Source organism: Carassius gibelio, chromosome A12, assembly GCF_023724105.1.
Source record: "Carassius gibelio isolate Cgi1373 ecotype wild population from Czech Republic chromosome A12, carGib1.2-hapl.c, whole genome shotgun sequence".
Classification (NCBI taxonomy): Eukaryota; Metazoa; Chordata; class Actinopteri; order Cypriniformes; family Cyprinidae; genus Carassius; species Carassius gibelio.
The window spans coordinates 20,012,358-20,151,376 of record NC_068382.1 but is presented as its reverse complement, the minus strand read 5'-3'; the positions used below and the strand labels follow the sequence as shown (position 1 = coordinate 20,151,376).

The 139,019-nt window shown below is 38.5% G+C and overlaps 1 protein-coding gene across 4 annotated transcripts; it reads left to right on the top strand.

The window, feature by feature from the left end:
- Nucleotides 1–32,304: 32,304 nt before the first annotated feature.
- On the top strand, nucleotides 32,305–116,787 carry LOC128025429 (BAH and coiled-coil domain-containing protein 1). Of its 4 annotated transcripts, none has more exons than XM_052611787.1 (29): nucleotides 32,305–32,523; nucleotides 34,608–34,946; nucleotides 72,446–72,622; nucleotides 79,959–80,081; nucleotides 80,165–82,162; nucleotides 82,736–82,850; nucleotides 82,999–83,189; nucleotides 83,375–83,533; nucleotides 86,832–87,028; nucleotides 87,583–87,922; nucleotides 89,795–90,565; nucleotides 95,641–95,795; nucleotides 96,192–96,328; nucleotides 96,684–96,791; nucleotides 102,733–102,847; nucleotides 103,249–103,486; nucleotides 103,616–103,810; nucleotides 105,372–105,536; nucleotides 105,647–105,882; nucleotides 105,983–106,060; nucleotides 107,230–107,374; nucleotides 107,494–107,611; nucleotides 107,787–107,862; nucleotides 109,666–109,774; nucleotides 109,905–110,021; nucleotides 110,150–110,299; nucleotides 112,136–113,337; nucleotides 113,426–113,662; nucleotides 113,753–116,787. In XM_052611787.1, exons 2-29 carry the CDS (start codon nucleotides 34,775–34,777, stop codon nucleotides 113,960–113,962), a joined length of 8,034 nt encoding a protein of 2,677 aa, XP_052467747.1. In that variant the 5' UTR covers nucleotides 32,305–32,523; nucleotides 34,608–34,774; the 3' UTR covers nucleotides 113,963–116,787. The 4 variants fall into 4 exon arrangements, with proteins under 4 accessions (XP_052467747.1, XP_052467746.1, XP_052467743.1 ...); XM_052611786.1 differs by having other exon boundaries at nucleotides 32,306–32,523; nucleotides 103,619–103,810; nucleotides 107,227–107,374; XM_052611783.1 differs by having other exon boundaries at nucleotides 32,306–32,523; nucleotides 107,227–107,374.
- Nucleotides 116,788–139,019: the final 22,232 nt, after the last annotated feature.

Sequence of the window (139,019 nt, the reverse complement as noted above, 5' to 3'; positions counted from 1 at the left end):
GAAAAGGACACACACAGACTGCGGCAGTAATCACATTTAATTACACATCAACCAGCCTTTGTGAATGAGGTTTTTAATGCAGACTCTCCCTACACACACAAAAAGACTGACATGTGCAGCTAAACATTGCCTACCTTTGTCCTCCTAAAATCTATTAAAGCCCTCTGTATTAACAGTCAGCATCACTTAAGGCTGCAGATAATGGCCATTATGTTGATAACTGTGAATTAAAGGAACAAAAGATGTTTTTTTGTTCAATGCCTCAATCTACCATTCATCCAAAGGTTGGACCTATTTATAACGGGAGCCTGGTTGAAATTGTAAGGGCTGAATTCAGTAAAAGAAACAAATACCTGATCCTGTGCCAATAATCTGTCTACACTCAGTCGCTAATCGATTACTTAAGTATTCTAAACAGTCCTTTCGGCGTTTGTTCAATCCAGTGTTGCCTGTTTTAATGTGATTTACTAAATCAAATAATTTGCTTATTGGATAATCATTTTCATTTTTAAAATGAATTTTCTTATAGGCATACATCAATTAATTATAACTGACCAAAAAAAAAAAAAAAATGTTGTAACAAAAGTTTAAGAATACTATATAATAATAATTTTAATTGTACACTATTTAAAATATCAGGGAAAACATCCCAGTGTATACATGGAGGTTACAGCCCTGCTTTAGGAAGAACATTTGGGAAATGACACAGAATATTAACAGGTGCTTGAAAACAGTGTTCATAGTTTCATGGATATTTCTTGTTAAATAAGCAGAACACAGCTTCAGACACATCTGCACGTCACTGCGTGGGGGTCAGCAACAGTATCGGAAATTTTTCCCGCAGTAACACATGCGCAGGCATAGCGCAGCTCCTTGGCATGTGCATGTGGACAGTAAAAGTGTCAGAATGACATTTACACCATTAGAATGACTAAATCTCTCTATGTTACAGATACTGCTATTATGGCTTTGGATGAATCTCTCTCTCTTTCTCTCTCACACACACACAATCAAACACACAAGATGCCACTTGTGAAAGGAAAAGCTGTGCAGAGAGTATTTACTCGGCCTGACAGCTATAATTTCAGTTTTCACACAGCTTAAAGATAGATAGGGGGTAATTAAAGTGAGAATGTTTTCCTTTCAGATTAGTTGTCCTGTCCATTTATCAGATGTCTGACCACATGTGTACAGACGCTGGATGTCTGTGAAGCACTCACTGAAAGTCAGTCTTTCAGAAAGAGCGCCAAATTGTCTTTCCCCATTAAAAGCTGCTCTCCACCCAAACATGGCAAGCATCTCGGCTTGACAGGCTGCTATTTTATAGGCCACAAACATTCCTTTGCCTCTTTCCTTGCCTCTTTCCTTTGCTGTACCCAACCCCCATGGCTGCCAACTACTGTAGCGTCTGTTAGTACATCTCAATCAGGACTTCAAGTTGAATTGGGCTTAACTAACCCCACTTAAACAGCCATGAAATAGCAGAGAGAAAAACTCACCATAAATCTTTACACACGGAAAAAAAAACCTCAGACTTGTAAAAAAGGAGGGTGACAAGAGTTGCGCTGATGGGCTGATCTATGTAGCCTCTCCTCTCAAAGTTACACACAGCCATCTTCATACAAGCCCGCCATATATTAGCCACGGGGGCTGGAGGGTCCGGTCAATGGCAGGGTCTGTTACATGCGGCCGGCACAGAAAAGGCTCCTGTGTCAGCTCCCACAGAGTACCTCCAATTAAAATCCTTTTTTTGCAACATGGTTATGTGTGAATGCCGACACTTGACTGATTTTTTGATATACAGTCTTGGTAGAGTGTCTGCATGGAGAAAGAAGGCACCTCATTCCCGTGTCGTGGTGGGGAGTGACTAAGTGGTTTTGGTTTCCTGAAAAACTAAAGGATCATTTAGGGCTTGCTTGATGAAAGTGCATTCTAAATATAATATATAATGCCATAAATGCTTTGATTGAACCTCAGTTTAAAAAATCAACGACCACCGCATGCTTCTGGAAATCTTTCCGTACCACTTTTGGGCCTCTCAATAATTCTCTGATGAATTTTGCGTTGGCTGTTTCTCACTTATTACATCCCTCGTGGTAAAAAGAGAGGAGACAGTGGCAGCTCAGTGCCTTAAAAGAGAAAAGCACAGATCACAGGTCATTTTAAGTGGCTCCTCCCACTTCGACCCCACCCACTGAAACATGGCCAATCACAAGCAGATTGCTCAGACCAGATACTGGCTCACAGCTGCTGAGGAATTAGTGGGGTACAGCCAGTGCTCCCCTAACTTTACTAAGGATGAATCTCTTTTAGATGGCTTTCATGGCTTCACATGTAGCAAGTGAGCTACCCAGCCCTTGCCCTCTGATTGACCTCGTCCCTGGCCACGTATCTTCTTAACAGTGACTGAGGGGAACAGATGGGGTACAGGAATACCCCCTTTCCTTGCCTGCTTTACAATCTTTCTACCCCTCAATCAAATAACCATATAACTGCCTACCCTCCATTTTTTATGGACTATGACCCCTATCTCTCTCTTCTCCATCAACAGTGCAACTTTATTAGCCTACTCTGTTATAGAGAAGTGAATGTGTGCTGCATATTATAAAGAACCTTTTTGCAAATCGAAAGACACCTTAACAAAATTAAAATGTTCTGTCAGATACTGAAGAGCTTTGTTTCATGTTGTCATTCACTGTGTTGCTACTTTTCAGTCATGCTATCTTATTCACTTTATTGTACAGCATGTTTAGATTATACAATGCATTTTTAAAAAATAGGTTACAATAAATTGTAAAACTGATCTGGTGAAATGAATTGAGGCATTTATTATGTAACTTCATGTATTTTTAATTTGTATTTTTAACATATAGAATATCTGTATAGTACTATTCTAATGTAGGCATAATATTAATATAATTAATACAAAACATACATCATAATGCTAGGTTACATCGATAATGTGTCTTTATGAGTTTTTGAAACATTCATTTAGAGGATTCGTTAAAAACACTGACACATGACATAGATTCCGAACTGCATAAAAGTACACAACTATTATAATTTACCATATCTTTCTATAGCAGAAATAGTAAAAGTAGTGTTGTAGAATGCGGTTCAAATCTCACCAATGGTCCTTATAATTGATTCACTGAATCATTCAATTGATTCATTTGCAAAGAGTGAATCATTCAGGAACGAAACAACACTGCGCTGATCGTAAGACAACGTAATTAATAATATTGTATCTGAATTGTAAGCTACTTAATATTAACTCTTTGTTTATTTAAGTGTTGTATAAAAGAATACATTTAAACTCGCCAACATGACAGTGTTCTGAGTAGGGATATGCTGGTATCAAATTTTCCTGTTGCAATTAATTTCTCATACTTTTATCACGGTATTATCACGGTATTGAAATTTATATGGTCATAATACAGTATAACAGGTTAAATAACTTTTTTTTTATAACACAAATAACTGAACATTTAAATAAAATAAAGCAATAGAGAAAAATATATATTAAACGTTTTACACAGATTCAAGTGCAAATTTGAGGATAACTTTATATATATATATAAAATATTAGTGTAATAAAATAAGATTAATAAAACAAACCCTTTAGCCCCATGGAAAAAGTCTGAGTGCTTCTTATGGCCAGTCCGTTCCTTCTTACATCACATCCATGTCATCTTTTTCTTTTTATCCGGAAGCTTCTGTATGTATGCTAGAATTCAGTGTCTCTCTGCTTTCTATCATAGTTTTTATTTTTGATCGTTTTGTCAGATCTAATAGGCACGCCATGTACACGCTCTAACACACAGACAATTCAGAAGGAGCACAGCAGCTGAAGTGAGCAGGAATCAAAGAGACATTGGGGATTTTTAATGGCTCCAAATGGCCATACAGTGGTGACAGTGTAGAATCAACATCCATCCATTATCTCTGCATCCGCTTCTAACTCAGCCTTCACAAACACATGCTTGGGAATGCACGCACACCCACACACACACACACACACAAGCAAATACAAACAGGTACATGCTCATCCAGAGAAAGTGTGTCACACTTGCTCCAGGCTTTCTGGAATCTCAGGCCCCCTCCTCACTCTCTTGCTCTCTCACTTTTTATTGCCCCATTTCCTCCTCCTCCTCCCTCGATCCGTGGTGCAGAAATGTGTGAGGATCACCACAGAGCAGCTGCTGGCAAGAGCTGCAGGTTCAGGCCAAAGAGAAACACATTATCCTGTTCTAAACAGGAAATATCTTCTTAAATAGCCATAAGTAAAGGCTTCACTTCACAGTTGGGCCTGGAAACACACTATTTTTTTTATTTCATGTCGAAAGTCAGCATATGTAAACATAATCACACATAACTCTAAACAGTTATTAGTTCACAGTCTGCCTTTTATATATCCTCAGAGAACATTTGTGACCTGGAAATGGTGTGAAGCTCATCTATATTGGTGAATTGTGTGCATGTACAGTGGTCCCAAAAAGTATTTGGACACTTTTAACTTCTGAAATGTCATTAGATAGCTGATGCTAGTAAAACAAAGTAATGCTAGATCCTAGACCTTTTTATATTTATAGAATAATATATTTTATATGTTATATATTATGTTATATTATATTAATAATTAATAAAGAATATAAAAATAGTAATAGTACCTTATAGAGAGAGAGAATTGTGTGATATATTTATAGTTTTAGAATAATTAATAAGTATATATTTATATAAATGAATAGAAATATTTTTTTAAGTTTGTATTATATTATAATGCAATATTTTACCAGACAGATCCTCACAAATGTTTTTTTTTTTTTAAATGTATGTTCATATTTTTCAGCTAGTAGCAGCAATGATCTTTAGGCAGTGTGTTGTACATTTGAGGGTAATATATAAATAAAAAACAAAAAAAACAAAAAAAAAATATAGGCTGGAAAGTTCCAATAGGAAGATTGAAAGATCCAGTTGTGACATTTTATTTATACATTACGAGTTCAAAAAAACTTTCACAATAAGATCTATAACATTTTCAATCTAGATAAAGTGAATTTTAATTTCATGCTGACTTCAAATAAACTCCACTTGGTTTGATATTTTATCATATAATGCAATTAAATTTTTCATGCATTTTTTATAGCTTAAGTGTCCAAATGTGCTTGTATATTTTCCACATGCCGCTTGTGAGTTGTAAATGACCCTGGTTTTGCGTTCGCCTGCCCATGAGTGAGCAGACTGCACACAGACAGTGGCTATCCACATGAAAGCCTTCACTGTCCCCACAATCTCGCCTTTGTTCTTACACTGGTCTGATCAGGGGCACTCTTTGTGAGCTCCCTGTGCCCTGTCTGCGTGCACTTTCAAGGGGATATTTCTCTTCCATGTCTACTCCTTTGCTTTCTTCTCTCTCTGAAATTTAGCTCTGTAATTCTTGCTATTTTCCAGGTAAATGAAAAAAGAGGCCCACGCGATTGATGTGTTTGACAGTTGTAGGGGACGCGGTGGTGTGGACAGAAAAATGTTTGAGGAATAAAGCTGTGTCTTCCCTTTGTCATTACATCATCCTCCCCATTTGTTTTCTTTTTCAGGTGTCTTGAAACAACAGTGTGGCTCTTTATGTTCTGTAATAGTGCTGCTTATTTATTAATAAAATGGAAGAATAGTAATTTTTGATCTCATATGACATAATGTAAAGGCCTGCAATAACGTGGTTTTCCCAGTGTGGCGCTTCTTCAGTAAGGTGTAATAAAAATAAGTTTTGTATATGCAAGCGATTTATAGTTAGCAAACTTCCCAACACTGTTAAGAGTGAGAATTTAGATGAATGTGTAAATATACGTTTCGTGCTTTAGTCTCAATAACAGAGTAAACACAGAAAGAATTACAGTGGTGAGAAAACAGCAGTTAAGAAAGCATCAGATCATAGGGCTGAGGAGATGTTTGCACCAGCTCTGTAAATGGCGCTCCAGTAAAGTCATGTCATATTTATTTATATAATACTTTATGCCGTAGATTGCTTGAAAGCAAGCAGCATTGCAAAAGGTGTCACTTTCAGTTATAATTAAAACTTGATTTTATGCTATAAAGCAGCTCTTAATGTATATGAAAGTGTAGAATATGTAGAATTCAATATTTTATTGCAAAAGTTTAATAATCAGACAAAGCCTACTGATTAATCAGTGGAATAATCAAATATTAGTTGATTAATCATTCCAATAATTGTTATATTATTCAATTATAAGAATAATGGTCTGTTGTTGTAGACCTTGTCAGAGAAAAAAAGTGTGCATGGATCTTTATAATTATGTGTTTGAACATTGGTTTTTGTGTTGAAGAGTTATTAGCCAATGAAGTGAAATCACTTATTGTAGCGTTGACAGAAGTTATCATAAGCATTGTAGTAATATTCGAAGCGGATGTCATAACAAATTTCGGTAGACCTGGAAGATTTAAAAAGGAGCTGTTCATTAATAAATTCAAAAGATCTTACCTTCATGCTGTGAAAATTACAAACGTGAAGACAGAAGACAACGAGCACAGTGTTGAAAAGGGCCGGGGCTACATAAAGTCTGTGTGATTGCTAGAATGTTCTGGGTGGTTGAAATCAGATTTCTGTGTGGTTGCTAATGGGCTCTGGGTACTAGAGCATTTCTATGCAGTTTCTGAAGGGTTCCTGGTGGTTGCAAGAGCATTTCTGTTTGGTTGCTAAGATGTTCTAGATCAGGGATCTCCAACCCTGATCCTGAAGAGCTACTTTCCTGGAGATTTTAGAAGTATGCAGGATGGTAGCTCACCAGGAACAGGGTCGGAGAAACTAGATGGTTGCTAGGGTATTTCCAGAGGATATGGGAATGTTCTGTCCATTTTATCATTTTTTTTTTTTTTAAGTAATAACACTCTCCTCAACAAGCCACACAGTTTGAATTACTCATGTCTGTAACACAAACTGTGTGGGACGTTTTTTTAAATATCTGTTTTGAGAAGCTTTTTTTTATTTGAAACAAACAGCAAGTAATTAGTTATGCCAAAGTTTAATATTTGAGGTTAGAGGTTTAGTATAAGCGATTGTAGTAGTGGTTCTATGGCTAGCAAATAGATTAAAAGGTTTTCATGGAAGCCAGCAAGCATGTAGTGAACATTTGTGCCCTAAACATCCCAAAACTGATTCCACCACACCCTAAAGCAAAGTTGTACATAACCACTTCCATCGCCTATATCTGGACTAAAAGTAAATCAGACCTCAGATTGTCCACGGGGACTGTTTAGTGCAGTTGGAGCCAATTCTGTCAGTAACTATGATTATCAACTTGCTGAGGTCATGCTACAAAATGAAGATTGGCCTTTGGGGTGTCAGAGGTGGGGTGCATATGCCCACAAGGTAAATGGACCTGCACTTCTGCAACATGTGGGTGTACTTATATGCGACCTTACCAGAGTCGCCCCGGCCCTTCCTACCAGGGTTCTAATCATAGTCTCCACGTCCTCAAGCTACACGATGTGGTCAGCAGACATTCTGGCTGCAGCCGAGAAACTTCAGCTGCCCGCATAATTTTCTCCTTTTCTAACTAAATCTCGCCAGTGACCCCGGCCTGGCCTCGCGCTCACCCTGGCCTCCGCACACATCTAGCACCCGATCAAAATAACGTTAAGTTCTCACTTGCTCAGAGACTCCAGTTCAACACAGACTTCCAGAGTTCAGCCAATCATTTTGTATCAAGGCAATAAATCTGAACTGTTATTGTTCAGCCCACTATTTGCAAGGACACGTCTGTGTGTCAGAGCGGCGCTGCATGCGCAAGCCACAGGTTGCACATTTGGTTTTAATTGTGGCCGTTTCAGTCCAGGCCAAATGAAAAGCACATGGAAGCCCCTCCACCTGCCTTGAGTCAGCTACTGACAGAAACACAGCAAATCACACTGACAAGAAGAAGGGAGGCACTGAAAGAGAGAGAGAGAAAAAAAACAATAGTGAATTGATTGAGGGAGTGTAGTGAATAATTAATGATGGATCTGAAAGGAAAATAATCTTTAAAAGGCAACAGAGAACAATTAAGGCTTCAAGACTAATAAAGTGCAAGAGGACAGGTTTGTGCAGGTAGGGGGCGCTGTAGGGTCTGGGTTTTTCATGGGCCCCAAAGCATCCTTATGTGCAGTTTGGAAATATGCCTACGCCTGGCTGCCTTGATAAGAAACACATGCAATTCGGACAAAGAGACTCCTCTTGTATGATTCCCTCTGCTGAGGTGAGAACATAAGCAAGCCAATTCAAATTAAAGAAACCAGTGTCAAAATATTTAAAAACCCACCCAACCTGGGCTGAACCGATTTCAACAGAATAAGACCCTTGCCTTCTGAGATACCAGCCTAGATGCTTGACAAAAAAAGACTCTTTGATCTGGCAACAGAAGTAAGTGATGAAAACTGTTTTATGGAGAGATAAAACAGTAAAGTGATTACAAAGAGTGAGAAAAAAATTCAGATTTCCATCAGCTTCTTTATCAGAAATTCATTTAAATGACCTTGATGTGCAGTTCAAATCATGCATTGCATTTTACAGAGGGCAGACAGTTATCATGTTAGGCAAGTGTTTTTACTAATAAAAATAGTGTGTCTGAAAAATTTCAAGTTTCAATCATGCTGGGTTTGATCTGTATGGACAAACAACCTTTTATAACCCTTGAATTTGAAAAGTTCTTGGAAACCTTTTGGAAATTGGAATGCACATACTTTTTCCAAGCCTGTCACATAAAGTGTATTCTGCACACTGACATACAACATGCTTTAGGGCTACAAATACCTCAATTTTTCTTTTTTCTTTCCAAGACAGGCTTGTAAACACAGTTTTCCACGTGAGCCCATTTCCGCATCAGAAAATTATATTTATGTATTTTATTACCTTGACAGAGTACAGTAATTGTAACTTTATTGCTCACAATTGCATTTTTATGTCTTATAAATTATATTTTATATCTCACAGTTATGACTTTGTATTTCATAATTTCAACTCTATTTCTCATGACCGTAACTGCTTTAAATCTGACTATTTTTTTTAAATATGAGTTTACATCTCACAATTGCAACTTTATATCTCATAACTGCAAATTAAAATGTTACTTTATTCCACAGTTGTGAAATTGTGATTTTTAACTGCAGATTAATTGTAATTGTGTTTTAAAATGTGAACTTACATTTAAAAGTTGAGACTTTATTGTACTTTAACTCATAGAACAAAATTTTATCTTAAAATTATAACTGTAAAAACTGTAAATTAGTTTTTTGTAATTGTGACTTTATATCTCAAAAAAAATTACTTACATTCCACAACTGTGAAATTGATTTCTCATAACTTCAGCGTAATTTTAATTGCAACTATTTTTGAAAGTGACTTTACACTCAGCTTTATTTCTCATAGCTGCAACAATATCAAAATTGTGATTTTGACTTTGCATCTCACAATAACTAACTAAAAAAATATATATATTTAAAAATGTTAAATGTAGACTTTAACAATGTAAATTCATTTATTGTAACTGTGACTTAATATCTCAAAATGTGACTATTTCACAACTGTTACATTTTTATTTCTAATATATAACTGCAGATTTATATTTATTTCTTATTGTGTGGAAGCAGGGAAACCCAGTTGTGAACAATCTTATCTAATCTATGCAATCACTTTGTGCAATCACAGAGTGTCTTATTTAACTATATTAAAATTGGAGTAGTTTCTGCATATTTTTCTGGCTACAATTTGTGTAATCTTGAACTGAGCTTAATTGGGGGGCACAAGGAGAGCTTGCATTGCATCCGGGTCCGGCTGTGTATATGACTGATCCCTTGTGATCCTCTCATCAGTGTGAGGTGGAGCATCCCGAACCAATCAGCAGCCATCTAGCGCTCATCTCCCATCTCATTTAGAGTCATTTAACTCCATGCCTAAAAGTTCTCTGTACTGTACACAAACCAGTACAGCTCTTCAGAGGTCACAGCCAGCCTACCAAACGAGTTTCAAATGTTCATGTTATTTATGATTAGGTATCAATTCACTCTACAAATCCCTTGCAGATGTTTTTGTCACTGCAATCCTCTTCCACATGCATAGGCTTGTATATACGGCCGCGTGTGTGTTAGAGAGAGTCTTGTATGAATTATACATACAGCAGGTGTTACTGTTTACCACTAAGCCTTGAGCCTGGGTTATACATCACAGGCGTGGCAATATCATCTCAGTTCAGGCACGGACGAAAATACATTTACAGTCTGATCCCACCTTAACCCCCTCCAAAAAAGAAAAACAACATGAACTGCTAAAGTTTACTGAGCAAATAAACAAAAAGAATGGTTGAAGGAGAATTCTAACTAATAAATCAATATTGTATTTCACTTTATTTTATTTAAATGTTATGTTATATTATTTCTCCTTCTTCCTATTTTTTTCCCTATATTCCTTATTATGCAGGCAAATAGGACACAAATCAGTCCATATTACTTTGCATCTGTGGTTTTAACCTGCACTATACTTTTACACCAGTAGGTGGGCTCGCCACTGTGTCTTTAAAAAAAAAATGTTTAAATATATATTTTTTAAATATATTTTACAGAATAGTTTTAGATCTTAGACATTTTTTTCCCCAAGTGAACATGGAATCAAACTACTTTTTTTGATTGACATCCCTCTTGTTTTTCACCTCCTGCCTTCATTCTAAAAACATGCACATTCACATATCCAATGATGGATCTTGATGGATAAAATCAATTCCTGCTCTACATTTTTCTCTTTGAACATCCTATTTATTTCAGAAATATTTGAAAAAGAATTTTAAACATGAACACCTTGTTTTATGAGACATTTGCTTATTATCTTGCATTACATGAACACACTTCATTGCTGTTGTGTAATTAAGAGTATTTTAAGCTGAATATGCAATTATTATTTCTTTCTGCTTAATAGAAGTATATAGGTTTAATATGTGAAAGCGAATTTTCAGAAGAGCGACTGAATGTTGCAGGCCTCACCGTTCGGCTCGTTATACAGTTTCCCTGTGGCCTCCTCTAGAACATCTCTCTTACTGAAACTTACCCTTTCAGATCTCATCAGTCATAGGTTACCCCTGCTGAAAGGTCTGCCTTGAGATTGACGCACACATCTTTAAACACACATACACTGCCTTATTCCTTCTCTCCTGTAAGGCATTCACAGTCAAGCAAACGTGGACGCACCACACACATACAAACGGTGTCCTTTGGGGTCCACCACACGCCAGGCCTTTGCAGTTCTGAGAGGCTGAGACGGGACTTAATGCTCAAAGGACATTAGGAAGACAGCACACATGACCTTCCGCAACCCCTTTTTCCCTCTACCTCAACATCTGGTTTGGTTATCCCTATCCCTGTCGGTGATCCCACTCATACACACACACTATCTCAACAAAACACACATGCACACACATGTGCGCCACCTCTTGCCCTCCGTCCATTAATCCTATCAGCCATATCATGCCCTCTGCTTTAGCTGTGATTGGTAAAGTAAACCCAAGATGTGAAAATGATGTATGAGCTGCTCTACTACGGAAACGACAGTCGAGCAGAACCTCAACCTCAGCCGGACCCTGCTGTGCCGACCCCACTCTTCTCCCAGAAACCCTTTTCTTCCAATAGTCAAGACACACCTGTCCTCCTTATATGTCACAAAGGTTTACAGGCAGGAGTTTTTCAGCCTTTTATTAGAAGCATCTGAGCTGCAGCCTTTTTAGAGATATGACCTGCGGAAGGCCATTGTTGCTTCCTAAAACAGCATCTAATGTAGTAAAAAAAAAAAAATTAATTTAAGGCCCATTATGATAAATGCTGCACCGTTTTGGTTGCACAGTAGAAAAAAATCTCAAGATGATGTATTTTGTCATTCAATTTTTTTCAGTAATGCATTGGTTTGTAATGATTCGGTGGAATGAGAGCATTCTGCTGTTACTGTGAATAATAAAAACATCAACTAACTGTTGTCTCAAAGACAATGTGGGGTTCATTTTCTGCCATCTTGTCCTCAACAATAACACTGCTATTTCTCAGCCTAAGCTGCAGCTTTTACCATAGAACAATGATCATCTCACTAAACCTTATTTCTACCTTGAATTTCACAGAGAGGCTGTAATAATTAAGAACAGTTTGCAATCACTGTGTGTGTGTGTGTGTGTGTGTGTGTGTGTGTGTGATATATATATATATATATATATATATATATATATAAAAAAAAAATTACACTACTTTTATTTTTTTCTTGCTTTTGGTTTATAGTGTTGGACAAAATTTTTGTTTCACTCAAAAAAAAAAAAGGCCTACATCCTGGCCCTTACCAATTTCTTCATCTTATATATTTACGTTTAATGTTGATTGTGTCTGTTTCATTTAACAGTAATTATAAAAAATGACGACTGGCTATCCAAAAAATGCTTTATCACAGCTGACCTCAGATGAAAGAAAGAAGCGCGCGTTCGTCAGTCATATTTAAACCGTCAGCAGTTTTAAACCCTAGTGGAGAGTTTCGCGCTCAGACCACAAAACCGGAAATGAGCTCTGCTAGAAGAAACACGGATCACACAGACGTATAGGCCTGTCTCACACTTCCATATTCGTAAGTTATTGAAACCATACTAGAAAATGCCCGTGTGTCAAGTTGAAGTTGAAATGATTCGGTGTGAATTCGATTTCGGAATGCCTGTGTGAAACTGTGTGAATGTGAATTCAGTTATAAAATGCTGTCACTCTCGCAAATAACCAAACAGTGTATGGAGATAGCCACATTAATTATTAATTGTTCTAAAACAAGACTGACAACTGTTTTCTGCTCTTGAATGAACATGGTCATAAATAGGCTACTTGTCACTCATTAGGCCTCCCTACAAAGAACAAGCCTTATTGATGTATAAATGTGGTCGGGATTTCTATTAATAAAATTGTCATTCTGATAACAAAGAGACAAGAACTTACAAATGATTATTATTCTTTTTTCATTATTATTCTTTTTTCGGCCTTGTTAGTTACCGGTTCTTAAAGTTACAATAGCCTATGTTTGTTTGTCATACCATTACTATATGAAAAGATTAAGTAAATCTGTGATTTTTCATGATATGAACCCTGTAATGTAAACAATGGGAGATAACATTTGTTAAATTATCTAATACTATGAATATATATAATTGTAGATTAACTTTCAGTGTAAAAAAAAAAGAAATTAATAAACAAGACGCCCAGTTTTTTTTTATTATAATTATTTTATAATGAGACAGAATAACATTGTATCTCACATTTTGGGTAACAAACACAGATCAATCCATATTGTAGGAGTTAGAAAGACATGGATTTCATGTTAGCATTCTTTGACACACAGAGGATGTCTGTCTTCCCACGTCCATTGAGAATCATCGAGTTAGACTTCATGGGGATTCTTTGGATAAAAATTGTATTGTCATCTACCATAAAAGTCATATCAGTTTAAATGGAGAGGTTCAAACTCTGGTTTGCTTTTTAGTCTCTGTTGTGCTGCTCTGTGTTCTGTGCATGTTGAGTCAATGTATCCTAATACATCCCCAGGAATCATAATTACATTAGTTTGAAAAGATGTCAGGGGTGTGCATGTGTGTGTTGGGGGGTAGGGGTGGAGAGGGAGGCTCATCCCATTTTGTGGAAATGCTAAAACTCCAGGAGGTCTGACAGCCAATTAAATAAGCACCAATCCAGCTCCACCCTACCCCCTCCCACCCTTTGCTCCAAGACCCCCTGCACCTCCTATTCAGCAATCATACCTCACTCATACAGAGAAAAAGCGAGAGACTAGGGAGTGAGAGAGAAAGAGAGATCTCTATTGTCATCACTGTCTGTCAGTCATAGCCATGGGCCTTGGAGGTAGAGCAGATAGACCAAAGAGCAGAGAAAGGCCATTGAGTCTTTGGATGTGTACGGTACCTTATAAGCCTGTGGGGTGTTTTCTGTGGGGTTTCAGCACAGGGAAGAATTCGTCTAAAAAAAAAAGAAACCGCCACTGGCCAGTAGTACACCTGTAAGGCTGGAGAAACTGATAGACCCCTCACATTTTTAATGAATATTGATAGCTTTAATGAAATTTAATGTATTTTCTTGGATATCCTCAAGATTTTTGATTTTAGATAAAACAAAATTTCTCCATGATCACTCACAGAAGGAAGAGAAAGTGACTTGCATATCTGTTTGTGCCAATCTTTTACTAATTTCTTCATTGCTGTCAAAACATTTCTATAGGGCTTAAATGTGTGTGTGTTTTTTTTTTTAAGACAAACAATGGAATGAGAAACATAAAATATTTAATTTAACATTGCATGAAATATTCAGAAGATCAGTCTTTGATCATCAGTCAAAATATTAATACAGTGAAAGAATGTAAAAGTCTTAAAGGCTAATAAATGGACATTTATCATGGCCACTGCACCATTAGAATCTGCAGTTAGTCTTTTCATGTCATTTCATGCAGAGCTTAGACAACCACAGGAAACTGAACGCTATGAAGACAGAAAACACACAAGATAAAACATGTTCAGGAACATTATCACAGTTGCATTCTGTGTTTGGCAGTTTTATAAAACTGTTTCGTACTGATACAGAGTAACTTTGAAAATATTAAACAGGACGTTGCAGTGAAGAGCCAGGGTCATTCAAAACCACATATGAAAAAGTTGTGAGAAAAACATTGGGTAAAAACAGACATGCTTCTGGTTTGACTTATTTCATTACCTAAACAATATGTTTGGGTTAATTCTGTAATGTTTTTAACATGTGTTTGCCATTTTATTTATTAACAGTTTAATCTGAAATCACACCCTATTTGTCCTAAAGAAAAAATAAAGAAAAAGAAAATGAAATAAGAAAGAATGCAAGCACCGTTGCATTATGTAAAATATTAAGATACATTGCTTCACATCAATAATAATAATAATAATAATAATAATAATAAGAAGAAGAAGAAGAAGAAGAAGAAGAAGAAGAAGAAGAAGAAGAAGAAAGAAAAAAAAGAAGCGCGTTTCCAAAAAGGATCAGAAAGGTATTTGGATTTACTTTAAATAGCCGGTCAAATGAGCACGGCGGCTTTAGACTTGTCTTTAACGGGCTATCCTGTGTTTTACAGCGAAGGATTCCGTCGACTGATAGCCGCTGTGTTTCCTAAACGTTCTGTAATGTTCAGGTAATATACATTCAAAACAACGAGTTTGTGAGCTTTAAGAACAAATTTATCATATAAAAAAAAATACTAATTTTATATTATAAAAAAGTTGGCCTCATACAAAGATCTGGTAGTATACTATATGCGATGACGGTTAACGATTAACATAAATATATAATAAAAAAATAAAATAAAAATAAAAATTATATAAATATGTTATGATTTTATTATTATATAAATTACTTTTATTGTTGTTGTTATCAATAATATATTTATGATCGGCATTGGTGACATTCCTTGAAAACGTACTGAATATATTTACAAATAATTGTAATATTTTTTTAACAACTTCGAATGTCCACAACACCGACTGTTTTTGAACTTTCAAATAAGCATTCGCTTAATTAAGTTTTGAGTTTGAAGATTTTAAGTCATGTCTCCACTTTAAATAGCTTCAAGCTCTTTGTCTTCCGTTGGCCTCGAATATTTCATATAAATCCATAATGAATTTTAGAAGGCATTTTAAAGTGATAATTTAGTTCTCAGCTGGGCACCTCTGACACAAAGGGAAAGGTATGAGACTGCCTCAGGGGGGCGAGAGAGTCTCCTGTCTGATCAGAGTTTTCCATAGAGCACGATTAAAGACAGTCTGCGTTCCGAGTAGTTTTGAGATATTGAGCTTCAAAGTTTTTGTGTTCCATTCGACTGTGTGTGTAGATAGAACCTTATTGTTTTTTAAATAAAAATTCCCATAATATGATAATGTACACAACATAAAAAAATCTATCACATAATGTAGCCTAAATACGTTGACACAGAATAAGATTATGTGAATAACTCAATTTTCACAAAAAAATGTCAGATAGAACCTTATAATTCCAAGGGGACGATTTGTCTTTAACTAGCTAATTGAATGTACACCAACAAAGCCTATATGAGCTTTTTAGAATATATACAATAATATATATTAACTAATGCTATTAAAAAGTAATATAATTAAAAAGTTCATATAAAGCGTTACCAGTCCTGTTTTTAAGCTAAGAACAACCGAACTGCCTTGAACACTTTAGCTGATCATAATGTTAGAGACTTCATAGGCCTCATAAGTCTGCATATCCAGTTCATGTATGTCAATTTAATACGTTTTTTGTTGTCTACTTAATCAGAAATTTGAAAAAAAAAAATTAAGTGTATGTATGTGTGTGTGTGTGTATGTGTAAAAAAAATACATAAATGCCTGAATATTAATTATTTAGTATGTATTTTTTTTTTCTCGTTTTGCTTTGAATAGTTGGTAAACTACGCTTACATAATAACACATAAAGCAATCATATGAGCATATAAAATGACACACTAACTCGTCTGCCTCTTCTACGCGAGTTAACGGTCCAGAAGCATACAAACAACTAAACAAATACATTAAAGTGAACTTATTGATAGACCTAATTTTAAAATGATCTGTATGCTTAGCCCATCTTTCACGTTTACGTATAAAATAACCTCACTTGAATTTATTTTTACTTTTACTCGATTAGAATATAAGGATTATTAAACAAAAGCTTTATGGAGGGTTTTTACACTATAAATATCCAGTTGGCAGCCCGATACATTGTCAATAAAGTGAAAAGACTGATAACACGAACTAGGCATATATATGAGAGGCCCTACTGGCCAGCAGCCTGCATAAATTAATGATTGTTTTATACATCAAGTATCCACGGCAATCTGTAAAATCTACAAAACACAGGCGTGTCTTTGGTCTTTTGGGAAAAAAAAGAAAAAGAAAAAAAAACACATCGAGGTAATACTCCTCATTTGGGCCGTCGTTGGAGTAAGGCTTTGGCTGTTTGTCTGGCATGAAGAATTTTTTGTTTTTAGAAAGATTGAATAATTGTTATACACAGTGTTCAGTTAAACATAACACCACAAAAATGTGCAAATTGACTGTCTTGGTTTATTATAAATTTAGTGTTTTCCTCTAAGAATATACCGCTAATACCAGAAAAACCCTTAAGTCTATTGTTAAACAGAAAGAAGAAAACGAGGCAAATTAAATATTCTTTATTTGTTCTTGTGGACTATTCTTTATTAATTTATTTATTTTGTGTGTGTGTGTGTGTATGTGAAATAATATTGTGCATGTTGATAAAAACACAAATCTGTTAAATTATGGCACGCACACATACACAAAGCTTTTTTTTAGAGTCAGGCAGCTGTCACCCACAAAATGTACATTTCGCCATCATACATACAACTATTACTTTATGAATTCCTAGTCTTCGAAAATTTCACCAACAAACTCTTATTCAATCCTTTAATTTTTTTCTATCCATGCGTCAGATCTTAAAAAACAAAATCTTAAGAAACATCAAAAACTTTGTGAGTAGCATATATATATATATATATATATATATATATATATATATATATATATATATATGTATGTATGTATGTATGTGTATGTGTGTGTGATAGACAGGCAACAATTTGACCCATAACTGCTAGTTGAATAGCCTACGTCGAAATAATGTAACAAAACAAAAAAAAGTTGAACAGGGAAATGGCTTTTATTTTTCACACGAAGAAACAATAAATAGGATACCATTTATCTTATTACATTACTTCTGTAAAATAAAACATGCTTTCCACATGTTAAATAAGTAAAAAAATATATAAATATAGTACAATGTAAAAAAGCGTGATGTAAAAAACAATATAGGCTAATCAATAACGTTCAGATAGGTCTCAGTTCCTTCATCCCAATCGCAATTGTATAAGAGTGTATTTAAAATAAAATTGCACGAGGTAGAGTGAATTGGTTATTTCGGCTCAGATAATTCGAATACAATTTTATGTTTACATAAGCTAATTTATCTATAGACTTTGTAGGACGAGTATGAAAACAACAGCAGTAATCGCTTGGCTTGCTGTAGATCACGTTGTTTTAATTAATAAAACCTAATTTACGGCTTCTGTTGGCTATGTTCCCAATGATTCAAACAATTGTTCTCTAAGAAATCAGTGTATAACTAATGAATTAACCAAACATATCCTTTTGAAAATGGTCTGTAATATTATTTAAAATCAGCTAAGTAAATAAATCACTGTATCCCACCTTAATGGCAACGTGATCTCCGAGACATCTCCTGCATTTAGAACATCCTCGATGTGAAAACGACAAATTTGATTAACCACACAAAATTTCATTTTTTCAAATCTGGTTGATTGGCGCGATTACTTTCATCATTACACTACAGTGTGGTTAATATCCGAACTCAGGCAGAAGAAAACAAAGCGAGCTCGACATTCGAAACTCGCGCCAAATTCTTGTTGGTCATGATGAAGCACCAATGCTGCAGCGCGCGCTGGTCTAGTAATGCTATTTGGAAACATTTACAAAGTCGCCATCCGTGACGATGTTGCATTGCCCCTTGAGAGTGCTACGCGGAGAAGAAGATACATACGCGCTTTTCCAAGTGCCTTTTTTACTACTCTTCGACAAGACTCTTGGTGCAATAAGCTATCTAGCCCTCCCTCTGCTCCAGTCGATACAGTCCGCTCTGCAATCTTCCTCACTGCTGTATTCCACGGCAAACATCTAGACGTAACAAAAAACGCGTTGCACATCCTCCTCTGAAGGTCCATCGTCGTTCATATCCACAACAGGGTTTGAAGCACTGGAGGCGCGCCATTCTTCTTAACACAAATTCACAGGCGTCTTTAGGTAGCAGGGTTGGAGAGGAGTTGTGCAAGGGGATCTCCCCTCCCCAACCCAGCTGCTGAGGTGGAGAGGGGGAGGGGAAACCCGCTGGATCTGCAGGAGGGAGCCCTTGGCCAGCCGCGCAAAAAGGAATTCCCACCAAACGTAGCCCAGATTTAAGGGGGATCCGCACATTCGATAGACAAACACAACTCTCATGTTATGAGAAGGTCGTGCCGCGGTTTTATTTAGACTGCATAAAAGTATTTGGAGAGGTTGTTCTAAAATACAGGAAAAACTGTGTGAGACGTTTATAGATAGACGTAATGTAATTTGGAAATGAATGAGATCTGCCCACAAATAGAACAGGGCGATCATGCTTTGCCTATTATTCCCAGTGAAAAAATACTGAAATGTAGCAGAATTTAAATTCGACTCGAGTCTATTTTTGTTTTAAAGAAAACTGACTATGATGGAGCTTAACATCATGTCCACCTTAAAACATGTGCGCACACACTTTCAAATGGAGAGGTCATGATGTTGGTAATGCCCTGGTCGGATGTTCTGGTTGGCCACTTTTTGGAAAGCTAAGACCCTTTTTCTAGCTAATCCATTTGTAAAAATGATAGGCTATAAGCAATATAATATTAGAAATTACTTTATAATACACTAGGTGATGAAGTCATTAACAGATTACTCACAATCTATAGGTGATCTTTTAAATATTTTGAAAATATGAATAAAATAAGATTTCTAACCATTTTTATGTGCAATGATCTGTTAACCATGGTTTGTTGTAAAAAAAAAAAAACCTTGTCATTGTATAGATGAAGATTTTTTTACAGCTTTACCAAAATATATATATATATATATATATATATATATATAAGTGACATGGCTATTTGGAAAGTATTGTGAGTTAAGGTTTCGCATTTCAAATGAATTACTCTCGGCTTTCCAACAGTCGCAGTTCACACCTATGTAAACGCACCCCGGAGGGCAACAGATTTATTTGCAAGAGAACTATTTTACCCCTCCTTCTGACCCTAGACTCGGTGATGGATAGACGATCTCTTTTGTCTAAATGCAAATAGACTTTAACCCTGAATTAATGGATAACTCCGTAGAGGGATGATTACTCGACTTTCGGGTTGATCTGCCTTTCTCGCAGTCCGTCTGTCACCAGATACATGACAATTGATCATTTGACGCACATTTGGTAAACCCCTTGAATGGAAGAATTACCACCCCTCTAGGAGGTTGAGTTGAATTGACATTGTCCCTCTTGCACTGGTTTATTAATCAACTGGACCACTTTGAATATCTATCTATCTGTCTATCTGTCTATCTGTCTGTCTGTCTGTCTGTCTATCTATCTCATCTTTTATTATAAACTGAGCATGTCCACTGGATGGATAAATAAATAGGCCTATATTTTTTGCTTAAAGTCACTAAAAAGAGACTATGTTACAATTCTTCCTTTACATGCTACGTTTTTATTTATATTTATTTGGCTTGTGTTTTTACAAGAGTTCTGCATGTCAGCATTAAGTAGCTGGTGCAATAAGTAGCCAATAATATTTGGAATTTTGGATGCATTCTCCAACTTTAACTCTGATAAACATGACATGGCTGTCATTTACCCCTGAGCTAGCAGCAGACCCCCTGTGGTGGTCTGTAAGGAGCCCCATTTAAAAGCTATAAAGAACACAGCAGCGCGTGCAGAGAGGGGAATGGGGAGGCATTTTGGATTTGATTTGAAGTTTTAGGATCAGACAGTAGTCTGTTTTTTAATGTATTGGGTTTTAGAGACTTTTAAACCTTCTCTAAAAATGCAGAAACCTTATTTGTCAGTCATCATTTGACTTTTATTTGCACAATTTACTAAATGGAATCATTCATTTTGCTAATTTTCGTTGTGTTTTGTAATTTGTGTAATGTATTTGATTGCACACATGTTGAAACTTGATGCACCCGGGGTGAGCATTTATTGATAATAAAGCAACAAATAGAAAGCAAGGTCTGAGAAAGTGTGCTCAATACACATCTGTAAGTATGTGTGTTCAGTTGTTCCCTGGTCTTCAGCATGACTAGCACATTATTACCAGGAGTACTAAAATTTTATTTCCAGCTAACATTGTCAGGATACAGAGTGTGCGTGCTTGAGTGTGTGAGAGAATATGTGTATAACTGCACTATTGCCTTTTGGCAAGGGGGGCGTTTGCTCATGTAGCTTGTAAAACTCAATGTCTTGGCACCCTTTAAGCCTTCCCTATGAAATATCACTTGTTTTCTTGCTGTCCAGTGATAAAAGAGCCAGCAGAATTTGCAACTGATCTACAGAAGATCCCACCTGTTGCAGAGGACAAGAGAGACAGCACAAATCATTACAATATAATATTATATGTCACGTAAGTCCTCATTTTGTTAATAAGCCATACTATTTAATGCATGTGAAAACCATTTTGGTGCTAAAGGGTTACTTTTAAGCAAATATGCAAACTTGTAGGGGTAGTTAATAAATGAATAAATAAATAAATTCTGTTATTTATTTCTCATGTTGTTCCAAACCTGTAAGATTGTTGTTTGTTTGTTAGTTTTTTTTGTCATTGGTGAACTCCTTTAAGTGACGTTCATAAGAATATCATAAAATTATTTGATTTGTCTTCTAGTTTTCTATTTGGGAGGTGTTGTTTTCAAGATAATTCTATAGGTAATGAATAATTAAAAGTGTGAATGTAATGTGAAAGTCAACATGAATTGAATTGAATTGAACATGGAGACCAGGAGGTCTGCAGGTTTACAAACTCTTTTCATCCTTCCTTTCGCCCCCTCCCTTGTTTTTTCCTCTCTTTTTCTGCTTATATCAGTCTCTTCCTTAACTCTGTTCCAGTCCATTTTGCGGCTGATGGAGTCATTTGTTCATTCTTCTCATAAAATCAAATAAGCAGTGGTCTTGGGACCTTGGTGTGTATCAAAGGGTGAACACAGGGTCGTCTCGTTCTCTTTGCTCATCTTTAAAAAGAAAGCTATGCCCAAGGCCTGGAGGTAGAGACTGATAAAAGGCAGCAGAATGTAAGAAAGAAAGGAACGAAGGATAGTGGAGAGAGGGAGGAAAAGAGATGGTTCATTGTTGGGTGGGCAGTCCCATCACTTGATGTCTGTGGCACTCCTCAACCCTGCAGCTGGGTTCTGTTGCCCTCACAAACTGTCTTTCTTCTTCCCAACAACAACCATGGCTTCAGGGGTCACAGAAGATGCCTGCCCTGCCACGTGATGGCGCTACAGATGGGGTGAGGGAACTTCTTTAACAGCCAGAGCAAAAAGCAAATGCGTCAGAAACAAAGCGAGGGACACAATACCATCCTTGTATCACTCTCACAGCTGCAGAATTTAACAGCTGCAATAAAGAGCTTATTTGAAAAATCTGAAAAAAGGGGAAATTAAATGCCTCAGACTTTTTGAGGGATGGCTCTGTTTGTCTTCTCTCAGTACTACAACATCTAATGCTTCATGCATATGTAAACAAGAGTTTAAATCAAACCTCTAGCGCTGATCTGAAGATAAAAGAATGAGCACTGCTCAAGCTTGCTCACATTTATCAACCTTTGCCCTAGTCATGCTGCTGTGGATTTGGAACTGTGGTTTTGTGTGGATTTGACACTGAATATTTATCTTTATTTATTTTTAAATGTGATAAATCAGAGAATTAACATGTTAATGTTTTCTAAATTTCCCCCAAAAGTATGTTAACATGGAGCTATTCCTTCAGTGCAATGGTTTCTACTGCAGTTTGTTGAAAAAAAAAAAATCAATTTGTGACATGACAGTGTGGAACGAGAGCATTTTTCTATCACTCCGGCCACAATAAGAACTACAGCTGAATATAGCTGCAATTTGATTGTTACAATGTGCAATTTGAGTGATTACTTCTTAAATATGCATAGTGTATTGAATCGATTCACACATCCCAGAACCCCCCTGGTCATGTTGAAGCTGACAACGGTGACGTCACTCTAGTTTGGACGATGAAAACACGTGACCTCTGGCAACAGTTTTGCGTCAGTCATCAATGTTTTGGACGCAACTTGTGTATTTCGAACTCAGACAGAATGATTCACATATGTTTAAACATGACTGCCATCTTAAAACAGTCTATACATTACCTATGAGTTGCTTTAAGTTGTTAATTTCATGGAAGTTCCTGTTCTTTGTCTGCTGAAGCATAGAATGGAATCGAAATGTTTAAAAAAATCGTGGCTCCTTTAAAAAGTTTTCCATTTATTGGATTTTCCTCAGCTTTAGATTTAAAACAGGGAGGAATTAAGAGTCTTATTTTCTAACGTATTACAACTGTGATCACACTAGACTAAGCACAGACAGGTTTACTGTGATTTCTCCAGTGAAGAAATACACCCTTAACGTGATAAGTCTGACCAAAGGCAAAATTTTGGGCCTAAGGAAGGTAAGTATATTTGTATATGTATATGTATATTCTGTATTTTTTTTTACTTAGATATTTACCTCTTGAAACCAGGACAATTTTTGCTGTTTTCCCCACATTTCTTTAGCTCCTGTTTTGTTGTCGTTGTTGTTTGTTTATTAAGGCTAGTGAACCCTTACCTAAAATTGAATTTGCTTAACTCCATATCTTGTCTTTCATAAATCCAAAACAATACTTTTTCATCCCATGTTATTTGCCTGTTTTCTTTAATCCACCATTCTGATTAATCTTTTAATCTCATCATATCAAATCTGGTCTGGGATGGCTGAATGACGATTGAAAGGCCAATGAGGGTTTGTTCTTCTATGAAAATTACTATATTAAATGACACTTTTAAGTAGATTTATACTTTTTTTTCCGAAATATGTAATATATGAGGGGAGGGCAAGAAAAATCTTTGTACAGGGGGACTGATTAGATTACATTCCAACTGAAATAAATGGAACCTGCATTAAAGCATTCCAGTATCCGTCACATATATGCATCTTCTGACACTTATATTGGTAGCACTATGGAACATGGATCTTAAGTTTTGTCACACTGCAATTTTTATTAACACATACATACAAGACAGAGAAAGGTTAGGAGTTCATCATTCATGCTTTCATGAGAGGTTGTGTTTCATCACTTTAATCTTCCGTTAGCTCCCCCGAGCACAGACAATAGTGTTAATTATTCCATGCTTCACTCCTGCAAACACTTACCATTAACAAATGTTTATGCAACAAACAAAAATGTGCTCAAAACACACAGTTATTAAGAATATTCAAAGCACAAACAAATGATGGTTATAATTTCTGCCACTTCAGTCATGCCAGTGACACTGTTTTTAATGGCACAGTCAGGGTCATTTGGGAATAATGAGCTTGTGTCCAAGAAAAAGCACTAGGCAACTGACTTTTCTTGTCCTCTCTTGATTGATCCCTTTTGAAATGGTATTCATAAATGTATATGAGGATCTATTGTATGTGCAGTATAGATACTCTGTGTTGTCTGTTCTGTCAGCTTGTGGTGGGCCCAGATGCATAACTGTTTAAATACACTTTGACTAACTATGGGTGTGCACAATTAGGCATGCTAGCAGATAGTCCATGTCTGATAAATTTGATTTGACAACCGTAATAAGCAAAAATATTATGTTCAGCACCTTTCTGCTATTCCACAAACTTAAGTTAATGAGCAAGTTTGCCTGGGAGTCTACAATTTCTAAAACATATGGGCTAAAAGGTATTTATAAACTGGTATTTTAGGGATTTCTTTTTTCAGGGCGTCTAATATTTAAATCAAACCAACAAAAGATTGCATCGTGTTTTATTCATTCATTTATTTATTTATTTATTTAATATTTGCAGACAGTTGCTCTCCTATATGACACACACACACACACACACACACACACACACAAAAGGTTTTGATGTTAGTCTGACGGATTACAATCTCCCCAATCACATATTTCATTTAATCTCCCTTTTGCCTTTTCTGGATCCATTTTGGACCGAAGCAACTCATATTATTAGTATATCCACTTTGATTGGTCTTCATTCAGTCAGCCTAGTTTAATATTATTGCAAGATGAAAACTCTTACAGATTACATGTGGAAAATAAAATATTTTGTACATGCTTATGCACATTGATAAAGGTAACTTTATCACATTTGCTGTTAAGTTGATTCGACTTCCTATTCGTCCCGTATTATTCACCACTTAATAATTTTCTCAAGTGCTGTTTTGCTATTTCTTTGTGTAAAACTTTAGTTTTGAATGCACCTTTAAACCATATTGTAATACAGGTTTAAAAGTTTGTATATACACTCGAGCACTGCTCTAGGGACGTAAAGGGTTAATATTCTGACGCCATCATTCCCGGGGCGGTGACCTTAAAGGAAGGGTTGGGGGAAAAATTTGCTCCAAGGATGAGTGGGAAATACGCCTCGCTTTCAAGGAAAATAGCCTGTTTGGAATGTAAAAACATAATTTGTTTTTTTTTTAAGAATCGGGCATTGCTTTTCTTTCTGGACAGAATATGTATTTTGTAATGGATTGCCTGTGTTTCCTCAAGGTAAATCTGTAGTTCTTCAAGTAAACAACATAACGAATCGAATGTGTGTTTGTGGTGTTTCTGTCTGATCTCACCACCTCTACAAATCTTCTGTTCGCAGACACGGTGGATTTATCGACTGTGTTGTATCGACACACAATGGCTTCATTTACAAAACACAAATGTAGTTTGAGAAACAGTAATTACAATCCGTTTTCAAAATCCGAATAATATATTTTTTTAGGAGTTGTATGCGCGATGTCTTAGATTTCCACACGGTCGCGATTGGCTCGTGGTTTCTCAGCGATGTCTTTAAATTTCCTCGAGTTATCGCATGCAGTCTTCACTTTAGCTCGATTAACGTAGGTTCTTTTTGCAGACCATGTGAGAAGTCCAATATGGTGGAGAAGATCTGATTAAGTGTGTCCAGGGAGTATATGAAGCGGACGAAACGGGTATCTTTTCTCCCAGTCTTTTCCAAGGTCCCGTTCAGTTCAAACATGCAAAATATATTAAATAAAGTAGAATAGTTCAAGGTGTGTTAAGGAGTTATGCTCAAGAGACACGTGCCCTCTCCCATAATTAAATGAAGCAAAATGCAATGGTCTGGATATGACAGCATATTAAATTTCGTTCGCCTCTCCATCAATTTTCTGTTTAATGTCACTGAGCTCCATTGTGGGAGAAGAGGACGCGTCATCCAGCCATAAATTTGTGATTATAGAGGCTCGAGGAGGCAGTTGGCTCTATTCGGACAGATTTGCTCCGTACCTTCAGATAGATCTTCAGCAACCAGAAACCATTCAAGTCTTTTAAATACCGTTTAGGCTTTGAAGACTTTTACCGGACTAGACTATGATTAAGTAGTCATGATGAATTAAATAGCCTCTATTTGTTTTTCCAAAGGCTGTTAAGATTTGTTAGGTGGCTCTGCGCGAGGAAGGAACACTTCAGACGGCTTTTTATCAAAGATCTGAATCCAGATCACTGGTGCATTTACCCAATTTTTGCATAAAGCAGTCAACCCTTATTAGAAAAAAAATAAATATATATTCTATCTGGATGGACTTCCATTTTTATAGGTAGGTGTTTTCTACTCATCTGATTGTGATTTATGCAGCCATCAGGACTTTTGCAGAAGTATTTAGAAGATCGTGTAATACACGTTTCTTTGTGTCCATTATAAAGAGGGCATATGGGTTGTCAAAATTAATAACGGATTTATACAAGGTTGTTCCTGACATTACAAATAGGCTACACTCTCCATGTCAGATGCACCGTTCGAGCAAGAACTATTTAGCGGTCAGTCAAAAATGCTAAAAAAGTGTCTAAAACCGACTATTTCTAAAACCGGGTTTACACTGGGATTGAATTCAAAGATAAAAGCTTGGACAATGCACTTGTATGTACACTTGATATGGGAATTTTATAAAGATACTAATGATTTATATCTCGGAAGATTTTAGCACTGTTTCTTGGGGTACAAAAAACACGCCATTCTGTGTTGAAGGCCTTTTGACCAGATATTTGATTGTCCAGACTTTTTCATTGTTCGTGCTGAACTCTCAAATCCTTTACTTAACACAAATATATATAGGCCTATATATATATATATATATATATATATATATATATATATATATATATATATATATATATATATATATATATATATATATATATTCTAACAGGTAGAAATTCTATTAAATTATATTTTGTTGGAGCTTTTTTTTCCCATGTCGTTTTCGCATGCCAAATATATAGTTTAAAAGCAACGTATTCTTCTTTACCGTGGTCGTTCAGTCATTCATTAAGTCATTCATTCATTCGAATTTAGTCATTTGTATTATTGCTTTGCTCACCAACGCTTCTGGGTCACAAGGTCAAAACATTGTTGCTGCTGAACGAAACACGCAGTGATTGCTGGGTGGTTTTATATTATTTCAATCTGTTTGGATTGAGCCATTCGTGAAATGTAATACTATACATTTGTTTATACAACCAAATTAAACTCGGAATGACTTTTTTTCTTCTTATAATAAATCGGCATAAATCAAGCGCCTGGGTTCTCAAGGAGGAACACTGAGACGTCGATGTAGGCTACTTGTATCGCTGATGGATAACAGCCTGTAACACATTGAATACATACCTGTGAGAAGAACTGTGAAGACCTGACACCCACCAGACAGTGATACAAGCATAGACTCTACATACATGGTTACACTTGGATCAAGACAGGACCGTGTCCCATGTCAAACCCGAGTGGGCCACTGACAATCCCTTAAAAACATGTGACTGAGCCATAACCTTAGTTTTATTTGAATCTTTAAATAAAAACGAATTTTCTAAGGATAATACAAGCGATGTAGATAAATAATACTGCAACACGTGACTACTTTCACAACATTTCATATAATTTATCTAATTATAGTTGTACTACTTTGTTTTAGATTTATGGCAGCAGAGAGAAATATATAAGCTCACAGTAATTTCCCTGTATGTGGTTACCTATTACAGTTGTATCTTGAACAACGGGGCAATACGAAGACTACTTTAAATAGGTAGCCTATTCATTTTATACACTGATTTTCTACTAATTAGACCACTCATCCGATAATTTTCAATTTCTTTAGTCACGTTAAATTTGAGAGATAAGCTTGAAGGAGACATTTTAAGAATTATCATAGGAATTAAACGGGAGTGTTTATAAAAGACAATCTTATTAATGAAGAACGGTGGGGGGGGGGGGCAGCCGTCAGTTTCTTGATCATTATAATTGGGTCAGTCAAGAATTGGTGAGTAACAATGGCGTAGATATTTTTGAGATTGTGATACTTTTTGTGCTTCTGTGCTTCGTTTTTGTTTTAAAGCAAAGTTGTTTAGGTGTTTTTATTTTTGTATTTTGTTACCGCTCTATAGTTTGACTTCTAGCTTTTACAATAAAACAGGTCGTAATGAGATAGGTTTGTGCCATTTATGGGGGCGAACCAGTACTTCTCTTAATTGGACACAGATGGGCTTTTTCTATCGATAACACCATTCCCTGGAATTTATAAAGGGCAGCTAGTCCGTATCCGCCCTTATTGTGAGTTGTTTTCTGTCGTTCACAATCTACCCCTAGGCCTGTACCACGGTTTCTAGGGTTAAGGTTGGGGTTTTCAACCTCTGACTACATTTAACACACATCTCCATTGTTTCAGGTAGAATTTACTTTGGTGTCAACTGTGTCTTTCATGACCCCTCACGATTCCTAATCTGTTCAAAAAGTTTCTGAGGCGCCATGTTTTCATAAGAACTCGCTGCTGCTTGTAAAGTTGCCCAAGTTCTGGTCGTCGACACAAACAACGCCTCAGTTTGCGACGATGGATCCAAATACACCTAAATTCAATCTAGATATTCTTATGCGTATAATGCTTTATTTATAATGTCAATGTTTTCTCTAGCCTACTGCAGACATCGGACTCTCTAAACCGACCAAGCCTGGCACTTACCAGAGGCCAAATCATTTCACTAGAATTTTGCAATTCTAATGATTGCAAAATATTCAGAAATGGGTACAAAAATATTTCAAAATGCAGTAGCTATTTATAGGTCACAAAATACCAATCAACATCATTTAGAACATGTAGTAGGTTTATAACGCTATATAGGCCTATAGACTCGAATTAAAAATCTTTTTAAGCTATTTGTTTTCAAGTCCTATTGAGGAATAAAAAAAATTTATGTTATTGTACAATATTATTAACAGCCACAATAATTAATTGTGGTTTTCAATAAAATACAGTTTATTATATTTTAAAATTGTGCGATCTTTCGAGCAGACATCTCCGTTTTCCTGGGCCCTGAGCAAAATGAACGCCTTGACTGAACATGCTTCATCCTCATCACCAGCTATGGATTGCATTGTCACAATGATTCATCCAACGGACGCGTAGACAAAATCCCCTAACCTACATGGACGTGTAGGCGCATGTAAGCACCGTTTATACATTTGCATCAGAGTGGGCTCTGAATTCAGGCGTCCTGTCTGGATTATTCTGTTGCCAATGGCAGACCAGGGCGATCTCGCACGATCTAAAACTGGTGTGCAACTTAGGCCTGACAGTCACTGGGTCTCTGCGCACCCTTGGCCTATACCCTGGTGACAAACGCCCCGTTCCGGTAGTTTGAATGTGGCTGGAAGATGGAGGGAAAGTGTCAATCAGAGACGCTTCATTGATCACGGACAATGGCATTCGCGGGACTGGTCTGTTTCGAGAGCAATCAGTCACTCCGCATTAATTATCCCCGCGTCCCACAGTAGGGCAGCTCGCGCTGGCACATGGACAGTGTGTGTCTGTTTGTGTGTGCGAGTGAAAAAAAAGAGTAAAGAATGAATGTAAGTGCGCGCGTGGGGAGAGAAGGAGATTGTGTGTGTGTGTGTGAAAGAGAGAGAGAGAGATAAAAAAGCACTGCGTTTGTGTTCAGGTAGGATATGTGCATATTAAGAGGAGCATGTACGAGAAGAAGAGTGCCTTTGCTTGTTTATTAATGTGTGTTTACACGGGTTTCTTGTGTTTGCGTGTGTTATTCGTAAACCATTGAAATGCACCCCACCCCCACCTTTCAAGTTGCAAAAGGGAGCCAATAAAAATCCAACAGTAAAAGGGTATTTATTGTTACTAAATAAATAAAGTGCATAATATCTTCTTAAAGCGCTGCACCTCTTTGTATATTGCAGAACAGAATTCATTATTGCCTCAGTGTTTTTGCTTTATTCCAGCATTTTATTTATTTATTTATTGGACAGGAGGGTCGGCGGTAGGCCATAGCACATTCTCTGTAACAAATACTGTAAAGTTGGTTAACACGTAGGCGTTAACGTATTAAGATTTTCCTCTTACGAGTCGTTTCCATAGGCCTTCTTGATTAAACCTCTGAGACGAAATTTTTGTTTGAATTTGATTTACAGTGGCAATTTTCTCTGAGGACTGGCCTTATTTCTCTGTTTATTTGTCTTTATATTTCCTATGCAACAAGCCCCAAGCCTATAAGATCATAAACAATTGAAACATTAATGGAATGATAAATAAATCAATACATTTATTGAACTGTGGATTATTAATTGGTTCCACCTTTTGAAATGTCTTAGCACTTCATCTGAGCTTAAACTTAAGTTTATAAAGTCCCTATATAGCTTTGATTTTTTTTTCAACCCAGTTTTTATCTAAAAGGTATAAGCTTATTTAGATTGAACTATGTCCTTAATGTAAAATATGCATTTAGGCTATCTAATAAAGCAGTATTCTCTGTATTATATAGATATTCATTAGGCTATGTGTTTCCTTATTAATAAGCAAATATTAAAAACGTATTATTATCAAAATCCACTATAAAGTTTTTTTTTCTCCCTTACAATGGGACGGTGCTGATAACAAAAACTCATATAGCCCACTATATATTCATGAAATTACTGTTCTTCCAGTGGCCTAGCTGAAGTTGCCGTTAGGTTTGTGTGATGGTGGCGTTCACTCACCAAGGTTTTGCTGAATTGCATTTGTAGCCGAAAGAAAAGAACGGCGTAGGCTATAACAGTTTCATTATTAGCGTGTAATTGTTAGTTTATATTTTACGGCCATCTAGCTACTTATTGTTATTTAATATCCCGTCAAAAATAGAAGTCTCAGTCAGTGAGTTTTCACATTTCATCGTAAAAAAATCCTCAATAGGGCCTACGCCTACTCGTTTTGCTCGCTTTTGCCTTCATTTCCAGACTTCTACTGTTTTAGTCTATTAGATTCCATGTATTAAAATTATCATGTTACTGTTGAATTAAGCGATATAAATCCAAGAATCTATAGGCCTACTTTAAATTTAATACAACATGTAATTTCCACCTTTTTAACGCATTCCCTTTGATTAAGTCACTCTTGACTCTCCTTTAGCTTTGGGGCCAACGAGGTTCGCCTAGGGGAGGCCTTGAAACCGCCCCTCCTTATCTCCTTTCATCATCCAACACTGGGCCGCCTTGAAACCGCAAGGCCAGTAATTGCTTTTTTCAGGCAGCCCAGTGCGGACTGGACAGCAGCCAATCAGAGCGTTGTTTACATTCTATGATTGACAGCGCTCTGGAAATACGCCAACCAATCAAACAATTTTCAGGACGAGGCCCAGGTTTTTAACCCTTCCTTTGCCATTGCAACACAGTTTTCGCTTTAACTGATTATTTACATCATTTTATGTTCTGGGTTATTATTGTAAATTTGACTGGAGCTTTGTTTGTCATTTCCTTAAACCTAATGTGCAGTGAAGTGCTTAAAATTCAGTAATACTGTATAATTCACAAAATGGTTTAAAAAAAAGAAAGAAAATAAATTGAGAGATTTCATTGCTCTTATGTCTTCATTTGTGTTTGGTTGGTGATATTTTCAATTGAATATTTAGTTTTCCTCAATTGGGGTTTTATACACTAGATGACGTTGTCCCACAGTAGCTACATCAATACATGCTGGCAATTTATAATTTGTCATATCTGCATAAAAGCTTGTTTTTCCTCATCTTAAAGCAGGGAGGAAACTCAAATGTTGTGAATTGTGTTTCTTCCTTTGTTTGAAGTAATTTAAATAATGGTACTCTAGGCTGCATAAGTAACCACGTGGTCGTGCCTCACACTGAACTCGTAGCGAGACACGAAAGCTCAAATAAAGCGCCCGCCGTTTTGTTTAGTTGATCCAGCTGACATGCCATTGGCTCAGAGCGCCATCCAATCGGAGCCACTGTTTATCCTGGGGCGCGCTGCACGAGCTTATTGACATGTAGGTATTAGACCAATGGGCGCGACTGCTCCCCCAGTCACCTCCCCTTCTTCTTTCTGAGTGGCACTAGCACATTCAGGAAAGAGCCTCTGACTGCTTGTACGGGGCTCGATTCAGCAGAAGCTCTTACTACTACGCTGCATCTCCGAACTTGCACTGCACACCCACTGCAATCTGCAGACTCTAGGATGTAACCATTTCCATATGCTTTTATTCTGTTTCTGCTATTTAACGTATTTTTTGACATGTTTTTTTTTAAAACCCATTTACTGTTTTACAAGGAATAACTTACCAGTAAGTAATTCGTTTATATTGTATACATTTATATGCGTGCAATAATAAACATTTGCCTTCAAGAACTGCTCTTACTTTTTTTAAGAACATCTGGCGTTGTTCAAAATTATTGCAAAGGGGTGAAAGAAAAATATCCATTAATTTCATCTAACTCTATTGCTTTCCTTGAACAAAAATAGACTAATAATTACAATAGTAATGATGTCAACAACAAAAACAACAATAGCTAATAAAAAAATAATCGTCATGATCATTACTATAATAATAAAAGATCTGTGTAATTCTGAACTACTATTTACCGCATCATTCTGAATAAAGAAGGAATTGTATTTAGAGCGAAGGCCTTAGTGTCTTATTGACCAAGAATGGATAAAATACAAGTGTGAAAAATCATTTTTTGTAAAGACATGGATTCGCAAACTGCTATGAAATGGACGTGAATTTGGCAGAAGTAGGCTAATTTGACCTATAAGCGCTTTTACCTTTCTACAGTTTACATGTAGAACAGATATTGGGCAGTTGTTTGTGAAATTACAACTGAGCATAGGCTTGTTAATTAAATCTTAGTTTTTGTAGGCCTTTATTATACATATTTTACACTGCTATACCATGATTCATAAAATTTTCTGACTTTTATCAGAGCTTAAAAAGACATTTCAAATCCCTCTGCCTGTTCTGTCATGCGTTCCTCCTCACCTCCCGTCCGTCCGCCGAGCCAAATCTAATAGATCTCAGATCCCAATAAATGTTAAAACTTCGGCTTTGGTTATAACTGGGAGGTTACTGAGTTAAAATACCCCATGCTTTAAAATTTGTGCCCAATTTCTTTAAATAAAGTAATGAAGTCACAGACATGATACATGTTTGCTGAAATGTCCTTTGTCAGTGCAAAAACGTTGCATAGCCTATATTCAATTCTGTACTTCAGAGAGCTCATTATTTAGGAATTTAATCTTATGGTCATTATTTGAGTGTGTGTGTGCATATATATATATATATATATATATATATATATAATTTTGTGTCAATTCATTCACTATTATATAACCTCTCTCTATTTTCAGTTTTTGTGTTCTAATGAGAGCAGTATAGGGCTACAGCAATTTCAGTTTCGCCCAGTAACCATCCTTCACTCCAAATGGGAACTTCCAACGTGATTTCGAATAAATGGAAAGCACAGCTATAGATTTTCAAACTTGCTCAAAATGTATTTGTTTCCTTATCTGTGATTCAGTGGGATGAGGACAGCACTTACGACCATGAGCATGAGTTTTTGTAATTCTGTTTTGCAGACTTTCTTTTATTACCTCACAATTTCCATTAGTCTGGAAAAAAATATACCTTGTCGCAAGCATGAGGATGTTTTGAAACAAATCTCGTGCATTAGAAACAGCGTCTGACAATTGTTTAAATGCACCATTTTACCATGACGATCATACTATATTGCTTGTACCCGTGATTTAGGAAAATTAAGGACTGGAGGCCAAAGGTGAACTATAGACGCCGTGCTGTTAACCTCGTACTGTTATTGAAAACCTATCTGATGAACAAAGCAGTTTCATTAACTGGAATGACAATTAAATACATTTATAAATAAATTACATTTATAGTTATAATTGGTGTTTGTAATGAACGCAGTCATACCAAACGTCAGCGATTATAGATTTTCTTAATGTTAATGTTTCTTAATGTCTAGTGGGTGAAAGACAGAAAGATTGGTTTTGCATTGTCAGTTTCTCCCCTTCTTTTGGTTAAAATGTCCTTGGTTTTCCATATAGGCTTGAAGATACTGTAAGAATGTATTGATCCTGGCATCTTTCTGTGAATGGTGTATAGCCTGCAGTGAGTCTTCCGTGTAAAAGTGGAGGTGTGCTGCAAGCTCGCTCAAATGTGGTGAGATGAAAGAAACGAGCGGAGAATTTGTTGAGGCAGCAGTCGCAGCAATGGACGTACATTCATGTTTTCAATGAAGGATTTCCATTACACATCTGAAGGATAACATGATACGATCTTGTGGATTTGCATTACTCGCTCGTGTAACTAGTTTGTAATTTAAACTATATTTTATGATTTTTGTGTTGCAGAAAACATGACTGGGACATAGCCTACTTTTTTGGCCGTCAGAGCCAAAACTGTGCTGAATGCAAGACCTAAGTGAAACTCTTAACGGGATTATAACATCTGGGCAGCGTTCGGATCGGTTCTCGTGGTTTCCCGCTCTGGATTTCGGATTTATCGTTTTTTTCTCGGGATGGAAGGTCGGGATTTCGCTCCTCCGCCGCACCTTCTGGCTGAGCGAGGCGCGCTGGTTCACAGAGGCGCCTCGAGGATCACTCCTGCCGGGCACACGACTGTGCAGCATCCCGGTCACTTTCAGCCTGGAAAATATTACCCCTCACACATACCGATGCCTCCACATTCAGGTAAGTAATATGTTTGTTTTACTGTGGATAATTCAGTGCCTTTAAAACAAACCTTTATCTTTTCACAGCAGCGCACTGAAGTGGAATTAGGCTACAAATACTTAATTTTATTGGGAAATTAAGGTATTTATTTGGAAATGAGCAATTGCTATGGACTCCATATAGTCAAATCTGATTGAATATGAGCGTTTCATTGAACAGTTTACTTGCATAAACTCTGTCAGGAGCTGAAAGGCTGGTTGTTTCTAGTTTAAAGCAGTGCAAACGGTATTAGAAAATAAAATAAAACTTAGATAATTATTTTTGGACACTTTAATTTATTTTTGGTACATTTATTTTTGATGATTTAATGAATACTGTTTTGATAATGAACAGTTACTTTAGCTGGATTGCCCTCTTTGTTTCGCGCTCATTCAGAGATCAGTTCAGAGATCAGTCTTCTTTGACAAAATAAGTTCTTCGGTAGTATCTATTCTAGTAAATCCCCATGATTTTCTGTTAATTATTAAGGTGCATGTTTGAGCGGTTTGCTGCCATAGCTGCTTAAAGTTAACACAAGTGGGCTAGCTGTGGTTCGAGAATACTCCAAGATTGGGGTCAGTAGCACTGTGTGTTTGTGTGTGTGTGTGCGCGCGCGCTAAAAGAGGCATCTGTGATACCAGAAAATTCGGTTTCTATATTGAGCGGTGATGTGACGGGGTGCGAATGAGTTGACAGTGCATGCATTAGATTTAATAAGTGTCTCCAGCTTTCAAAGTACATTTGGGATAGAGGTACACTTAGCATTTTGGTTATTAACGAGTTCGTATGTATGTGCACATGAATGCATCAGTCTGTGAATTCAGCTTCTGTTGTTAATCATGCAGAGAATATCACAGTATGTACGTAATTCCACAGTTTTCTTTTTTCTTTTATAACATTAAACATAACTACCCTTTTGATGTGTTCTAATGACTTCAGCAGTTTCAATAGTTATGAACAATGAATTAAATTAAACTCTTTGGTGTTGTTTAATCAGTAAGCTTGTAAATATATCCCCCTCCCCTTTATTTTTTTATTTTCATAGGCCTATAGCTTAACACTTATAATTTCTCATATTAACCCTTGACTTGTTATCTTGTGTGTGTGTGTGTGTATGAATTCTTTTCAGTTGAATACGAATGAGACATTACATTCGCTGTGTTTTAGACTCAGCTGAAGTCATTCAGTCCTGTTCCATGCACAACGTTTGCTGTGTGAATGATGAAGTTTCTCAATGAAATTGAGGCTCAAATTAAATTTCAGCAGCGCGATCCCTTTGACCCCGACGGTCCCCGGCGCACGGTGAAGGGGTCGTCAGCGGCTGTCTTCCTCTTCGGCCTCCCGTTGCTATACCCTCACCACTGCCTTCTTAAAGTATTTTTATTTGTTCCTTACACAAATAACTCCGTCCTCTTACCTCACACAGAGACAAACTGCGAAGGTCCGCAAGATAAACTCTATAAAACATACAGCCTCTTACAATAGCTTTCGAGTAAATGTACATCTCCCTGTCGTTAATTTTCATCTCAAATGTATTGAATCGGTTCATTGTCTATTTCTTCGACGACTATCGTCGAGCTGAATGGATTTTAAAAGCCGCACCGCCAGTGGATTGATGGATCTTGTTGTGCTGCTGAAGACTCGCGTGCACATCAAATGCAGCGCGGCAGTGCGCGGGGCTGATGTGTACAGTACGATCTCCTTTTCTTCTTTCTTTTCACCCCCTCCTTCTCTCTCTCTCTCTCTCTTTTTCTTTTCTTTCCTCCATATCCTCAGCAGATGTCTGTAACGTCTGCCTCAAGGCCAGCTCATGCCATACAGGAGCATCATTACTTCTGTGTATGTGTGTATGAGTATGCGCGTTTGCGCGCGTATCAATTTCATGTTCTTCCGCTGTTGCTTTCTTTTTTTTTTTTTTTTTAATCAACACAGGTGTCTTTTCTGCAGAATAGGTAGTATAGGCCTACGATGATACTGTAGTATTATTTTACATCATACTGGGAGAAAAGTAATTTTGTATGTAATGATGGGATAAAGGCTAAGCATATATATATATATATATATATATATATATATATATATATATATATATATATATATATATATAATTCCTCTTACTTGAAATGTATTATTTCAGACAATCACACTTATAAACTGTATTCCCAAAAGTGCAGAATGCAGGATGGAAGGAGTGTGTAAAAATAATTGAATGACTGTGAAAATACGTCAGAAATGCATTCTGGCCTACTGCAGTGCTACCCTTTAACTGAATCACAAAAATACAAATATAGACTGAGAGACAGAATGATAGTTTTTCTCGGTTACAATTAACAGCAACCCGCAGTTCAATTAGGTGGCACCCCGTCTGTCACAGTCATCCAAGCGTTCGTTTGCCCTCACCTTCGGCGTTACAGAGTGATTTTGTAGCTTTGTGTCATAGCAGTCTTGTTTCTGCACGAGCAGTGGTCTGCCTGTCAAGCTTTGGTCGGCCTTCTTTCATATCACTTCCTCTCCGCTTCTGTGTGCCTTGAGTCCTGATTTAACAATGCCGTGTCTGCTGCTGCTGTTGATCCGAAGCTGTCTCACCTCCTCGTCCACTCGTTCCTCTGCGGTGCAGCCCTGCTGCCCCCAGGCTCTTCGCCTTTGATAGGGCTCGTAGTTTAAATTAGTGCGTTCGCTTGAGTCTAGTTAGTATATCTCTTCATTCCTCTCTCCTTTTCACTTGTGCCTTTCTCTGCACAGTCCCTGACTTGTAACGGATCACTTTTATGGATTAGTGCTAAATAAATTACAGCGTCTTTGGAATTTGATTCTGATTTAGCATGAACGTTTGTGTTTGTTTCCACCTTTGTCCGATAACTTCTGAAATGGCGTAAAATTCCTTCGCTGCTCCAAAAATAGAGTAAAGAGTGAAAGTGAATAAAAGAGCGAGAGTGAGAAGAGGAAAAGAGAGGCTGAATGCTTCCACCTGGTTGGTAATCTGGCCCAATTACCTCTGCTTGGTAGCACAGAGCCTGGCGTGTTCCACCGCCACTCACTATGCCTGCCAGCTGAGTGCTGTGCGCGAGTGTACGACGCTCTGTATATATGTGTGTGTGATTCTGCAGAGCCTCTTTGGCAGAAGCGACATCGCCCCCCACCCCACCCCTTCACCTCACACTCTCTTCTTTCACTGTTTGATGTGCCTCAGTAGGCTGTGAGAGTCCCAAGTCCCAACACCCCGTCCGTCTGCACCCATCACCGCTGCCCTCTCAAACAATGCATCTACACGTCATCCATGTCGGCAGAAAATCATTTATTAATATTTGATACGTACACCTTCTTATGTGCACCTATAAAATATGTATTACCCGCTTCAGCGCCCGGAATATCATCACTTTCAATGCCTGTGACTATTGATTAGGGCCGCGTTTCTCAAAAGCACAGCTGTGCTGTATTAAAGTCATGAGATCAGGCCAACTTGGTGCGTTCCAAAAGAGCTGAAGCGGTTCACCTACATTCATCTAAAAATAGTTCTGTCATATTTTAATCTTTTATAATGTTGTCACCTTTGTGTCATTGCATTTGTGCCATTTTATGACATTACTTTTTTCTTTCCACAAATACAATGGAAGTAAGTAAATGTTTTCTAATTTCGTTTTGCAGCGCATTGACTTTAGTTGTATGGACAAAAAAACTGTTCTTCAAAATCTTTTGTGAAAGTCAGTTTTAGAACGCATTAAAGTGAGGAAATGGGGCAGGTGTGGCCTAATGGTTAGAGAGCTGGACTAGTTACTGGAAGGTTGCTGGTTTGAGTCTCGGTGCTGGCAGGAGTTGTAGGTGGGGTGAGTGAATGAACAGCACTCTCTTCCACCCTCAATACCCATGGCTGAAATGCCCTTGAGCAAGGCAAACAGTACAAACAGTACATTTAAAAAAAGTTTTTACAAATATTTTTTAATGCAAAGCAGGAGGGTTTAAATGAGGAACTGTGAATGCATGCATGGCAAGTCAGATATGCATGCACCTAATATGCACCTGACAGATGATATGGTGTTTTCACACCAAATCCGAAAATTGTCACCCTTCCAACTTGGATTTCTGCAACTGATACTTGAAAACTGACTGGGATAAAAAATGCTCAGTGGGAGGGCTTGTAATATGCACACAGATACAATCGCACAAAAACACACATAAGCTAAACCCGTTAAAGGATGCAAGCAAATAAGGGTCGGTAGACACTGATTCGTACACACACAGTTCAACTTTTAAACCCTGGGTTCATCTGCTGTGCATTGGATCAGCACAACAATGAAGCAGTACTCTGGGGCACCATGAGCTACAGAGCTCATTTATACAGCTGTCAGACTCCCTCTTTCTTTCTTTCTTTCTTTTTTTCTTTCCTTCTTTCTTTCTTTCTTTCTTTCTTTCTTTTTTTCTTTCCTTCCTTCTTTCTTTCTTTCTTTCTTTCTTTCTCAATATCCCCCTCTTCTTCCATTTCCTACTGGCTCAATTTTTTTTTCACAAGAGAACAGCTCTCATGACTCGTCAACACTGCTGTTTGGATTTCATCAGTTTAACACCCAGCATTTTTTTTCTCTTTTCATTTTATTATATGTATATGTGATTCTTTCAACTATCTCACTCATTTTGACACATTTCCCTTAGGATGTTACACGCATCTTCTCTGAAACTTGTAAGGGCTTTTTTTAGAGCTTTGGGAATTGGTTTATATTGATTTAAGTGGTTTACATTTCTGTGAGTAGTTCTGATCTAAATCTAAAATCAATTTTATTTGGAATTGTTTATTTTATTATATATATATATATATATATATATATATATATATAATTGAATATACATTTTTGAATATACATTCTTTTTATTTTACAATTTACAGCAAACTATTTATAATGTCTGTTTTTAGTATTTTAAAAAAGAAATTCAGATATTTCATACACTGACCCGTGCCAGCGACTATCTTTTTTGTTGAGCCCTGTAAATTCACAAGTTTTGTGCGGAGTTTGAGCAGAATGTGTTCTTTCTTTCATGTGTATGTGTGTGTGTACTTGCATGCTGCTTGCTACATCCTGTGAGATACTTTTCATTGTGACACCTCAACTGATGGACTCAACCAACACAGCATATTTTAACCATGTGGGGAATCTCTCTCTCCTCCCGCACTCTTTCCCTCATGCACTGTCTCATGCACTGCTGTCATTATTAAGTCCAATTTTTGACTCGGCCTGCATTTGTTGTAAATAAGAAACAATTTTGGGATTTGGCTTAGAAAACAAAAGCCCTCCACACTGGCTTTGATGTCTGATAGTAAGAGAAAAGTGACATTTTAAATGGGCTGCAAAAACAAAATCTTGAAAGTGTTTCAATTCTGTGGTGAGGATGTGTGATTGGACGAGGAATCTAGTGACAGGCATGACTGTGTATGCTAGGATGACCTACAAAACACACTTCCACCTTTTTTGGGGGGTGAGGGTGGGGTGGGGTGGGGGGGTTATACGTGTGTTCTGAATCATGGATGCTGTATAATTTCTGCGTGTTTTTTTGCGTGTGTGTGCATACAGTGATCAATAATCAATCTGTCTGTGTGTTCTCAACAAGGTCGGATCGTCCCACCTTGGCACCTGCAATTTCACAGTTGTGCTGAGCTCATCACCATTAGATACTAAGATGATATCAGGAAATATCATCAAGGATTTTATGCTGCAATGGTATCTGACACCTGTATGTACCAGGTGCACACACACACACTGACTACCTTATTCATGTAGTTATAATTGAATACCTTTTTTTCTATGCTACTCACTATTTTGCATTATTAAACATATTCATGTGACTATTATAATAGGCACATTGAATACTTTGATATTTGGGTATCTTCCACAGTATGTGACAGTATGTGATCATGCGAGGGTGGGATACCACACAGCAAGACGAGAGCTGCAAATGTATGCAGAGCCTTCATTAAATATACATAAAGCATGCTTTTTAAGGACACATCGGCTTCCACACCAGTAAAGAAAAAAAAGCTCAAAACAAAGATTAGCATCAGGAATTCAATATTAATCAGTCTCGAGGGACTCTCTCTCTCTCTCTCTTTCTGTATTCCTCTCTTTCTCCTCTCTCTCGTTATAGCGAAGGCTTTAATTTGAGATTGACTTGTTGCTTTCGGGCCACATGCCTCAATATTTTCATGTTCTCCGGTTGACGCATAGCCTTTGTGTTTTGGCCTGTGCTTTGATTGCTTGTAAAGTTTTCCCTTCTCACTTTCATCCCTCCCTAATCGTCTTCCTGAATCTTTTTTGTTTGCATTTTTATTATTATTTTTTTTTTCCTTTTAGGCAAGAACTTGCTTGTTTTTTTCTCTCTGGTTCTGATTAGTGTTTTTCAGACTCAGCAGGAGGTTGGCTAGCTGTGGGGAAAGACAGTGCCGTGACCACCGTGACCACACAGTCATGCCTGAACACGGAGCCAGCCTTCCATGCATCCCATAATAGCCCCTGTTCTATTTCTGGACTCCGGCCTTGCCATTTTTACCCAGAATGCACAGAAAAACGAACCCCTTATTTGACCAGACAAATTCTCAGATTCACTCCTCCCACAAGTCAAATTCTGTGAAGCGAATAACATGTCAAAACATGCGGGTCTCATTCCAATAATCTAAAAGAGTCCCCCCCCCCCACCACTTCGTCTCCTAAAATGCTTCGATTTAACACTAAACTGCTTAAACGGATGCAGTATGGCTTGGCTTGCCTGCTTTGTTCTGTCCAGCTTTGGCAGCTGATCTCTGGTCAGGTGTACTGTGCGGTCACAGTCGGCTCAATTAGGACACAAACATGCTTAACAGCTATCAGTATGGCAACATAATAACTGTGATTTGGATTGAAGAGGAATGCATGATTACATACAGAGGGGCCGTTGACAAGGGAAAGTGGGGTGTCAGTGTGTTGATGTGTGTGTGTGTGTGTGTGTGTGTGTGTGTGAAAGTCTATAAGAGTCTACCCTTATTATCACTCTTTTCCCAAAAACAGATCTCTAGCTTTGAAAATGAATTGGCTAATGTCAGTAAACTTGTTTATTTATGCACATTCAGACCCACACACACACATATAAGTGGATATTGGTTGCCTGGTGATAATAGCTCTGGGCTGGCGACCCAAACAGGTGTGTTCCCAGATAGGGGTGACCCCTGAACTGCAGCGATACTGAGGATCACGGTGCCCTTGGGCAGGGCAGTTAACCTGAGCTTGCTCCAGGGGAATTGTCCCTGTAATTAAAGTACTGTAAACAGCTTTAAATGAAAGTGTCTGCTTATTGACAAGTAGGCAATTATTCAACAAGTTGACTTTTTTTTTTTAAAGATGATGCAGCTTATGGGGTTGGCGCATATGAGAGCGCGTGCTGTTATAAGTCTCTCCTGAGTCATAGTTTGCAGGGCAGAATGAGACTCAGGGCTGCTGGTAATCCCTCTCTGGGTTTGGAGTTTCTGAGCCTCACGTTCACACTGATACTGGTTGGTTAGAGGGGGATTAGAAGACCTCATCTTTCACTGGACCCCAGAATAGAGGTGTGGATCAGGGTGTGAAGAGGGTAGAAAGGAAAGGAGAAGAAAAGGAAGAAGGAAGGGAAGAAGAAAAAAACTGGAAAGGTAGGGGAAATACAAGACAACATTAGGAAAGAACAGGAGAACACTAACAGGAAAAAAGGATGAAAGGAATGTAAGAAAGGAAGAAAAGCAGAAAAAAAATTAAAGTTAGGGAAATGGAAAGAAAGAAGAACAGAAGGAAGGGACAAACTGTTATGAAAGGTGCGGTAAAGGAAAGAAGAAAAAAAGAAAGAAAACTGGAAAGGAGGAGAAAAGGTAGACAATGAAAGGAAGACAAAGAAGGAGGGAAAAATAAATAAAGGAAAAGGGATATTTAGGAAATTAAAAATAAAGGAGTCCAAAAGGTTGTGGAAAGAAGAATCAAAGAAAAGAAGGAAATAAGAAAGGAGGAAGGAAAGCAAATAGAAAGAAAGAAAAGGGTAGAAAAATGGAAGGAAGACTGGACAGGGAAGAAAAGGAAGGAAAAGATAGAAATTAAAGAAAAAAGAACATGAAATGAGTCAGAAAAGTGGTGGAATGGAAAGAAAGAGAAAAGGAAGGAAGGTTACCAAAGAATTAGGTGTGAGGAAGAATAATTGAGAAGAAATGGAGGAGGGATGGATGGACCGGAAACAAGGAAACGGAGAGGAAAGGAGGAAGGAAGAAAGAGAAAGACAAGAAAGGAAAAAAAGCAAGTGATATATGTGTGAATATAATGTATATGTGTGTGTGTGTGTGTGTGTGTGTGTTCTTTCCACTATGGTTTATGCTTCAGTGAGAGTGCTGATGTCATGTAGACACCAAGATTAAAGTGCTGCACCCGCTGTCTGGGGTGTAAACACCGCCGGCACATTAAACACCGCAGAGAGAGAGAGAGAGAGAGAGAGAGAGAGAGAGAGAGAGAGAGAGACGGTGGGACAGGGTACAGGGAACCATGTGAATGAAAGACAGAGATAGTGATGGAGAAAGATAGAAATGGCAAAAGAAAAAGAAAAAGAGTAACAGAAATTGAGAGTTTGGGGAAAGAAAGATCTGATTAATGAAAGGGAAAGTTGTGTAATGACTTTCTGAAGGGTTCACAGCAGTGCATGTTCATTAATGTGAGGAGCTCTGATCACGGATTTGCCATTCCTTTTTCCCTCCTTTCACAGCATTTGAAATGTTTTCATTAGTACTGTAATTATAAGATGCATTTACATGAGACACATCAATGTAATAGTGCTTTTGCTGCAACAAGACAAGCCTCATGCATGCTACGCAATAGATTATGGCATTCATCAGGCATATTTTGATTCAATAATTCTTGTATTCCTGTTCTAGTCCTTCAAATCAACATCCTGCATCTGATGATGAAGAAAATAAGCAGTTCCCAGGGAGCTGACGGAAGTCAGGCGAAAATAAATTAGCCACATAAATAATTTGCCTACAGTTTAGAGATTGTGTTTGCAATGATAAAGAAAATACTCAACTGCATACCTTGTTTTTTCCTCATAGTTTTGTCTTTGAGCTCAAGTTTATTCTTCCCAAAGGAACTTTTCAGTGCCTTTTTAGTTCATTTTAGTTCTCAGTTTGGTTTCACTGAAGTGTCAGCTTTGTGTCAGATAGATATCTGACACAAAGCTGACACTTCAGTGAAACCAAACTGAGAACTAAAATGAACTAAAAAGGCACTGAAAAGTTCAGTATATATATATATATAATGAGTTATTGAGTAAATTGTTGACTAAATTAATAGAATAGAGCTATAATGAATGAAGCATATGTTACTGTTAAAAAGTTTGGGGTCGGTACGAAGTCTCTTATGCTCACTGTAGAATACAGTAAAAACTGTAATACTGTGAAATATTATTACAATTTAAAATGACTGTATTTTATTTAGATATTTAAAAATGTATTCCTGTCATGGTAAAGCTGCATTTTTAGCAGCCTTTACTCCCGTCTTCACTGTCACATTTTTTGAAGCTTGAATGGAAAAATAGAAAATTTAATATAGGCTTTATTTTCGTAACAATGTAAGTTTTCACTGCCAGTTTTGCTTGCTTGAAAAGAATTAATTTCTTTCAAGATAAATAAATACAATTTATGATAGTAATGTAGCAAGTAAAAAGTAAGTTATGTCAAAATGTTAATTTTGGGTGAAATATCCCTCTCATCTCAATTTGCTAATTTTATTGTTGAACATGTGCATGAACTTGTGAAAATGCATGTTTGTCTGTTTGTGTGTTTGTCCCAGATATGTATGTTGTGTGTGTCTGTCTGTATTAACAATATGAGTGTATGTGTGTCGTGCTGGCTCCAGTCGCCAGTGGTTATCAAAGGCCTTGTGGCCGGGTGCTGTGTTGTCTCTCAGGCTTTACGGTCCTTCCCTCAGCATGTCTGGCTGGCCTGGCCTGTCCTCTATCATGTCTGCCAGATAGTGGCTCCTCTGTGCTGGGCTTTGCTTGGAGGTCAGGAGCCTTACACACAGCTGTGGACACAACACAGAGGCCCACAGTCATCCCCTATCATCTCCCCCTCACACACACACACACACACACACACACACACACACAAATACGCTCAGGACATGGAGTCAGTCCAGCCTGATGAAAGAGGGGAAGATGTGAGGCGTGAATCGAGGCTATTGTAATTCCACATCCCGGGTGCCAGGAGCACTGCTCTTCTCGCTTCTTGACGGATATCTATGGATAGAACGAGTACTGGTTTGTAGGAAAGTTAGTGCAACTCTTTTTATAAATTGGCTCGTCTCATTGGGTTAGAAGAGTGTTTCGGCCAGCTGTTGCAGCGAGTAGACAAACACGGTGAGGCGGCCCAATGTTATGTTTCCACTGTAAAGACCATTCAATCAGTCTTTAATTCCCCTAAAAGCCAAGAGACTGGCCTATGATTACACTTTGGCTGATACACACTTCCCTTTGGCTGTGATTCAGCTCTCCGTGTGACTCTGCAAGTTGTAGCTCTCTTACACTCACATCTTGTTCTCTTTCGCTCTCTATGTCACTTCCAACTGTTAGTCTGATACTCAATTTTAAGGCACTGTTTTGCTAATATCCGCCTTGTTGTTAACTTCATTCCCACACCCTCTTTCCAAAACTACTCGAATGTACTAAATGATTTACCTGCAGAAATGATTCTGATTGGCTAAAAAAAAGGCTTCCTTTCAGCCTAGGGCTGTCCCAGAGAGAGGTATAATTTCTTTGGATAGTTATTTCAGCTAAATCTGAGAAGTAATCGCAATTCATGCATCGTATTGCTTACAGCACCTTCAATACACTTTCTGTTTAACATGTGCAGACAAACACACCGTTGTAATGCAGCCTTGATCCTTAACCTATAATCTGCAGAAGTGATTCAATTTCCTTTATAGTTACACATTCATTCCCCTCTGAATATTACCAATATTATTCCTGCTCATGTCTTTCACTTCGTTTCTCCTCCATCTCTCTGTGTCTTTATTTTCAGCATGTGCCTTCTTAAGTTGTCGCACTTTATACTCTTTCATTAACTCTTTATCCTCTTTGTGGAGCATTGGTAAGAGCCATAAGTCTTGCACTTCAGAGCCCCCCTCACTTCACTTATGCAGAGAATTTTCAACATGGCATCTGTTTGTTAGCGCAAGTGTCTACATTGCAAGGAAATCAATGAGACACAGTCCACCTCAGCTAACAAACAAACATTTTATATAATTTTATTTTCTTTTTTGTGTGCATTTTTTTTTTAGCCAATTTGTGTTATTTGTTGCAGTTGTTGGTTCATGTGCACACACATCTGATGGATGTCTTTGTATATTGTTCACCATGAACACTGCATTTTAAGAAGCTATGTAAAAATAGTCATTTGGCAAAATGCGTCTCAAAAACCACAAGAATTTGCTGTGTGCACTGTAGACGAAAATTGTTGCCTGATGAATTAGGACAGTGTTACCAACCACAAATTTAAAATGAGCTCCCCTTTTTGACACGTTTGTGTATAGTTTGTTATTTTTTAGATATTTAATGGTCTGGTTTTCATGGTCAGTTCAAGTGTAGATGTGGGGTTAGAGAGAGAACGAGCTAAATGCTCAGCTGTTGACTCTGGGTCAGCGTCTCAAAAGAGAGTTCTCACACTGACCAGAGTATTTACTACTGCCTTTATCATAAAACAGGGAAATGCAAAGGTTAGGTTGAGGTCAATAAATCGGCTTTGTTTACTCTTTTATATTATTTTCTGTTCGTGGGATTGTCCAGGATTGGAAGGACTGTCTGCAGGTGGCTTATTCAGGCTCTCCTACAGATCTTGCAGGTCTGAGCTCACCCTTGCTCCAAATGAATCTGACTTTTTTCCTTACAGTTGGCTTATGTTTTGTGGGAGAAATCGTTTCTTTAGAGCGTACAGTGTCTCTTCTTTGCTGCATTGTGTTTTCTCAAGGTTACAATGCTACAATAGCACTCAAATCTTCTCATTTTCAGAGGCGTTTAACCTCAGATCTGATATCAGCCTTGCCTTTCCTCATACGGTGAATGTCATTTCTGCAGAAGTTCAAACAGGGGCATGTTTGTGGCCTCCAGGTCGGTTCGAGAGGAAGTCGGTTTTCCTACCATTTGCTCTCTCTCCATTTGGGAGCCATGAGAAAAGAAAATGAAACACATTTATCTTGGGTTTCCCTGTTCTCTCAACCCTTCATGTGTCCTTCCTTCTGCTTTTATTTGTCGAACACACACATACACAAACCCCCAGAACGATGCGCCCATGCAGCGCCGTCAATATTCAGAAGGGCCCTGAATGGATGGCTGGCATTTGCATGCATTGATTGAGTGCATGTTTGCCCAATATTTCAGCACAGCTGATGGCTTTATTAGACACATTGATTTAAAAGGCAGATAGATGGAGGTGGACGACAGGGAGGGGAATGAACAGAAGGGAATGAACGAGGAAAGAGAGGGAACATTGTGACACACACACTGAAAAATTGAGCAGTTTGTGTTTTTTTCTGTGTATCTGGCAAATTTGAAATAATAATAAATCACAAATAAAAATAAATCCATCACAAATAATAATATATAATAAATTCATTTTATACTGAATCAAAAGGGCACACTGACGTTTAGATCCTCTATTGGTCAAATGTGCACATTTTGTCTTTATCAACTTGAACTGTTAGTTATTAATTGCATTGCTATTATATTGTTAAATTAGTTTATAATTAGTTTACATCTGAAAAGTATTAATTAAAAAAAGTCCACATTAGTTGATGAACAGTAATTAAAGTCCATTGTCATCTTCAGTACTTGTGAAGTTTTTTTTTCAACCTTTTAATGGCATTTCATACTATTTTCAAAAATTTGGTTAAACATTTAAAAGAAAAAAGAAGATGAGAGGAAGCAGAGTGAGAGATGGCTTTAGACAGTGAGAACTGTATGACTGTGTTGACCTGCATGTGTGTGTGTGTGTGTGTGTGTGTGTGTCCTGAAATGGTCTGATTAGGAGGATGGTGTTGGGTTGTTAGAGGAAGCGGTGGGAACTCTCACCTTTTCGCTGACTGCACTCAACTTTAACATGACCCTTACACACACACACACACACACTCAAACACACACAGAGAATCATGAACACACGATGATCACGAGTGGATAACTATACAGACTGCTGACTCTCTCTCTTCTCTCTCTCTCTGTCTGTCTCTCTCGCTTCACATTGTAGTTAAAAATGTCTCAAATGAGATTTTTTTTCATGTGACACAGATCTGACACAGTGTCTGAACAGCAAAAACCACATTCATTGCTGCACTTTCAATGACCTTTCTAGTTGTTCATGTTTACTTGTTTAGAACTTTATCTTAAATGAATTTTTTTTTACATTCTTAACCAGAGATTTAAAAGTTTTTATTTGTATGATTTAGCAATCTTTGAAACCAGTCATTTTAATAGATTATACTTTTTAGTGTACAAATGTATCCAAATCCTCAGTGCACTCAATAATGTTTCATGTTGGCTCACAAGCAAATTTTATTCTACACATACAGTCTTAAATATTACTTTTAGAGTAGAACAAAATTTGAAATAAAGAAACAAACAAATAAACAAAAGAAAGAAAAATAAAATGTATTAATTATAATATATATATATATATATATATATATATATATATATATATATATATATATATATATATATATATATATATATATATATATATATATATATATAGTAAGAAATATAATTCCAAATAATTTTTTGAATGACTTTTTAGGTTTTAATCAATTTAATGATTTTTTTTTTTTTGGGGGGGATTGTGGAAAATTGTAAATGTAGCCAAAAAGATTTGTGTATTTCTGTTGAACATACCATAGTAGAATAATTTTAAAGAAATTAATATTTTTATTTAAAAAATAATTAAATTACATTATTTTTAATCAAATAAATGTAGCCTGTTGAGCCAAAGAGACTTATTTCGAAAACATTAAAAACCTTAAATTTAAAACTTACCCCAAACTCCATCAGGTTAGAGTATCATATGCATACATGTTTAAGAACATCACCTGTTCAAACTCATGTCTGATATGGGCCACATTTAAAAAGTCATGTAAGCAACCACATGAAAAAGTGAACTTAAGCAGAAAATCGTAATTGAGCGCTTTGGTTTGTGGTGTGAACACGTCCCCTCTGTCATTGTCTCTCTCTATATCTCTTTTTAGACCAAGCCACACTGAACAATTCCCTCTAGAAGCAGCTCTTTCCATTTCATTCGAGTCTGCATGTGTGTTCAAGCCAAGCAGAAGTGGTTTTTGGTTACACTTCTGTTAAAACCCCCCAAAGGAAACTGCTGCCTTTTCTCCCTCCCATCACTTATTTTGAACATGGGAGGGCTAGGGTTTTGCTGTACCTCAGCTTTGGGGTTTCAGGCGTGCTTCACGCTCTCTTGCAGAGGCCAAATATAGAGACTTGTTCCAGTGTGGGTGCAATACACCGCCAGACCAACCAGACTAGACCCCTCTACAACAAGTGTTGCTATTTCCACTTTCCAACAGGAAACCAGCTGTGTGGCTTTAGCTTAGCAAGGGCTTTTTGAGTTTGTGTGTGTGTGGAAGAAAAAATAAGGAGGGTTTTAATATCATGCATGCATGTGCAGGTTAATGTCAAGTTGGACTGAAAGAACATTTATGTGTGTGTGCATATCGGATGTAATGAGCAGTTAGAGAGCAGGAAGCTGCGTCACCCCTTCTGCTCCTCTGTGTCTGCTTTCTTCCTCATCCTCCTCATTTACTCTTACAAAATAGTGTCATTGTTTGCAAAGCTGCAAAAACGACCACTATATAGCGTGTGAGTGTGTACATGTACAAATCATGGTGAAGACTGTCCTTTTGACCTCTTCAAATCTTTTCACACTGAGCTCATTTATATGTACACCTATCCCTAAACCTAGCCCACACAGAAACATTTTTGAACTTTTACATTTAGATACCTTTACTTTTTTTTTTTCATTCAGCAAGGATACATTAAATTCGATCGAAGTTTAACAAAAATTCTAATGTTACAAATGATATTTATTTGGAATAATTATGTTCTTTTCTATAGTAATAATACAAATAACAACACTAAATGCGCATATTAGAATTATTTGTGATCCGAATCAAATTACATTTTGCTCCCAATAATTAATTACATAATAAAATATATTAAAATATACAACAATTATTTTAAATTGTACAAAATATTTTACGATATTTTTGTTTTTGCAGTATTTTTGTTCAAATAAGTGCAGCCTTGGTGAACATAAAACTTCTCTCAAAACCTAAAAAAAAAAAAAAAAAAAATCTTACCAACCTCAAAGTTTTGAATGTTAATTTGAAATCACAGATTTAATTGCTATTGGTAATATACCTACATCTATTGCTTAAATTATAACTTTTTGCATTGCTTTTTTTTTATTTTTATTTTTTATCTAGGCTAAGTGATGACATCGTATGACTTTTGTAGTAAATTAAGCATTAAAGAGTTTTTGAATTATTAGGAAAAAAGTATGTATGTTATTTATTACAATCTCTGATTAAGAATAAAATCTATTAATAATAAAAAAGTTATTTAAAAAATATACATATATTTAGAAAATGTTGTTTCTTTATCCATGCATTTTTCCAAAGGGAGGTTTTTTCTTTTCTTCCCAAGTATAGTAAAGCAAACTTCCACATAATTTTTTTAAGAATCAGTTTTACTTTTAAGGACATCTCTAGACATTCACCAATGGAGGTTTTGTCATATTCTGTTAACTTGTGGGGACAAATAAGTCTCCAAAGTATTGCTAAGCAAACCCTCAGACACTCAGACACACAGACACACACACACACACACACACACAGAGAAGACCATAAACCAAACATCCTATGAAAATTTAAGCAGATTAACAAAAACACTCTAAACCAAGAAAGACAACAGAAGCATGACCACATATATACACATGGTTTGTACATACACACACTTACACAATGGCAGGAAACAGAAATATCATTATGGGTAAATAAAAAAGAAAAAGAAAAAAAAGGGGGCAGAAAAAGAGCAACCTGAAGGATTTAGCGAGTGTGACTAAAGTAGTTCTGAAGAGAATAGCTTGAGTAATTCATTTGCAGGTCTCTGCTTGCCTGTTTGCACAAGCTCTGGATGCGTGTGTGCGTAAGTGGACACGTACCTAGAGTAGCGGAAAAAGTCGTTTGTCTCTGTGATTACTCATTAATGATCAGGGCCCATCCAGCCACTCCTGTTTTGTTTGGTTTCTGTGCATGTGTGTGTGTGTGCATATTTGTGAGTGAGTATGAGTGAATGAAGTGTGTTTGCTTTTCTCTCCCCCATCATGGTTAATTGCCCTCTTCTCCTCCTCCTCCTCTTGGTTTAATGAGGTGTCTGACCCCTGGTTGCCTCCAGCACTATCAGAGCCTTATCATAACACACACACACACACACGCACACACACACATAGAGAAATGTACGCATGCTGAACATGGCTTCCCCCACAGTTCCTGTTGTTCCCGCAGTCTCTGTACAAGAAACTGAGTTGTAGGTACATCTCTTCAGGGTCCACATTCTGCTTGTTCAACTCCCTTCAAATATGAGTCGTGCTTTTATTGGTCGTCTTTGCCAACTCTGTGACAGATGCCAGCGTGTGTTAGTGTCAGTATAAATACTGATAGTTGATTCTCGTGGCATGTTCAGACGAGTCAGTGTAATTAGGCTGCTGGATTATTCCAGACTCGCTACTTTTCCAGGAAGGAGGCGTGCAGCTCACCTACGTATCCAGCATCTGTAATTAAAGTTAGAATGCGTAACTGCCGTTTCAGGCGGCCTGTTATTGCAAGTGTTACAACATACAACTTTAAATAGCCTATAAACGTTATTCTGAAATGATGGCACACTGAATTGAATTCGATTTTGATAAACTGAAATAGTATTTTTGTGTAAAATGTACTACATTATTCTTTTATTTACAACTTTGATGTTTTTTGTTTTTTTTTACAAACAGCATAAATTTGACATTTGGTTACAAATTTTGATCAAGTCATGTATATCATCATGACAATTGAATCAACTGGAGTGCAATCGTTTTCTGTCACTTATATCGTTTCTATATGGATGTGTTTATGTGAAGTGAATTTTGTTTTGTTTATGGTGCATGTAGTTATTATTACCTTCATGTTAACTACCAATTTGGGGAATCTAATCAGCCTGGTGCCTGGACCCCTGCGGCTGCGTCTGATTGGTTCCACTCTTTCGCCATCACAGGAAGAATACAAACCTCAGCTGGCTTGTCAGCCAATCATCAGCTCTCTTTGAGACCACTGGGAGAACTTGTGTGTGTGTGTGTGTTGGTTGATTTTTGCATGAACCATGTTTATTCTGTTTGTATAGAGAGTGTGTTGGTTCTTATGCATTGAGTGCCCATTTTCCTGCATGCTGATGTCTTTGTAAATGCATAACTTTGCATTTATATGTTGTATATGTATGTGTGTTTGAGTCTAGACACACAGCCACCTTTTTAGTGTGTGAGAGATGCAGCATGCACCTCTGCCCTTGATGATGTGAGAGCGTCCCCCAGTTCCCCAGACGCACTCATCCACCCTCTGCTCCGCCCTTCCTCTACACTCATCTCTCTCTCTTTGTCTCTTCTGTCATTCTCATCTCTGGGGGATTCTGAGCTCTATAGTCTGGGGTGTCTTTCGGTCTCTTGACAGGCAGACAGATGAGCGCTTTAAGGACTGCTGCGTGATTTCTGTGGCAGTGTGTGCGAGTATAGGGGCGGATACCTGAAGTGAAATCTCAGAAACCTCCAGTCTGGTGCCTGTAGGGTTTGAATGACAGCTGCTGAACCTATACAAATCTCCAAAGAGAGAGTGTGAATGTGGAAACTCTAATCGAGAGTTGTGAATATGGACACAAAAAACTGTAAAGATGTAGTGTTAAAGGTGGAGTGTGTCATTTTTGCATCATTATGAAGACATGGAATTTTCATTGGCTGAAATCCAAATCCTGCCTAGAGATGAAAATAAAGAAGTATTTGGGGAAAGGTTTGTAAAAGCTGTTAACAAAAACATGGTATATATTCATACATTTATTTTCATAAAATACTATTGACAATGTGTATCTGTAACACTCAACTACACTCAACTACACTGTGCAAAATGCATTAAGTAAACCTGCTACTTACTGGGTTTATGGTGGCCCATGGTAATGCTGAAGACTATTTGAAACTTCATGCTGATTTGGGCCCCATGTGGTGCCAGTCGTTGATTTTTATGAGCGCTAGTTCTGGACCAATACAGTTCCCATTTGGTGGTTGTGGTCTCATTTAAATTGTAAGGAGCCTCTATCTTTCATGACTGAGAGTTTGCATTTCTTGAATTGTGCCATGGAAATCTCTCAGTTGCAATGGTTTATCCTTTTCCTTCTTTCATTTATTCTTCATTTCCATTTTTTTTGCTGCTCCTTTAAGATGATTCAGATCACTTGGTTTGGTTCTCTTGGGGGATCTGCTCTCTGCGTCCTGCTTTTCTCTGTTGTTCCCTCAGTAACTGTGAGACTGAAGAGGAATGAGAAAACAGGGTGAGAAACATTAGCAAAAGAAAACTAAGAGCGAAAAAGTAGGTAGAAGTCATCCTAATGGAAATGACAAAAAAGGTGCACAGGGTTTTTTTTTCTGTGCCTGTTTTAGTAAAAACTCACAGTAGAGAGAGGAAGAAGGGGATGGTTGAGACTGACCTATTAATCATTCTTATTCTTATTCAACGTATAGCTTTTTATTTTTCTCACATTAGTGCTCTCTCATCATGGCACCAATATGCCTTATTCTTCTGGTGCCTGATGTGTGGCAGAGTTGAGCCTGATTGTGTCATCCGCATTCTTATTTTTTATTTTTATTTAATTTTAAGCATAGGATTTTATATAAAAAGTGTACTTATGATCATAAGAAACAAAATTTCGAGTGACTCAAACCTTTTCACTGGTAGTATACAATGGATTTCTATGTTTTTCCTCATTTTAACTAACACAAATAGGCTGCTATCAGTAGGGGGCGACACTGCTAGAGGGCGCTGTAAGTAGTAAGGTGTGAAGGGGATATGACTTGCGGTCAAAGTGTTTACTGTAAACAGATTGTTGAACAAACAGCGGCTAACATGCTCACCGGCAGACCTGCTGTCCGCTGTTGACTTAACTGCTCCCTTATCAGAAAGAGCAGCACACGGTCAGCCCTGAATAAACATTCCTAACACAGGAGTCCTTTGTGTGCATGAGTGTGTGTGTATGTCTGAGTGCGTTTCACTGTGCACAACTCTAATGAGGAAATACGGAATTTAACTTGGCCGTATAGTGTGTACAGCATGGTACTACAGTCGTATGCAGATTTAAAACAAGTTAATGGTCTAGCCAAGGGCTCAGGGCTGCAGGCCAAAGCCAACCCAGCCAGATCGACATGCTCTGAACCTGCACCACACTGATATCACTGCTCATCCCTTCAAATAGCTTCACATAACAAACATTATAGAGATCAGTACCATGCTGGACCAGGACCAGCTCTTTTATCGCACTGTGCTGGCAGTAAAGCACTGCATGAAGCTTTTAATGTGGTCTTGACAATGTGTGTCCTGTGTAAACCAGTGTGAAAAAGCAGATATCATGATTCATCAATAATTTTGAATTTTATCTGCATCTTATTTTTTTTTGTCCCTTTATATATAGAAATATGTCAAATAAAATAAAGAAGTAGAAAGTTTCCATATACTTGTTTAAAACTTGGAGTTGGTGAGATTTTTTTGTTTTTGTTTTTGAAAGTACAGTAAAAAATACAGTTAAAACAGCTATATTGTAAAATATGATTGCAATTAAAAATGTTGTCAGTTTTACAGTTTTACAATTTAAAATGACTGTGTTCCATTTGATTATATTTTACAATGTAACATACTCCTGTTACACTTTCAGCAGGCATTACTCCAGTCTTCAGTGTCACGTGATCCTTTAGAATTTATTTATTCATTTTTTTATGAAAATTATTTTCATGAATGCATATGTGTAAATGTGCATATACACACATGCACACACATATATGTATTAAAATAAGGTTTATAATAATTATTTATTATTATATAATATTATTATAAATTATTATATAACAATTTTATTTTCAGAAACTGAATAAATAAGGGATCCTACAATAGCTTATATCAGAGAAACAAATATATTTCTTGTGTTTCAAGGATATGTTTGTAGAGATGGCTGTCACGCTAAATCCTTAATATGCAGATGATCTTGAAATGTATTGTGTTGATTATGCGCTCTTCCATTTAGAATAATCCAGATTCATCAAGATTAAGAGAAAGAACACATTTATGTGCGTATGCACCTATACTTAATCTGTCTGAATTGTTTCTTGAAACTTTTCTATGTGTATTTAATTATAAATGAATAAAACCCATTGAGGACGCTTAGTTTTTGTGTCATATAATTCATCTAATGCTTTTTGTTTTGCACCTACGAAATAAAAAGTGAAAATGAACGATTTCTTTCCTAATTACATTGAACAGAGGGATTCACTGGTGTTAATAAGAATTCAGTCCTGCATTAATGAACCAGTTGCGTATGTGTGTGTGCTCACATGCGTGTTTGCGTTTGTGTGTAAGCATATGAGATCAGGCTTCCTGTCTGAGTAAGTACCCCTGTCACTTGTGTTGTTGCTTTATGTCAAAACATCTCAAAGCAGGGACTGCGCTCTGACTCTCAACACACACACACACACACACACACACACACACACACACACACACTGTCGGTACGCAGCATGCTGCCAAGTCTCTTGGTGGCTACAGAGCTCAACCTGTTAAAAGGTTGAACTCTTGGGAAGGTGCTGATCTGAGCGCACCGCACAGAGGCCCTGTGCACTTCTCTCAGCATGCAACACACACGCACACACACATAGTGAGCTTCCAACATAGGCTGCATTTTAAGCAATCATAGGTGCGTTCCCAGAGCGAATGCTTTTCAAAAAGGTCCAAACTTAATTGTGTTGCATCGTTTTGGCCAGATTCCATGAAGCATTTGAAGAGAAGGCAATCCCAGGATGCATTGCGACAACTCCTACTACTGTCCCTCTTGGAACAAAAGCACACAGCTGTGGTCAGGTACTTAAGGAAAGCTGGACCGTTTTACTGTGTTCTGAATTGACTTTTTATATGTTATTAAAGAGATTCAGATTTTCTTTTGCTGAAATATGGCAGCAGTTTCTCTCCATTACGGCAACCAGCTCAGGTCCTCCCACTTTATTTCAACAGATTTATTTACCTCACAAGCCTGGAAGCATTCAGTAATTCCACACAGGTAGTGGCGTGCACATGCGGTGTTTATGTGTGCAAAAAAGAGAATGAGACCGAACTGAAGAGACTGAGAGAGACAGCGAGAATGAGAAGGAGTGCTGGATCAACAAGTCAGCATTTGTAGAGAGACCCTGTTAATTGGCATTTGTGACAATACAACACTGGCAGTTATTGATTCTAGATCGGCCAGGGATCGAATATGCAGAGTATTACTCCCCATCATGATTGAACTCACTGTGAGTGCATGTGTGTGTGTGTGTGTGTGTGTGTGTGTGTGTGTGGCCTGTGAAAATACATTCATTAGTTTTAATCAGTGAAAATAGGCTATAGGAAGCTCTTTAATATCTCAGTTGCCATATTGTTCCTAGCAGTTAGGTAATTAATATAAAATATTGGGATATTTTCCTGATAATAAATAAAAAGCTCCCCTTATTGTTTTTTCAGTTAAAACCTCTAAAAGTTCTTGAAACAAGATCAATTGTCTTGAGGACCAGAGAATTTAGACATTTGAATACAAGTGTATTTTATCAAAGTCAGATTTTGTGCTGTTTTTACTATACAAGTTAAAAATATGTTTAATGTAGTAAGATTAATATAAATCAAACTGGCTTTTATTGAAGACAAATAATGATAGGTCTTATTATGTTGTACAGTATTGGTAGTACATTTAAATTAGTTATATAAAAAATATATATAATTTGTTTTTAATATTTTTAAATATATATATTTTTTGTGTTAATATCAGTTTTTCGCCTCCTAGACTCTGATTAAATAGAGAGCAAATCTTCTTTCTCACATTTTTGGGCTGAGAGAATAAAGTGAAAGTGACATGACATGGTGACCCATGCTCAGAATTTGTGCTCTGCATTTAACCCATCCAAAGTGCACACACACACACACACACACACACACACACACACACACCGAGAACACACACCCAGAGCAGTAACCATATTAATTTGTCATTTCAGAACACTCAAAAGCATCACGTACATCACCTTTTAGGAGGAAAATAGTATGATTTGCTTTCTTCTGTGGAAAATAAAATCTAATATTTTGAACAATGTTGGTAACAAAAGAGTTTTGGTTCCCATTGATTCTCATTGTATGTATAACATAATCCAATGGAAGTCAATGAGAATTGAAAGAACATGGTTCCAACATTCTTTTTTTGTGTTCCACTGAAGAAAGAAAGTCTTACGTGTTTGGAATGACATGAGATTTTTTTTTTTTTTTTTTTTTTTTGGTGGACTGTCCCTTTAATTGTGACTGAGAGCTCCATTATGTCTCTAGCTGAGCTGTGGAAGAGCAACATCTGAGCATAGCAGGTATTGGCTAATATCTCTTTGGCGGTAACGTCAAGAGGTCAGATGATGCCTCTGTCTGCGCACCCTCCCCTGTGAAGATGACCTTTGTTGCGAATGTACAGATTGCAGGAAGCGCCCCCTAATTTTACTCCACAGCTGGGAAGAGTTGCTGCTTTATTTCACCAGATGTCCAGCAGACATCTGAATGTCATGGATGAATGCGGCTGTGTGATGGAAGGCATAACTCAACTTTAGTGCAAGCAGATTCAGATGAGTCTCTGGTAGTGCTTTACCAGCCTCAGACTCTCCGTTTTGTGCCCTGACTGAACAAGAAAGAGGCCCCTGGGCAGGTTCACTGTAAAGAGTAAGGGTGTAATATTTAGCCCTCAGTAGAGCAATGATGAGGAGAGGAAGATAAGACGACTGTCTGATCTCTGTAGAAGAACTTTTTCATCTGCATGTGTTTAACCCCTGTGGTTTCCCAAAGCACCTGCTCTCACATGCAAACACAAGCAGAGGAAATTATTGCTCAGAGGTTGCTCTTTCATGGCTCTGGGACCTTAAGACCTATCCACATTAAGAATGCTAACTCTAAACTATATTCCACACCAAACACAATAATGTTCTGTTTATTAAGTGTGTGCTGCAGTTTTATCATCTGCCACTTTAAATGCTTGAGCTCTTAAAAATGATCTCAGTGGTGTGGACTTTTTTGGAAGTGACTTAGATGTGAACGGGCCTTAGGAAGGTCTCGATAACCCATGTTATGTTTTTTCTAGCAAAACTGAGTTTTATTGATGATTTTTTTTCCCCCTGAAAAGTTATATATTCTTTTAAAGAATATTTAGAAATTAAATTTGTTTTTATTTATTTATTTATTTATTTATTTATTCTTTAAGAAAAAGAAAATCGTAAAGGATTTTTTTTTTTTTTTTTTTTTACGTGATGGAAAATATATATAATTTAATGAAAAATATATATTTTATTTATAGTAAAATCTTTGTAGTTAGGAATGAACTGTAAAAAATTACAAAAACAATAATTTTTGAGACTTGCATTAAATCTCATTGCAGTCTTGGAGAAATAATTCAGATATTTGGAAGATAATATTTGATTCATGTTTTGTTTTTTGTTTCCCCACAAACCTCCTCTGAGAGCATATTTACACAAAGAAGCCAGTGGTCACTTATGGACATGATCAGCTGTGCCTCATTCACCTTTACTCACTTCCTCTGTCTTTCTAACCTCTCTGACTCACTCTTCCTTTTCTGCTCTTCCTGTCTTTCTTTCTCCAACCCCAAAAGAATCTTCCCTCGCCTCCCCCAGAGTACACGCCAGCACCAGGCCTTGCACCGTGGGGCAGAGAGTCCTTGGCCGTTGCAGCCGGCAGGCTTATCTTCTCAGCTCTGTTTTCAATCGGAGCACTCTCCTAACCCCTGGGGAGATTCCAGCAAGGGTTGGGCTCTGAGCAGATGCAGGCGGGTGTCGAGTCGTGGTCAGCTCTGTCTTGCATCTGCTGGCCTGCTCTGGATCTTCTCACTCACAGGAGTGGGAGTGCGGCCCTGAGAAAGCTCAGGTCTTGATACCAGCGCAGGATATATGAATGTTTGCTGCTGTTCCAAAAACTGATTTGGCTCATGCTTCAAAGTTGTGTAAATGTTAGGACTAAGTTAATGGTAGGCATGGGTGATTAGTTTGGCAAAACTCTCTCAGTAAGTAAAGTTGTCTCATGTGCTGTTTATTATTTCTTGATGTAGCGGCTGCAGATTTTTCATGAACTTTCATCATCTGGCTTTTTGGAAGTGACTGTGCAATTTTGCATCTGCCTGAAATCTATGACATGCGTTTTGAGTTGCTTGTGTAAATACTAAGCGCTGATGATTTGTCAAGAGTTGAACCTCAGGCATACCGACTCCCTAGATTCATTTTTGACCTGGTTTAATCTTTACAGCTTTATGGAAAGTTTTAGAAGGTCTTGTGATTCAAGGGTAGGAATGACTTCTCAGTGAGCTGTCAGTACTGTGTGGGATCTCTGGTTCCTCTGTGTGGCTGCATTCTTGCAAAAAGGCCTCTGGAGTGATGCTGTGGCCCAGGGTCAGGGAAAAGAAGCCTGGGAAACTGGGAAAAGTATGGAATATACTTTCATATCATTGCTTTGATTAAAATTATTGTTTATTTTTATTACAAATGACTTGCACATTGGCATGTCTCATTTTAGACCCATCTCTCTAAAAAATGGATTCACAATATATCGTTACCAGATTTTTTTTTCTTCATTTGTTCATTTGTATAAGTCCGTATTGTATATGTAACTGTACATGCTTATTTTCCCCACTTTCTTATCATTTAAATTACCTTTGGTTTCATCTAACACTCACTTGAAGGTCATAAATAACAAATTTCTAAATTAATATAGATTTTTCATATGTAGCATTTAAAATGATTGATTTTTATTTTTTAAATGTTTTGTTTATTTAAACAAAACTGTATGCAGCCATTTATCAGTTATCAGCTATATGAAAAGTTCTAAATTAATATTGATTTTTCATACTGTATATGATAATGTTGCGATGCCTAAATTCAATTAATTTCAATACATTTAAAATGATTCAGGTTATTTTTTGTGTGTGTGTTTTTAGTTACTATAAAACAGTTTTGCCTAATTTTATATACATTAACCAGTTCAACAGACTTGAAATGAAAATAACTACCAAAAATTTACATTCCTAATTTTAGAGATTTTATGTATGTTATGTTTCCTTTAATTGTGCTTTTGTCCAAACAATAAAGAGTTTATCACTCTCAGCTCAGTTTAATGCATTAATGCCATGTTTTAACGCATCCCAAAGAATTCTACAGTGCAGAAGATTCAACAAAATATCTGCAGAATCCATGTGGGTCTAATGAGCACTAAGACCGCGTGCACTGAATGCTCTTGATAGGAATGGTGAAGACGTTGAAAATAATCAAGATGGACATTGATTAAAAACAATGATGATGTGCTTTGTGCGTTAGAATCAGCCTGATGGGAAGGGCAAGGGCTTCTGGGAAAGAACGGATGAAATGAAAGATTGAAATGATAATGAAAAAGACAGGATCTGGGAATTAGGAAGAAAGGGAGTGAAAGATAGATGGATAAGTATCGTCCTCCAACTGTAAGCTGCCAACACCAAAACACTTACTTTGCATAATTTCCTCCAGCTCTACTCTATTTTCTTCATTCCCTCTCTCCCTTTCTGTTCAGACAAAGCATGTCCTTGCTTGTGAAACATGTTGTTCCTTAGGGATAATAAAGTCCTGTACACCGGACGTACTGTGTGTGTGTGTGTGTGTGTGTGTGTGTGTGTGTGTGTGTGTGCTGTGTACAGTATGTACTAGCTGAGTAGCCACTTAAAATGAATTTAATAGGTCTCAGCTCACGGAAAGTTTAATCAGAATTTGGATTGGAATGGCAGGAACTTAGTAAATCACAAATCACGTAAATTGAGCAGGCATGGAATTTTGGGTTTTTCCACCCTGGTTCATAAATTTATCTCACTGTACCTATGAATTCTTCAAACTTTAAGACGTTTCAAACTTTTTTCTCTCTCAAGCCAATAATCAAAATTTCTCTCAAAAATCATACTTTTGTTTATATGAATTTCTTTTTTTCAACTGATTCTACTCCCTATTTGCTACCTCAGTTCAGATTCAATTCTGAATGATGCCCAACCCTATTATATTTTAATGTATATAAAGGCTTCTCAGAAGAATTAATATCGAATGTCAGATTTTATTTCTTCCATAAGAGAAATAACAACAGAAACAAATTAGAAACAAGTGTAAAAAAGCTATAAAATTAACATTGATATTATTTCTAGATCATACAACGTGGTATTGAAAATTTTTGAGTTCAGTCTTTGGCATTTGAGAAATCTGAGCACTGTTGGAGAAAGCTGAAATATTTTGGAAACTCTAGTGGAGACCTGGGAGAAGCAAGAAGGAGAAGCAAGAACTATGTAATATCATTGCAGTCTAACACTTTTTAAGTAACTTAAGCATCTCATTTGGACTTTTCTTTGCAATGCCACGTGGCAACTTGTTGTAAGGATTGTGCCGGAGAAAGCCGAATGGAAGGATGCTCAAAAAACCAGAGAGAACACTGTAATGCACGCACACACTCAAGCTAAAACCAAAGAGACACCGCCAATATGCACAAACACACAGTGGTGTGAGGATAAGCAATGTATTAGTCATCTATTACAGGAATCTGTCTCACACTGGGCCTGTTTTCCAGTCTCGCTGGATGCCTTGTGAATTTCCACCCATGAAATAGAGCGGCTTTCTTCCCCCAGACTCAGCTCACAGAAACCCGCTGCCCGCGGGAGACGGCTCTGACCTGGCAAAGAATCTCTGCTTACTGTGGGTCAAATTCTCCACCAGCGGTGTGGATGATACAAAACATAATCCAGAAAAGAGAGGCACAGCGAGTCTGACTTTGCCTCTGTGAATGGACTGAATGGAGGAGTGTTAGCCGAGTCGGTCGATTTGAAAGCATGCACCTGGTGTGATTCAGGTGTGTGTGAAGGGTATTGTACATGCTAAATGGATTTCTCACCTCTTGCTCTTTGTGGAATGGACAGAGCAGCCAAATCACCCTCACTGAGTATGCTCTCACGGCCTTGGAATATATCCTCCCTACCGAGAATGAAAGAAACAGAGAAAGAGTACGAAAGAGGGGGAGGAAAATGAGGTGTGTGTGTGTGTGTGTGATAGAGAGAGAGAGAGAGAGAGAGGCAGAGAAAAAAAGAAAACAAAATAGCGTTTACGGTTCAGGCTGCCTCTGAAATAATTTTCCATATCAGTGCAACTGCATAAGCCCAGTGGGAAAGGGAATATGATTTTCTCCATACAGTGCCAATGGAAAAGAAGAGCTCGAGTCAAAACAAGAGAGAAGAATACTGGGAAGAGAACGAAAGAGGAACTTGCTGGTCTACATCAGGAATCCCATACTGGGAGCGCCGTGGCACTGTTCTGGTTAGAAAACACAAACCATCATTCAGTCATCCATCCAGAACCCGTTAGGTCCATCCAGTGGCCCGCCAAGATCTATTAAGCTTTGGCCTCTGCCTCCAGCTCGGCATGCCAGGTTGATCCAGAGAGCAGAAGAGTTTGACTCCATATTAATTCCATGCACTATCCCCGGTTTTTCTACTCTCGCCCCTCGGGTTGGGAAGTGTCTCTTGCTGAGCCCCAGGTTTTGGATGCCGTCCTGTCATTAGTTAATACTGAGAGCTCCATTTCATATTCCCTGGATAAGTCCTTGCCTCCTTTCCCATGCCGACACTCAGGATTTAACAGAGGGTAGATCGGGGGGACATGGAATGATATTTGGCCCCTGGGCCAAAGTGCTATTGTGACAACAGGCAGATTAGCATGAAAACAAATGCTCGTAGCAAACAATTGAATCGTTCCCTGTTTGGAACAAATGGTGGCTTTGCTTGTTGCATGTAATTAGCCTAGCCGAGGTGGGCTGACAGCACCCATATGTCTGAGAGGGTGCGAGAGCGTGTGTGAGTTTACCGTAAGCGCTGGAGCGTAGAGCGCTAGCCACTAGTGCAGCATCTTTAGCAGGAGAGGAGCCACAGGAAGCGGCAAAGGGACAAAAAGAGATTTAATGAGGTAGAGAGCACGAATTATGACATTTCAACATTGCTCATGTTTGCTTAGATAACACAATGAAGTGACGGTGACCGCAATATGCTGATTCCGGGGGAATAAGGGCAAGTTTTCCCCATTAAAATCCAGGGCGGTGTGGAAGGAGGGTGACGGGTGAGTGGACCTGTGATCTGCCCAGGTTAAAATTCATGTAGATAATATGGCTACTGAGGATGAAATTGATGTGTCAGAGAAAGAATTAGCAACGAAACAGTAGAAGAACATGAAGTATTAGGTGAAGAAGAAAATGTTCCAGCCGAAAAGCCTGGCATGATTTTTTTTTAGTCCTAACACGTTAATGTAAGTGAGCCTGGAAGCCTATTTCTGCCTGGGAATAAAAATACCAAAACATATTTACATTTCACAACCATTAAATTACCTTTATATCATACAGTGTGACTTTCCAATAACTACAACTTGGTTTCTCATTTTTGCAACTGTATATCACACAATTCAACTTTTTTATCACATAACTGCAACTTGGTTTCTAATTTTTGCAGCTTTACATCATACAATGTGACTCATGTAGTTGCAAATTTGTTTCTCATATTTGTATATTGTACAATGTGACTATATTAAATGATTGCAACTTAGTTTCTCATATTTGCAACTTTATATCACACAATGTGACTTTTGTAATTGCCACTTTGTTCTTTTTATATGTAATATTGCACTTTATATGTCATATTACATTGCATAATTGTGACTCTTTAGCAAATTTATATCCCACTATGTTACTATGTCTAACATTTGCAACATTATTTCATGCAATTGTGACTTTATAATCTTACATGCAACAATCTAACTATATCTTATAATGTGGCTTTATATCTTGCAATTGCAACAGTGATTTTATATCATATTTTAAACTTCATCTTAGAGTTACCTTTTTTATTTTTATTACTCTGAGGCAGAAACAAGCTTCCATAGATGGGAGAGCGAAAGTGCGATGGAGAGAAGCAGACCACGCATCTTGATAGCTGAGGAATCTCACTTATTATACTAGCATAGAAACCTGATGCATACACCAGCATGCTAGCAAACACCATAAAACGCTACATATGTTGGTAATTTTAGATGCTGTCTGTGCAAACTGATTTTTGGACATCGCTCTGCCTGTGTGTGAGGCTGGTGTCCTATCTGCAAACCCCGAGTTGACCCAGACTGCCATGTTTGTGTTGTAAAGGACTGTGTGTGTGATTTTTATGTGTGTGTATAGGTTTAATGTTTGACCTTGTACTGCTGTGTTTATCCCCTTTCACTCTCTCTCTCTCTGTTTTGTTCTGAAAATGGAGTGATTTTTAGAGACCTGCTGATCATAGAGGGGTGTTTTCACACACAGGGGGGCTGATTCAAACATTCATCTATGGAAATGGAAGGGCGGCAGTGCCAGCGGAGAGCTGTGTGTGTTGTGTTCTGGAGTGTGTGTACGTCTGCTCATCACCGCTATTGTTTCGTCTGCTCTCTTTGATTCTCATCTCCGAGTCTCACATGTGCGTTTCCACACATACACACTCTCAGGATGTGTACTTACTGTAGTCTGGGTGTGATTTTTGATTGACAGCTACAGTTTGAATTGACTGGGTTCTTAATAAGGGGGCTCAAAACCTATCGCTGATTTAAAGTTATACCCTGTGTGAGTGCTGGCTTGTGTGAATGCTTTTAATTGATTCACAATGGAGACGTAACAGCTATTTGTCATATTTGAAAATGCAGTTGAACACGTCCTCCCGGTTTTCCAGACCAAAATTATGTGTAGTCTGAATCCAACAACTGGAGGTGACAAATAGCACGTACCAATTAGAAATTTCAGTTTCAGTTTTGTGGCCATGCTGACTTATTAATGTTCTGTTTCACCAGGAAATAAGATTGAGTTTCTTGCCAGGTCTGAACTGTTCTTGCCAAGCACTGTAACAATCTCTGAAAATAGTCAACAATGAAACAATGATTTTGGCACTCCAAAACTGCTTAGACAACAAAATGTTGACATATTTTTATGTTGCAGACATTTTGGTGCATGATTATAGTTGAGCTGAGAAAACTGACCGGAGAATAGTGCCTCTAGTGGAAACTTGAGAATGCAGCATGTACTTGTAGCATTATGAAATGTATTTTGACACATAACAGTTCAATTTTGAGTATGAAAACAGACCTTGCATAGCTAGGAGAGTATTCACATACTTGCATAGAGTGTGTAACAGGGCTAAGCATTTATCTTACCAGAAAACAAATGTTGTTTATTTTATTTTTATTTTTTACATTTGCATTACTCATTCACTTCATGGTGTAGCTTCTAGACTATCCGTCATTGTTTTCTTTTTCTCTTTGGGTGGTTTGCAGTTCTGTTTCATTACATGCACGATGCACTTTTACTGTCCAGCAAACGATGCTCCGTCGTTCCCGCCAGCTGTGCTGTCTGTGCCTACACAAACACTCCGACCCGCAAACCTGGCTGTCGGACTTCAGCTATAGATCTTTAGGCCTTTGGTTTTCTACTGTCTGTTATATGCTTTCTGTCTGCTCTTTTCTTTCATTGTTGCTAGTTTAAAATTCCCCCTTCTCCTATTTGTCTTTTTCTCAAATCGCCTTTCCTCATCTGCAACATATTTTATGCACTCTGTGTGAGTTATTTAGTGTGGTTTGACATACCTCATCCTGAGAAGCTGCACAGCTATGTTTAATAGTCCAGCCATAGGACGACCCACGTGTGACACACAGACACACACACACCACTGAGATACTGCGACTGCTTGCTGCAAAAAGTTTGTGGCGGTTCTGGGGTGTGGTGTGTCCCAATCCTCTGGGAATTAACTCACTTCCAGAGTTGCACACTCACACACATACAAGACCACACACCCACTCATTCCCAGGAGAAGACGCTTCCTCTAATTCCCGACCTGTGAATACCATGGATGGCATATCCACTAACACAACAGAGAAAATAGAAAGTAAAAAAAAAAAAGCACAAACCAATGACAAATTAAATTAAAATTTAAATGCAGAAAAATAGCAGATCTGCCTTTTTGGCACAATATTCACAAATGACATCATCAGGGAGGAAATTCCAAAACAGCAGCCCATCTCTAGTGGTTCTTGGAAAAATGGAGCGCGTTCTTCGCAGTGTGAGCTGTAGTTGTTAATCGCTTCGCTTTTTATTTCCTGTCTGTTTTGGTGTTCACTCCAAAAGCAGACATGTGCAGCAGATTGTAGGTGTAAGTTGACCCTGATTCTTGCTTCCTGTCCTAAAGTACGATGTGCAGATGTGATGTGATTAAGTGGATTTTTCTAAAGCCCTGCTCGGATGAAACTAGTTATCCCTGAGGGTTCTGCTCCACAGATATTGTTGTATGATCTTAATCGTGTCATTTTTTTTATTTTATTTTATAAAACACAAAATACTTTTAATTTACTGAAATGGCAAAAATCAGACTTGTTAATCACTGAAACCTTGACATCTGCCCTAGCTTTCCTTGGCAAATTCATGAGAGAACAGATGATCCGAATGAATATTTTTTCCAATTGACTCAATTAACCTGATCTGATTCTTGAGTTCAACTTACTTAGTGATCTGGTTGCAGCAGTTACCAGCTTACTGGAGGAGAAGATTACCAGTAACTTAAATTTCAGTCTGTTCATAATGCCAAACTATTAAAATATTATATTTCTTCCAGCAACATCCTTACGAGTGTAATTTTAGAGCGCAACCTGGGAATAGGCCTCCAGTGAGAGCAGGGTTATATATTCAGTGTCATGTTCATTTAAATCCTTCCTGTCTCTGACATTTTAGTGTTTAGGAACAGAAATGATTAATGACTAATGCTACTTTTACATGTGGATTACTCTAAATACTCCCTTGTCAGTTTAGACTCATTCTCACAAGCGATCGGGCCAAAACCAAACGACTTCAAAAATATCCTCTCGTACGGCACGATCCCAAACTGACTGAGTCACGGCATAGAGACACAAAACAAACAGGCAGTGAGAGAAGTGTGCTGTTTCTGCAGGCCCTGCCCTTCCTCCCTCCCAAAGGCGATTTATTATGACTGTGAAGAGAGAAAATATTGGGGTTTTCTGGAGTGGCACATGTTTTGGGGGACAGCGAGATGTGGGGTTGTGTGAGAGCGTGGAACCCAGCTGTGTAAACAGTCTCACACTCCCCCATTTCACACACATATATGCGGTAACCACTCCCCTGACAAAACCTTTAATATGAAGTCTCTCATGCCCACCCTCCACTAGCATTGCCATCTATGACATATTCCAGCTCTCACACTGATGTAGCTACAGTGTGTAAGATATTTACAGTTGGACTTTTCTATTTGTGATTTTGTGGAGGTTGTCTATTGCTTGCTTGGTCACTCACATTTGCATGCTTACCTAGTTATCCCTGCAGAGATAGCCGTTGTTCTTAAATTAAGTACAGGATTTATATACCATATGTACTGGGATCCTGTTGATCCTATCAGAGATTATTTTGCAATATTGACTGGCTGACCGTGTATCATCCCGTTTATTGCACAGCTACTTACTGAGTAAAAAAAAGGCAGTACAATATTGATGAGGATTATTTAAACTGTTTTATAATGTGAGAAGGAGGATACGGAGTCATACAAGACACATGAAACTGTCACAGCTACATTGGAAATTGAGTGCTGTAAATGATGTAGTTTAGCCGTCTTTATAGAAAATAATTGACAGCAGACTGACCAATCAAAATTAGGTATTTCACTTTTTTTTTTATTCCGCTTATTATAGCCAGTGATATTTTCAAATCTATTGACATTAAAATGAATGTATACCTACTTATATTGCCTCAACTATCTAAAACTGTTATATTTGATATTGTTATGTGTGTATGAATATATTACAAAAATACATTATATATAATTAAATCCAAAATATGTAGTTCACTTTATATTTTCTTTTTTTTGTATTTTCTTTATTTTTACTTGGTATACATTATAAATGTATTTATTTATTTGTTTTTATTATAAATTTATTTAAAAAAAAACATTTATTTCAAATATGTATGTATGTATGTATGCAGAAATATATTACTAAATAAATAAAAAAATATTAATTATAAATTTGTAATATGTATGCTTTAAATTATATTTAATATTTATATATTTTTTTATTTTACATAAACTGTTTAATTTAAATTTGTGTGTGCTTGTTTATTGTTTTAATTTAACAATATAATATTAGGGAAATCTGCATAGCCTAGTTTAGGATGATTTCTGTTATTTTCTCCACTGTAGTTGGAGCAGCACTTGTGTTATGTTCAACTGAGTACTCATCACCAGTAGACGTAAACATCCTCCTGTGAAGAGAGTGAGATTCACAGAGAGAGAGAGAGAGAGAGAGGGAGGGAGTGACAGCTGCTGTAATGTATACACACAGAGCCATTAGAACCTCGAGCTATTGTGTCTGCTGATGGATTGCACTTCATTTGGATCTCTGATTTAAACAAGTAACACATAATCCAAACCTCTGACTTGACTTTTTTTCCCCATAATGCTCTCTGCCTCTCTCTCTGTGTTGGTCTCTCACACAAGTCTTGTTCCACTGAAGGGCAGCGCTGGGGGACTCTCATTTGATGACAAGGCTGAACATGCACTTGTGCAATTGGCGGTTACGTGAGTGTGTGTTTGTGTGTGGCAGACACACTCGGGACTCCCACTCTTCAGGATTTTTCCTTTTAATTCCTTAATTGGATTAATGTCGCTCTGAGCCTGGAATCAGACGATTATTATGCACATGACCTGATTTCCTTAAGCGCTTACACAAGAGTCACTCTCTCTCGTTCAGCCGTGTTTCACACCACGGACGTAAATAAACACACATTCCCATTGGGGATCCGCCTGACAAGACAGCATCATCCTTTATAGCTCGCTGTATTCCCGCCGCAATGACTCTGTGGCTGTTTTTTCACAGCGAATGGGGTTCCCTAGGATCAGCGAGCCACCCCACACATGCCGTTTTTGCAACTATGTTTCTTTTCAGACCTCCTGCCATCCTCTCCTTCCCTCCATTCCCTCTGTTCATGTATCAACAGCATTTCATTTCTGCAGTTTGGTTTATTAGAGATGGTGGAAGGAGGGGGGAAGTTAGTAGGATGGGCGCAGGCAATAATTTCAGCCTTTGCAGCTGACGCTCGGCCCACGGCATGCTCGAGACAGAAAAAAGAGAGAGAAAAGTCAATAAAGCAAAGCAAACAAGAGGAAACGTTTTATTAAAGGGAAGCTGGCAGAGGAGAGGAGAGGAGGAGTGAGGGCTTCAAATGCTGTTCAGTACATTGGGGGTAGTGCAAACCAGACTTTTGTCTTATGGTGTAAAGTCTGGTCCACTCTGCATACAGTTGTCTGAGCCATTTAGATGAGAATCCAGTGATTAGTTCATCCTCTCAAGCTCATAATATTAACCTGGTGCCTTATAAACACGTTTTTGTTTCCCTCCTGGATGAACCTCTGTGCACAGACCTTGTGTTGCTGTGAGTCTCATGAGTGCTTTCTAGTTTTGTGTTCAGTATCCATCAGACGGTCAGTGTCGGAAATCTGTGGGTGTGCTGTCTGAGGCAGAGACTGCCGGGCTATCCATGCCGGCAGAGTTGAATCATGCGGGTTCACACATGGTCTTTAAACCAGGCCAGGGTGGATCAGGCTTCCCATTTTTTTCTGCTTTCATTCATTTTCATTTAATTAATCATAGATCTAATATTTAGTTTTTCCAAGTCTGTAGGAGGGCAGAATGAGCGACTGCTGTGGTTTTTCAATGCTTTCCATAAAATGCAGTGTAAATCTGGACCAATTTACTAAGAATTTATTATCAAGATTTATATACATTTATAAAAATTTTAATTCAAATTTGCAGTTAAATATTAAAAGAAAAGCACAATATTTTATTGGGCAAAGTCCAGTTTATTGTAACATTTTTAATATTTAGTTTAATTTACTTGTCAATGTATTTATTTTTGTGTTTATAGAATGCAGGGTTAATCTTGCCAACAAACTTAGTCAAATGTTAGTTTAGGAAATGTTTGTTTGTTGAGATGAAAAATGTAGATTTTAATTAAAATATATTGTTCTCATTCTAGTTTTATATTATTATTATTATTATTATTATTATTATTATTTAATTTAGATATTTAGAAATATGATATTTCTACATTAAAGACTACGACTGGAACAAAAACACATATAGAAAAATGAACACAGTCTTATATTTTCGCTGTCGACTGGAAAAGACCTTGTGGTGGATTTTGCCAGAATTGAGGAGACCACACCCTTAAGGCATTGGTGAATAATGACTGGAGCTCTCTTGGAAAACACAGGCCTTTCATTTCGTTAGTAAAGCCTGTGGGATGGTATAGTAGGGACATTTGGGAGGAGGAGATGACTGTAATGTGCTGGGAATTCTGTAGCTTCGATTAAACCGTTTCATGTAGCCGGAAAACTGTTCCTAGACCAGTGCAAAAAGCCAGCTTTAACCCTGAGGCAAGTGAGTGGGTGAGAAGAGACAAAGTGTCTTGACGGCTGCGATCCCAGCATCCACCCTGGCACCAGTGGTCTAATGTCTTTCCAGACCTGTAATTCCACTGGTCTTTTCCTGCTTTCTTGACTTTTTCCCCTCTGCTTGCTGTTGTTTCTGCCTGGGGCTTGAGCTGTGGCCTGGCGCTCTGTTTATCTTGTGAGAGCAGTCATTTAGTAATTTCACACCCATAAACGTCTTCCTTAACCTCATCCCTCTCACCCACGTTAATTAACTTTTATCAGTTTAGGAAATTAAACCGCACTTGCCTTCACCTCGCTGTTTAATTGGTGGTGTTTTAGAGGACACAAGGGCAGGGTCTTTGTCAGGGGAGACACACAGGAAACCACAGCGGTATGAACCGAAACTAACATCACGTGTGGTGTTTTTTTCATCTGCTCAGAATTCAACGTTGTTAATCTTTTAAATGTTGTGCAGACATAGTTTTAAGAGCAACTCATTCTATTAAGCTCTGTGTTTATTAATAGGCTGATTTGATGATTTTATGTTGTATCGGACCACGAGCGAATCGTCTCTGGTAAACTGCCTTAACTTTAAATTAGATTATGTTTAAACTTTACTAAAGCCATGCCTCTGCAGCATATAGGTTAATCAAGCTTATTGGAGCATTGCAAATTCGCTTTGTTTCTTTCCATGTTGAGAAAAACAAAAGATGTGTGTGGAAATCTAATGACCATCTGTTTTGTTTGTATGTATTGTGCATGCATGTATTGTGCAAGGGTTAAATGTATTTGATTTAACCCTTTTTGGCTCGAATGTATAAAGTCTTGCACATTTTCCTTCAGGGATGAATAAAGTTGTATCTTTTTGATGCTCTTCGATCCAGGGTTTCTTCATTATCATTCCATCACCCTCTTTTTTGCTTTCTTTTTTGTTTGCATCTGTGTTTTGGGTGATGTAGGTCAGTGGTTCTCAACATGGTTTTGCTTGCAGGACTCAAAGTCCATTTTAAGAGTCGTTTTTTTTCTGTGCTAACTTGTGGTTTGTTGCAGTTTGTTATTAGCATTTAGCATTATTTTCTCCCTGCTGGCTTTTCAGACAGATAGACCTTTGGATATCATGTGGTAATCATTATTTGGATGAGAGTATATTACGACCTGTTTTTTAATCTCCTTTGTAGGTCTTGTTGCAAATTTTGTATGTGTGTGTGTGTGTCTGAGAGAGTGAGAGAGAGAGAGAGAGAGAGAAAGAGAGGGGTTACAGCAGAGAGATCACAGGGACTTAGAACAGACTGCGTGCTTATGTTCCAAAACTCTCTCTCTCTCTTTTTATTCTTTTATTCATGTTAATTCATTTAGTCTTTCCCCACATTTGTCTAATTTAATTAGAATTTTTTTTTTAGGCTGAATGTTAGAATTCGCTACATTTTTCAAATCTTCATGTATTGTCTCTTTATAATGGCTGCACTGTAATTGTGAAGGTCCACATTAGAATATTTAATAATTCAATTCAATAATACTGTCATTTTGAAGATTGGTCTGATTTTTTACCATTTTTTAATTTTGTCCTGCAGGCAGTGGACTTATAGGGAACTCCTCTGCCTCCTTCATGGGAACGTTTCTGGCCAGCAGTCTGGGATCTCCCCCCTCCCACTCCAGCGGACACCCATCATCCCCCTCTTCTCCGCCCTATCGCTCTGGATCTCACTCCACAGCCCCGTCACAGATCTGGTTCACACACTCACACGAAGGTGATCTATCTATCTATCTATCTATCTATCTATCTATCTATCTATCTATCTATCTATCTATCTATCTATCTATCTATCTATCTATCTATCTATCTATCTATCTATCTATCTATCTATCTATCTATCTAAATTTCCATCAATTCATTCATCACAATTTCTGCAGTATCTATTGTTCTTTCATCCATCTTTTTAATCTGTCTTTCTGTTCATCGTTCTTTTATCATTCCTTTTCTATCTATAATTCTATATGCAGTATCTGTAGTACCATCCATCATATCTTTCTTTCAGTCTGCACTCTGCTGTTCTGCTATTCTAGCACTGTAGAAACTAGAAACACTTTATAGCGGACATAACCTTACATGGACAAAAGCACAATTTAGAGTATGTTTGAGAGTGAGTCAGTGTGCTACGCTATATTAGTGCACTGCTTTCTTCAGTTCTATTTCTTATATGATATTGAATGTGTTTTTCCACTTACAAGCACTCAGTCTGCTTTTAATTTTAATTTAGACTGTCCAAATGTATGTATTTCTTTATATAAATGTTTATGCCTTAAGTGTATGTGTGAGCACAGCGTGTATTTGTGTTAAAATGCGCACATGGCTGTTCTTTTTAAATAGAATGCACAGCTGAGCACTCGCTATTGGTATTTTCACAGATCCATGTACGACCGCGTACAAGTGTGTGTGTGTGTGTCTCGGTGTGGGTTAACTGCTCTGTATCTGCGGAGCTCTTGGCAGCTGGCAGAATGGAACAGTAATTGTGGTTGGCAGTGAACACAGTGGTGTTACTGCTGGCACCCAGCACTACTGTAACTGAATGACTGAACAAATCTGCGCGTGTGAGACGGAATGAGAGAGTTAGAGGGAGAGGGTAAAAAATACAGCAGCGCAGCTGATCTAGTGCATATTCTGCTGCACACGGAGCTTTATATAAACCATCAAAACAATAATCATAACTATAATGATGATGCTTCTGATTACCACCATAAAAATAATAATAATAAAACTAATAACAATAATATTAATAACAGAATGTGTCTATAATGATGCAAACAGCCCCATTATGATGATAAGAGCTCATTATCTGAATCAGTCTTTAATTGTGTTTAGCCCCTCGAAGCGGCTGATTGGAAGGCTCTGTTCCATCCCCCACAGCTATGTCCCTGCACTCCCTCCTTCATTTGCATAAAAAGCATGTCATCAAAACGAGTCATGCAATTACCCCTGCCTCGTTCCCCTGGAGACGGTCCAGCTATCGGTGATGGGATGCCCCACCTGACCCATTAGGCCAGGGGGGTGATGGGGGAGAACAGGAGAGAAAAGTGTTAGTTGATTGGATGTAGCAGGATCCCCTCTGTGGTCCTGGAAATTGTTAATTAATATTCATTAACTTTATGAGCATGGTGCTGTAATATCTGTCGGCAGTTTAGTAAATTACCTTAAAAGCAAAAAGAAAAAAAGAAATGAAAGGAAAAGTGAGGAAATGCATTTAGAGCATCATTGTGATAGGATTTTATGGGGAATTTGGGCTGGTTGCTACAGTCCTGTGGCCACCTGACTGCAAAGAGATGTTGCAATTTGCATTAAAGGCTCATTATTTTGGGGGGCCGATGTGGGGTTTCCTCAGCCAGACCTAGGGGTCTTGTGACCCTTATGGTTAAACCCAGCAGCAACGGTCTACTTCCTGCCCATACAACCCATAGTCACACATGGGGTGTGCATCTGTGTGGGTACGTGAATGCGGTTTTAACTGAGAGATGCTGAGGGTTAGAAGCATCACCACAGGGAGGTACTGGCTTCCGGACTCTGTTAAACATGTGTGTGTGTGTGTGTGTGTCTTCTCTGCCTTTTGGCCCCACGGCTCCTCTTTTGGCTATGAACAGTTTGTGGTCAGGCACCGCTTTTCAAGCCTCCTTTATCTCCCCCGGTCAGGTGTGTGTGTGCATGTGTGTGTAAATGTGTATCTGAGAAAATTTGTGTTTGTAGTCATATCATAGAAATGAGCCAACGATGAGACATGCTGGCTCAACCTAACTGATAACCAGATAACTAAACGTCCAACTGCCTCATGGCAGACAGATCAGTCAAAGGTGTGTGTTTTCCAAACAGAAAACACAAGATATGGATGAGTGGACTCTTTACCGTTATACTCAGAATATTCAAAACACTGGAGCACAATTAACGTCATTTACAATGCTCTTTTCTATGCAAAGTAAATATAATAACTCTCAAACTCCAGAAAGGACATAAAAAACAAAATAAAGTGGTTCACTTGACACCTGTGCAATACAATATAATAGCTTGTGGCAAAGAGACTGACATTTTAGTCATTACCACTGATAATAGTCCCCTTAGGTGAGCAGTTAAAGTTGCAGTGTTATGGAAGTAGTGACAAGTCTTTTATTCCATGTTTTGACGTTCATCCGAGTGAACGGAAAAAAAAAGAAAGAAATGTAGAGCAGGAGCTTCTGTCTATCGGTTGGATGATGGTTAAGATATTTTAGTTAAAACTTTTGAGGTAAAAAAAAAAAAAAAAAAATTATTTTAATTTCATGGCAGTGCTGTGACTTTGTGTTGAATTAGGGAGTTCAATTCAAGAACCGAATCCAGTTTCCTAAATAATGGTTTTAGAGTTGTATCTTTTTTATTGAATAATTTCAAAAAAATATTTTTTTTGTTTGTTTTTGTTTTAGGCTGCCGTATGACTTTAAAAGATATAGAATACTGCTCATAAATTATATGAATCACCACGAGTATGATACTTTCATGCTCCTGAACTTGACAGCCCCGTTTAAATTCATTATACTAAAAATAGTGGCCAGGATATTGTTAAAACATTCTTCTTTTAGGTTCCACAAAAGAAAGAGAATCATACAGGTTTAGGATGACATGAGGATGAGTACACTAAGCATGCATGCTTGTGAGTGAATTTAGTTTATGAAGATTTTAAATATTTGTAACCTTTTCCATAAATGTTTTCCTGTAAAAGGCTACACACAGTACTATCACCCTGGACACCTGCTTTCCCATCTGTGAACCCTCTGAGAAACATCAGGTTGTGATTGTGTGCCTGACCAAAGGATGCTTGTGTTTATTCTATTCCTTTTTTATTTCACGCACACGCTTACACACAATTGTGCCCTCTAAATCCTCTAAACAAGTGTTGTGAGAGGCATTAACCACACAGCTGAGTGCTTCGTTGGATGTTAATGTAAAATGCCTGGAGCAGTAGAAGTGAAGTCGGAACAGCAAAAGCTCTAAGATTTTATACTATGAGTGTGTGTGAGGATGTCAGGTAGGTCTGTGCACTACATTTGTGTGTGAGAGAAGGGAATTGGCTCAAAGCAACAGAGAGGGGATCACCTTTAAAGTCCCAGCTGGTGGAGGAAGCCAGGCTTGACATGCTGGATGCAGTGACTGTGAATGTGTGTGTGTGTGTGTGTGTGTGTGTGTGTGTGTGTGTGTCTTTAACCTGGGAAAGGACATGGAGACAGTTTGTATATTTCATTATAAATGAGAGTATACGAGGAAAATAATTGGTTACAGTAGCTCATGTAAACCTGCTCAAATATATGTTCTCCCCCCCACACACACTCACACACAAACACTGTCCAAATTATTGTTTTTAAGGACTGAATCCAGGAAGCCCCAATCGGCATGCTGCCAGCTGGCCAAACTCCAGTGTCGGGCACTCAGCCAAAACACAGATCTGCCACCCGAGACTCTCTCTCTCTCTTTTTCATACGCATATTCTCTTTCCCTCCATCTCATTGTCCATCTTTCTTTTATCTCTCACTCATTCAATACCTGAGTTCTTCTCGTTAATTTACTGAACCACTCTTCCTTTACATTACTGCTTTTGTTTGCCCCTTTCTATTTTTCTTCTCTTTTAAAACTTTTTTTCAACATTTGTTGCTTTGAGGTTGTAACACCTTCTCTTACTATTTATTACAGATAACCATTTCTCATATTCATTTATATATATATATATATAACCTTTCTGACTCAAAATGTAGGTTGTTTGAGCAGTTTTAAAATGCACTCCTGAAAAAAATAACGTATCACAGCTTCCATCAAAATATTAAGAAACACAGCCGTTTTCATACATTATTAATAATAAATTCTTCTTAGGCAGCAAATCAGTTAGTGTTAATGTCTACTGAAAATTGATTCGATGATTCAGCACATCTCACAATTAACAGAGCTGACAAGATCCCCTCCTCTTGGTCTCTCGGTTTTGCTCTCTCCTCCCTCCATCTGCCTGCTTCGTTTGGCTGCTTCGCTTCAATTAGAGAGTTAGATGGGCATGTTAGAGTCAGTCCTGTTTTCTTTTTATATTGTACTCCTTTTTTTCTCTTGATATCAGTTTCAATGACAAACTTTTATTTGCATGACAAATTACGTAATGCAAAAATAAAATGGCAATTACTATATTTGTGTTGTAACAAATAAAAGTAAATACCTTTTAAAAATGATTTTTATTTAACTATTATCTATTAAGTAAAAGAAAATAAATTAATAATCAGCAAGAAATAGATTATCAAGACAACAAATATTAAATAGAAAATTTTGTGGTAATAATGAACTGTAACAGAGACACTGAACTCTCTCACTCCCTTTTCTTTGCCAGAAATCTTTGTTCACATATATGATTAGTGAGGGTGTGTGTGTGTCTCTATTATCCTCTTCCAGTAGGTTGCACGACATGCAGTGGGTTTCTGTACATGGATGGTGAATTTGTCATGCTCTTGACAGGCTGTAATCTGATGCACTTTATTGTGCCTTAAATGTAAAGTTGTAAAACTGTGTCATGGGTGCCAGTAGAGCTAGTATTTTGTTACACAAAGTGATTCTTAATGATTGGAACAGATTGACTAATTTTTATTATTATATTTTTTTTATTATATTTATTACTGATACTTTTTTCTTTCATTGATTTAGTTATTTATATTAAACAGTCACGGCAATACAATATTTTGAAATTAAAATGAGAACTTTGAAATATTTAAGAGCGCAAGGGGAGGTACTGTAGGTGAGGTATGGAGTGGCAGCACATATTTTATTAACAATTTCTCATAGATTAAAAAGAAAATGACCTCCCTAGAATAAACATTGTTGCTCAGCTCACCACTGTTAATGTCTGTAGGTATATGATTGAATGGGTTGTTCTGTGTGGCTCCATTTCTGCTTTCTCTCTCTCTCTCTCTCTCTCTCTCTCTCTCTCTCACACACACACACACACACACACACACACACAACTATTGATCTTCTTTGACTTTGTTTGGGATACTGTCCAACACTCCCCACCTGTACTTTTCACTGCTTCTCAACTTACAGAACAAAAACAGTGTCTTGGCTTCTGAGCCGAATCTCAGTTTAATCTGGCACACTGAGCTCCTGTGGCTCCATCATTCTTCATTTAGATGAATACAGTTTTCATTCAGACTGGGGAGATGTAGTTTACAATAAGTGTGTTTGATTAGTTATGTGTGTGTGTGTGTGTGTCTCGTCTCTCTAGCCTGTAATGGTCTGTACTGGACTGCGTTTATTGCTCATCATTAGAGTGTGATTGCTTTCAGAGCATGCCGCTCTGCTCTAATTGTTACCATTAAATTAATAGTGGAAGCGAGGGATTGTGCTGATTGTTGCCTCCTCTTCTTTTCACTCCTCTGGTTTGACCTCAACTGTGGTGGTTTAGTCTTGTCTGGTCTGTTCAGTTCTCTTATTCTTTCTGTCTCCTTTTTAAGACTGCACATACCATTCAAAAGTTTGGGGTCAGTAAGATTCTTTTTGATAGAAATGTATAATTTTATTCTGCAATGATGCATTAAATAACATTAAAGACTTTGCAATACATTATAAAAACAAAAACAAAACAAAAAACTCACATTTTCTACTGACTGTGCTAACCATCCCTCATCTTGCATGTTCACGTTTAATGTGTGTGTCTCTCTGTATCTGTACATGCTGCAGGAGCTTGTATGTGTGTGCGCACCAAGTATGTGTGTGTTGATAAAATTGAAATTCTGTGGCTGTAGGAAACAGGTGCAGCCAGAAGGCCTGATATTACACATCTGGACTCCCCTGTGATGTCACTGTCAGCAGGATGCTCCACTGGTGTCAATTAGTAAGAGAGGCAGTAGAGGGGGGGGGGGTCTCCTTCCCTCCTCCTTTGTCTCTCAATCTCTCTCTCTCTCTTTCAGACACACTCACACATGTACCTACAGACACTTACGGTCTGTCTCATAATCTGCCTCTCGAAATGATATGCTCCTTCTCTATCACACTCGCACTCCCTTGTTCACATCTCTCCTTCTCACTTTTTCCCTCTTGCTTATTGATATATGTGTTACACAAAGGTTTAATTCATGAGCCAAATGTCTGTTACTGTAATTAAATTCTAAATAAAGGTTAAGAATGTGTGCATTCAACAGTATCACCAACCACAAAACTGTCAGCCTAGACTGGTTCATGCTGGTTAATACTAAAGATAAAAGAACATGCACAATTAACTATCCAATATTGACAGTAAAAAAAAAAAAGAAAGAAAAAAAAAGATTCTCTAATATTGGCTAAAGATTTATTGTGCATTCATTTGTTCATTTGTCTTCAAAAGTTCTCTATTGTGACAGGACAGATAGGGTCATGACAGTGTAGTGTGTATTGTAGGCTATGGGACAAAGGGACAACTCTGTGGAATGATGAGGATGAGCATTATAGACTGCTGTTTACTTTGGCCCCAGCCTGTTAAACTTTTAACTGCATCCAAATACATGCACAAACACAGGAACACACACTAAAAAAGATAACAGGATACTCTACCCTTACTTGGACTACCATTTTACTGACAGACAGAAGCCCCCCCCCCCACCAGATGGCTATAATAGCTCTGTGTTGAGGGCTGCTTAAGCGTATGACCCTTGCGTGCCTGGCCATTGACCTCTGCTGCTCTGTGGTTAGGTTTTAGTCTTGTGCTCAGTTTACACATAAATACATCCCCCTGTAGCATTCACTATCGCTGGACACAGTTCAGTGTCCTTGAAGATGCAGAGTCAAACTGAGTTGCCATTTAGCTCTATCTGAAGCAGTGTGCTGTAATATTAAATAATTGTAAAATGGAAGTTCTAAAAGCTCTTGTTTAGTTGAAATACTTATAATTGTCGAGTAAAGAACTAAACTTGTTTGTGCAGGGGTTTCTGGGAAAGGTTGTAACGTGCTGTAGGGCTTCATGAACCTGCATCCAGCCACAGCAAAAGGCCAAAACTGTCACTCTCTTTTGTTACATTTGTTTATCCTGACAATATTCTCTCCCCTCTTTCCTTTCTCTCTCTCAGCCCCAGGGTATCCCCGCTTTTCAGGGAGTCTACCCCCCACCTTCCTGCCCATGAGCCCCCTGGATCACCATGGCAACAGCAGCGTACTCTATGGACAGCACTGTTTCTATGATTCTCAGAAAGGTGAGTAAGATTCCATTTCTTCTGTCAAGCAAAAATAAACAGACTTTGCAAAAGTATTTGTGTAAATTTATTTCTTTTCTAAGATTTCTATCTACGAAGCCTCCCGTCGCAGCCCCACCTTCTCTCCACAAATCACAGCCTCCCACCACTATCTAGGACTGCCCCTGCCCACATGCTGGACTCCTGCAATCGTGACAGGGAGCCTGGGAGCACAGCTTCCCAAAAGAGCTCCAAAGAGATGGGTGTAGCAGAGCGAAGAGTAGCACCTGGAGGAAAAGAAAAAGAAAAAAGTAAACAAGAGTCCAAGCAGAATAGGCATCATCATGGTCCTCCCACCCTTCACCACCAGCACCAGCACCATCCTCATCACAACCCTCAAGGCCTAGAAGAGGACTTCCGGCACAAAGATGACCCCAAGCACCTTAGTTCCTGCCTGCTTAGCACCAAGACCCATAATGGCTCTGATCCAGGGGCCACCACCAGGGGCTCCCTGCCCAGTTGTGTGGGGCCAGGGGCCTCTGTTCTGGGGACTGGCAGGCAGAAAAGCGGAGAGGGTCACTGTTGCAAGGAGGGGGTAGGTGGAGAGATGCGAATTAGTGAACCACCCTCAGACTGTCTTCGCCACAGTGCCATGCTGGGACATGTCCACCCTGTGCCCTATTCCATGCCCCCTCCTCTGGGCCTAGGATCTGCCATGGGAGGATCCTGGCTGCACCCAAGCCATCCACACCATCACCATCCTCATCATCCCCACCCTGATCTTTTCTGCCCTCCACTAACCATGCCCACTGCTCAGGAAAAGAGTCTTGGCAGGGACTCTGAGGTGACAGGGCCTACCTTTGTGCCCTCTGTGGGGCCACAGGGAGACAAAACCAGTGGACCTTTCCAGCTGGGGAACCCTCACTGTCGAGGTGTGGGAGGTGGGATGGTTCCGGTTGGGGGCGGTGTGGGGAAAGAAACGAAAACTCCTGAGAGGAGTAGCAGTGGAAGTCAAGTAGCTACCCTACTGCCTCCTCCGAGTACCTGCCAAAGAAAATCTTCCCAGCAGCAACATGCATATGGCAAAGCAGACAAGGGCCCAGACTGGCCCCCAGGCCCCCATTCACGCACAAACGAGGTTCAACACAGTCAGAATCAGCATCCCCACATGGCTCGTTCATGTAGCTTGGACAGCAGTGAGGAATCTGATACCTTCCATCCCTCTCTGCCACAGGGGACAAAGGGTGGCCACCAAGCTAAGAGTAGCATTTATGCAAGTACTCCACCTTTCCGGGACTGTTCGCACTTAGGTCAGTCAAACAGGGCTTCATCCGAAGGTAAAGGTGCCACAGATGTTGAATGTACTCTTCAAAGGAACAGTCAGAGAGTTGCACGGATACGTCATCAGCAACACAGTAACAGGGTTAGCACTGGTGGACAGGGTCCAGAGTTGGAGCATGGCAACAGCACACAAGACAAGAGGAAGATGGGCATGGAGTCAACATCACAGGGATACAGCGGGCATCAGACCGGCACTCATTCCTCCTCGGAGGTGCGAGGACACCCGGCTCGACTGGAGGAAGAACTGCACAAGGCTTACCACTCTCTGGGGGCTGCTTCCCAGACATCACATGGGGACCGAGGGCCTCTTCCTCCTCTAACTGCCCCACAGGAGGCCACACTGGGCCCCCAGGGACCTGAAACCAATGCCATGAGAAGTCTGATAAAATATAGCAGCCAGCAACCACTGCTGTTCTCTCAGAAGAGCCCGTTTGGTGGCCTAGGCTGCCTCAAGCAGAGGGCAGTTACTGGAGAGAAGAGTGAAAGGAATGAGAGAAATTACAAAAATGGAAGTGGTTTGAACTGTAATCTACAGGAGGCGAAGCAGACCCTGCCCCCCAGGAGAGCCTCGTCATCTGGGGAAAATGAGCGCTCGGAGCGGGCAGGCAAGGACTCAGGGGAAGTTCAGGGGGAGGGAGAGGTGCGACAGCCCCCTGTAGGGATAGCAGTGGCCGTTGCCAGGCAGAGAGAGCCCCCGTGCCGCCTGCCAGACGGGCATCCCACCCACAGACACCATAGTAGAGTGTTGCCCAGCATGAAGGGTAAGCGTTTCTCAATGGGAGGTCTGGTGTTTGTGTGTGTGTGTGTACAAGAGTGTGTTCTAACAAGCTATATATACATTTTCAGTTTACTGGATATACTTGATGAACTTTTGGAAACTTCATAGCTTGTGATTAAGAGAATGTTCAAAATCAAGATATTTTTGGTTGTTTAATTCAAATTATTAAATTATTAATGATTTGAAGGTATAACCGTACCAGATTGGGTATTTAAGGTGTTACCATGACTGCCAAATTTCTCTTATAATCTTACAGCCACCTGTTTACAACACTGAGTATCTATTGCTCAGTTGCAACACCTAATCTGTATCTGATATCTGAAAATGCTGCTTTTACAGGCAGTAAACATAGAGATAGAATGACAACAAGGCATAAATCTGAAACTAATAAGTGTATCTTTCTGTACCTTTGATATCCCGCTATCCTATATGTGTGATTTAGCATTTTATTGAAAATATAAAATATAAATGTTGTGTGCACCAGTAAAATTTGCAAATAAATGAGTTTATTCATTGGCGGGTTTCTAGATTGTGTTACTGAACTATTCTGTGTTAGGTGTTGGACGTCCAGTGTACCCACTGGAGCGGGAGGTGGATGAAGACACGAAAAGAGTCTGTGAGGAACAGCTTGGACTGCCTCCATACGACAGAGAGCGAGAACTCCTCCTCAGGTATGGCTGTTAGTCAAATTGATCTTTGCAGTAGAATTTCTGAATTTACCACAATTAGTTGAATATAAACAAAGACCAACCTGAAAAGTTAGCATGCTGCCCTGTAGTTGTAATGCCATAGAGAGTAACTTTGATGGCTTCCCCTCAGGGAAAACAAAGACAGAGTTGACTTTGCCAGGATCCACCCCTCCAGTAGTTGCCATGGAGATTTGACCTCACACCTTATTGTGTCAGGCGGTAGCCAATTAGGCATTGAGCCATCTGCTCACGCCCATCCTGCCCATCATCACTGGATGCCTCGGACAGGAAGTCCCTCCCTCTGGATGGGACACTCTTATGGTAAGCAAATCTGTTTTTGCTCTTTTGATGATATTAGATTACAATATATTTCACAGTCTTGTTGAATTTCTGCATGTGTTGGTTAATTAGTTTTACCCTACTAAATAATCAATGAATTGTTCATTAGTATTGAAACATAAGCTTAAATCTTTCATCATTAAGCAGCTTTCCATGTCCCTGTTTAGGTCTCAGTCATGCAGCATTGCACCAGAACTTGACCCCTGGTTTCTCTGCAACTATGCCCAGCTCCTTGCAACCAGTTTTGCCCCTGCCTCAGGACCCCTCTGCTGCCCTGGTGGTATTGCCTACCGAGCCAGCAGCCCACCCTGCCACCCATCACCTTGGTACATTGCCCAAAATTACTAGAATTATATTTGGCTGTTGTAGAAACAATATTAATAGGTCAGATTATGGAGGAGTATGGTGGGTATTCAGCTCCACATATGATTATTTTTTCCATTTTATGTGTATTGTGAACATTCATTTGAGGGCAATCATAAAGCATATTTTTTTTTTCACTCTGAAATATTTTTTTATTATTTGGTGCAGTCGTCTTTTTCCAATGGGACACAAAAGATGATTTTCAAAAAATCTTGACTTTGTGAAGTGGACTTTCACTTTTACAGCCAGACAATTACAGCAATTTAATCCATAGTCATTCTGTCCATTTTTTTTTTACCTGTTCCGTAATTCGATTCTGAATTCCCTTCCCCTTTGGTCTAATGTGCCTTCCCCCTCTGTACAGTTCCATCTCATCCCCTTTTGCCCCTGTATCATTCTGTAATCATTATTGTGGAATGCTTCACTAAGCCAAGCAGGCATTTACAGCCCATTGTAGTATGGACTTAATGGGAATGGTTTCACAAGCAGCCCCAATGCACACTTTGAATGCACAAAGTGGAATTATTCGAACTGTTTAAACAAATTATCATTTCAAGTAGATAGCTTGCGTATTTGACATTGAGTTTGTGGGGAGGAGGGTGACGAATGCATAGATAAGTGTGTGCAAGTGAGAGAAATGGAGATCTAAAGTCGTTGTGTGGGTGTTCGTTTCAGGGACTGTTGGTTTAGATTAAATTTGTATGAATACGTTAGTGCTCGCACAGGAACAGAATTGGCCCAGGTGGGTTTTTAGGAGTTTGTCTATTTTGTGTCAATGTGTGGAACCTGAGGAGGTAAGGAGCACACTAAAAAATAACAATTTAGGGATCAAACGGTTTTGTTTTCTTTTGTTCATTTTGCACAGAGGCACAGCATTTTTCGTACTTTTCAATTGCTCTATGGTAAGGACACAATATATTGCCACAATATCTTCGTTATTGGCCGACATTATGGATTTTCTTGTACTGGGCCATCATGTTTAATAGTGCATGCTCATTTCTTCTTCTTTTATTTATTTATTTATTTCATTTTGCAGTCATCAAAAGCTCACTAAGTTAATTGTTTGATAGCACAAATAATTGAATAACACTGTTAAATGTAATCTTAAATGTAATCTGTAATCTTAATGCCATCTTGTATACAATATTGCTTAAATGCCTAATGCCTTACATGCTCAAATAGAGCCAGATTTGTATTTTTTATTTTTCTCAGATTTTGGATTTGCCTGTTGGTTAACATTGTTTAATAGTCGAGTGGCCTAGATGATGTCAACAGAAAAGGAAAATCATTTTATTAGTTACGCAGGCAAAGGTATTTTATTTAACAATAAGTTATTGTGCACTTTACAACCAAAGGAATATTTAGGATAAGCTCGTGCCAGCAGGTTGTGATGCACAATGCCATCTGAGCAAAGTTTGGATGTGGTATTCTTAGAATCTCTTTAATGGTTTTAAACTATACTGCGCTGTGCCTTGTCATGCCATGCTGTGCTCAGTTGTGCTATCATGTTTTCACAGTTCTGGCATTGTGCTTTGATTTGTTGTGCATCTTTGAATGTCTTTCCACCCTATTATATTGTGCCTTGCTGTGCGGTACATCATCACATGGCTTTTAGCAGTATTGTGCTGTGCTGTGCTGTGCTCTGCTGTCCTGTGCTGTGCTGTGTGCCTCTGTTCGGCATTTCTCCTTCCCACACTGGCTGTGAAATTTAATTAGCTCTCTGCTCCTTAGCGTCACACTCCCCTTTCCACAACAAAGAAGGGAAGTGCATCCATTGGATCCCTCCCTAGGGAAACATAACCCTGTCCCAGTAATCTTTCCCAAACAAAGGTCCTTGCCATACATTAGAGAAGGAGGGGAGGAAAATATGCAGCATGCAAAACCAAATGGCTGAAAGAAAAACATATTGTGTTGAAATTTCTGTGGGCTGAGGCTCAAGGCTGAGACTAAGTGCTTTGCACAGCTGTGCTTCATCCCTCTACACTCTCTCCCTCTCCCTCTCTCTCCCTTTTCCTCCATCCTTCCTATCTGATCAAGTCGTTTCAGAAATGGCAGACTCCTCTCAAATATCCTGCTTGCTTAGTGATTAAATGGCACAAAAGTGCATCTGTGATATGCCTAGTCACATATAGTCAGGCTTTGATAGTCTGTTCCACCTTCCAGCATATTTCATTAAAGGGATAGTTCACATAAAAGTGAAAGTTCTGGAATGATTTGCTCACAATCACGTCATTCCAAAAAACAGATGGCATTTTGAAGAACTGTGTTTATTCATATAGTAAAGGGGTTTTCATTGTATTTCTTCAAAATAACTTCCTTTGTGTACCACAAAAGAAAGTCATACTAGTTTGGAACAACATGAGGGTGAGTAAATGATGGCAGATTTGTACATTTTGTTAAATATTTGATGTAACTAACATGACAAATTTTTTCAAATCCATTGATTTATTTCATCCTCAAAACAAAAATGCTCCTTGTAGACAACTTTGTTTCCAGTTAAGTTATTTTGCATTACTCATTTAAATTGGAACTGGCTATTTGAAGTTAAAGCATGCATGCAATATGCATCATGCGGCCAGTGGGCACTGCCTTGTGAGGCCGAAACAACAGATGACCGTGTCTATCTCCCCTACGCAAAAGTTAATCTCTGGGTATAACATTTTTGCTCCTTTTTAAGGCCGACACTATCACCTAACCCTTATTACAGGCATAATAACTCCGCCTCAGCTCTTGTGAATGAGCGAGCCATTTGGGAGTAGACCCTTCTTTGCCCGCTCTCAGCAGGCTGTCAGGAAGGTCTTGTCAGAGGAGCCACATTCATGTGACAGTTTGAGTCAGCAGAGCTGAATCGTCTTGACTGGCATTGCGGCGTGCACAAGCCAGAGATCAGGCAAGTGTGGCTGGTGAGCTCACTGGTGACCATCATTTTGCGTTAATCCGCTGAGGTATGACCAGGCTAACGGTGAGTGCAAGGGACAGACAATGTAAAAAGGAGGCAGTTTGCATTCTCTCTCTGCCCACGGGTTGAGTGCGTTACATGATGAGGAAAGGGTTGTGGAAATGTGAGGCTTTTTTTGCCCTGGGGACGGAGGATGACTTTTGGAAAGAAAAAAGAGAGCAGATGAATAGAGTGACAGAAAAGGAGTGGAATCTTTTAGCCGTAAATCAATAAGCCTTCAGAGTGATAAGTGAGACTTGCCTTGAGGCAAAAGAAAAACCTTTGTTCATTCTTTTCTCATTCCTTTCTCTTGCTCTCTGTAGATGTAATGGAGCAGCAGGGACTGTGGCCCCCTGTTTACGGAGCTGGAGGGCCTGCCTCACACATGCAGCATCCTGCTGTCTATTCCCGCTCCCAGTTTCTACGGCAACAGGAACTCTATGCGCTGCAGCAACATCAGCACCAGCAGCACCGCGCAGCACAGGCAATGGAGCTAGTGCATAGACACAGTCACTCACAGGTAACACATGAAGGAAAAAGTGAACGTACATCTGGTTAGCAATGTTTCCTCAAACCCCTCAAGGTGATTTCCCAACAGCTATTTCTCTACAGAAGCCCGGTGTCTTTCAGCAGACCTACCCTGGGTGCCTGAGGTTGTGAAAGGCTTGTTATTCCTTCTCTCAGAAATTCATAGCAGTTATGGCCAAAGAATGGACGGCTTTCATTTTCAAAGAGCATTTTATTGTTGGAAGATTTGAAAGAGTGGGACTCTTCTCAGGAATGGGGCAGGATTCCGGCTTTTATCTGAGTGCTTCTGTACAAAGAAGCAGAGCAGAATGCTAGTGTGCGATGGATCATTGTACTGCTTCCCTGGTGCATGTCTTAATGCAAGAAACCTGCTATGACTGAATCATAATTAGCTCCATGTTAGCATCCTTTTTCCACTATAAATGCATTTCAGTTGTGAAACTGGGAATAATATTGATATGCATAATTTTTGACTTTCCAGTGCTGGTGTAGGACTCTGTGTTATACAGTCTCTGAACCTTGTTTGAATTTCTGGTGTTTTTGCAGAGGAAACCTGAGGATCCCCCCATCGATCTGGTTGAGGAATCGTTTGAGCTCCGCAGGTCCAAGCACACTAAGCCTTTCTCCGTTGGCCCCTCCTCCTCGTCCCCAGGGGGCTGCACTTCTCGCCTTTCGCCATGCTGTCGCTCACCCGCCCCACGGTCCCATCTCAAGAGTACACCCTGCACACCCTGCCCTGAGCCCAGCCCGGCCGTTGCTGCCCCTCACTCCCCAGCACTCAGCCCCCCTCATGCCACCCCCCGCCACCTGCCAAAACCTGTAGAGTCCCAGGACAAGAGGAGTGAGGGCCAGCCACCACAGGACTACCCTCAGTCACTGGAGCCTGGTGAGTGGGAAAATGGCAGCATTCATGTCTTTTATTTCAGTATAACGAATTGTAAATTTATTTATAAATATTAAGTGTAAGGAAGACTCATTATATAAGCCCTATAAGCTGGACTCATTAATATTAATTAGGTTTTGTTATGTTGGCACAACTTATTTACTTAAAGGCTAATGCTAGTAAGTTAGCGTTAGCCATAACATATCATAGCATAAATATAACATAAAAAAGAATAAAAAATATATAACAAAACTATAACAAAAAATATAATTATTATTTGTGGCTTTTATAAAGTAAAAGTAATAGAAATCAGATTTATATCTAATATCAGCCAATTGACAATCAGTTATTGACATATAAATAATAATTATTGGCAGTAGTTTCTGACAAAATTTCCATATTGATGCAGCCCTGCTTATTTCCCAAAAAGAGGGAGAACATACTTTGAAATGGCTAAAATAATGTTTGCTATGTCCCTACATGGGCTTAGTATTTGAATCAGAACATATTCTAAAATGAGTCCAATGATAAAAAGGAAGTTGATTGGTTTATTTGGACTAATAATCCAGTCTGAAAAAAGGGGTGAAAAGAATAAAGCAAATAATAAAAGACAGAATAGTGCTTTTCTCTAACACGCTTCCCATCCCAGTGCCCTCGAATTTGAGTCTAAAAAAAACAGTGACTAGAGGAAAGAGACTGGAACATTTCATTTCATTCTCAAGGTTAGGATCTTGCCATCGCGTCTGGCTCCACAAACCCATAGGGGAGAGGGAGTGAAGTGGAAGAGAGAAGTAAAAAAAAGAAGAGAAGAGATGGTCGAATAGAAAAAAGACCCTGACCACAGGGACAGTGAATAGAAGAGAGAGATATTTTTCTGCAGATAAGATGGACAGGGCCTTTGAAGGACTTGTTGCCCTTTGATTACAATCAAGACAATCAACCTGTTAATGTAAATGGAAGAGTAAGCACTGACTTTTCACATTGTGTTTGAGTCTTTGCACCATTGTATCCATTTGTGACACATTTGTATGTGCAGGAAAGCATAGACGCTGTAGGGAATGGCTTGCTGTACAGTGTGTGTGAGAGAGAGACAGACAGAAAACAGTAGGGAGGTCAGTGAGACAGCAGACAAGGGCCTCTCTTATCCTACAGAGGTCCCTGAATGCTGGCTGGCGGAGGGATATGCATTCATCTGGCGGATGAATACCATCAATAATACAGCACTGAGGTGACAGGGCTGGCTGTGCAATCACAGCCGGACACCATGCTGTAATCAATATACGCGGCAATGCTACAGACCTCATATAGACACACACACACACACACACACTTTCGCCCTTTCATGCAAACAACGTGTCCTGTGCAATCGTTTTCAATTGCGCAGCTGACGAGATGAATACACACTCTCACTTAAAGACTAGTTTATACAAAAACATTCCTCCATGCACTCCTTCCCTCTCTTGCACACACTGCATCCATAACCATTTGAACATAATTCAATATTCATGGAAAATTTGCTCATGCCTGCACCATAGCCTTTATGGCGCCGGTTCCATTATGTGTGTGAGTTATACTAGATAAAAGTAGCGAATGGTACACACTGTCACTAATGCTTCTGTATACAGCATATATATCACCCTTCTCTGCACTTCAGCAGCAGGGGGCCATGCCCCTTAACTGACAAGGTCATATTGCGATGTGTATTACTAAAGAATGCTAATGGAGTGCTGGTTCACTGTGCGCTGAAGTGTGTTTCAGGAGCAGTTAAATCTTTATGCTTGTAATAGAGTGACTTCAAGCAAGGTTGAGGAGCCCAAACCAACATCAATGTTTATGGAAACACTCAATCAGTTTTATTCCCATTTTTTCCTATAGATCTCCCTCCTGGCTACACTTACCCCTCCATCGCCATGGGTTACAAAGGTGGCCCCTCCCCTCAAGAAGTCCAATTGGCTGAGCATGTAGACTTGGAGGCGGAGCAAGCAGAACCTGCTGAACCTGCGCCCCAGCCCCACCTCCTTTCCCCCAAAGGGGAGGAGCCTGAGTGCCATACTGGAGTGGGTTCTCCCTCTAGAACGTCACAGGAAGTAGATGATGTAGAGGATGAGGGAGGAGTAATAGAAGCAGACGGACAGGTGGATGCCACTCTCTCACAAACTTCCTTTTGCCCCATCACTGACTTTACCGTAGTGGACCCCCTTCCAGAAGGAGCGATTATGATCCCCAACAGACAGGCGAGTGGAATCGAGAGTCCGGCAACAGCTGAAGACAACAAGGAGAAGGTTGAGGAGCTACAAGACTCCGCTATGATCACCACCCAGGATTATCATTTTGTGGAACCTACTAAGCAGGATCCAGAGAGGACTGCTGAGGATGAGTGCACATCACCCACTGACTCATCCTCACCGTCTTTCTCCCCCTGCGCCGTGCCCTCTGCCCTGGGCAGTCAGTACCCTGGGAGCTGCATTTGGAGCCTGGAGCTGCTCATCGCAGCAGCACTGTGTGCAACTCGAGATGCCTGTATGGTGGTCCCTGTGCCTATGTCTAGGAACGCAGTTGCCCCAAATTATGGTATAGAGTTACTGAGTGAACTGGCAGAGCTGGAGCGATGCCAACTGCAGAGGAACAACAGAGAAGAGGACAGAGGTAAGGCTGAACATGCATTAGCCCCCCAGTATTCAGTATACCAGTTGATCAAGGTTTTCAATGGGAAATTCATAAATTCTTGCAATGTTTTCATTCTCTGTGCAAAGTTTCAATGACTTTCAGGGGATGTCTGGTTTTGTAAAGGTTGGTATATATTTGGTTGGCAATACTAAGGTTAATCTTGGCAAAATTACTTGTGTTGTCCCAACACAGTTAGCCAAATATTTAAATAAAATACTTTTAAACTGCAGTTTTATGAAAATCATTTACAAAGTGATGTCAGTGATTATGCATTTGAATGTTTTTCATCCAATATTAATCTGAAAAGACCACAAGTGCTTGAGGTGCCAAAAGACAGTTTGAGTTCTTAAAACTTGTTTCACTTGGATGTACGCAACAATATGGAAGAAAATAATATAGCCATATAATTGCTACTTCCGTTCCATAAGCTAGAACATAATATTGCAATCATATGCTTTATTTAAGCTATTACAAACATCTTAAACAAATAAAAAAAAAAAATTAGGACTGGGACTTGATTATATCCATTGGTTGTTGATGGGATGGATTCAGATCTGAATGTAAGTTTGCTGTGGATTTTAAGAAAGGGAGTTTAGGCAGATTAATTGATAGGAAAAGTCAAGCATACATCTCCAGAGAGAAGTTTACTGTTTCCCCTGAAAGATCGAGTTATGAAATTTTGATTAAAAATTACATGTATGCAAAAAAAAATGAAACATAGGAATGGATGAATCGTTCACCATAAGAACACTAACAAGCATTTAGAAAGTCGATTTTTCATTTCATGCCGCTTTAAACAATTAATGTTATGCTGTTAAGATAGTAGAATTATGTGGTTATAGAAATGTGTTGAAAAAGAAGACCGTCTATCCTGTAACATTTCCAGCACCAACAGGTTTAGAAAAGGTAGTTAAAAAGAAAGTCTATTCTTTCTTATCACAATAAAAAAGCACACCCAATCACACACATGATTTAATTCCTCATCAGTGATCTGCATGAGCGGTCTTGTAGCACTGTGATACTGGCGGCAGGGGAAGACCACGATAGCCTTTTTTTTCTCTCTCTCCTCACAAAAAGAGGTGCAAAAAATAGGGTTTTCAGCCCAGCAAGATCTCCAGGCTTTGTGTGAAGGAAAGATAACAACTCCCCCCCCCCCACCCCCCCCATACCACCATCCCGACAATACGTGCAAAGACAAACCGAAATACACACAAATGCTAACCCTCAGCTGACTGTCCAGCTTTCCACTCTCATAGGAACACACACACACACACTCAATTGTGCACAAGCTTACACTCTTGCCTTCTTTTCCTGCCTACAGATCAAATGCTTCCCATTCTTTTGGGGCTCAACACTTCCTGTGGGAGAGACTAAGATGGAGCGGTGAGGAGGGGGCCATGTTTTTAAAAGGCTTTAGCCTGTCTTAAAAGGCAGCTCTAATGATAGCTAGTTCCCCCCGGGTCTGCCGGATTGGACTGTGTCCACTCACTCATCCTGAGGGACGGCTCCCCTGCCCCAGCTCCTCAAACCTGTTTGATCACTTTTATATGCCTCATTTTAGATGGAAAAAAGCCCCGGCGCTTTCCCACAGCTTCAGAGTCCCTCAGTGCGAAGTTGATGAAAGTAAAAACAGCGGATCTTTTTCCTCTCAGAACGATAGCGGTTTTGTCTGCTAATTAGGCCCTATTGTTGTGAGCGCTGTTTTAAAGGCTTGTTGCTTTTCCAGGGACCGTTTAGGTTCTCCGTACCAAAGGATGTTTTTATTTACGCAGGCATCCTCTAGCAGCTGAGAAATACCCAACGCTCACACCACACGGGGAAAAACAAATCTAACCGCATTTGGCGGCGTGCATCGTTTTAGTTGTTAGTGTGTGTGTTTTCCACCCATGTTAAAATAGGTATGCAATCTGCTGTGTAATTCTTGTCTAAGCAAGCTGCACTTAAGGGACTAATAAGAGAATATGATGAAGCTCTTTGCAGCAGGGAAGAAGTCATCAATAAACATGCCCGCCGCTGAATTATTAAAGAACTGAAGGTGAGGTGGCCATGCAGGCTGTCAGGATAGGGTCTCTAGCCGGCTTAAGATTTCATATGCGATTGGGTTTACTCTTCAGTGATTCACAGATTTGATTTCAAGCATCGTTATCTGTGGCAAACGTCTCAAGCGTTCTGCTAACATTCCTTGTGGTGATTTGGGCATAGTGAAGTACGGACAAATATCGTGTGATAAAATTATATAGATTTTGAGAGGTTCTTTGAAGTATTGTTGGTAGATGTTATTGATTGGTCTGTGATAACACAGCGTTCCTGCTCTTTTTTTCCCACAGATCTCTAGGCTAAATGCTCTCAGAGAGCGTTATCTGTCTTCTCTCCTTCCATCTCTCATTTTCAATTCATTTTCGGGCCTCAGCTTTTCCATTCCATCTTGCTTTCATGCTATCACTCTATCCATGTGGCGTTCCACGGCTTCGGTCCCCACTGGCCTCGTTACGGCAGGCCGATGGGCATCGATTACAAAAAGACCACCACAGGACTAAAAGTGTCACGATGATTTCATCCAGGTGGGAAACTGAAGACCTTCCCAGGCCACTATAATCCAGTCTTCCTCATCTTGTCTTTCTTTCTTTTTTTCTTTCTGTTCACTTGTCTCTCTCACTTTCCGTTTCAGCTGAGAGATTTCCTTCATGCAGCTATAATTCTTTTAAAGTCTGTACAACTTGTCTTTCTTCCTTTAAGTGAATCTCACAGAATTTGTCAAGAACTTTTCTGGGTCACATTAGAGACCAAACGCAAAAATATATATTTTTTTCTATTGTTTTATTTATTTTTTATATATATATATATATATATATATATATATATATATATATTTTTTTTTTTTTTTTGTATAAATTTATATATAAAAATCTAGTATAACATTTTAAAATTAAGCCTATTTTAGTACCATTTTTAAACATTTGTTACATCAACATTTTACATTATTTTCATGACAATTAAGAATATTTTCCTTCAGTTCTTATTACTGTAATGCTAAAATGTATTAATATTATAAGCTGTAAATGATTCAGTATGTAACGTGTTAAATCAGCGTTCATTAAAGGAAAATAAAAGTGTAAAAGTATTTGCCTTTAAAGTGTTTATTTATTTAGATAAATATATAAATATATCAGTTATAATGTGAAATTTGTGTGAAAAAGTGTTTAATTGCCATGAAAAAAAAAATAATAAAAAAATATATATATATATATATATATATATATATATATATATATATATATATATATATTTATTCAGTACGTATTAAATCAGTGTAAATGAAAGGAATTCTAACCTAATGATTTCATATATCACTGTTTATAAATAGAATCACCATTAAGAATAATGGGGAAAAATATAAAGTGTGAAACATTGTGATACTGAGAATTAATGGGGAAAATGTGCTTAATTGTCATAAAAAAAAAATCTTCAGGGGCTGTTCACACACATCTTTCTTTGTAAATGTGCTAGACTGATCTCTTTGTCATATCTTGTTCAACTTTTATAAAATTTCTCAAGACACCTGATATAATGATCTTAAAAACTGGCTTAATTTTTACAGAAAGCTTTTTTTCTTGTCATTTTGTGTTGAAATGTGATCTGATGGTTTTTGTGAGATTTACCGTTTTCTCCCCTCACTTCTCCTGTCCTCTCATTTGGTTTGATCTCCTCCTGCTCTCTGCTCTCTGCCCTATGTGCTCAGGTCTCCTCGTGCATCGTGCATTTCCCCTCGGAGGAGAAGATTGGATTCTTTCCATGTTAGTAATGAGGGGATGTTTGCGAATAAATAGATAGCTCAATAAACACTTTACTTCTTATTGCCTGTCTCCCCTCCCTCCCTCTTTCTCCCTTTAATCAGTCTCTCTCCTCGCCGATCCCATACTGTGTCCCTGCCTCGCCATGACGCAACAAAATAGTGAGCCGCGGATGCCCAGACACAGCCACTCACACATACACACACAGAGTCTTCTCAGTATCCCCAGGCCAGCTTTGGCTGTCATGAATATTCGAGCCTCATTGGCTGAGTGGAGACTGAGCATGTGGCCTGCCCTAATGACAGTGATAAATGTTGAGAATTCGCCCTTCTTCATCTCTCTTTCTTTCTCTGTAACATGGCTCCTGGCATCTAAGCTTCATGTACAGAGATAAGCTCTCTGGTTAATAGCTATCATCATTGCTCATTCAGCCTCTGAAAGCACAAAGTGCTGTCAGGAAACATCGGCGTGCTTAGAGGCGGCTTTGTACAGTTTGAGGCTTTCCTCTTTCTCTCTCTCTCTCTCTCTCTCTTTCTCTCTCTCTTCCACTCTCTTTTTATTTTTGCTCCTTTACAGGTTTTTCTGCTTCCATCATCTGGGAACTTGCTGGATGTCTGTTTTGCTAGGTCCCTTTTTAATATACAGTACATGGGGAGATTTAGGCTGCTGTTTACACCTGATATTAACATCTGATGTTAACATCTGTCTCAAGTGATTCCCATGTACATGTGTAAACAGGTTCCATCACTAAAACCACATTTTAGGGTCAAAAAATATGTGACGCCATAAGGATAGTTCACCCAAAAATAACATTCTGTCATCATTTACTCACCTGCATGACTTGATTTCTTCTGTGGAACACACACACACACACAAAGTATTTGGAAAAATTTGCTGTGTTCCACAGAAGAAAGTAACTGATACAGGTTTGAAACGACATGAAGGTGAGTAAGTGATGACAGAATTTTTGAAATTTTGGGTGAAATATCCCTTGAATAATTGCGCTTTGGGTTTTGAACTTTGGCTTCAAATGAACTTCAAATTTGCTCCAAATATCATTAAATGCATCTCAATCAGTTAATCAAGGTTTTCAGCATTATTAGACGCTTCCAGGTTGGAGCTTGGCTCTGCAAGAAGTTGGCCTTCTAGGAACAGGCCCGGACTTCCCATTCTAGATAGATATCTATTCTTCTTCTCTGTTATTGTAAGATCAGATGATGTGATTTCTCCTTGATTTCTTTTATTTCTTATAATCCTGTGCAGAAGACATGTTGACCTTTGACCTCCAAAGTTTGGCGACCCTAGCTGCTGCCCGGGCATTAGAACTTGCCCCACCCATACCAACAGACTCAACTCCACCCATTCGCAGAATCCTCAATCTGCGCAGGAAGTGCAAGTGGACGCCACGTCCCGAACCGGTACAAGCAAATCCATTTCGTTTATTAACATTTCCATAATTGGATTATTTCTTCAAATTGTTCAGCCCTGCTTGCATCGCAAATATAATTTAAGAACTACGAATATGCGAAAAGAGTCAAATTCAGTTTGTTCCTCACACATAAATTGCATTGGTTTCAAAAGACTTGAAATATAAAGCATAAGTCGTGTGGACCAATTATATTATATTTTTATGATGTGTTTTAGGCCTTTTTAAAGGTCACTGTATGCTTTCACCGTATGGAAAAGAGCAATGTGAACATTCAAAATATCTCAGTTTGTGTTACGTTGAAGAAACACAATCCTACGAACTGGCACAGTGTTGGCTGTAATTTAGATGCTCTAAACTCACTGGAGATTATTCGTTCCATGTGTAGGTGTGTCCTGTTAAAGGTACCATGGAAACGCTGGACCGGGAGGAGCTAGCGATGCGTGTACGGCTGGCAGAATTGCAGCGGCGTTACAAGGAAAAACAGAGGGAGCTGGCCAAGCTACAGAGAAAACATGACCACCAGTGAGCAAACCACAGACCACTTTCACAAATACACAGCCTCCACATATAAAAGCACTCCAAGCACCATTCAAAACCCATTTACACACATGGACGGAGAGATCGAACTTTCTTCGATCCTTCAGGACACTCACTCTCACAGTCTCTCTAGGTCTTTCTCTGTCCCCTCGCAACACTCTGCTGAGACCACCCAGTATGTACCGAGCCCTTTTTCATAAGCCTGAGCTGTGCTTAAGTCTTTCCTCTAGTCCACTCTCACAATTAGGATGGCTTAGTGTTTCGTTCCATTCAACATCATTAATGTGAATTAGAGTGATTGACAGGCTGTGTTTGTGTGTGTGTGTTTGTGTGTTTACAGGAAAGAAGAGACCTCACGCAGTCCAGCTCGTCGAGGCCCCGGAAGGCCACGGAAGCACAAATCCATGTTGGCACCCCTTATCCCCACTGATGCCCCTAAAAAAGTCAAGTGAGTGTTTTTTTCGCTTGTTTCACTGTTCTTACAGTCTCTAAATTTGTGAGGGCCAAAATCCTGAAGTGCAGTACCAATGCAGTACAAGAAACCTTCCTTGATAGAAAACAGGTTCATGAATTGGTCAGATTTTGTTTTAATGTCTTGATACCTCAATCTAGGCTTCTTAGAAGTCAAACTTGAGATTTTACCCTGGCAAATGATGAAAAAGAACTTAGAAATAAAATGACAGTGCGCAATATCAAGAGATGAGAACATGATGTACACTTTAGAAGCTGTATCAATGTAATTATGTTTTTAATTTATTATTATTATTTAATGTATTTTTTGATAACCCGTTACATTCATCACAAATGTGCCACTGCTTTTTATTGAGACTTTAAGAAATGGCTTAGCGAATACTTTAGCATTCGTTAAGAATCTAGTTATAATTAGCTTTATGTAATTGCAATGTAAGTCTCACAAGTATAGATGTATATGTTTTATGAGTACTGTTTACATTTAGAATCATAAAATCCTGCATAGCAGTAAATAAAGTGTTATTGTTCTATTGCTCTTTTACAGTAATAATGAAAACAGTTCCACAGTTTTTAGAGCAAGAGCAACCGGTAATAAGCTTAGCTGAGGAAAACAATTCCTTACCTGTAATAACGGTCACCGTGATTTTGCCAAGTACGACATTTTACTGGATCAACATCTTTTGTTGATCCTGGATCATCATTATTATAAAAAATATAGATTTAACCCAATACCTACCCCTAAACCTAACCCTACCCATAATTTATTCCTAAAATCAGTGGGAAATTATAGCTGAATAAGAAGGGTGTAGAAGCACCTAACCCTGATTTTAAGCCAAAAACAGATATTTCCTAAAAAGTTTATAAATATTTCAATTCTGATTGGTTGATTGGAATGTTGATCATGTTGTACTCGGTGAAATCATGCTCGCCCTGTAATAACAGTCTAGATAGGAGATGTTTTGAAAGATTGTGTTTGTAAACTCATTTTGTATATGCGCAGTCTGACTTTACCATGTATTATGTGTATGTAAATAAGTCTAAAAGGCTCAGTTCATACAAGGCAGACTAAGTAATTAATCAGTACGAAGAGCTGTCATTAATCATATTTACAACTTCCATTGATTATCTACAAGTGTTGCGACTCCCTTCTAACCCATGACGCGTCTGCGATATTAATTTGATAAAGCGCAGAGACCAATATTTCTGCACCAAGTCAGGGCTTTAAGTTATCACTCTGATGGATGAGCATTTTCCCGTGAGATACACTTCTGTTTACGCCAGACATTTTGATAAACTCCGTCAAATCAAGTTTACCCTACCTGATTAACAAAACTCCAGTTTTATTACTAGCCTGGTTGATTAGCAGCGTGCTAATGAAAAGCAAGAGCCAGAGCTTAATTACACATTCTATACCCAGCGCACATTTATCCCTGTCGTTAATAAAGCTCCCCTGCCAAATAAAACAAATGACAACTTCCTGCCACTAAAATTTATCCGAATCATAAAAAGTCATATTTAGAGTCCCTTTAGGGAATGGCAGAGAGAAGCCGAGGTTTGACTTTCTCATCATGGTTTACGTCAGTTTGATGGGAGACAACATGAATTGTCAAGCAATTGAAAGATAACTTTTGCTGTGTTTGTCAGCATTATTGGATTTTTAGGTTATGTGTTGGTATGTGGTTTTTTTCAGTCTCTCACTTTCCAAATCTGTTTGAGATCAAAGGTCATTAGACAAGGTTAAGGGTGTTGATGGGTCGTTGTGGCATTGCTAAGAGGTTTAAATCCCATCTGAGTGTGAGGAGATGACTTGTTAAGTGATGTGTTTGGGAACATGCTGGGCATCTTGCACTAGTGCATCATGGGAGCATGAGTTGGAGACCTTCATGTACTGTGTCCGAATATCGTTGGTTTCCTTTGATAGACACTTTACTGTCCCAAGAGGCCATGGGAGTAGGCTTGTTCGACCACCTTTCTTATAATAAAAAAAAAAAAAAAAATCATTAAAACCAACAAATGAAAAATGCAAAAACAAATATGCAACCCTGGTGAAGAAATTAAGACTTTTTTTCATAGATTATATCTTGAATGTAAATGTGCTTTGTCTGGCTGCACTTTTAGATTGTTGCCCATTTTTAATTGTTTATAGTGTTTGTGCAGAGAAAATGCATTTGTATTAAAAGTACATTCCCTGAAAAGAAGTCACATGTCTTATGTAGTATTGCTTCTCAGGTAATGTTAATCGTGTTCAAAGATTTGTATTTGTTTATTTTAAATCATGTATATATTTATTTGAAACAATTATTTTAGGTTGCAATAATATTTCACAAAATTGCCATTTTCACTGTATTTTTTTTTAATCAAATGAATCACAAAATGAAAACAAATCATATTTGGTCACTTTATGGTTGTCAAATGGTTTCCTGCATATGAAAACACAGCAGTGCTTATATGCTGGGATTTTTGCTGACATATATTCATTTACAAGAATTATTGAAGGTTTCGATGGTAGCAACATTCAGCATCTTTTCCAGTGAAAGAATGCTAGAATTTGATTATTTGGCTGTGAAGGAGACATGCACACACACATAACCGTTTTCTTTTGCTGTCTCCCTCTTTCTTTTCCTCCATCTTCTTGATGATTGTGTCTTGCTAATCAATGCCCCTCTCTGAATAGCATAACTAGCATGTAATCCTGAACTCTCTGAGGGGAAAGTGTTTGTGATTAGAGGACTGTGAATTCTCCTACCAGCATACTCACACACACACACACACACACACACACACACTCTCGCTCTCTCTCTCTCTCTCTCTCTCTGTCTCAACAGCAGGAATGTGACATGGAGTTGACATAAGGACTAGATGGGCCTTTCGGGGTCAGGAGGTCACCTTTGGGTGACGACAAGCAGAGCATAGAGCTCTGCTCTTTAATAGACGCCTAAGCCACAGTCCTCATCAAGCTGAAGCAACCGCACACCAAACGCTGCCTCGGACCTGGTGTCAGGTTACTAATCAGGTTTCCACGGTTACCTGGTTTCCCGAGCCTTGGGGGTTTTTGAGACTCTGTGGCATTTAAATTCAGTAGAAGTGAATCTGAGATGCACGCGGTCTGGGAGAAAAATACGTCTCTGCTACAGACCAAAGGTTTATTCTCTGTTCTGACAAAACAGGGCCTTAATTAAGGCACTTAACAGCTTCATAAGGCTGTAGTTGAGGAAAAGGAGGAGAAAGGGAAGTGCACTCAACACTCTCTTTACTCCCTTCAGAGCTGAACAGTTTACTCTTGGTAATGCTTTTGTTCTTCAAGATATTTTCTACAGTTCCCCTCAGCTTTGTTGTGCTCAGTGCATTGTCTCCCAAAAAAAAAAACATAATTAATTTCCAGGTGTCTTCTAAAGGGGGTTTGGAATAGAGATTGTGGTTAATATGGTAATTTGATGTTTTTGGATGAGTTTATCAGATGCTGATGTGGAGAATGGGGTGTAGACGGGCATGTTGCATGTGATGGTTGGTCGATAGAGGTTAGTGTCCATTGATCCAGCTCTGGTCAGTAGAGTGACTCCCTCTGGAAGCACGCTCTCTCTTTCTCTTCTTTCTTTCACTTCAGTTGTTCTCATTTGTGTCCACTTTGATCTTGAGTCATTTCTCTCTCTCTTTAGTATCATTTGGGTGTGGGCTTCTTGCTTGTGCAGTTTTGCTTAAGCTTACAAAGTTACATTTGTTTATAGTAATATTAATTTTCATAAATGTTTTTATTGGTGATTATAAAAGAAATGTATTTATTCAAAGAAGTGTATTTATTAAATATCTTTATTGGTGATCATAAAATAAATGTATTTATTCTAAAGAATTGTATTTGTTAAATATCCAAATTAGCAGATCTGTATTTGGCCAATTTTGCTGAGCATTATGAACTATGTTATATTAGGTCTGAAAATCCCATTTCTATATCTGAATTTGTAATGCATACTAAGAAAGTTGCAGTCTACAGATTTGAATGATATTTTACACAAAAACATGTTTGTAGACTAGAACTTTTCTGCTAAGGTTTTTGGACCATGGTCTATGTTTTTCCACCCATCTGTCCTGGTCATGTCTCTGTGCCTCTCAGTCTCTGCGGGATCCTCCCTCCATCTCCAGATAAAGCAGGAGCTCTTTGTATTGAGGAGGAGGGATGGAGTCTATGTGGTGGGGATACTGATTCTTTCTGACAGCACCAGCCAGAGTAAAGGGCAGACAGCCAGTGTTCAGACAGCTGAAAGGAAGAGTGGAACACAACACAGGCAGTTCTGGGCCTGTGCAGTGAATGTGTATATGAATGTTTTTCTATGTTAAGCAAATGTCTTCATGCATTTTTATATGAATCATGCATTTCTGCCAGGTCTTCTTCTAATTGGATGAGTAATCCTGAAATATCATATGCATTAAGTTTGTTTTGATGTATTTATCCTTCGCGTATGCATGCCAAACTATTCTTCTTCTTGTTCTTCAGCAGCCTTTTTATTTAGCTGCAAGGTGTATGGAAAGCCAAATGCTCCAAAAGTGGGACAAGACTGTGCTCTTCAGCTGAGCAAATAATTTAATATTTCATTGTTCATTAATTAATTATTTTTGTATAAATTATTATCCATGTGTGACCCAGTGGGCTGCGCAGATCGGTTCTGCGTGGATCAATTTGGCCAGTGCTGCACTATTAGTGGGTCACGCAAGTAAACAATCTGCCCAATTGGGACATGCCTTGCAAATTCTATAGTGCAGAATTATATGATATAGAAATAAAGAGATGTTGCCATGAGCAATTTCTTAAAAGGAGAATTTCTGCAGAAAAGGAACATGACACCTTGTAAAAAAGTGTATGTTGAAAAATGGAAGTTTTCAACCTTATAGCCCTTGACATCATACACATCAAGGTAAAAAAGACATTTTAACTCAATGTAGTTGTGCAAAATGCTGTAAACATCATGTACAATTACAATGAACTGTACAATGAGGCAGTAATTGATTTATGCATACTGTCGTGCATGCTGGGAAACACTCCAGCATTCCAACACTGCAGAAATCATTGGGTCAAATTGGTGATGTGGCACCTTGATTAGCAAGAAAAATAAAAAAATGTCTTCATGACTTGATTCGGGAGTTACGACGAGTGACTGTCATGTGTGACTGACTATAGCTGTCGCTAGGACACAGAAGGGAGGCTGGAATTCACCAACCACATGTCGACACTGCTTCCGACACTCACCTGTCAATCATCCCGGCGACTGATGGGCCAGCTGATGTCTACGCTGCCACCGCTCGCCCCGAGCACTGACTAAGGCAGCCTGTAGCGGGGTTTGAAGTAGTTGTCTGCTTCTCAAGAGTAAAAACACTGATGCTTACACACTGTAAAATGAGAGGCCGATTGCCACAGAGCGAGTGTATGAGCCTTATTTCAGTGTAATAGGTCTGCTATATGGTTGGCTACACACACTCTTGTTGCCCTCCTGAAGGCCTGTGCATTGTGCTGCTTTGTGCATGAACAGATGCATTGATATGGTAATAAGACACAGAATTTGTCTTTTTTTTATTAATGTAATGCTGGAATTCACAGCCCCGAAACCCTTGGCACAGATTGGAAAAGGAGTAAGCAGAGACGAAGACACTGAGACGAAAGAGAGCAAAAAAAGAACAAACAAAATTATGAGTGGGAGGTTGCTTTACCAGCACTTCTCTCAGATATTTCTCGGTTTGGCATCAGACCCCAATTTTTCAAGCGTGCAGCAGGGAACCAGGCCCCTGCCTCTCCATTCATCAAAGCCTGAAAAGAAGGTTATTAGAGAGCCACAGAGAGGGAAGGCAAGCCCTTCGCTCGCCTCTGATCTCTCCTTTTCATCCTTCGTTCTTCTCTTCCCTCATGAATACCTCTCTGTTGTGATGGACAGGTCGGCTGGAGCGGGGGCGGGGCCGGGCCTGCTTACAGCAGAGGACTTGACTGGAGGCGGAGACAAGCAGAGGAGGATGACCAGTAGCCCTTACCACCATCTCAGTAGCGCACAGGTTTGTAGCTAATCACTTCTAAACTGCTGAAAACAATGTGCTATGTTTTTGGAAACATCATTTTAAATATGCTGTTATCGTGTCCAAATATCACAATTATGTGATTACTGTCAGATTTTGAATGTCAGATATTCTATTTGAAATTTCTTTAAATAGTAACGTGATTTCTTGTTATGTCACCGTTGTCGGTTAGATTTGAAGTGGTGAACATTCTTAAACTGGAACTCTGATGATTTTGAATTGAATTTTGGTGAAAGAGACAAGTATGCGGTTATGACACATTTAAAGTATTTAGAAAAGGATTGGTCGAGGAACATCGATACTGTTCTGCCTTGCAAGCATTGTAATATTGCAACTCAAATTTTGCATGTGGTTTAATTCTCTTCCTATCTTTGTTTCAGATGAAGCCTCACTGTAGACCAAGAGGCAGGCCAAGACTGCTGAGCACAAAGTTTAAACAGAAAGCTTGCTCACAGCTGAAGCAGAAAGCCAAAGCCAATCGTGGATCCAGACTGATGAACTTGTTGTGTCACAGAGAAACCAATACACCAAGCGCAATTACAGAACATCTGTCCCGAGAGCACAGTGGAAAAGAAGAACACACACATAATAGTAAAACTGGAGAGCACAGTGACACAGGTAAACAATAATATATGCCAGATGTATCTGACAAAGGTATTTTAATTGCTTTAATATGTAGATGACTTTAGATTATTTTGGCATTTTTGCTGTACCAAGGCTTTGTTGAACAATTTTTTTCTGTCCCAGCAGGCAGTGGGGCAGCAGCCCACCAGGAATCAGATGGGAAGGGGACTATGATGAGAAGAGGTGCAAGGTCAAAGGCCATCCTAAGCTCCTCACTCCTGCCAACCCGATCTCAGCAGCTGCTATGCAATACAGCAGTCACAGATAGCAAACTAGAAGCTACAGAGAAGGGCATCTCTCCCTCCGACAGCGACACAGGTGAGTTATGGGCTGAGAGAGATGCGTCCCACCATAATGATCAGTGGATCCTCTAATTTCCCTGCTCAACTGTCATGGCATTAAAAAAATTAATGACTCCTCTTCAGGCATGCATTGGGCAAATCCCAATCTGTAATGCTAGCCTGCGTCATGCTGTGTTCAAGAATGCCACACCTACAGGGAAAAAAGAGATACCCTCCCTCCACTGCCCCAGTCCCGCTACATGTTTTAGTTCACATTCCCTGAAAACACACTTCTGTAAGTGAACAAAATGGAGATGAAATAATGGTGGTAATGAACCCTAATGTGAGCTACGCCTGCGGTCGAGCTAGGCGGTGTTGACGCCGCTCTGTTAATTGCCCTGAAAGTTATCCTTTTCACATTTCACGAGCTTGCAAGAGTGTTGATGAGCGCCTTGTAAGTGACAAGTGTGTCAGCACTGTGTTGACACCCGACACTGCTGCCACCGTGCCATCTCCGCTCAATGCAAGACTCATAGCCCACAGACGGCATCTGCCAATACATATCTGTGACACCGAAGCATGCTAGGAAGAATTTGTGGGCATACATTGCAAGTCCAAAAATGTGGAATCACAGGTATTTTTTTTGAAAGAAATTAAAATTTATGTGATCAAAAATACAGTACAAATTACAATATGATACAAAAACAGTACCGCAGAAAGCATGAGATATAACATTATCTGAATATCTCAATTAACTGACAGCTACAATGCATAAGGTTTTGTTCATGTTACAAACTTATATCAAGAGGGCAAAATAATCACTTCCGGTACAAAGTTGGTACAAACTGGTACAAAGTTGAAATATAATTTTTAGGCATTCGGGAAACAGTGTTATTTTAAATATTATTCATATACAATCATAGTATTTATTCATATTTTGAATTAGGCTATTTAATTTTCATATTTTCAGATTTCAGATTAATTGTAGGTTTAGTAATTTAGTCATTTTAGCTTTTTCACTTCTGCTTACACTTTATTTCAGGTAGTTGGCAAGTTTACATTTCAATTTTATAACTTTAAGGTTTTCATCTAGTATTTATAATACATTTTTATATATATATAAATCAGTTAAAATAAAAATCTATCCATCTCAAGACAGCGTGTAAGTTTCTGAAAATGTTTCCATTTAGCAATTTGTGTGTATTATCCCAAAATTCATTAGAATTTATTTGAAATAGAAATACATGTAATCAGTTTGCATTTTTGATCAACTGAATACATCTTTCCTGACTTTATGTATCAGTTTCTTTAAAAAAAATAGTTATGTAGTGATTCCAAACCTGTGAATCGTCCTGTAATGTGTGGCTGTAAACAGGAATCAGACACTTGTGGGAAGCAGAGGTCTGGAGGTCAAACCTTTTAGTGACAAGACTTCTCTGACCACCACAGTTCCTGTGAACATTGACAATCACAGCCACATTTGGCACCCATTTCATGAACTTTCAGTGAGAGAACTCATCAGACTGATTCAGATGCCCGCTGTGAACTGTAGTCCAGTCAAGATGTCAATGCATTCAATCGATCTATCATTTTCACAGAGGAGGAAGATGACGGCATCTATGTCAGCGAGGAAGGGGCAGAGGGCATCAAGAATCCATCATCTAAAGAGCAACTGTCTGGAGTCGGCTGTCCTTCACAGTGCTCCATCATGAAGCTTGAGGCCAATCACAAAGCCAAGAACAAAATGGAAAGACAAGGATTTGGTAAATGTTAAATCTTTGTTTAATGAGACATCAGGGATTGACAGATATCACCTTAGTTTACAAACACTCATTTTTCACTGTCACAATTAATGCTTTTGTGTTCCCTCTAGTGTCTATGAATGTGTCTATCAATAAAGAAGAGGTAAAGAGAAGGAAGGCCCCCTGTAGGCCGGCCCTGGTCAGTGCTGACCATTATCACTCAGAACAGGAGGTGGAGAGGAGATTGACTGGCCCCAAGTGCAGAGAGGGGTCAAGGGAGAACACCTTTGATCATATTAGGGTCCTCAAGACCTCACCTACTTCACGAGAAAAGACCACCAGGAAGAGTGCTGTGCTTCTTGGAAAGGTATATCCGTTTTCTTGCAGTACTTTGGAAATAGGGGAAGCTTCAAACAAGGCCTTGTGGAGGTCTTACTGTGCTAAAATGTTCCCTACGGTTGTTTCAGAGGAAAAGCTGTTGGTTAGAAGCGCTGTCGTCTCAGTATGATAACATCACATGGAGCAGACGAATCAGAAACAAGCAGGTATGGAATGTGCTCACTTTCCATGAAAAGTCAAGTCACCTTTATTTATGTAGCGCTTTAAACAAAATACATTGCGTTAAAGCAACTGAACAACATTCATTAGGAAAACAGTGTGTCAATATGCAAAATGACAGTTAAAGGCAGTTCATCATTGAATTCATTGATGTCATCTCTGTTCAGTTTAAATAGTGTCTGTGCATTTATTTGCAATCAAGTCAACGATATCGCTGTAGATGATATGTCCCCAACTAAGCAAGCCAGAGGCGACAGCAGCAAGGAACCGAAACTCCATCGGTGACAAAATGACATCACGGGCATCACAAAACTGGATTACCAGCATGGTCCCTTAGTTAAAAGTCCTGCTGGTTAGGATAAGCTAGTTAAAACATCTAGTATGCAGCCCGAATACAATATTTACTGGTGAACGGCAATGCAAGATACTTCTGAGCTCATTTATTAGAGTTTTACTGAAAGTTAGTGTGATGTAGCGAGGCTGCAGCACCATATAGCGATTTACCCCCCTAGAGGCCTAGATCTGTCTGCCTTGCCCCCTTGGCACCCATAAAAAGTCATCCCTCAGAGAAGGATTATGCAATCTCGCGTGGTTTGACCTGTCAGGGGCTCTCGTAAATCTGCTCAAGATAAAGATAAGACGGGATCCGCCTGCTAATACACATTCTGAATCATGCATTGTTTAAATAAATCAGTCAAGAGATATGAAAGGATTTACACCATAGGCATCAAGGCTGTCACCGTCGACCCTTTGTGAGGTCATCAGCAAGGCATGTGAGGGGACTTTGCCTGCCTAATCAGCAGGTGAGGAAAATTGACGCTCCGCTCAAAGACCGTGATAGAGAACAAAGACACGCATCATTCTTCACCTGGGCCTAACCCTAGACACACTTGTAAAATGCAAACCGAACAGCATCACCCCAAGTGACGAAACCTCCATCACATTAATATATGACAGTATATAAGTACCAAGGGCTGTGCACAAGAATGGACCTGTTAAGGTGCGAGAGGTTATGATATATTTGGACGGGAGTTTGAATGAATGTTGGAGCCCTGAATCACTCTCTCCGGGCCCATTACGGGTGTGTGTGTGAGAGAGAGAGAGAGAGAGAGAGAGAGAGAAAGACACTCACATGCCATATCATAACTGTTAGCAGGCTAAGGGGCGTGCAGTCAGTCGTTTGCTGGAGAGCTTTGCTGCCGATGAGGGATTCCGGATAGATGACAACAGCAGCTTTTCAGAGGGAGATGAAGAAGAAGAGGAGGAGGAGGAACCAGAGCCAATTGGCAGTGCAATACTGAGTAAGATATTTACAAACAGACATGCATAATGCTGTTACATTTACATGCAACTGGATGCATGTTGAGACGTGCTAAAAATTGGATGCCTTCTAACTTTAATATGTCTTTGTCGCAACTAGCCCTGCCCAACTGCATTCTCACCAAAGAAATCCTGAGGGATGGGCTGAAAGTGTTAATATCAAAAGAGGACGAGTTACTATATGCTGCCTATGTACATACACTGGACCCACCTGATATGTAAGGCAACAACCCTGTATTTTCAATAAAACTTGGATGGATGGATGAATGAATGGATAGGGCATTGGATGAAATGATGGATCGATGGAATTTTGAAGGGATGGATGGTTGGATGGTTGATTACATTCAGAATTTAACATAATTAAAAAATCTTTCTTTATTTCTGTCTCTTCAGATATAGTGTTGTTGTTGAAGGAGAGCGCAGAAACAAACAGAGGATCTACTCTCTGGAGCAACTTCTTCAGGAAGCGGTGAGACCCTTTAAAAAGCCATCTTCCCATACAGGCCTTGGGTAAACCAGTTCCTCAGGCCACTCTCACAGGCTCTCACATACCCCTTGCTCTCCCCCAGAGCACAATCAGCTCAAGGCTGGATCCAGCCCATCTCTGTAACTTTCTGCTAACGCAGTTAAGAACATAGCATCTGGGGTTCTGTGAGTGTGTGTGAGTTGGTTGTCCTCCGATAGGCAGTTACTTAGCCATGAAGCATGTAAACTGCTATGATGGGTGTGTGGCACTATAGTCTTACTTCAGTAACTCTTTCACATTTGTCTTTTATTGCTTTTTTTTTCTCATTGAGCATCAAATTCATCTGTAGGGGAACATTTCAGCATCTGGTTGTGATAGAGAGAAATACACAACCTAATGTTAATATTGCATTTTTTTAGCCAGTACCCTTCATTAGCTGCTCCTAATGCTGTCCAGCAGTCCTTTCGACTCCTGCATACAGTTTCACATTGTGACTGTATATAGCTGTTCCTTATTAGTTCTGCGTGGCTCCCCAGGAGGACGTACAGAAGAGCATGTTTTATCCCTTTTTAAAATTTATTTATCTTCTTATTTAGGAACATCTTTAGGGCTGAACTGCGGGTTATACTTACACGCATAGTTTATCTAAGCCGACGGGGAAAAAGGGAGTTGATTACACACCGTAAACCAACAGCTCTTTGTCGGCATGCATTCATTTGAATACATTACATGCGTTACTTCTCTCATTCATCTCTCACAGAATCATAGGCTGAAAAAAATTGTCTCTCTGCCTAGGGACCGCCTATCGCAAGCTCTGCCCACCCATCCACAGTTTCCCTCAAAGATGTATTAATGTGCCTGCTCTGTGCAACTCTTAAATTCAGTACAGTGCACAAAACATCAGAAGATATCTCTTCTTGATACAATCCACAAGCTGCAACACAAAAAGCTCTTGATTGTTCGCAAAATGCAAAACAAAGAGAGGAGGTTGTCATTCGTGTCAGTGTTGGAAGTTATTTGTGCATAGTTGTGGGAAAGATAAAGCTGGGAGAACAGAAAGAACAAAAGGGCTAATGTTATATTCACATTCACAAGGCTAGCACAGGAAAAGCTTTGACATTGAACGCTACACTCTACTCCAAACCATACTTGGCTGTATGTCACGACACAACAAATTAGACTCACCCATAAGCCTTCAGCATTGTTCCTACGTATGTGTATGTTTGTGTATCAGCATTACTGGAACTAGTGTGGAGTTACGAAGTAAGCACAATTCAGGTTTACATAAATTTAAAGTCAACATGAAACCAAAATTCTCCGTATTTATTTATTTAATTCAAAGTCATTCTGTCTGGCTCAATTTTGGTGTATAAATCCCACTTTTCACAGTCCAATCTGTTAAAAAAAAAAAAAAATTGGTGATGTTGACATTGAAGGGATAGTCCACTCTATATTGTGAGAGGGGAGCTGGCATCGATTTAGGCATTTTTCACCTTTCTGCTCTTTTATTCCATTATTTCAAAGCAGACGCCCCATTCAGTGATGCTGATTTCTTCTCTTTTTATTTTGGTTCAGTATGAGAAACTGACTATGGGAACAAAATCAAACAACAGAGTCTCTTGAGAAAGATATACCCATGGTTATAATTGCCTTAAGGGGTGGGCCTCAAAGATATCTATGCTTTTGCAAAGTGGACGTCTCATGTTCTGCACATGTGTCTTTTAGCTAAATAAACGTGTTATGCTCGATAAGCTGCCTCTCTGCTAGATATTTAGGTTAATTTTTAAAGTCATCCATGTGTTTCAGGTTTTAGATGTACAGCCAGATACGGTGGAAATTCTGACGGCTGGAACAAGAGTGTGTGCTTACTGGAGTGAACGCTCCCGCTGTCTGTATCCTGGATATGTCCGTAAAGGTGAGATCATTCTCACACGCAAACACACATGAAACAAGTCTCCATCAATGCTTAAAAGAAACCTACTGTAGATACTTTACATTACTGTTTCTTATGCATGTGGTTTAGAGCTGTACATTTTTTTGCACAGGTGGTCCAGGTGAGGAACAGAAGCAGGGCAACATCATGGTAGAGTTTGATGATGGAGACCGGGGATGGATTTCTCTTTCGAATATTCGCCTGCTTCCACCAGGCTACCAAATCCACTGTACGTTTCTGCAGATAAACACATTTGATCTCCAATATAAACGAAGAGTCTAGTGTTTAGTAATGCTAGACATTGTGCCAAGTTTCCATGCTTGTCATTAAGCCTGTTGCATTGTTGTTATACTGCAGGTGCAGAGCCATCACCAGTCCACATGCTCTCACCTAGCTGCCGCAGGAGAAAGACCTCCACTCTAGAGAAGATGACTCAACAGACTGATGTGTCCTCAGAGTGTTCCGCGAACACAGAACCCAGGAAGATTGTTATGAAAGCCAAGTCAGGTGCGAGTTGACAGCTGCATCATCCACATTCTTAGTTTCCCACATTCAACATTGATTGGATTAAAGCTAATTTGGGTTACATGTTTTAAACTGATGCTTTTTGCATGGTAAGATTTAAAATCTCTCATAATTCACATACATCCTAATAGTGTTGTCACGGTACCAAAATTTCAGTATTCGGTACCGATACCAGTGAAAATCCACGGTTCTCGGTACCAATTTCGGTACCAAAGCAAAACACAAAAATATGCTAATTAAGTTTTTTTTATTAAAATTAAAAACTTTTTATCACTAAAAATAAAACCAATGCCATTGTTCATACTTATTTAAAATTGTGTTTAAAGTTTTTCTACAAGTTATATAATTATGAAAAACAGTAAACAAGTTTCACCCAAATTTAATGTGTCTTTTAATTTATGAAATTTAAACACTTTTTATTTTTGGTAAATAAAGGGGATTTGCTATTAAAATTAAAACATGGAAGAAATATTTTTTTATTTATTTCTTTAAAAAATAAAGTTTTATTTTTTCAACAGTAGTAGCACTATCACATACATTTTGCTAAATAATAGTAATATTTTGTAGCACAAGTGTGAGAAAGCGACGGTGAGTCGTGCGCCTCTACACAGAGTTTACAGAGCATCAAATACAGGTCGCTGTGCGTACATTGACATGAATCGAAAAGTACAGATCGCTTGATGGAGAGAGAACTCTGAAGCTCAGATGCTGAAATTAATGCAAGCGTCACGTGCTTCAGTCTATGTAGTAAACAAACCCGCACGTCCCTGCCATTCGATCATTCACACAGAGACGCACAGAACATGCAGGATTCATATTTCAAACAACTTTTGCGGCTTAACATTTACCAATATTGGTCCATATGGAGATATGATTTGATTAAATTATTCTAACTTATGACAAATTCCGTGACTGTCCATATTTTCATAGTTTCATTTTCATGACTGGATTTTGAGATTCCGTCCTCGTTTCTGCTTCATGGAAATCATAGCGCTGTAGAAGACAGGTGCGTCAAGAACCGAGTTTGAACGGGACCTCTGTACTACCGGTACTTAAAGAAACCTGGTTCCGTCACATTTACATTTTTTTTAGTGCAGACTTGGTACCGAAGTACCGGGTCTTTTGACAAAACTACATCCTAAGGTGTGATGTTTGACCTGCAATGAAAGAAATAAAAATGTTGTTTCAAAAGGAATGTTAAGAAATATCTATCCAACAAGTTTCCACAACAGGTTTTTGTGATTTATTGTTTTACAAAGTAATCACAGGGACTGTCAAAGAATCTTGCTGGGTTTCTCAACCTCTTTGTCCCTAAGGACATGCTTCATTAATTTTCCTGGTTCTTGTTCCTGGAACTGACGCTCTAAAATACTTTTTTAATTAATGTTTGTCAAGAGCCATAAAAGTGTTATCAGATTTAAGGTTGTAAAAAGGATTTTTTTTTTTTTTTTTTAGTCCTTACATTTAATGACCTTGTGTAATTAACACATCTCCATTGATTAGACCAGTGCTTGGTTGATTAATAGAATGAGATGTATTTGAATGAACAAATGGATGAGAGAAACTGGCGTCCTACTTAAAGCCCTGAACTACCAGTCCAGCAGCTCTAACTCATCAGATGTTATCTGCAATAACACAAAAACATTGAGTCATCAGATGTTCCACTGACAGGCATATCTGTTTATATCTGTTTTCTCTAAAGGGCTAAAGGTTGTATCGTAGGAAGTGGAGCTTGGAAAATGCAAATAAGTTATCATTGAATGAAGGGTGGTTTTCCTGCATCCCCATAGCAATACCTTTGTTTGTCTCCCTCAACAGGAAGGCCCAAATCCGTCAATGCACCATCAAAGACCTGTGCATCTGAGAATGTGACTGGAACTGCTTCCCCTCTCCTTGGCTGGCCGGTTGCTGCAATGTCCAGGAGGAAACCCTCCATGGATTTGTTCCAGTTTAATGAGTTAGCAAAGAAAGCTCTGAGGGGAAAGGAGTCAGACATGTTCCCCTTACTTAGCTCCACCATGACCACTCCGGCCAAAGGCATATTCAGCACTTCCTTTGAGGTGGACTCCTTCAGAAGCATTGCAAATGGGTGTACTTCCTTCGGAAACCAGCAGTTGGCAACAGGTCTGCCTCTTGGACACAAGGGCGTCCCTGGATTACGTTGTAGAAAATCGGGAGACAGGAAGGAATTTCTGGTCAAACTGGACCATGAAGGGGTAACGTCCCCCAAGACTAAGAACGGAAAAGCATTGTTGCTTCTTGGAAACTCAGAGGTACAAAGAGGTGGAAGAATGGAAAAGGGCTTTGGAGCCAAAGGAATAGGGGAACTGACCTCAACGATGGGCTACTCCCAGTCTGTTCTTCTAGTCAAAGATGCCAAAAGGAACAGTTGCCATCTTCGCAAAAGTTCCTCAGGCATGCGTAAACACCCTCAGGGTCTCAGGCTTAGTGAATATGCAGATTATGGGCCAAACTGCCACAGCGACTGCCTAAGCTCCTATTCAGATATGGATGAAGATGAAGATGCCAGAAGGGCAGCAATGCGCACATCGGGACGTTTTCTGTCCCGTCTTTCTATTTCATCATCATCCTCAGGGTCCTCCAGCGCATCTAGTTCAGGCTCATTGTCTAGCTCTAGCTTATGTTCATCTGATAATGACTCGTCCTACAGTTCGGATGAAGAGGAGGCATCACGGCTTTTGCTTCAGGGTTGCCTTTCTTCTCATCACGCATTGCTTCAACAACAACAGCAGCATCCTGAACCTCCGACCGCCCCACCACTGCACACTTTCGGAGCCAAAACTTTGACTATCTCTAATTCAAAGACTGCAGTCAGCAGTGCTACAGGAAAACCTCAGAAGAGAAAGGGGATTGCCAACAACTCTTCCTCTATTGTGCAGTCCAAATCTTCCAAAGATTTCCCTAAAAAACAGAAGATACCATCTTCAGAGGGTCCACCCAACTCGTCCTCATTCATGCCAGGAAGGCAGCTGTGGAGGTGGTCTGGGAACCCCACACAGGTTATTTCTTGTCCCAGTTTTTCTTGTTTGCCCAAAATGGTTGTAGTTTCCGAAAGAGTCCCTTAAACTTTACTTTTTCTGTCGTCAGAGACGGGGTTTGAAAGGAAAAGCCCGGAAGCTCTTCTACAAGGCCATTGTTCGGGGGAAAGACACCGTCCGAGTTGGTGACTGTGCAGTTTTCCTCTCAGCTGGTCGACCCCATCTCCCCTTCATTGGTCGCATTGAGAGTCTTTGGGAATCCTGGTCCAGCAACATGGTAGTCAAAGTAAAGTGGTTTTACCACCCTGAAGAGACTAAACTTGGAAAAAGGCAGCGGGATGGGAAGGTACAGTAGTCACCAGAAGTCTTTTTTTGATTTTGATTGACTTTAGGTAGATATTGCACAACTAAACCTACTTTTCTTCTCTCTTCATAGCATGCCCTGTACCAAAGTTCCCATCAGGATGAAAATGACGTCCAGACCATCTCTCATAAGTGCCAGGTGGTAAGCCGAGCTGAATATGAGCGCCTGAGTCGTATCAGGAAATCCAACAGCAACAGTCAAAATCTTTACTACCTGGCAGGAACCTACGACCCCACCAGCGGTCAGCTTGTGACGGCCGAGGGAGAGTCAATCATCTGTTAACGTAAAAAAAGAATGGCTGAATGCACTACTGAAATTGTGAGATAAAAGAAATGGCTGATAATCAGGCCCCTCTTACAAAACTAACATTATGAATTTAACCCACAGCCATGAGTTTCTGCAGCCACTTTCATCTCTACTCTTGGAGAAACAGTAGATTATTAAATGGACTTTGGGGAGGAAAACTCGTGGTGATCACTCTATGAAGGTTCCACACACATGGAATGATATTTTAAAAACTTTTAGTGAAAAAGGCACTGGACTTGTTCAGAGTAGGCTATATAGACTGAAAAACATGAATCAGAGCTGAAAAACACTGACTGTGTATTTGGATAAGTGGAAAGTTCTTTTAGAAAGATCTCACTGGTTAAACACATCAAACTGATGTCCCCAGGACGTTTTGATATCCCAGCAGGACCAAATACACTGTTACTTTGTGGTGTGGTATGATCTGTTTGTTAATTTGTTCATATCTTTGCGTGAGAGGAGATGTGAATGAGAGTGTAATTTTTTGCTGTATGCAAATATGTGACCAACCATGCTTGTATGTAGAGATCAGCCACAAAAAAGACAAACAAAACAAACAGGAATGGGCGGTAACCTGGAGATTAGAGGTGTAACAGGTGTTTTAAATTGAATGATGCTTCCACACGAGTACAGTCAATGACCTCTTTTGACAATACCAGGGAATTTTTTATTTTATTTTTATTTTGGCGCTAATGATTACGTCAGTATATTAGTAAGTTGGTTTATGAGCAGACAAAAACAAAAGGAATGATTTTCCAGTCAAGCCATACACTTCTGTACCTCTTGCTTATCTTCTCATTCAGGTGCATAGTTGTACAATTGATTTATTTAATATATGTAAATATATAAATATATATTAAAAACTACAAACTGTAAATATAATATAAATGAAGAGAGAGCTCTATTCCTCTTTATTGTGTTATTTTTTTAATATAATGAATTAGTTGTGATTGGGAGTTTTGTTTTGGGGAAAAAACAAAATGTATAGTAACATATTGTAAAAAATGTATAGCCTGAATGCACTGTAAGTCGCTTTGGATAAAAGCGTCTGCTAAATGCATAAATGTAAATGTACCCTCTTCACTGTTGTATAGTAGAGAAGGGAGGGTTGGGAGATTTTCTGCTCATGAAGCAAACAGTAGAGCCGACACAATGCAGTCCAGTCAGAGGCTGTCTGCGTACGCTCTTTCATCTTTCTTTTGGAGTTAGATTTTGGCTTTGATAGGAATGGTTTGTTTCTATTGCATTTCATCATCTTTGTGTGATCTAATTGGTAACAATTTGTGTAAAAAGCTAACACTCTGTCGTTAAAAGTCCCAGGTCTGTATAGCACATGTGGAGGTGATTTTACCGTCCGGAAATTCTTTTTAAATACTGTCTAAAGGAATCTGGCCTCCAAAATTTCAAACCAAAGTATGTCCTTGGAATTACTATACTTCCAGCTGCAATAAATATGTAGACTGAATCATAAACAAGGGGCACTTGCAATGTTTTTGCCTGATGTACTTTAGATTAAATAAATGCTTTTGTGTTTGAAAAAAGCTGGAACTTTCTCAAAAACATTTCAGCAATGTTGTAGCGAAGTGTCGGCCAAGGATTTTATGTCTGCAAGGAGTGGGTATGGAAATGCAAAGAGTGAAAAGACACTTGCAGCACTTGAAGCCTCCTGCTGTCCTGTGTCACATTATCATGAAGGACAATCAAAACCTGTAAGTGATGGCAGTGTAATGCAGATCTAATCTAAAATATTGGCTCTTGTCACTTTTTCTTCCTGCTTTGGCAAAAATAGTTTTTTTTGTGTGTTTTTGTTTTCTCCTCCATTATCAATGTTGTACTCATATTTGTTCAATATGCAAGCCTGTACAGATTGTTCCGTGTTGGAATTGTGAAAAAGGACAGATATGCCTTTCAATCCTAAAGGATGACTTACTTTTTTAATGACATTGTTGCTGTTACACTGCAGAAGCTAAAGCTTTAAGAAATCTGATGTGAAAATAAATGTAATGTCACTTTCTGGGTCTATAAAAAAGAAAAAGAAAAATTATTTTTTTAAACAAACACTGGATTCAACGCTTGATATGGTAGCACTGGCGCCACTAGCGTGCCAGGAAGTTGGCCAAGCCTCAAAGGAAGTAGAATCATTGTGCAACCTGAATTTGAGACCCACTTGGAACTGATTTTTACGTTGGATGTTCTTTTTGACCTTCTGGGGAATATAACTCTAAGATATTTCCACTGTTAAAATTTGTTATTTATCTTAATTTTATTGCATTCGTGTTGCATTTAATAATAATAAATTTAAAAAATCTAAATTACCATGCCTCAGTGTATTTTATTCAAGCTTGTTTGATATATGTGTATATTTAAAGAGCCACACAGATGTGAAATCAAAAATTACCAGTATTACAGTGTATGATGTAGCTGTCCATCTGTGTAAACAATGTGCAAATAATTAAACCAAAAAGTACACGATTTATAAAGTCATTGGCTTCTAAAGTAAGGAGTCGACTCTGAATCGCTGAAACGAGTCGTTTGCCCATCTCTATGTGGATTCAACGCTTGATATGGTAGCACTGGCGCCACTAGCGTGCCAGGAAGTTGGCCAAGCCTCAAAGGAAGTAGAATCATTGTGCAACCTGAATTTGAGACCCACTTGGAACTGATTTTTACGTTGGATGTTCTTTTTGACCTTCTGGGGAATATAACTCTAAGATATTTCCACTGTTAAAATTTGTTATTTATCTTAATTTTATTGCATTCGTGTTGCATTTAATAATAATAAATTTAAAAAATCTAAATTACCATGCCTCAGTGTATTTTATTCAAGCTTGTTTGATATATGTGTATATTTAAAGAGCCACACAGATGTGAAATCAAAAATTACCAGTATTACAGTGTATGATGTAGCTGTCCATCTGTGTAAACAATGTGCAAATAATTAAACCAAAAAGTACACGATTTATAAAGTCATTGGCTTCTAAAGTAAGGAGTCGACTCTGAATCGCTGAAACGAGTCATTTGCCCATCTCTATGTACGTCACTAGGAGCACTTTGCATAATAATCTCCGCCTACCGTGTTGGGAGAAACGGAACTATGACCTGCCCCACCCCCACACACAGACGCTCTGTTTGGTGTGAGAGCATCATGTCGAGGAGACCGTTTGTTTTATTTTCACTCCCAAAGAATGAAGATAAGAAGAACCAATGGCTAAAATTCATTTTCACCACAATACCAGAGCAGTACAACAAATCCCTTTTGTTGTGTTCACAACATTTGACGGATGACTGCTTTTCTAATCTCGGTGAGTACAGCGGGATTTTCAAAGCGTTTGGCCATAAAAAATGGTTCATTACCAACTTTATTTAGAACAACGAGCAAGTATGATTATGAAGTTATGTGTCTGTTTTCTCCCGAGCGTCTTATCAGTATGTGTGCTGTATGCAGCCTTTGTTTGTGCTGATCGTCATGTACAAACACGTCATTAAAATGAAGTGTAACTCCGTGAATACTCAACGAGATATTTATAGAAAGCTTGACATGTCTACTTTAAAACTAAACAAGTGCTGCCGAAAACAGATATTCTGTGATAAAGTAATCCATATGAAAACAACGCGATGTCTGTTTTTCATGTCTCCCTTCGTTATCTAATGTGACCACACCCCCGCGCTGAACGCGCTATTCAGATTCAAACTGAAGCGTGCGGCTTGAATACACCCACACAGAAGAAAAAGCAGAGAGACTGTTCAAGTTTTTTATTTTATTGTTTGCTTCGCGATGAGAGGAATAAGACATAATTCACCCCAAACAGATGCTAACGCATAGTTTACCGTGGAGGTGTGTGCGGAACAACCAATCAAACCTGAATATGTTAGACCAATCAGAACACAGTATGCTACCGAAAGGTGGGGTTTAAGGAAACTGAATCTTTTGAACAGGTTCGCGCGAACCGTTTGGGGATCTCTGAGAATTGAGGTGATTTTAAACTGATATTTTGACAAAATGACAATGTTTTTTAACCTTGGATGGATTTAAACCTAATGTAAAGGACTTATAAACAGTGATAGGAAGCTTATAATTTTCATCTTACTGGCTCTTTAAACCATTGATTTACTTGAATGTATATGTATATTATATTGAACTATTTACTTGTTTACCTTTCAACCTGATGAACTGTCTGCAAACACCAAATAATGTTAAAAAGTAATGTTTTGAAAAGGCATCCAGGGTATCGACTGATCTATTGTTGTTCGGTTTGAGCTCAGCATTTTTGCAGCAAGAGCGGACAGCTGGCTAACTAAGGTCATGAACACATGCAGGTCATTTTCCTCCAATACCCCTTTGAGAATGGAGAGATAGATAGAGAGAGAAGTAGAAAGGAGAAACAAAGGACATGGAAAATAGATATATGAAGTCTGCAAAACAGTGGTAAACTACACATTTTACAGGCTATTAAATGTAATAAAATTAAAAATAGCTTGAACAGTAAAAAAGATTAGACAATGTTGAATATGTTATATGTTCATATATTCATGTAAATTAAACATTAGTCATAATAATTACTCCTATTTAAAAAATAAATAAAAATAAAACAGGCTTTATGCAAAATTTTATTTATTCTGTTTTGATTTTGTTGGGAAAAATGACCTGGACAGAGTATTTGTTTGGATTCACTCACCTACACTAAAATAAAGCGTCTTTGCAGTACCTTAAGTACAACAAAATAATTTATGACTTGGCTTTATGGTTTTCTGGAGATTAGAGAAAGTTCTTGATATTGCATTAGGCTATAGGTTCTTTAGTGTATTGGTTCCGGAAAAATTAAACCTTTTTGATTTCTTTGAAGCACCACAGATGGCTTTCAAAATAACAATTTAAATTGTTTTCATATGCATCAGGCAGTAAAACAATTTTGAAAGCTTTCGTGTGTATGAAAGTGACGTGACATGTGGCCAAGTATGGTGAACCATACTCGGAATTAGTGCTCTGCATTTATCCCATCCAAAGTGCACACACGCAGCAGTGAACACACCCAGAGCAGTGAGCAGCCATTTTTGCTGAAGTCGCCCAGGGAGAAGTTAGGGGTTCGGTGCCTTGATCAAGGGCACCTCAGGCGTGGTAACGAAGGAGGGTGAGAGCGCTGTACAATCACTCACCCCACCTACAATCCATGCCTGTACAAGACTCAAACCCACAACCCCTTTTAGTTACAAGTCCGATTCTCTAAACATTAGCCCACGACTTCCCCCGTGTTTGTGTGTGTGTTTGTGTGCGTGTAGTGTGTGGGCATGTTTTTGTGACATATCAGGATACAACTTTGTATAATGACATGGGTATGACACAGGTATAACAAGGAGAGGGTGACTTATGAGGACATAAACCATGTCCCCATTTTTCAAAACGCTTATAAATCATACAGAAAAGGTTTTTTTTTTTTTTTTTTTTTTTTTTTTTTTTGAGAAAGTAAAAATGCACAAAGTTTCCTGTGAGGGTTAGGGTTAGGGGTAGGGTTGGTGAAGGGCGATAGAATATACAGTTTCTATATTATAAAAACCATTAAGCCTATGGGATGTCCCCACTTTTCACAAAAACAAACGTGTGTGTGTGTGTGTGTGTGTCTGCGTGTGTGTGTGTGATGTAATTGTAATGTTATTGTATTATTCACACCTTCACAATTTAGCAAGAAGATGGTTTGTGCACAAAGCTAAAAGTGCAATCAATAGAAGATTGATCTACATATTTCTTAATCTTAATTATAACATTTTGGTAACACTTTAGAATAAGGTTCCATTAGTTAATGTTAGTTAATGTATTAATTAACACGAACAAACAATGAATAATACATTTATTACTGTATTTATTAATCTTCGTTAATGTTAGTTAATGAAAATACAGTTATTCATGGTTAGTTCATGGTAATTCACAGTGCATTAACTAATGTTAACAAGCACAACTTTTGATTTAAATAATGCATTAGTAAATGTTGAAATTAACATGAACTAAGACTTATAAATGCTGTAGAAGGATTGTTCTTGCTTAGTTCATGTTAACGAAAGTAGTTAACTAACATTAACTAATGGAACCTTATGCTAAAGTGTTACCAACATTTTATATACACTACCTGTTAAAAGTTTGGAATAAATCATTCTTTTTTTTATTCTCTTATACTCACCAAGCTTTCATTTATTTGGTTAAAAAATACAGTAAAAATAGTCATATTGTGAAATATTGTAACATATTTTTAAACGGTATTTATTCCTGGCAAAGTTGAATTTTCAGCAGCCGTTACTCCAGTCTGCAAAGTCACACGGACCTTCAGAAATCATTATATTATACTGATTAGGTGCTTAATAAACATTTGTTATTATCATTTTAAAATTAGTTCTTCAGACCTTTCTGTTCATCAAAGAATCCTGGAAAAAAATGTATCATGATTTCCACAAACATATAGCAAAAACTGTTTTCAACATGTAATTGAATACGTTACTAGTTGATGTAAATGAATGTATATTAATATCGATGTATGTATATTGATGTATATTTTTTTAAGTTACTGTCTCTTAACCTTTATTTTCAGGCAAGGTTTCCATGTCTGCCATGTCACCTCAGTGAGAGAGGAATGTTTTGGATGCTTGTGACTACTTTAGTACTGGAGGGAGAGGCTGACCCGAAGAACCAGATTTAATGAGTGCACATCAGTCAAAACTGGAGCCGGAGGCCCGTTCATGCATCAGACGCATGTGAACACTGTGGAAGGTGTTACCGTATTTTTTGGGCAACACTCCAGGATTTGATCATGTTTTGCTCATTGACACAAATAAACAAATATTCTGTTTTTGATAGCTGTATCAAACACAGACACCTATTTCAGCAACTTGCTGAACCTGAAACTTGAAAACCTGAAAGAGCAGAAGCCAGAACATGTCAATGCCACAGTCTGTTTTTGTGAGAAAAGGCAAATATCTACACCTCATAAATGTCCTGCCCTCAGCATGACCTCTTCTGGCCCGCCTGCTGGGTGGCTCTCAGGAGGATGAGAGGAGAGTGTGTGGAGCGGGATGGGGTGGAGTGAGGGTTTGGCATTCTGAATGAGGTGCTGGTAGGGAGATGGAGAGCGCACACAGACCCCTCCTTTGGTGGGGTTGGCTTGAAGGTCCGAGAGCTCATCCATCATGCAATCTCATGCTGCTCTAGGGTCCCAAACCTGTCAGTGTGTGAAAGGCCCGAGCAGAAAGCAGACACATACATGGAGATGTGTGTGAGAGAGACGGTCTAACCTGATACTGCTTCAGCTGTACAAATACACCATCATTTGCCATACCAGTAAAGCATATTGAAGTGCAGAAAAACAAAAAGAGGGTCGAAGAATGAAAAATTGTCCTTATTAATGGAAATCAAGGACTGTTGTGTTTTAGCAGCAAAGCCTGTGGATGAACACAACAAAAGCAGACTGAGACAGTAAATTAGATGTATGTATAGACTACGCCATTAGGCTCCTGTAATCAGAGCATCCAGAATATTCAGGGATTTAAGAATTGAACATAGCAATTGCACAGGCAGAAAAACATGAACATATGTTAGATAGCTAAATTAAGATATTTTCATCCAAAATATCTTAAATTGTGTTTTGAAGATGGACGAAGCTTTTACAGGTTTGGAACGACATGGGGGTAATTGATTACTGACAAAAAAAATTTTGGGGGTGGAGTAACCCTTTAATTGGTTTAAGATGGTCCCAGTGCCTGGACATAAGAAAGATGTGTCCCAGATGAAATAGTACACAAAAATTTCTCTAAAATGTCTGAGCAGACTGGAAGACCAGCTGGAGGATGTGTTTTAGGCTTTAGTTGTTTGTTTTCTACAGGAAAAGTAATTGGAGTATATTGAAAGTAACATTTCCTAACACTGCATCTCTTTTTATAAACCCTCTTCCATTCTAAATTCAATGCATCGCTCTATGAGCCACGTGTGTAAATGAATGGCTGTCAGCTGCATGAAAGTGCTGGATATGGTGATCCAGACCAATGCCGCGGAGGTTGAGGAGGGGGATTAAGGGCATGGAACCCGTCCAACTCACCCCATCTATCCCTCTTACAGCCGGGGCCCCTGTGCACACAACATATCCATCCACAGCACATTCAATGGGAGCTTTCAGGTCAATGCGCGGAACAACGTGCCAGCGATTATATTGCACTCTGCCCTTGCACCACACTGCATTTCACGAGTTCACCCTTACATCTAATCTGAAGGCAAATAGTAGGCATATTTTGGCGTGCTGTCCTGGGGGAGGGGTCCGGGCCCGGAGCATAGCCCGAACCCAAATAACTCCCCCTATCCCTAATTTGGGATAAATAGATTAGAAGTGAGGAGTTGGGGTGGAGGAGGGTTGCCGAAAAACTGTCGTGGGACAGGAGGTAGGAAGACTGGATATATATACGCTTGCGTGCTATTTAAGATTATTAGCTAAACGAGATGAACCTGTGCCAAATTGGATGATTATCTGATCGTGCTTCTCCCGAACTTTGTTAATAAAACCACATTTGTTGTTTTGTGTTTTTTTTTCGTCTCTATCTTTTCCCCTTTGGATAATGCTATGCCATTGTGAGACCTTCTCAACTATTCACATGGGATATGCTTGGAAGTAGGGATACAGCGGTGGTTCTCAACAGGTTTTGATTAGGACAGACATTTAAATTGGAGTGATAACTAGTATTGTTATTGTTAAATAAAACAATTGAAAATTATATACAAAAAAGCTCAGTTAAAATATACAGGTGCATCTCAGTAAATTAGAATGTCATGGATAAGTTCATTTATTTCAGTAATTCAACTCAAATTGTGAAACTCGTGTATTTAATTCAATGCACACAGACTGAAGTAGTTTAAGTCTTTGGTTCTTTTAATTGTAATGATTTTGGCTCACATTTAACAAAAACCCACCAATTCACGATCTCAACAAATTGGAAAATGGTAATATGCCAATCAGCTAATCAACTGAAAGCACCTGCAAAGGTTTCCTGAGCCTTCAAAATGTTATCTCAGTTTGGTTCACTAGGCTACACAATCATGGGGAAGACTGCTGATCTGACAGTTGTCCAGAAGACAATCATTGACACCCTTCATAAGGAGGGTAAGCCACAAACATTCGTTGTCAAAGAAGCTGGCTATACACAGAGTGCTGTATCCAAGCATGTTAACAGAAAGTTGAGTAGAAGGAAAAAGTGTCGAAGAAAAAGATGCACAACCAACTGAGAGAACCACAGCCTTATGAGGATTGTCAAGCAAAATCAATTCAAGAATTTGAGTGAACTTCACAAGAAATGGACCGAGGCTGGGGTCAAGGCATGCCACCACACAGATGTGTCAAGGAATTTGGCTACAGTTGCCGTATTCTTGTTAAGGCTGGCCAGCAAACTCACCAGACCTGAACCCCAGAGAGAATCTATGGGGTATTGTCAAGAGGAAAATGAGAAACAAGAGACCAAAAAAATGCAGATGAGTTAAACGTCACTGTCAAAGAAACCTGGGCTTCCATACAACCTCAACAGAGACACAAACTGATCACCTCCGTGCTACGCCGAATTGCGGCAGTAATTAAAGCAAAAGGAGACCCTACCAAGTACTGAGTACATGTACAGTAAATGAACATACTTTCCTGAAGGCCAACATTTAACAAAATATGTTATTTTTATTGGTCTTATGAAGTATTCTAATTTGATGAGATGTGGTGAACTGGTGGGTTTTTGTTAAATGCGAGCCAAAATCTTCACAATTAAAATAACCAAAGACTTACTTCAGTCTGTGTGCACTGAATTTAATATAGGAGTTTCACTATTTGAGTTGAATTACTGAAATAATATAACTTTTCCACGACTTTCTCAATTTATTTAGATGCATCTGTAAATATTAGGCAATTATTTTATTTTTATTTTTTACATTTAAAAGTTAGAAATGTCAAATAAAGTTGAAGCTGCTAAAATTTAAATATAATATAAAACTAATATTAGATTTTTTTTTTTTATTACAAAAAAGCACATAACAAAACAAGTTTAAACTAAAATGAAAGTGATAACTAAAAAATATTTTTTACATTTAATTATAAGAAATGTTTCTGGAGCAGCAAAGCAGCATCATGAGATATTAACAGATTTGCCATCACATATTATTATTTCACAACATTAAATCTGATGTATTTTCAGTAAATTAAATGCAGCCATCATGAGCCATGAAGAGACTTCTTTCAAAAACATCAGACAATTGTATTACTTTTAACTGTATTTCAATTTTATGTACGATAGTATATATTTATATCCTTCCACAAGTCACAATTAATTTTTATCTTATTAAATGTATTTCACTTTGTATTTTGCTCTGTCTGAACTACCAGTTGAAAACCACCGGGGTAGATATTTTTTCTTTATGTAAAGCTGAAATATAAAGAGAAGGGTGTCATTTAAAACACAGTCACAGGACTCCCGTGTCCAGCTCACTAAAATGATCTGATAGACGGTTCAATGCCGCCTGACTCCAGGTGAACCAGTTTTACTTTGGACATTTTATGGGGGTGTATTTGAATCCACACCCTGTAAATCTTATTTAAGATGTAGCTGGTGAATGTGTCAGTGTGAGGCAGACAGTTTTTGCGATCTGTGTCTATAAATATAAATTCACCTGCTGTCTCCAAGGCAGAGTAAGACTCTTGACAAGACCACTTCTGTAACCCCCCACAAACTCTAATTTATCAGTATGTGTGCGAATGCTTGTGCTCGAACCACACTGGTTTTTCACCTGCACAGAATCCATCAGGAACCTGAGACTATTCCCCTCTAAATGCCCCATAACTCCAGATTCCATCATAAATCCTACTGCTGCCAACAACTCTGATAATAAAAAGCATATATAAATATAATTCATCCACCTGCTGTAAACATCATGCCTACTTCATCCTTACATTGACCTAATGTAAGCAGGTGCATTGCTCCTCCATATGGACCCCGGGCAGGCGTTTTGGTGTCAGGGTGGGAGTCAAGAAGCTGGGGACCCCTGCAGGGTGTTGTAAATCAGGTGGACGTCACGCAGGAAGGGAAGATCTGGCAGAGCTATCTTCTAATGAAACACAATAGAAGATAGTTTGACATTTGACAAAAAAATTCATTTGAGAAATTTATTGAGACATCTTATTTTGTGTTCCGCAAAAGAAAGAAGGTAATGAAAGGGTAAAAGATGCTGCACTGTTTTAATTATTACATATTAAACAATATATATATATATATATATATATATATATATATATATGGATATTGTTTTGTTTTTGTGTTTGTGGGTCAAACAATTTCAAGCTCCAAAAGTGGAAAAATAAATAAATGATCAAATAAATGAATAAGTAATACTATATACTAGTACTATTTAAGTTTTCTGAAACCATATGATAGATTTGAAGAACCAGCAAATACCAATGACATTTGGTATCATTCATTTACAAACCTTTTTGCAAGAATAATGTAGAAAGAGTTTTCAGAATTTTTCATTGGACATTCAGAATGTACGTTTGCTCTGTTCGTCACATATAGCCAAATTATAGCTCCAGAAGACATGAAATATAGTGCATGAGTCATATAGACAACTTAGATGAAATGGTTCCTTTTTGGGTAGATACTGTTCGCCCCCATTTACTCGCTCAAGGAGTAACTAGGGGCGTCAGCATGCACTGCCTGTATTTTGTCTCTGTGATAATATGAGTGTGACCATGAAACCTCACTCTGCTTACCGCTCTGCATTTTAAAATCCTCCATTGGGGTGAGATGCACAAACAAAGTAATAAATCTCTCTCCATTTCTCTTTTGTCTATGTGTGTGTTCTCAGATTGTGGTTGAATGTGAGAGGGACAGAGTGGGGAAAGGAGAAGTCTGAGTTTCCTACTTGGCAGGGGGATTTCCTGTGCAGGTGTGGATTCGTGCATGTGAGCAGTGGATAATGTGATCCGCCACAGTGGCGTGCGGTGGACTTCTGAATATTCAGTTTTCATTTGATGTTGTTCACACAGTTTTCCCGTCAAAGACAGCATTTAAGCTACTCTCAAAATCCGATTGTTTTATTTCATTCAGAGATGATTTGTGTTTATTCATTTAATTTATTTTATTTTCTTTTGGTCCTGACTGCTTAAACTTTATATACTAGTGTTGCTTTTGGACAGTATTAATTAAGAAGAATAAATGTTAAGAAAAAGAAGAAGAAGAATTTAAATAAGAATATATATATATATGTATGGATTTTTTTTATTCTGTGTCTGTGAATTATTGTTATATTATCTAATTCAGTTAAATCCATAAGCTAATAACAATAGCATGTAAGATTAATTATTAATTAATGTATTGATATTATGTGCATGTGCATTGCTAAGAACCTAATTTGGACAACTTGAAAGGCGATTTTTGAACACTCAGATTCCAGATTTTCAAATAGTTGTATCTCTGTCAAATATTGTGGTATCCTAGCAAACCATACATCAATGGAACACTTATTTATTCAGCTTTCAGATGATAAAAATGTACCCTTATGACTGGTTTTGTGGTTCAGGGTCATATATGTAAAAATTGAACTGTGGTTGGTCGCTGTACATTTTGGTCAGACAGTCTCATCCTGTCTAAGTGGGCAATTCTTGCCCGTTATAAGCTGCAGTGTGGATCAGAAACCCATTTTATTCAAAGGTCTGGAGAATGGAGTGAGTAAGCGCTGTGAAATAATGTGTGTGTTCTGTGTGTCTGGAAGGTATGTGTCTTAGAGAGACTGCTGTAAGGCTACTGTCTTTCTCATCCATCACAGTTTTTGTCGGATGTCTGAAGTATTCTATAAGTAAACAGGCTATTTTTCAGACAGGCGAAACCCAATACACTCCTTTGCCTGCCCTAGGCTGAATATTGAGTACTTGTACCTGCAAATGTGTGTGTTTGTTTGCCTGTATATTGAACTGTGCTGGTAAAACCAAGGGAGTTGTGGATGAAAGCAAGAAAGGATGCATAAGAGAGGAATACAAAACACAACAAAGCTGTCACATGGTTACTATTTTTCTAGTTTCTATTTTTTTCCTTTTTGTGCTCTCTCACCTCTCCATCCTGAAGTAGCTGAGCAGGATTTAATGTCACAATGAAGGTCTGAATTTATAATAAACACTGCAAATTTCCATAAAAAAGAAGAATTGTACATATTGATTAATTGGCGACTTAAGGCCAAACAGGCAAATCTTAATCCACTGATTTAGGGACAGGAGGGGGAGGCCAGGCTTCATTCTCACACCACTCAGAATTTTCTCACGGTCTCCTACACTTGATGGTTGAACGAAATAAAATTCCAGCAGCACCAAATTCGACATTGTGCGCTACATGCCTTGAATTTGACTGCAACAGTAGGCTATGTATGTGATTGTATATGTGAGTGCACACATGTAGGCTTCTGATGACAGATGATTTCCTCCCACTTGGTTTGGCTGACAAAATCCAGACGGAAGCTGATATTAATGGGAGAAGGCTGAAGCCTCTGCGGACTTTTCGCAAGTGAATATTTGATCTCGCACACACTCCTCGTCCATGTAACTGTAACTCCGCTCGCTGCCCAGGGGATGGTCAGGATTGCAGCTCCATCAACACACCCTGGCTCTGTGCCCCTTTCCTTGCCCTCTTCCCTGATCTGCAAAACTAAAAATACATTTATCGTAAACTTAGACTGGAAATCCACTCCTTACAGGAAGCCACAAACAATGCATACGACATCATGGAAGGTATCATATATATATATATATATATATAGCTGCTTATTTTTATGATTGCAAAGGGATAGTTCATCCAAAATTTTTAAATCTGCCATTATTTAATCACCCTCATTTCGTAGCATACCCATATAAATATGCTCTGTGGAGCACAAAAGGAGAGAATATCCACACTGGAAACATAAAACAAGTCAGTTTCATACTTTTAAAAGCACTGATAGAGAATCATGTTCTTCTCGGTTTACTTTCCATGGAGGGATAAAGGTCAAATTAATTTGGAATGACATTAGAGTAAGTAAATGATAAAAGATATGTTTTGTTGATCCTATCCTTTAATTTTTAGGTACTACGAAAAACAACTTCCCGCAATAATTTAAAGTACTAAGCTGTATTTTAGTATATTTGCTATTGTTCGTTTTAAATGTGTTTCATATGTAGCAGTTTCTTGTCTTAGTTGATACATAAATATTCACGTGCACAAAATATTGCTTTCTCAGACAAGTGAAAGTGAATTTGTTTGTTTGAGGGTTGGAAAAAAAATCTGTTAGCACTTGTGACTAGGATCTCTATTTGTGTGTACATAAGCTTTCACCTCTGGCATCGATATTGCCCATGCTAAGCTCATCTGGTGGTAGCTGATCTTTGTAACCACTTACACATGTTGGTACATGTGGTAGAGTCTAGCTGAACACGCTTGATGCTCCCCCTGCAGTGCCATGCTGATGCTCCATGGGGGAAGCAGCATCTTGCAACAGCAGTATTTCACAAACTGGCCGAGATAACCTTTCCCAAACATGTGCCTCTCCAAAGTAAGCAAGGCCTCTTCTGCCTTCCGCGCACTGCTGCCGATACCCCGCTTCACATCAGAGGAGAGCTTCGAAATCAATCTAGAAAAGGAAAGTTCGTCAAGACAAACGTTGATGTTGGCTTGATAAAACCTTGTTTGAAAGTAAAAAAATAAAAACTAATGTGGTATATACATTAGAAATTTGAACAGCGTTCTGAGTCGTAGCCGAATGGCGCCGCCGGTGTGTGTACTCACATAGAGAATAATGTGTTCGAATTTTAAAGACGTGGCGCGACGCGACGCGGCGCTGCGCTTCTCGTCCGGTGTGCGACCAGGGGTCCGCGGTGCCCAGCTACGACTCAGAACGCTGTTCAAATTTCTGCCGCGCCACAGAGCGCCATCCGCATAGTTTTATATTAAAAAACCCAGATGTTATAAACTGAAACTGAAATTAAAGTACAGCACACTTGTTTCATTCAAATAAAACATTACAAAGTGTTTGGTTACGTTTTCAGCAGCACAGTTGCCTAGACAACAGATACAACAAAACAATAACAGACTTATTATAATAACAGATTCTTTTCATTAATTAACGTTCAAAACTCAGCTTTTATCAATTAAAATCATATATTTAAAATTAAAATAATAGATGAAGTTAAAACTCTCCCATCTTGCTGCGAAATTGAGCTCACGCATATAGAATGTGCGCGTCCAGTGTGCGATACCTCGAGTTGTCCTACATGTGGCGCGACGCGACGCGGCGCGTCTCGTCCGGTGTGCGACCGCCTTTAAGGCTAAACTATTACAATTTTAATTAAATTAGAAACATGTCATGCCAGTTAATTAATCTAATTAATTATAATTAATTGCATACATCAATAATGACTGAGCCCCCAATTGAAGAAAGTTACATTTAAAATGGCAGATGAGTGAAACATTGAATAGACATTAAAAACAGGGGCTTTAAAAGTGAATATTGTTGCTTTATTTTTTTTTTAATCAATGAACATACTGAACAATATAGTCCACAGTACTCAATTTTGCAGTCAGGTTTGTCAGTCGGTCTGAGGTAGACTTAAGCTATTGTTAAAAAATTATCATTTTCTCTGTCTGTGATAATATTGTAAAAAATATTTTTTATTTACATTTTATTTATTGAAATTTTTGGACTGTGATTATGGAGGACTAGGACTGCCACTTAAAAAGAAATTGAAGGAACCAATTATCAGTTAAATTTTTAAGACAGATAAAAGAGTGACATGTATAGGCCTATATATCACTTTTAAAATTGACTAAGAATTATTTAAAGCTCTAAATTTGTTTTAGATTTAGACAATTAAATTGCATTTAAAACAACTGGCAATTGCTTTGCTTAGTCTATTTGCTTGAGCAATATTTGTTTTCCAATCTATTAGCAAATATATCTATATATTTGTAAAGCCTTTTGTAAAAGGATAATGAAATGCAAACTGAAATGATGAATAAAAATTTATTTTGAATGTTGCAGCGAACTGGCTACAGGACTGTGCTGAGTTTGGTGGATGTAGCTTAAAATCTCAAGGCTGCATAACGTCAGAAATTTTGTCTAGATAGACTGGCTCTGTCAAGCCTATGTAATGAAGTTACGTAGAAAGTAACAAGAAAATAGAGTGGACAGACCACTTTTTTTCACATGCACTTGTCACAACAACAGACCAAAGCAATCAGTTTCTTAGTAAATAATTGTAGAGATGATCAGAGTCTGGTTGTAGTAAAGATTTCCATATTGCAGCTGAGGCTAATAAACCACAGTCATTTCGGCTTTGTTTACTGTCTCTATGTTTGTAAGCCATAAAAGGATTTGTAGATTCTGTTAACTGTTGCACATGTTTATCTGTCTCACTGTCTCTCTCCTGTGTATCCAGCTGTTGCTATCCCATTCCACTCACTGCATTCTTGTGGACGGGGTGTGTGACGTGTGTTGTGTGTGTGATGGAGAGTAGATGGACCTGGAAACCCCATTATGAGAGAAAGATGGCTGATGGTGAAGCACGTGTAGAAAAGACAGAGAGAGAAATGTATGCAAGCAGAAAACAAATATGTCTTACATCTGGACTGGACTAATGAGTAGTTGTTAAGATAGTATTGATTGAAAGTAATAGGCATCTCTTCAAAGCAATTCAACAGTGACGTGCAGATCTCCTTTTCTGGGTTTTTTTTTTTCTTAAACAACACTGATGTTTTAAATATAATTGAGAATACCAGCATTTTCCAGGCGACTGTTTGGTGCATCAGTAGTCTTGTCTCAGAAGTCATTATTCAGAAGGGGTGTGCCCAGGATCAATGTGAAAACATGGCAGTATTGGACATTTGGGAAGAAATGTGTTCTGGGTCGCATTTGCTTCTTTTAAAAATGTAGCTCGAAAAGGAAAGGAAGCATGCTCTTCCTTTCCTTTTTATGAAAAAAATCATAATTGAGTGACAGAAAGCAGCATCAAGGTCACATACTTTGGTGGCTGCATGTGCCAGTGGAGCTAGTCCCGTTAAGAAGAATGTGAATGCTAACGGATAGCTCTCCACTACAGTCCTTCTGGACACACACACACACACACACACACACACACACACACAGAATATAATTTATATAGCACATGCTTTCACAGGCACACACAAATATACAGTCCATGCAAGTGTGACAATAACACCGAGAGAGAGAGTATAGAGAGAAAGACAGTGCATTGTCTGCATTGTGTGTGTATGTATGCTTGTTCAGAGCTGAAATTGAGCCAATGAAGAGAGTGTCAGCAGCATCAGCGTGGCTAGAAAGCCTTCAGCCATCGGCGGTCTGCTGTGCTCTCAGCTGATGGGGGGCTGGCCGTGTATGTGTGTGTGACTCTGTCTGTATGCTGAGTCAGTACAGAAGGCATAAAGCCCTCAGCCATATTACTCCATTTTCATTCCACGGTGCTGGCAGACTCACTCTCAGGCCATACAATCAATCAAGATGAGTATGACAAGTGTGTATGAGTGTGTGTGCATGGTTGTCACGTGATGTGCATAAATGTGTGTTTGTGCACTGTGACATGATAATTGACCATTAAAGGGATAGTTTGCCCAAAAATATCAATTCTGTCATTTGTTCACTCCATTGTCATAGGCATTTAGCAATGAAAGTGAATGTTTTAGCGTCTTTTAATATTGTTAAAAGAAGTCTCTTTTGTAAACCAGGACTGGGTTTATTTTATTAAAAATACAGTAACATCTGTAAGATTGTGACATTATAATTATTAGTATATTTTAAAATGTAATTTATTTCTCTGATGGAAATGGATTGAATTTTTAGCACCTAGTAGTCAGAGTTACAGTTTTCAGAGTCACATGATTCTTCAGAAATTATAATGTACTGATTTGGTCATAAGGAACATTTCCTATTTTCAGTGTTGAAAGCAGTTTTTGCTGGTTAATATTTTTGTGGACACCTTATTACACTGCCTTTTAAAAGTTTGAGGTAAGTAAGATCTAAATAACTAAGTAAATAAATAAATAATTTTCTTCAGCTTTGATGCCTTAAAACTATTAAAAGCAACAGTAAAGACATTCATAATGTTACCAAAGATTTCTATTAAAATAATTGTTGTTCTTTTGAACTTTCTATGCATCAGATAATCCTAAAAAAATAATGATTTCCACAAAAATATTAAGCAGAAAAAGAATTAATAATAATTGAGTACCAATAATTATTGAGCAGCAAATCAGCATATTAAAGTAATTTCTAAAGGATCTTGTGAAAATTCCTGCTGAAAAAAAAGCTTTTCTTTTAAATTTGTTATAATATTTTAAAGTATTACTGTTATTACTGTATTGTGATCAAATAAATACAGCCTTGTAGAGCATAACTTCTAAATCTTGATTATTTCAAACTTTTGATGTGTCATGTATTGCATTCAGTTTGCCTCACTATGAGATGTAGAGAGTCACAGATTTGAAAGTATCAGTCATAACGTCTGTGTGTGTGTGTGTGTGTGTGTGTGTGTGTGTGTGTGTGTGTGTGTGTGTGTGTGTGTGTGTGTGTGTGTGTGTGAGTGTGTGTGTGAGTGTGTGTGTGAGTGTGTGTGTGTGTGTGTGGTGAGCTAGGACTCTCCATCCTTTCATCTCACTGAATCACTCACAGCTCCATCAATCACTCCCTCTGACGTCTTCTCATCAACAAAGGGTCCAGCTTTGAATGATAAGATCTGTCCACACACACACAAACACACACACACACACACACACACACACACAAGCCTCTATCACATGACACACAGAAAGAACAAACACAAATATACATGCACGGACACACACACATCACCTACGAGCTCTTGGTGGTGTGAGACTCTGTTCTGCAGTTGTTATGATGCCTGCATTGTAATGTATGGGAGAAACCCCCCACCCCCCTTCATTAAACTCCCACTCAGCAGTGGCCATCACCAGGAGCAGTTTCCATAGCAACAATCCAGCAAACACTGATGGAAGACAAAAAAAAAAAAAAAAAAAAGATCCCTCGTTGGCCATTTAAGGGGAACAGAGGAAGACTTTCTCTTTATACAGTAATGGAGGTGTGATCAGAACTGGCATCTAAATAGTTTAACCTCCCCTTAGAATTATCCAACATAGTTTTGCAACCATTCCTTTTTTAGGCCAAATAAAATCAATGTGATATTAAATATGAATATTATACAGTGAACCCAAAGAGTATTGGGATGCTTGAGCCTCACTTAAACTGAATGTCATTGCATTAGGAAGTGTCATCTACAAATAAATTACGTTGACCTGCTACAGATTTTTTTTTTTTTTTTTCTGTTTGTCAGTTCTTACACCTGTAATATTTCGACAACCAGAAAGTGTCTAAACCCTATTTGTGGTTATGTGGAACAATATATTTGTTTGTTTTCTTATTTAATATATGTTTTATAAAATTACTTTTATTCAGCAGGGATTCATTCAATTTATCAAAAGAGTTTTACATTGTTTCAAAAGATTTCCATTTCTAATAATTGCTGTCATTTTCTACTTCTATTCATCAGATAATTTTTTTAGAAATAAGAAATAATGAGAAATAAGAAGTGTTTCTTGAGGACCAAATAAAAAAAAAAATTATCTGCTTTTTTGTTTTAAAGAAGAGTATAATAATATAAAGAAATTTGTAATGGGTGAGTAAATGATGACATAATTTTCATTTTTGGGTGAACAATCCCTTTATGTGTCCAGGTACTTTCTGAGGCTGTTTTCTTTTATTGTGCAGTTACTTCAAGTTTAGTTTTATATTAGTAAATCTGATTGATTTATATTATAAGGAATCTGTTAATTGACTCACAAGGAGCAAGTGAGACTAATGACATACTATCTGCACAAGTGCTTTAGAGTTGAGAGTACACTTCGACGACATCTGTTCCACTAAGCTTGCGTTCCAAGCATCCACAGTTAGACTGCAGTAAGAGCTTGACTCTTCAGGTTGATTTGAGCCGTTGTCGCCCTTTAAACAAACAAAATATCTTTCATCTTCGTATTCTGTTTAACCTTCTCATATATCACGGCTTGTTCTTTCATGATGAAAGTGTGAGGCTGTTTTTGATGGAAGGCTGGAGTGTCATATCTCTCACGCAAATAGTTTACCATGAACTCATGAGTCATTTCCTTTTTGCAGATTGGGCTCAGTTGGTGGATTCCAGAGATATCAAAGGGTAAACTTGAAGCTTGCAGTTTGCCGGGCCATGGATTTCAGACCTACATAAGCCAAAAATCATGAAGAGCCAATGTAATAGTGTTTTAAAACTCTACATCTCAGATTATGAAAAGTGGCTTTTTATTAAACAGTCTGATCATGTTCCCAGCCCATTCTTAGAAAACTGTGTAAAAGCTTCAGGAAAAAAATACTAACATTTTTTTTTTTTTTTTTTTTTCTTACCTCAGGCCCAAAATACCATGTTTGTAACCAGCTCATTGAGGAGAATATTTCCCATCAGTATTCAGATTAGTGGCCAAACGATATAGTTTTAAATGGCTTATATTTAATCTATTATCATCAAATATGTAGCTATAGCCTAAAACTTATACATTTGTGCTTGTATCCTTATAAAGTACCACTACTATGTATCATTACTAAACCTTAAGTATAACTTAAACTCAATCACAGTAAGTTTTAATGTGACAGGTAATAGATGTTCTGGTAATGATGTAATTAGTGTGTTCAGTATCAGTTTTAATGAATGATAAAGCCATGTCTTAATACAAAATTACATTTTTTAATTAATATTTCATGGTGCTCAAAGAGCACAATTTCCAATCATAAAATCATTTTTTAACTTTATAAAAAGAGTAGTTAAATTAAATTGAATTTGCACAACTAAGAGACAAATATAAAATACCAAAACAGGGAGCACTGGAAATTACTGAAGTTAAAAAGATTAGCATTTCTGTCTAGAGAGTTGTAAAACTGTCATTTTTTTCTGTGTTTTTTATTTTTATTTCTGAACACAACAGCAGCACAAACACAGGCCCCCATCCCCTCCACAGCAAGCATGTGGAACATGTCATACAGCTTTTTTAATGGGAGTACGTTAAGCTGTCAGTCACTCGCTCCCAAGGGGGTGTAACCAAGATCCCCCTCACCAACTGCTGATCTCCCGTCCCGCCGGTGCTGTCCAGGCCTAGTGTAATCCATCTCAGCTAAGCCCTCTGCCTGAGACATGTCTAAATGAAACTTTATATGGCAGATTTTAAAATATGACAGATACAGGGCCATAAGACTGATGCATAACATCACGTGCAGTATATGCCACTCTTCTCAATGATCTGTAAATCAGTGCAATATGCTTAAGACACACCTGGTGTGATATGACACATTGAGAAGTATCAGTGTGACACATTGAGTAGTGAATGATGTTTAGTGAAATTGTCTTTACGTCACTTAGAGGTGCATTACATGATTATATTTACTAATAATTTAACAAAGTGCAATGTAGAAGTAGTAGAATCTTTAAAAAATCTCAAATTTAATGTTTTGATACTAATATCGACATTATAACGTAGCATTTAAAGTGATTGATCAAAATGTTTCATATTTTATTTTACATTTACTCTAAATGCGTCATGTTATTTAATTTTAATATGGGCTTTTTATCATTTATCAGACATAAGATGAAATTAATTATCGGCTTATTTGCAACCCATAACCTGATTTATGATAGTGTATCATGAAGACAAAGGTTTATCCTTTAATATGAACTGATGAATTTTGCACAATAAGATCATTTATTAAAGTATTAGTCAGAAATTTGCTTTAGTGTTTCACCCTCCCTACAGTGTGTTGTGTTTGTGGGAGCAGAGGTGTTGGTGACACAGGGAGAGGAACAGAGAGAGAGACGATAGATATGGAGGGAGCGAGATGGTGAGAACAACAGACCTGCGGGAGAGAGGGGGCGCATGGAGAGAGCGGAGTTCGACGAATGAGAGAAAAAGAGGAAGGCGCGAGACAGGACCCTAGTGAGAGTAGCAGGGGGAGTTGTCTAAAATGGAGAGAAAAGTGGTGGTGGTTGTGTGTGTGTGTGTAGGGGGGGGCAGTGGAGGAGACCGCCTCAGGGGAGCACAGACAGAGAGGAGGTTGTGGGGAAGCGTAAACGCTCTTTGTCTATATGTCCTCCTCAGGCACTACAATAAGCACTCTCAGAGAGAGGGAGGGAGAGAGAAAGGATGAAATGAAAGAGATAAAGAGGGAGAGGGAGAGATAAATGGAGACAAAACAGTTAAAACTGATGGAGCCAAAGATTAAGTGACGAAACGTAGAAGGGCGAAAGATACTGACAGTCATTGGGGAGAAGACCGAGACTGCAGCGAGTCAAAGACAGAAACGATCTTGAGGAAGCTACTTTAAAAGTCTAGTTTGAAAGGATACTCAGATTTTAAAGACATTAGTGTCAAGCTATCCTTTAGAGAAAGTATATACATTGCTATTTTTTATTGTTAGCTATCTTCATTAAAACTTGCCATTATCTTTTAAATAATGTAGCTTTCAAATTCTATGACGTTTTATAGAACATTATTTGTCTGGCCCAAAACTATATCAATTTAGGATCACCAGTCTTATATTTAAAGTATATTATTTACAGACAATTCCAAAAAAAAGTGTATATATATATATATATATATATATATATATATATATATATATATATATATATATATATATATATATATATATATTATGCGGAAGTTTCAGGAACATACAAAATGTGACATAAAAACTGGGATGATCCTTCAGAAATCATTCTAATATACTGATTTGCTGCTTAAGAAATTTTTCTTATTATTATCAATGTTCAAAACAGTTTTTTGCATACTTCACCAAAATTAAAGCTTGAAAATAATCCATTATAATAACAAGAAATGTCATTCATTTATAGCACCTTCACATAACAAACTGAAAAAAAGTTGAAATCAACTTCTGGGATATAAAAGTGGCCAAAGTAGAAGAAACACCCAGAGAAGTTGCTAATGTTGCTTTTGGCTGTTTACTCACTTAGACAAAGATAAATAAAAGTAAATAAAGGAGTGTGGGCTTAAAGAAATAAAGACAGAAAGGTGGAGAAAGAGTGCAAAAGGACTGAGAGGACTGAGAAGAGAAATGTTGACTGTCACTGAAAGCTTCCACCTGCCATTTCAGCAGTTTCCGCTCAAGCGACCCACCAACCCCCTTAAGCAAATCTGCACACACACACACACACACACACACACACTGTGAAAACAGGCTTTATGTTTAACCATAACACAGGTGTGTCAGGGGGCCTGAGGCAGCACTATCTGACTGACAGACACACTAAACCAGTTTGCCGCTGTGCTGTCATTATCCCCTGTATGACCAGCACAGTACAGCCCACTGTCTGACTTTGAATTTACAGAGGCCTTAAAGGGTTAGTTCGCCCAAAAATGAAAATTATGTCATTAATAACTCACCCTTATGCTGTTCCAAACATGTAAGACCTCCTTTTATCTTCAGAACACAGTTTAAGATATTTTAGATTTAGTCCGAGAGCTCTCAGTCCCTCCATTGAAGCTGTGTGTACGGTATACTGTCTATGTCTAGAAAGGTAAGAAAAACATCATCAAAGTAGTCCATGTGACATCAGAGGGTCTGTTGGAATTTTTTGAAGCATCGAAAATACATTTTGGTCCAAAAATAGCAAAAACGACGACTTTATTCAGCATTGTCTTCTCTTCCGTGTCTGTGTGAGAGAGAGTTCAAATCAAAGCAGTCTAGATATCCGGTTCGCGAACGAATCATTCAGTTCACCAAATCGAACTGAATCGTTTTAAACAGTTCAGATCTCTAATACGCATTAATCCACAAATGACTTAAGCTGTTAACTTTTTTAATGTGGCTGACACTCCCTCTGAGTTCAAACAAACCAATATCCCGGAATAATTAATTTTCTCAAACAGTACAATGACTGAACTGCTGTGAAGAGAGAAGTGAAGATGAACACCGAGCCGAGCCAGATAACGAACAAAACATTGACTCGTTCAAGAGTCAAGAACCGTTTCTGTCAGACGCGTCCGATTCGTGAACCGAGGAGCTGATGATACTGCGCATGTGTGATTCAGCGTGAAGCAGACCGACACACAGAGCGTCTGAACTGAACTGATTCTTTTGGTGATTGATTCTGAACTGATTCTGTGCTAGTGTTATGGGTGCGGGTAAACCGAAGGCTTGAATCAAGGGCAATCATCGCAAATGACGCCATTACGTCGAGCGCAAAAGAACTGGTGAACCGTTTTCTTCAACCGGTTTATTGAATCGAACTGTCCGAAAGAACTACTGGTGATCCGAAAACCGATGCAACCAGTTCTTGACTTGTGAACGAGTCAGTCGATTGTTCGTTATCTGGCTCCGCTCGGTGTTCATCTTCACAGCAGTTCAGTCAGTGTACTGTTTGAGTACATGAATTACTCCGGGATATTGGTTTGTTTGAACTCAGAGGGAGTGTCAGCCACATTAAAAAAGTTAACAGCTTAAGTCATTTGTGGATTAATGCGTATTAGAGATGCGAATCGTTTAAAACGATTCAGTTCGATTTGGTGAACTGAATGATTCGTTCGCGAACCGGAAATCCAGCTGCTTTGATTTGAACTCTCTCTCACACAGACACGGAAGAAAAGACAATGCTGAATAAAGTCGTCGTTTTTGCTATTTTTGGACCAAAATGTATTTTCGATACTTCAAAAAATTCCAACGGACCCTCTGATGTCACATGGACTACTTTGATGATGTTTTTCTTACCTTTCTAGACATAGACAGTATACCGTACACACAGCTTCAATGGAGGGACTGAGAGCTCTCGGACTAAATCTAAAATATCTTAAACTGTGTTCCGAAGATAAAAGGAGGCCTTACATGTTTGGAACAGCATAAGGGTGAGTTATTAATGACATAATTTTCATTTTTGGGCGAACTAACCCTTTAAGCATGTCT

Coding starts and splice junctions, on each gene's coding strand:
- LOC128025429 (XM_052611783.1), top strand. CDS start 34,775: ATGGAAGGTCGGGATTTCGCTCCTCCGCCGCACCTTCTGGCTGAGCGA. Junction 82,163..82,735: donor AGTGTTGCCCAGCATGAAGG/GTAAGCGTTTCT, acceptor ATTCTGTGTTAG/GTGTTGGACGTCCAGTGTAC. Junction 82,851..82,998: donor GAGCGAGAACTCCTCCTCAG/GTATGGCTGTTA, acceptor GCTTCCCCTCAG/GGAAAACAAAGACAGAGTTG.